At 43.3% G+C, this 144,179-nt stretch overlaps 3 protein-coding genes across 17 annotated transcripts in view; 1 reads left to right on the forward strand and 2 right to left on the reverse strand.

Moving 5' to 3' along the window:
* Window positions 1-673: 673 nt before the first annotated feature.
* On the reverse strand, window positions 674-11,274 carry sdad1 (SDA1 domain containing 1). The gene is made up of 22 exons (XM_061262901.1): window positions 11,031-11,274; window positions 10,479-10,583; window positions 10,151-10,249; window positions 9,702-9,812; window positions 9,343-9,414; window positions 9,148-9,248; window positions 8,563-8,620; window positions 8,128-8,202; window positions 7,915-8,016; window positions 7,752-7,821; window positions 7,513-7,616; window positions 7,351-7,408; window positions 7,203-7,261; window positions 6,453-6,529; window positions 6,219-6,316; window positions 5,759-5,835; window positions 5,009-5,141; window positions 4,818-4,912; window positions 3,093-3,280; window positions 2,644-2,728; window positions 1,716-1,877; window positions 674-837 (listed from the first exon to the last, which is right to left on the reverse strand). The coding sequence occupies exons 1-22, from the start codon at window positions 11,118-11,120 to the stop codon at window positions 793-795; spliced, it is 2,064 nt and encodes a 687-aa protein (XP_061118885.1). The 5' UTR covers window positions 11,121-11,274; the 3' UTR covers window positions 674-792.
* Window positions 11,275-14,115: 2,841 nt separating this feature from the next.
* ptpn13 (protein tyrosine phosphatase non-receptor type 13) lies at window positions 14,116-81,753 on the reverse strand. 8 transcript variants are annotated; one of them, XM_061262534.1, is made up of 49 exons: window positions 81,374-81,752; window positions 69,777-69,896; window positions 62,646-62,812; window positions 61,183-61,248; window positions 59,378-59,563; window positions 57,354-57,447; window positions 53,262-53,813; window positions 47,769-47,858; window positions 46,509-46,605; window positions 45,031-45,211; window positions 44,734-44,808; window positions 43,935-44,109; window positions 43,210-43,360; window positions 42,260-42,398; window positions 41,256-41,408; window positions 40,650-40,832; window positions 40,264-40,426; window positions 39,176-39,569; window positions 38,267-38,373; window positions 37,423-37,479; window positions 35,613-35,702; window positions 35,118-35,225; window positions 34,504-34,635; window positions 33,576-34,015; window positions 32,351-32,479; window positions 31,486-31,579; window positions 30,414-30,499; window positions 28,682-28,835; window positions 27,447-27,661; window positions 27,186-27,284; window positions 26,603-26,970; window positions 25,628-25,811; window positions 24,896-25,051; window positions 24,252-24,423; window positions 22,680-22,890; window positions 22,415-22,506; window positions 22,116-22,159; window positions 21,186-21,341; window positions 20,206-20,371; window positions 20,013-20,111; window positions 18,751-18,848; window positions 18,229-18,284; window positions 17,776-17,873; window positions 17,228-17,376; window positions 16,867-16,975; window positions 16,437-16,774; window positions 15,799-16,014; window positions 15,103-15,165; window positions 14,116-14,780 (listed from the first exon to the last, which is right to left on the reverse strand). In XM_061262534.1, exons 2-49 carry the CDS (start codon window positions 69,889-69,891, stop codon window positions 14,703-14,705), a joined length of 7,545 nt encoding a protein of 2,514 aa, XP_061118518.1. In that variant the 5' UTR covers window positions 69,892-69,896; window positions 81,374-81,752; the 3' UTR covers window positions 14,116-14,702. The 8 variants fall into 8 exon arrangements, with proteins under 8 accessions (XP_061118518.1, XP_061118517.1, XP_061118516.1 ...); XM_061262533.1 differs by having other exon boundaries at window positions 25,628-25,808; window positions 32,336-32,479; XM_061262532.1 differs by having other exon boundaries at window positions 32,336-32,479.
* A 16,297-nt stretch (window positions 81,754-98,050) lies between these two features.
* The window catches only part of mapk10 (mitogen-activated protein kinase 10), a 79,252-nt gene continuing 33,123 nt past the window's right edge, over window positions 98,051-144,179 (forward strand). For 6 of the 8 annotated variants that reach the window (XM_061262339.1, XM_061262343.1, XM_061262340.1 and 3 more), the window contains exons 1-3: window positions 98,051-98,263; window positions 126,163-126,234; window positions 133,965-134,134. In XM_061262339.1, coding sequence (XP_061118323.1) covers window positions 98,261-98,263; window positions 126,163-126,234; window positions 133,965-134,134 — 245 coding nt within the window. In that variant the 5' untranslated portion in view covers window positions 98,051-98,260. Of the gene's footprint in view, window positions 98,264-126,162; window positions 126,261-133,964; window positions 134,135-144,179 lie in introns of all 8 variants that reach the window. The other 2 variants (XM_061262344.1, XM_061262345.1) reach the window with 2 other exon arrangements.

A 144,179-nucleotide genomic window follows, 5' to 3' on the forward strand; every position in this document is an offset into this window, starting at 1 on the left:
TGAGAGGTCTTCTTCCTCAGATTGTTATTGTTGCGTTCGTGTAGCTCTTCCATTCTTCTTAAGTTTCATGTAATACAATATTTTGCTGATTGACTGGTTCTCTCCTGTTCTATACCTAGAGCTTTTGTACTGATTTGCATCCAATATCGTAGTTGCCACATTTATTACCCTCTGCTGTTTAAATAGTCTTCGATGCAGTTCTAAGATGACATGATTTTAAAGCTGTATCCTGGCTGCTGTTTAGTAAAAAGCCATTTCATTTTTGTACAATGGAGAAGAATTATAGTGTATTGTACATTCTGTACTGGGGAAAGTGGTACAAGGCTGGTGGTATAAACCACTGTAATTGACCCGGATAGCCTTTACCGGACATGTTTCATACTGTAAAGAAGATTCTTTCCACTGTGTTTCACAAATTCTTGACGTAAACTTAAAAAACAAAAAAACATTCGTACATTTATGAAACAAAGGTAAACGTTTCTGCTCAACATGAAAAAAAATCTCTAGATTCACACAAGATAATATTCTGAGACATCCATTAAACTACTCAGGAAGTAAAATTAATGAAATGAAATAATTAAGGGCAAAAGTAAAGCAATTAAAAAAATTAATTAAAAAATCTTCTCACTTCCCTTTCAGATTCAGCAATACACAAAAATAATGAAATTAGACGTTTGATTAGATTAACAAGAATCCTTTATTACCTGTACAAAATTGGACTAGATATTACATGCTCTACAGAAAAAGCAAAGGCAGATGGCATAAAACAGGTGGTGGTAATAAACTTCAACTTCACTTCATTTTCTTTCTTTTCAAAAGAGCATCTCTCAGGGCCACCTAATGGGAGAAATGGAAACGTTACAGAGTAAAATTAAAATAAAATGACTGAATTCAGCAAAAAGAAAAGAAAAATAGCATAGAGATTACAGACATATTTTATTATTTATTGGGGCATGCACACAAATAATTTTTTTTTTGTATTGTATGTATTGTATGCATGCATGTGCAACTGTGCATGGTGTTTGTGTGTGGATGGCATGATAATTCTTTCCAAAAAACAAATTGAGAAGTGTTGGTAAAAATAATTGTGGATTATACTTTTTGCGTTAGTTTATTTTTCAGCTCTAGATGTGACAAATATAGAGTGAGTGTGGAATTAGCTAGCCAGTTAATTTCACAACATACAACCTGGATTATGCAGTGCCGTAATGAAATATGCCAACGTGACACAATTATACAAAACTGGAGCACGCAGTTATCCTGGTGCATCACCACGCAAATCAAAGCATGCTAATGACATTTGCGAAACAATCACAAATATGAGCTTTCTACCATGATTAGCCTTGTGTATGCCATAGATAATAGCACTTGTGCATAGTTATTGTAGTAATCAGGGTATTCTAGCTGCAACCGTGGTATGCTAGATGGTAAGTTAATATACTTTTCAAAGGTTAAATTTGTATCTATGTGATTATGTTCGGACTAGGGTCCTGAACGCACTTGTTCATGGGTTTGATTTGCACTTCATTGTACGTCGCTCTGGATAAGATTGTCTGCTAAATGCCTTTAATGTAATGTAATGCTTATCTGAGAGGGTGCTTGAATAACAGTCTCTACAATTTCAAGAGCTAGGCTGAATTATTAGAGATTATGTGTTTAAATAGCTCCCGTTACCAGTCTTGTGAGGACAGGTCAGGCATGATTCAGAAACGTACCTGCTTTTCCCGGAAGGATCGTTTGCTCTTGGTGCGAACGTTCCGACTATGCCTCATCATCATGAAATTCTTCTGCCTCTTCTTTTCCTTGTTGGTGGTGCTGGCATAGGGGTTCAGTTTGCATTTCTTCTTGACAAAATCTTTCCGGTCAGTTCTACCAGCCTGTGTAGAACAGTGCATACGGAGGTAAGGTATGGTCCGTTTTGTCAAGAAAGTATTGCATGTACAGCTTTTTAGGAATTGGGAAGAAAAGTGGACTTATGCCGCAAACATCCATCTGACCGGTTCATTTTTAAACATCATCACAAAATTACAATATTTTCTACAACCATTATAAAATTTGGTGAGAGTGGAAGCCACTCAAATTTCACATTCCAAATTACTTCTGCTACAAAAACCCTTTCTAGAAAATCCTTAGCCAGTCACTTACAGAATTATTTGTGGCCTTCTTATTCCTGAAACATTTTCATACTGCCCCAGTTCCCCAATTCTCAATAGATGATATTGGGATGTAGCTCACAAACAAAGCTGTTGCTCAGCTGTACAGCCTACCTCTCTCCTGTCCTCCTGACACAATAGCCCCCATCTGTTTCCGACACTTTTTGGTTTCCTCCACAAACTCCATTCCGGCTCAAACAGGCACAGTATAAACAGATGCCCCGGCTCTATCCTCGCTGTACAGAGACGGCCATTTTAAAACGGAGGGCCCACAATATGCAGGAGCAGCCTCTCAGACCATCTGTGACACGCAATACCCTTTCCCCGGTACTATTTTCACTTGCATGCTCCCTTTGGCATGATAGGATTTTACGTTCCACAATTCAAGTTTAAACCTGAAGAATAACTATATTTTAGGAGAGGACACTGTATAATTTGATCCATTATATATAGACAGCATAATCAGGTAATTAACCAAGGCATTGCTTACCATGGCGGTTGCCAGTCGTGTTTCTTTATCAGATTTCGGTTTCTTGTGCAGACGCTCAATATTTCTCAGTGTAAGCACCTCCCCTCTGAAACAAATTGGGTGACATTAATACTAGTACATTCAGTGAGCACTTTATTAGGTAGACCTGTACACCAGCTTGTTAATGCAAATATTTAAATCAGCCAATCATGCGGTAGCAACTAAATGCATGAAAGCATGCAGACGTGGTCAAGAGGTTGAGCTGTTTTTCAGAATTAACGAGTGACACTGTGTGCTCACCCCGGAATGGTCTACACACCCTCTCAATACCTTCACATCTTAGGCATGTTAAACAACCACAGATGAGTGGGTCGTGTATGAAAATAAAAAAAACAACACGACCATACAGTAAGAAAATATGAGCACTGTAAGGCTGCTGGTCAGACTTTGTACCAGTGCCACCCACACACCTGGCCTCTTCATCACTGTCATCCAAAGCCTTCCTCTTCTGGCTCTTGCCCGGGGCGGAGTTCACCTCTTTTGCCATCTGGGCGATGCGGATCTTTTTGAAGTCATCCTGCGTGAGGAGGCGGCTGCCACTGACCACGGCTGCCCGGGCCTTCCTCTCCTCCAGAGGCATGGCCTGCAGCTTCTCTGCCTGGAGCACACCGCAGTGATATACTGTATATGAGCGGCCATCCATTCTACTGTGTGTGTGTGTGTGTGTGTGTGTGTGTGTGTGTGTGTGTGTGTGTGTGGAACATACCGCAGTGATATACTGTATATGAGCGGCCATCCATTTTACTGTGTGTGCGTGTGTGTGAGTGTGTGTGTGTAACACACCGCAGTGATATACTGTATATAAACAGACATCCATTTTACTGTGTGTGTGTGTGTGTGTGTGTGTGTGTGTGTGGAACATACCGCAGTGATATACTGTATATGAGCAGCCATCCATTTTACTGCGTGTGTGTGTGTGTGTGTGTGTGTGTGTAACACACCGCAGTGATATACTGTATATAAACAGACATCCATTTTACTGTGTGTGTGTGTGTGTGTGTGTGTATGGAACACACCGCAGTGATATACTGTATATGAGCGGCCATCCATTTTACTATGCGTGTGTGTGTGTGTGTAAGACACTGCAGTGATATACTGTATATGAGCGGCCATCCATTTTACTGTGTGTGTGTGTGTGTGTGTGTGTGGAACATACCGCAGTGATATACTGTATATGAGCAGCCATCCATTTTACTGCGTGTGTGTGTGTGTGTGTGTGTGTGTGTGTGTAACACACCGCAGTGATATACTGTATATAAACAGACATCCATTTTACTGTGTGTGTGTGTGTGTGTGTGTGTATGGAACACACCGCAGTGATATACTGTATATGAGCGGCCATCCATTTTACTATGCGTGTGTGTGTGTGTGTGTAAGACACTGCAGTGATATACTGTATATGAGCGGCCATCCATTTTACTGTGTGTGTGTGTGTGTGTGTGTGTGTGTGTGGAACACACCGCAGTGATATACTGTATATGAGCAGCCATCCATTTTACTGTGTGTGTGTGTGTGTGTGTGTGGAACATACCGCAGTGATATACTGTATATGAGCAGCCATCCATTTTACTGCGTGTGTGTGTGTGTGTGTGTGTGTGTGTAACACACCGCAGTGATATACTGTATATAAACAGACATCCATTTTACTGTGTGTGTGTGTGTGTGTGTGTGTATGGAACACACCGCAGTGATATACTGTATATGAGCGGCCATCCATTTTACTATGCGTGTGTGTGTGTGTGTGTAAGACACTGCAGTGATATACTGTATATGAGCGGCCATCCATTTTACTGTGTGTGTGTGTGTGTGTGTGTGTGTGGAACACACCGCAGTGATATACTGTATATGAGTGGCCATCCATTTTACTGTGTGTGCGTGTGTGTGTGCGCGTGTGGGGAATATACTGCAGTGATGTACTGTATATAAGCAGCCATCCATTTTACTGTGTGTGTGTGTGTGTGTGTGTGTGTGTGTGTGTGGGTGGGTGTGTGGGGAACACACCGCAGTGATATACTGTAGCTGTCCAGCCGAGAGTGCTATCCACTCCACCACCGTACTCTCGCACTCGCACTCGCACACGCACACAACTCCTGAGCATAAATGGGAAGGGAAATGGGAACAGGATTCACACATACCACCTCTCCTTGTTCTTGTTCATCAGAAGAGTGGTGAACGTTAACCCATTCTCCATCTTCATCATCATCACTCATGCTGGCGCTCTCCCAGCCTTCTGCGGGAGGTGAGGTCAGACACACCGATCAAAACACAGAACCGATACAAACGGCTGAAGTGGGATAGAGCGCAGTCACAGAGCCCTTTCCCTAACCTTCATCTGCTTCATCTCCCTCCTTCTCCTTCCCCTCCACCTCCAGAACCTCGGCTCCAGGGATGAAGTCTTTGGCCTCCAGCTCCCCGTAATCCTGGATCCGAGCCTCAGTGGAAGCCTCCGTGGGTCTCCCCTGGCGACAGCAAGACAGTCACACTGGTCACGCACACACAGCATTCTCCGGCTTCCCACAACCGCTGCCCGACTGCAAACCTCTGAACTACACTCACAGCACTACAGTCAAGGAGCCAGCGAACCACCCTAGCAGATTTTGTCGGTTATGCACAATTTGATATTTAATTACAGTACTTGTTGTTTACAAGGTGCCGATGGCAAATTAAAAAACATTCTTGTTTTTATCAAGATTTAATATGCTTTATGATGATGATTAACATATTATCATTATCTTTAACTGGTTTGTTCAGGAAATGTTTTATATTTCTAAAAGTAGTCCACTATTTATTTGTGTATTGTTTTTTTTGTAGGATATCGTTGGAATTTGACCATTCGATATGCAGGGATGGCTATCAACAGATCCACTTGGGCTCTTGCAGACGTAAACAAAATGGACCTTTGCATTGTTTCTGTAATGTCTTGGCAGAGTCATTGGACTGAACTGGCTAAACTGAGTAAATAATAGCAGATACCACAGAAAATGTTGGCGTCTTTATTGTGCGTTTATAATATGAAATAATTATGGCATGAGAATGAAACGGGGACATGCTGAGCCAGCTCCTCTAATGTCCTCACCCTGTATTTCTTCTGCAGCATGCCCGGGTTCAGATTCCTGAAGAGCTGGATCAGTCCACGAGACGACATCATCACATCTAAAGACAAACCACAAAATCAGCAAAAACACTTATTATTATTTATGTATTTATTAACCTTTACTCATTCAGGGTAAGTTGACCGAGCAACGCATGCTCTTTTGCAGCAACGCCCTGTAAATTCCCCCCCAAGTAGCCTAACCTGCATGTCTTTGCACTGTGGGAGGAAACCGGAGTACCCGCAAACACGGGGAGAACATGCAAACTCCACACAGAGAGGACCTGGCTGATGGGGAATCGAACCCAGTGCTATCCACCGCGCCGCCTACACACTGGTTCATGTAGTTGATAGTGAGCTAGACCTTTGTAAGTTGAAATGTTTCCAGTATTAACATTGTGTGGGATAACTGAACACATTGTGTGTTTATCTCTTGTGCACTCACTCTTGTCTTTGTGGGTCTTGTACAGAGCCAGGTCCTGCAGCAGGTCTTCGGTCATGGCCAGGGGACAGCGGGCGGTCACCTCCCGGATGGCATTAATGCTGCACAAGATGGAGGCAAATCAGGATCACACATCACTGCTGAAAGCCAGCGGAGGACACACTGGAAAAAACACTTAATAAGTGCATAATACTGCCAATCATGGTCATCCACACACGAGCGTTTAAAAAGGCCTACCCGACAGTCATCACTTCTCCTGAGTTCCGGTCCGTGACAAAGTTGTTCGCTATCGTCATGACCACAGATTGAATGATCTGCGGAAGGGACACGAGAACATTAGCACAGACACATTCTTTTCATGCTTACATATCAGGCATCCAATGGTTTATTTGTCTTATCTTTAAAAAGCAAGAAACCCATTTTAAAAGAGAAAGCCCCATTTCCCATTTTTCAAGATTATCAACTGCCCTTATTACATTTTACATTACATTTTAGTCATTTGGCAAACGCTTTTAATCCAAAGTGCTAATGACAAGTATTTTCAATCACCCGTTTCCATCCCCTGGATTTGGATACCTCGTCCCAAACAAGACCAATAATAAAGGTCGGTGGTTCGATCCCCGGTGTAGCCAGGATAAGATCCGCACAGCTGTTGGGCCCTTGAGCAAGGCTCTTAACCCTGCATTGCTCCAGGAGGATTGTCTCCCGCTTAGCCTAATCAACTGTAAGTCGCTTTGGATAAAAGCGTCAGTCAAATAACATGTAATGTAATGATGAGTAACAAATATGTTTCATTGGACCTACTGACATTGCAAATAAGTGGTTTCTTTCCCATTTTGGATATGGATGATTATACGGATGCGTATACTTACATATTTGTGAAATATAACATCAAGAATTACCATTAACAGGCACGGTTACAAACTACTGGGTTTGATTAAAACCTGAAGTGTTAATGAGGGCCGTGAAAAGAGAGAGAGAGATTACCTCTGGAGGAACCAGCTGATGTGATGCCTGTGCCGCACACAAGAGGATCTTGGTGACCTCTGTAAATTAAAAAAAAATTAAAATTAAACTTCAGCAGCACCTTACACATACCTCACACACTTTCCACACCCAGGGGGGACATCCTTACCTCTTTGATGGGGCTGGAGAAAACGTTGCAGAAACGGGTAAAAGTTGAACAGGAAAAGCTGTTGGAGAAGACATTTTTTAAATGAATTTCAGTAAAAGTGATGGTTGAGGCTCTTCAAAATATCAGAGACCAGCATTCACAGGTAGGTCAAGTGGCGTGTACCTCGTGGATTCCAACCAATCTGGAGACCAGCTCCATCGTCATTATCTTGACCTCGAAGCGTTCTTTGGAGTCCTCCAGCTGCCTGAAGAGCTTTTCGGAAAAATCTATGCAGAGAAAATACGCTTTTAAAAGTGTGGAATTCAAAAAAAATCATTTTTTACTATTTTTTAATCCAGAAATGTTCCCAATAAAGGGTTCAAGAAGCCGGGCAATGAAAGTTGCTGTAAATCAGACCTTACCTTGTGGATCGTGTATCAGATGAATAGCAGAGAAGTTGAAGACTTCTACACGTTTTTTCTTCTTGTGTTTCTGTCAGTTGTGAAAAGGGATGAAAATGTTTAATACATGCTTGAACTCCTTTTCTTACAGATAAAGGCTGAACGCTCGTCTGTTCTGTCCTACCTTCAGCACTTTCATGGCCTTTTCCATCTTCTTCTTGTTCTTTGTGCTCTTCTTCCCTGTCGAATATCTTACCAGGATGTCTCTTGCCGAAGGACCCTCCTCCTTGAGAGAAAGATAGGTTCCACTGTCTTACAGCTGACATGTTTTCAACATGCATCTTTCACAGATAAGCCATATACATTACTCAACTACTCAGTCTTCATTAACACCTACCTCTGACTCCGAATCGCTGTCTTTCTTCTCATCCTCATCTTTGCCCAGGAAGAACTTTAGGCCAGCCACCAGAATCTGAGAGAAGATCAACAGAATCATTCGTGTGAATCTTCTCCTGTACCACAGCTACAACATGGAAGACTGTTCAAAGACGTCGAACAGACAGAGCCATAGCACACTGAAAGAGGAATGCTTGATATGAAATAACAACATATCTTTATTGTTTATTATGCTTTTACATATGTGGCATGAATTAAATATTCCTCTGGCAGTTAAGATGATTGGTAGCAATTGTGTGCCAGTTATGATTTTATTTCTTCACTTATGTTTTAAGAATATTCAAGCATTGTTAGAGAAACTATGTTTCCAGTACTGTAGCTCCACATCATATAAGAATGAAATCCACATTTAAAGAAGAGAGAAAACAAGCCATACCTTTGCGACTTTGGAAAAACACGCTGTTGTTATTACATTTACTGTTTTGGCATCATTCCTAGATATAAAAACAGAGAGAAATCAGTTGAAACAAAATATCAGAATGAATAGTGTTAGAAAGGGGCATACTTCATGCTAAAGAGTGGATTATTAAAGTGCAAGAATTTCAGGTAACTTCAGGCTAACTTGCTTTACATTGATGCAGTGTGGAATATAAAAACAAGGCTTCTCTTTTAAAAGATTTGATGGGCTCATTCGCACAATTTGTGAAATGCAATAACTGATAGACAGAAGTGGTCAGGCATCACCCTACATTGGCTTAACAAGTAGTTTCAGAAAGTCCTGAATTGATGTCTGAGGAAGGAACTACATTTTAAAAAGTCACATCCATATACATGACACATTGACCTAGTATTCACTCATTTATTTAATCCGTTCTCTAAAACAGAAGTTGTGTTCAATGTATTATACACGATATCGCCAGACAATGACCCAGGGCTTTGAAAAGTTGCAATTACATGCCCTTCACTCTGGTTAGACTAAAAATAAAATAACGGTCACTGAACGCTGCAGTAGGCCACTCACCAGATGTTTCTTTTGTACAGCTCAATCATAATGTCCAGAGATATTTTAGCAGCCAGAGCATTGCTGTCCCTCAGCATGGTGTACATAAAGTTCTGCAAGGTCTGCAAAAGGAACAAACGTGTTCACGCCCAGGTTAACAGCACGGTGAACAACATGTACACTTCAACCGACAAAGAAGCAAAAAAAAGGGCTTACCGTGTTGACTTTGTTGTTTTTGTGCTTGGCGTTGATGTTCTTGATGTCCGCCACGATGTGCATGAACAAAGTCTGGGGACAGAAGGGAAAGCAGTGAGACAAGGCCGTGGTGACCTTACCTTAGTCCTCCCTCCTGATTTCCCCCGTGCCCCTTTCTGATATCCCTATCCCTCTTGTCTAACCCCCCCCCCCCCCCCAAAAAAAAAAATATGTTTAGAACAACACCTCATGTGTATTCTACTAGTTATGGATGTGATGCTTTAACTTGTGGAAGAACCTAAGCACTTGTAAGTCGCTTTGGATTAAAAGCGTCTGCTGAATGACAGAAATGTAAAACGTTAAGCGTAAACGAGACGGACCTTCCTCAGCAGCTTGTCGTGACAGCGCAGGAGCTCGAAGAAGAGCTCCAGCAGGCCGGTCGGGTTGATCAGGTCCTTGTTCCTCAGGAGGATGAGCGCCTTGCAGAACGTCTGGAGAGCAGTGAGACAGGATGACACGTTAATGAGACCTGCGTCGTATCGCTGAATCTGTTTCACAGTAAACCAAAACTGTATTTTTTGAAGTCGGTACAATGAATTAAGCTCGATATTTACAATATATCAACAACTGGATGCCCAACTACAAATCAAAACAAATCAAAAGCTTTTAAACGATGTGATTTATGTTTAGATCATTACAATAATTTTGCAAAGCATGGAAAAGGGTAAAGAACACAGCCTACTTATACTAACCACAAAAACAGAGTTAATTACATTGAATTCATGCATTTATGTTCTTATGTAGTAAAAATATAGTCAGTTTTCCTCACCATTCGCAGGTCAGGTTCAAGGACTGTATGATGGCTTAACAGGAGATCAGTCAACTCATGAGGGAAACCGGACAGATGATCTTTATAGCAGTGTCCAACCTGAAAAAACATGCATGGGTTTACTTCTCACTGGACAAGATCATAGGGCATCATAAGCAACAAACCTTTGACAAGGCAGAAAAATAATAGCATTTTAATAAATACAACTTTAAAAATAGAATTACACAAACAAATCCAAAATGGCGACAGGGAATTAAGATAACTTTTACAGGGATACGAGGCTGTCAGACAACCAATAACCTGGCTACCAGACCACTCCATAGCTCACCTGGGCAAGGAACATAACCAGATCTGACAGTTCCTTATTAGGTTTGTCAGGCTGAAGTTTGAAGACTTGAATATTGGACTGGTAGTGTCGATACTGCTGCAGAAACTGGACAAGAAAGAGAGAATACGTATGTAAAAGCAATACTGACTATGCGTTAACACTCTGGACAGAAAACATCTCAAAGCCAAGGCTACTTGTCCATTATTCTTTTCGAAACCAGCCTCCATATTTTACCTTTCTAGCGACACTGCGGCATTTTTCTTAGATATTACAGACACTTCCCTACATTCAGTGTAATGCATAAGCTAATCAATGTAACCTAGTTAATGTTAATTTAAAATGGTTAGCTAGCTAGCTGACGCTATTACGCTCTCTATGCAACACAGTTGGATAGCTAAATTAACGTAACCGTACAGAAGTGTCACCGACTCGCCAGCACAAAATAGCTCCAACAATTCAACCTGGATTAATAATAAAGAATATAAGAATAATATCAGAATATAATAAGAAAATGTTAGCTCTAACTCGCTAGCCACGTAGCATTTCGTTTACCTCTTCCGTGTAGGACTGGGGGTCTCTTTTGATAAGATTCTGTAACTGTGGCAGATTTGTTGGTAACTTGTTGTTGTTTCTTCCCGACATTGCTGCGTTTCAGTTTTTAGTTTTCCTCTGGAAAGTAATTGTTTTTGGAAAGTAAAGAAGCCAAGCTACAAAAAAACGTTTATTTATTACCAGCGTGGCTTACATGAAAGTCGCCATATTGTTGAGGACTATACGGCTAGGACAGAGGGACAAACTTCACAGAAATGCGTTGTGAAAAAACAACCCATGCTGCATCATTATGGCGTGTGAATCAAACATGTTGCATTACCGCCCTCTTCCGTTACTTCATCCTCCTCTTCATTGTGAAGACCCGTGCCACTGTGTCGTACCTAGAATCTAGCTATGTAGCAATCCTGTATCTTTAGCTCATTACAATTCGACACCCCTTACTGTCAGGGGCAAAAACCAGATTCTCTTTCAACCTAAATTTCTGTTGCATTGTCTGCCCAAACTCTGCCCTCATAGACTTCCTTAATTAAGTTCATTTATGAACTGTTACTCTGTCACCAGCTCGTATTTGAACCTTTGTAAGTTCAAAGATGATCCCCCTCTTTGAAAATGGTTCTCCGAAGCTGCTTATAGGGTTTCTTGAAGAAACTTCTTAAATGAAGTTGAATTTATGGAATATTTCTATTTCCGGGATGTATTCAAAATATTGAATTCATTGTCATGGACTATAACTTTATTATATTATATTATTATAGCAATGTGGTTATTGTTTGTGTATTATTATTATTATTATTATTATTATTATTATTATTATTATTATTATTATTATTATTCATTATCCTAACCCGCTTATCCTGAACAGGGTCGCAGGGGGGCTGGAGCCTATCCCAGCATACATTGGGCGAAAGGCAGGAATACACCCTGGACAGGTCGCCAGTCCATCACAGGGCAATTATTATTATTATTATTATTATTATTATTATTATTATTACTATTATTATTATTATTATTATTATTATTATTATTATTATTATTATTATTATTATTATTATAGGACATAACAGATTCCTTCAGGCACCTTTCAAACCCTGAAAATTTCTTCAAGGATCATTTCCAAGAGGTTCCTCAGAGAACATGGTCCCAGGAGGCACCTCTAGGGATTTCACTTCTTAGAGTGTAATTCTAAAAACATTCTCCATATGATTCTATACATGGGCTTAATTTATTAACTTTCTACACACAATAAATGTGCTTAAAGGTACAATAGGTAATTTCAGACTTCTAACGGTCAAGAGAGGAATTGCAGCAACAACCACACTCAAACCACATCACTATTTATCCCACCCCTTCTCTGTGAAGGCACTGAAGTTGAAATGCCATTGGCTATGGCAATTAGAACCAGTTTTCAACCAATGAGCTTGAATTATTGCACAGCGATACAATGTTTTGGTACAGAGTGCCGGCCCATCAACTGCATATGAAACCCAAATTTAAGGACTATGAACACAGGTAGAGGGTGAGTCAACATGTCAGTGAGCCTTTTTCAATGATCGGAAGGGATTTACAATGGTCTTGTAACAATGTTTTAACACAAAAATCTTACCTATTGTACCTTTAAGGTCTCTTGTATCTTGCAGTTGTGAATAGCTGCCCTGGTTTGTTACAAATTATAAACACTGGCATGCTATGTGAGAAATAGTGTACCAAATCCTCTGTGAACTGCTGATTCTGAATGATTTCCATTTCCACTTAAGTGGTTGTCTTGATTTTCCTATTCTGTGTTTCCCACTGCCAACTGACCAAGCAACTTGATTGAACCAATTGTAGGTGCACCCCCCAGTCACCAGGGGACACCCTTACCTCTGCCCACAGTGAAGAAAGTAAAGTACATTGAAATGACACTGTGTATTGGAGGCAATGAGACACCGTCTCTTTGTGTGATATAGATCCCACGATATGGCCCAGCGCCTAAGCTAAATTCCAGTTTGGGTTAAGTCTTGCCTCTTTCGTACTGGTGCCAACAATTCACCAATTATCTTATTCCAATATACTAAACAATCCATCATCTCCACTTTCCTGAAGTGTGTTGAACAGTGTAGAACCGTGTTCTGTACACCTCTTTGTGAAGTGTTCTCTACGATATCTCTCCAGGGGAGCTCTGTGACTATTGGAGGGCACCTTCCAAAACACATGCAGCAGCTACCTGCTTGTATTTTCTCCAAAATACTCCTGCTGAGCTACTTAGTGTACAGAAGTAGTGTGTAACACTAAGTTACATGCAACTCTTCTGCCCCGAGCAACGCTCTATTATATAACGTAGCATTATGTGGGGCTCACAGTCACAAGTGTTGCATTGGCAAGGTCAGAAGTTTGCAGTTATTTACTGTATGATTTCATCACTGAATGCAATTGCATCACTTTACATGGCTGGGCTTCACATACGCCTCCCAGAACATTCCGTTTCCTTTACAGGTCTCAAGACTATTTAATGCCTGATCAGACAGCTCCAGCCTGAACATAGTCAAATACAATATAGACCCTATTAAATACATTTTCCTCTTGCTTTTATCATTTTAAAATATGGTGCCCCAGATTCAAAATCAGTAAACATAAGTTTCCCCACTCACACCGGTATACCAAGCTGAGAATGGCACAGAATGGCAAGTCACAAATTTACCCCCCACTAATGGAATGGTTTTTCCCAAGTCAGAAAGGCAGATTCATCCCCCACAAATGGAATGGTTTTTCCCAAGTCAGAACGGCAGATTCATCCCCCACAAATGGAATGGTTTTTCCCAAGTCAGAAAGCCAGATTCATCCCCCACAAATGTAATGGTTTTTCCCAAGTCAGAAAGCCAGATTCATCCCCCACAAATGTAATGGTTTTTCCCAAGTCAGATTCACTTCTTTCTCTTTATTTCATAGGTCTCGAGGCATGCACCTTGATGCTGTTCACCTGTATCAACATGTTGTCTATTTTGAACTCTAGTGGGGTTTGCTTACAATGTGAAACATACTTTTGTAAGTTGCTTTGGCTATAAGTATCTACAATATGACAAAAGTGTAAACTAAACAACACAAGGAGTAAAGACATGATACTCTTTTATTTACAAATTGCAAACAGTCCTGTAAATAACAATTTAAATCTTTTCCAGTTTCATTTGATAAATATATACACTTTAATTTCAACTGGCAGTCAGCAATTAATAATAGATTTACATAGCAAATACTGTCGTTGTATTCTGTCAAGGCAACCTTTCGCATCGTATAGCTTTAAAATACATACATGTAAGATTTTTGTTCAAAATAAGATATGCATTCAATTATAACTGTCATACACATTTAATTTCAAAGAATTTAGAAAGGCATGTATTGTACTGCTGGATATGTCACATATAAAATCAAATTTTATTTTATTTTGTAGGAGAGCAGCAGTCCAAGAAAAAGAACACAAAAGAGCAGGGGAAAAAAAACAAAACTATACAGAATCCCTTAGGATTTACTTCAAATTTATGGAGCAGAATGTCGTAAGGCCAGCTATAAAATCTGCACTGTTTGTAACAAAGCAACAAAAGCGTCCATTTTGTTCAAATGTACCCAAGTGTACTCCTCAGGATCACTGTTCCCACAGATGAGTCTCTTTGGGCAGTTGTGAGCGCGAGCAGATGTTTGCTATCCCGAGATTTTCTCGTCTGCTTGAAGACATCGCAAGACATACAAGATCACTTGATAGCAGAAAATGTACTGTTCCTGTGGGGAAAATGACAGCAGAGAACATAAATAACTGCATATATATTTGGCATGTTGTAATTACAAATGTACTGTAAACGGTACACATTTTAATTGACTGAACATGAATGGCCGTGTGTTCAATAATCTGGAATTTGATTGCATAATGTCGGCATCCAAAATTTTACAATACAAAACTTTGGGAAGTGGAAGGCCAAATGGGTGAAAAATATAAGTACAAGCATTCCAGTTCCAAATTCAAAGTTTTCCTGCTCTTTTAAATATTTGCTTCATTTAATATTTTTCATACTATGTTTAAATGTTTAAAATGAAGTGTTGTTACCTCTGTTTGGACCATGCCATGTCTTTGTAGCCGCATTGAACGTACAACATCTGAAATATCAAACTACAGACAAGCGAAAGAATAAGGGGTTTTGTGAAAAAAAACTAAACATAAAAAAACCAACAACACTGAAATGATCTGCAGTTGTTTGGAGCCTCTCCGAAAAACTAGGATTCAATGAAAGAAGTACTTATAAGCATGGCGGAGGATTCTTAATCACATCCTGTGAACCTACCACAAAGATAACACTTAAGGGAGAATTCTAGAGACACAGAGAGAGAATCCGAAATGGGAGTACAACAGACACTGAGAAAAGCTAATCAACGGAAATGACTGAAGATATAAACTACGACAGACAAAAGACAGGCCTGCAGTATGGGCTTTCAGCTGCCTGCTCTAATAATTGGTCCCGCTTAATTCTCGCATTGTTATTGTGATTTGAAAGCTATCTGTAAAAGGCAGCTTTTGACAAGCCTTTTTATCTGACTGTATTCAGTAACGAAGAGCCAGCTAATATCATATGGAGGATGAAGCTGTAATTATAAGAGAAGTAAAGTAAATAAAAGAAACACCATTTTAAAAAAATATATTTCAAGAAGCAGAAGTTAAACTGTCCTAGTTTTCCCCCTTTCCAACGGTTATGTTGTATAATTTGCGAGGAAGTGCGCAACTCCACCAATGCATCATGATACTCACATCGGCGTCTTTGCTGATGAGACCCAAAACCACATCGATGCAAATAAGGGTTCCCGAGCGGCCAATCCCTGCACTGCAGTGGGTAATTATGGGCCCTGATTGGTGGATATGCCTCATATAGGAGATGAAAGTCAGCAGCTGCTCTGGTTGTGTGGGTGTGCCATGGTCCGGCCAGCCAGTGTAGTTCAGGTGACTGACGTACTGAACTTCATCGGCCTGTAAAACGCATAAACACAGTATTTTGCTCTTAGTATGTTCACATTATCACGTGCAAACTTATATTAACTACATTACATTGAATTATTGGCATTTGGCAGACGCTCTTATCCAGAGCGACGTACAACAAAGTGCATATCCATAACCAGGGATAAGTTCACTGAAAGACCCTAGAGGGAAGTACAATTTGAACTGCTACCTGTACAACAAAGATAAGGACGAGGGCCAATTTTTTATTTTATTATTTTATTTTTTTAAACAAGAAACAAAGAACAAAAGTGACCAAAGTTAACTATCAAAACACTGCTTACCTAGCCAACTAAAAAATACCGATACACAAAGCAAGTCACAGAGACAACAATTAAGGTTCACAGGGAGGTAGGGAGGGATGGAGAGACGAAACGTATGTTAAAGGAAGCTACCTGGACATCTTTGACCTCAATAAGGCGGATGACAAAGTTGTCCAGATGCTGGTCCTTGATAAGTGTGAGCTGTAGCCTCTCATCCACCATTTCAGGAGTCTTGGGCGTGTGGGGCCAATACCGCTGACATTTAACCTTTCCACCTTCAACCTCCTGGGTCATCATGGCAATCACATTGGACTTCTGCTCCCATACCATTTGCCAAAAGTCAGCAAGGGTGGTGGGCAGGGGTCCTTGGCAGGCAATATACATGAAGCCCTCGTCTTTCACGAGCATATTGATGAAGTTGGCATTGATGTAGCCCCCATCTTTGCCGAGAGTGACGCGGGTGGTGTCAACTGGAAATGAACAAACATGCAATTATGTATGGTCCCAAACAAGGAAAGGTATTTACAGATAATATGAGAAAATGTCTTCAAATCTCACTCACAGGGGACAATGTTCTTGTACCGGTTCTTCTTCTTGTTCTCCTTGGTTTGCCCAATCAAACAGTCATCCAACGGCTGCAGATTCTGAAGATTCTGTGGAGAATAATCACACTGGAGGATCTAATTAAAATTTTATATCAAGTTCTAGACCAACACATGATATAACTCTTCTGTTGCACCTGTCAGGGATTATGCTATGTGGCTGTACAGCCGAATCTTGTTTGATGCATTGCGCATCTCGTTAATGGCCTATGCGGAAGACCATAGGGACCCTCGATGAAATCTTACTCGATTATATAGGCATATTTAAACACAAGAGGTGCAAACGGTATATTAGCCAAGAGCACAGTAGAAACAATGTACCTCAAATTCCTGAAGGGGGATCTTCTGTTCCAGGAGCCCACGCATCATTCGCACGACAGTATTGAGCTTGGTTCCGGTGTACTGACCGTCAGGGACCACTTTCACCAGGGGAAGAGAGGTGAGTTCATCCTCTGTAATGATCAGGCCATCTGAAGGGACAAATGTAACACAGTCCACAATGTGCTGTAATCTGTAATAGTCTCACATTTGGCAACACTAGCAGTGTTTTCTTGTGTTGTGCGACTGCAAAGAACCCCATAATACCTTGAAACACTTCGGTGGATGTACTCATAAGATTTTTAAAATGGTTTCATCAGCTGTTTCATCATTTTAACAGCAACATTAAAATCACCTACAGCAATTCATAAATGCTATCTGTCGGTGGTGTCTAAGCTTATGAGCTCTCATATCTTTCAATACGCAATACAAGTTAACATTTCGACAATTTAGAGTTATAGTGTTTAACATTTAAACAGGAACTAATGACATGACAATAACTACAGGCATGGTCCTGGTTAGTGTAAAAAGCACCGAACGTGGCAGCTCACCCTCTGTGAATTTGGAGTTGATGTTCTCGATGGGCAGCTCATCACTTCCCCATGTGATCTCGTCCTCCTCCTGAGGACCCGCTGAGGACTTAGGGAAGCTGTGGGCATTGGGTAAAGGCTTTTCAGCATGCATTACATTACATTATTGGCATTTGGCAGACGCTCTTATCCAGAGTGACGTACAGTTGATTAGACTAAGCAGGAGACAATCCTCCCCTGGAGCAATGCAGGGTTAAGGGCCTTGCTCAAGGGCCCAATGGCTGTGCGGATCTTTTATTGTGGCTACACCGAGATTAGAACCACCGACCTTGCGTGTCCCAGTCCTTTACCTTAACCACTACACTACAGGCCTCCTCATGCCTCATCACTGGAGGGTTAACACACGTCGACATCCACCTCTCAAAAACATCCAAGTGTCTGAAGTGTCTATGCGTGACGGAGACCCTTTCTTACCTTTCCATGGGTGGTGCATCCACACACTCTTCTTTCCACCCAGCCTTTCGGGAGGTCTGCAATTCCACATTCACAACATTCAGGTACTTTAAAGGTACAATAGGTAAGATTTTTGTGTTAAAACATTGTTACAAGACCATTGTAAATCCCTTCCTATCACTGAGAAAGGCTCACTGACATGTTGAATCACCCTCTGCCTGTGTGTATAGTCCTTAAATTCAGGGTTTCAAAATATACAGTTGATGCACCGACACTGTACCAAAACATTGTACAGCTGTACAATAATTCAATCTCAATGGTTGAAAATTGGTTCTAATTGCCACAGCTGATGGTGTTTCAACATCAGCGCGTTCACAAAGAAGGGGGAGGGATAATCAGTGTTGTGATTTGAGGGTGTTAGTTGCTGCGATAGGTGTCCGAAATTACCTACTGTACCTTTAAAGACGCAAACTCAATATGGAATATTCTATAATACTACTGGTAAACGGTCCCCAATGTTTGTCAGTAAGGGTGTTACTGCACCTCTGGAGAGTCCTCAGGCAGGGAGGACCCGTCACAGTCCGTGTCTTCAGAGAGCTCAGCGCTTTCACTCTTCTCTCTCAGTTCTCCCGGGTGGTAGTCTGGAGACGAGCGCACAGAACACGTGTCAGACCTGGAATCTGCTTTTCCACTGGATTAACTAGAGCTGGCCTTGTGCCTAACACCACTGGATTAACCAGAGCTGGCATTGTGCCTAACACCACTGAACTATCCAGAAATGGCCTTGTGTCTAACACCACTGGATTAACCAGAGCTGGCCTTGTGCCTAAAACCACTGAATTATCCAGAAATGGCCTTGTGCCTAACACCACTGAATTATCCAGAAATGGCCTTGTGCCTAACACCACTGAATTAACCAGAGCTGGCCTTGTGCCTAACACCACTGGATTAACCAGAGCTGGCCTTGTGCCTAAAACCACTGAATTATCCAGAAATGGCCTTGTGCCTAACACCACTGAATTATCCAGAAATGGCCTTGTGTCTAACACCACTGAATTATCCAGAAACGACCTTGTGCCTAACACCACTGGATTAACCAGAGCTGGCCTTGCGCCTAACACCACTGAATTATCCAGAAATGGCCTTGTGTCTAACACCACTGAATTATCCAGAAATGGCCTTGTGTCTAACACCACTGAATTATCCAGAAATGGCCTTGTGTCTAACACCACTGGATTAACCAGAGCTGGCCTTGTGCCTAACACCACTGAATTATCCACAGCTGGCCTTGTGCCTAACACCACAAGACTACAATGAGGACATGGATAAATTAACATGCCATCATCAGGAAGCGGCAGATATGAGAAGAGAAATAGAGTAGAAACCAAGATATTTTCTCCTGTGTGGTTCATTTCCTCTCATATATTGCTATATTGCTTCTTCAGACATGATTTGTCTGAATGCAATGGATATAAACAATCTTTTCTCTGGGCATTGATTTTCGAAAGTTTTCTTATTGGACTTCAGAATTTAGTTTGAAGTAAATCTTCATATTGCATCCATCAAAAAGGGGTCTGAAAAACTCCGATATCCATTAAGTCCTATTTTGCTCTCTGACTTCACTGAAAAATTGCTTTGTTTTGAGTACAGGGTTTCTATTTCTAAGTGTAAATAAATCACTATAAATCACTGCAGTAACTGGACTGGAATTGCCTTTTTGTCGTACTCGTCCTGAATGAAACTGTAGAAAGAAATGCACTGCAGCCCCCTGTTCTTCCGAATATAACACACAAAGAAGCGTCTACCTATCGGGGGTAAAGGTGGTGGGGTCTGTGCTCTGCTGGATTTCTCCCCGTCGGTCGGACCGAAGACTTTAGACTTCACCCCACTGTCCTCACTGGCATCTGCAAGTACAGTGAGCCAAACGGGCAAATATGAACGGCTGTGCCTACTTCACAGAGGGCACTGTGGGGGCTTGACGTTTCACACTGTACCCACCGGTGTTGCCGTTGCACTTGTCAGCGTTGCCGGGGAGGTAGTCCATGTAGGTGGTGGGAGTCTGGTCTGGGGGTCGGGACACGACCACGTGAACCAGGCCTCTGGCCTTGCGGATCGTAGTGACCGCTCTCGTGTGCGACACCCCGGTCATCACCTCCTCGTTAACCTGCGGCCACAGAACAATTGCTTTCATGAGGTATTTATCATGCAAAAAGGGCGTGGCTGATTTCCACGGTTTTGGTGGATTTAGCGGTAGCCCATGACTGACTTCTCACACGTTTTCCTTCTTCTGATTGTCAGTGTGGTTTCCTTTTTTCAGTCATTTTACTACGTCATCCATTGTTGTAAAGTTACTGCAAACAAAGAGCTACGCGCTTGCAGAAGTCTTCCATAGGTTTACGTGCACACATTTCCATACGGGGCGGGAATGGGCCGTCCCTCCACTATCTAAAAATGTTAACGTATACAAATGAACGTAAACGCAACTGGTATTAATGGTCAATGCTAGAGAAATGCCAGTGGGAATATATCTCAAATATGGTTCATATGGAAATATCAGTAATAATAAGTGCCACTTATTTGGATGTTGAATCCACTGAAGCCTTAGCCTACCACTGTCAGGACAGCAGAATCCCTACTAAGGTACACCTTTTCAAACTGTACCTTAGTCCTCCCTCCTGATCCCCCCCCCCCCCCCCCCCGATATCCCTCTTGTCTAAGGCAAAAAAAAAAAGAAAAAAGAAAATTGCACTTACAATGACTGTATTTTTGCTGTATGTTGCTTAGAACAGCACTTCATGTGTATTTTACAAGTTATGGATGTGATGCTTTAACTTGTGGAAGAACCTATGCACTTGTAAGTCACTTTGAATTAAAAGCATCTGCCAAATTACTAAAATGTAAAAAGACTTCAAATGAAATGGCACTAACAGAAATATTTTCTTTTCAACCTTGTAACTTTTTTTAAGAACATAAAGTACCTTCAGTAATCTATCTCCCACTTGTAAAGTCCCGGCGTTATCAGCGGTGCCTCCCGGTGTAATGGACTTGACAAAAATACCCCTCTCGCCCCCGATCACAGAAAAGCCCAGTCCCCCTGAGATGGGCTTCTCCAGCTCGAGGTGAATGACCTGCTCCTGAAAACACAGGACAGAGATAACCTCATTAACTACTACACCACAGGTGTCCAATCTGATCCTAAAAGGGCCGGCGTGGGCGCAGGTTTTCTGTTTTAACCCAGCAGTAACACACCTGATTATACTAATGGACTAATCGTGGTCTTTAATCAAGACCTTGATGAGTAGAATGAGCGGTCTTAGTCCCGTGCTTAAACAACAACCTGCACACACACCGGCCCTTTCTGGGTAAGATTGGACACCCCTGTATTACACTATTTAAGATTCTTACAACCAAATGAGGGATGTCTGGGCATCAAAATGTGCTCGGTTGTGTAAATGCAAAATGCCACACTAGCCTAGAATAGGAGCGTGAATTCCATGGTACTGTAATCTATCCTAATAGCTGCACCATTAAATGTAAAGCATAAGTCAGCCTACAATGAGCTTTAGAGTAGCACATTTCTATTGTTCCACTCAATGCTTTAAATTAAGTTTATTTTCATTCCCTTGATTTGATTAAATACATTCCACAAATGGAGGATAGCGGTTTCCGGAAGTATATTTCCTGAGTTTATTGGCTCGTGTCACTTAATTATTAAGTAGAATGCTGTTAGCTTAAACAGAGACCTCAATCGAGCAACCAGATGTCCACAATCAAGGCAATATGCAAATGAAAATCTCAGACTGCAGAACAAAAAAATCTTGCTCTATTAGGCTTACGCATGCATGGAGTAAGAAGAGTATCATTTGTAACACACAGATCTGAACTGTGATACTGTAACACACACTTACCTCAGCAGGGCTCGGATGGTTGCTTTCCCCTCCATGAAGATAACCTTCAATGTGAGAGGGGGAAAAAGCATTCACAGTTATGCCACCTGAACACTGGTAGTAGCTAAAAAGCCATGAAGTACATAAAATGCCAGTCCCACATTCATACTGATATACTGGTTCAGTTAGAAAATAAATATCACCTGTTTATTTTATAATACAACCAGCAATAGATCTGTATAGACCATATATTTAAAATGTCAATCTACCCATCCACAGTATGCATATACTCTGTTAGGTGTTGCATCTGCAAAACATACCATTCATACTGGCAGGTGTATTCAGTTTGGGGCCATTATTGTTGTTCAGAAATAATAGGTTTCTCTCTTTTGGAGCGACAGGTTTTCCATCCCTGTGAGATAGAAAAATTATAAAACAGGAGTGTCTAATGAATATCTAATGAACTTACTCTGTATGAAACAAATAAAAACACATTTAAATACATTCTCAAGTCATATTAAACTGTACAACTCCATGTTTGTAAAGTCACCAGAAAGGGGAGTCTGGGTGCCTGTCTGTAGCTACCTGGTGACCTTGAGAAGGAGGTCACCCTGGGAGAGCTCCATCAGCCGGCGGCTTTCGCTCAGCGTCAGGTCCTGCGTGGGCGCCCCGTTGATGTAGTGCACCAGGTCCAGCTGCTTCAGACTGCCCTCTGCCTCAGCCACCGACCCGGGGGCGATGTCCTTCACGTAAAGCACCCCCGACAGACTGTCGCTGCCCCCGTCCAACAGCAGCCCTAAGGAGAAGGAGAATGAGAATGAGAACGAGCCATACGTCCCGCTGGCCATGGAGCCTGGTAGCGTAGCATCTCTGGAAGGCCTGATCTAACGAGTGACCACCCTGCACACACTAACACACTGACGCAGCTCAACAGTCGAGAGAGGCCGGTAAACCCTGATCTCACTGACGAGACAAAGTTACTGGCAGTCTGTAACCTGAAGCTCTCTCATGAAGCATTCATTGCCAGGAACCCAACGCTGGTCTTCAGAAGTTACCGGCATGTTCCGTTATCCTCGCTGTTTACTTCCACTGTATAAGAAGCAAGTCTTTACACACTTCCACTGTATAAGAAGCAAGTCTTTACACACTTCCACTGTATAAGAAGCAAGTCTTTACACACTTCCACTGTATAAGAAGCAAGTCTTTACACACTTCCACTGTATGAGAAGCAAGTCTTTACACACTTCCACTGTATAAGAAGCAAGTCTTTACACACTTCCACTGTATAAGAAGCAAGTCTTTACACACTTCCACTGTATAAGAAGCAAGTCTTTACACGCTTCCACTGTATAAGAAGCAAGTCTTTACACACTTCCACTGTATAAGAAGCAAGTCTTTACACACTTCCACTGTATAAGAAGCAAGTCTTCACACACTTCCACTGTATAAGAAGCAAGTCTTTACACACTTCCACTGTATAAGAAGCAAGTCTTTACACACTTCCACTGTATAAGAAGCAAGTCTTTACACACTTCCACTGTTTAAGAAGCAAGTCTATACACACTTCCACTGTATAAGAAGCAAGTCTTTACATACTTCCACTGTATAAGAAGCAAGTCTTTACACACTTCCACTGTATAAGAAGCAAGTCTTTACACACTTCCACTGTATGAGAAGCAAGTCTTTACACACTTCCACTGTATAAGAAGCAAGTCTTTACAAGCCAAAATGTGAGGACTCTTGCTTCAGAACACCAAACTGGACTTAATGCAGGCCACACATCACAAGCCTAGAGTAGGTCCTGCAGTGATAGCAGAACCAAAAAACAAAAATGTAAAACCTTTGCTTCATGCATTCAGGGCTTGTGTACAATTTCCTGCAAAAATAACTGGAAATTGAATAGGACATATTTCTGAAACAGTCATCCTCCAAATGTACGGTGGCACAAAAAATGCCGGCACATTAAAATGGATGCAGGTCCAGAAAAATATGCGACAAAGCAATGTTCAAGAGGGCATATGCATACTGTGGAGATGTGACTGAAGAGAGAAGTGAAAACGGTGGGGGAAAAAAGGAATACTCAACGAGCCACTCCAGCGCAATCTTTAGAACACTTGAAACTGTCTCCAAAAGGGGAGAGAGGGTAAGAGCGTTTACCGAGCGCGTCATCCTGGCACTGGAAAGGGATGTCAGGCAGCAGATGGGCCTCTATGGGCGGCCTGGGTACCTCCAGCACCCGACCCACCACCAGATCCACCACTCTGGGGGAAGCGCGGACCAGGTTCACCACCTCGGTGTGGCCCATGCTGGACACGTCCGTGTGGTTCACCTGGAGGAGAGGGGGGGGGCCTGAGGTTCAGCACGGCTTCGGTGGACGGAGTCAGAAAATGTCCCGGAAAACTACACTCCATGTGAAACGTATATCCAATTAGTGCAAAGCACCTAAGCATACGTGTAGGTTTCCGGTTACAAAAACTACTGACCGAAAAAACTGAATACCAGGTCAAAGCTATGGAATTACACCGTGTCCGTCTGTGTAACCAGTCACGGCAATGCAGCGTAACCGATATGCTATATTCCCAAAAAACAATAAAGATTTTTTTGTTGACTCAGACTCATACAGTGTTGCTCTTTCTACACACCATTCTAGTAGTTCTTGAAATATTTTGGCTTGCACATTTGACCACAGTATCAAAATAAAGAGTAAGCCAGATGTGAAACACTGGGTTTTATGTGGTCCGGAGTTGTACGCAGCCTGTGAGCGTACGGTCCCGATGAGTGTTCGTGAGCGGCTGCAGTACCGTGATCAGCCGGTCCCCGGGCTGAAGTCGGCCATCTTCTTTGGCAGGGTCCTGGATGATGTCATGGATGTAGCAGCTGAGGTCGTTTCCTTTGGTCAGCGTGAATCCCAGGCTGCCCTTCTCCGACTTAGTCAGGGACACCTCCAGCTCCACTTCCTGGCGTTTATGAGGACAAGTCAGGGCTTTTACTGGAGAAATCGATCTTGATGTTGAAAGCATTTTACTTCGCAGAGTTTTTTAAATTCCCATGAGAGTTTCACACAATCGTATACACAGTTCAAGTGCTAAACACAGTCAAGGTTAAACCCCAAGATTGGCCCATTTTGCCATATCTAAATAAAAAACTGCAGACAATAACAAATTCAGTTTGTAGCTTTTTTTTTTGTTATTAGTAGACAGGATCAGCAATAACTGTAGTGCAAAGTAGCTCAAACTATTTTTCTGACAGTGACTGGATCCTTCCAAAACCAGTCTGTCCCAGTCTAAGCTTCCCAGTGCCAGCGCCTGCCTGTAACCTCAAGGCTCAGGTGCATGACTGGGATTTGAAACGTTGGCGCTTGTAGCCACAATAAGATCCGCACAGCTGTTGAGTCCTTGTACAAGGCCCTTAACCCCGCATTGCTCCTGGAGGGATTGTCTCCTGCTCACTCTAATCAACTGTAACAGCTAAATAGCAAAATTATTATTATTATTATTATTATTATTATTATTATTATTATTATAAGCTCTTACAGGCACAAAGTCGTCCAGATCCTGCCCGCTGTCGGGGAAGGGGAGGGAGGAGGTCATGGGCAGGGGGGGAGGTGGTGAGGGCTCCAGGCTGGGGCTGAGGTGGCTTCGCTCCGGGGCGGACGGAGAGGCCGTGGCCACAGGGGGGCGCTCCAGCTCAGACGAACGCGTGGAGGAGGGGCACCTGCTGGACACAGTGGCGGGACAGAGTTGGAGACCTCACTGGGAGCTGCACAGGAGTGGTGGCGCAAGATGGCGGCGGAGATCTCAGAACAGCCAATTCAGTAAAGTGCCTGAGCTCTGCGTTTACTGCTGCGTGTGTTTGTTGGCAACAGAGCCAAACTGACGCAGCTTCTCATGGAAAATCGAGTTCCTAAAAACCACAATAGCGAAGTGCAGCGGATAATGCCATACATGGAAATATTATGGATGAGCACTGATTAAATGTTATCATACCACAGTAGCATCATTGAAGAGCAATATACTCTCAGTGAGCACTTGAGACCTGTGCACCAGCTTGTTAATGCAAATAATGAATCAGCCAATCATGTGGCAGCAACTAAACGCATACAAGCATGCAGACATAGTCAAGAGGTTCAGCTGTTTTTCAGACCAAATGTCAGAATGGAGAAGAAATGTGATCTATGCGACTTTGACCCTGGAATGATTGTTGGTGCCAGACTGCTGATCTCCTGGGATTTTCACGCACAAGTCTCTAGCATGTTCCAGCGAGCAGCAGTTCTGCGGGCTGAAATGCATTGTCAATGAGAGCGGGGAAGGAGTGGAGAAGGGCCAGAGCTGACAGGAAGCTGACAGTAAGGCAAATAACCGCACATTACAACAATGGTATGCGGGAGAGCATCACTGAACACATCAAAAGTGGACAGGCTACAGCAGCAGAAGTATAAGTACCAAGTGCTCACTCAGTGTATATTTAATGCATAAACATTTTTACTCACGTATAAACGGGTTTCTCACCTTGAGTTGAGCTCTGGCCTGCAGGGAGTCTGGCTGGGGGAGTAATACGCAGAACGGATGGTGTCGTCCAGGTCACTCGGGGTCTCGTACCCCAGGTTGTTGTCGGGGGTCTGGTAGACGCTGGGGTCCCAGTCTTGGCTGTCCCGCTCCAGCGCGGGGGCGAAGACCTTCTCCACCTCCTCGTTGTCCGTGCTGTCGCTGTAGCTGTCGCGGCGACCGGGCGACTTCCTCAGCAGTCTCTCCAGGGCCTCCTCCACGGGGCCCAACGCCTGTCTACCGCCCTCTGCAGGCGAGGAGTCTCTCTGCGGCCTGGCCTGGCTGGAGTCAGGCTGCACGGACGACTCCTTCCGGGGTGAGGTCATCGGGGTCTGGAAAAAACAAACGGACACGATCAAACACACGCGCACATGCATGTGAACACGCATGCAAACACACATATTCACTCACACACACACACACACACACACACACACACACATATATATACACACACACACACGCCACACACACAAATCAAATGCTGTGAAATTGTATGAACAACCTCTGTAGCTTTGCACTGTACCAGAATTCAGAGTGTTCTCACCAGACCCGAGATGTCCATTTCTGGTATTACTCCGTGCTCCGGTCTACAGAGCAGCAGAGTGACCTCCTGTCCAGTGCCTCGCAGTGCTGAGATCACCTCCTGAGAGTCCAAAAGGTACAAAAATACAAATGAGGGGAAAAAAAGCAACAAATTCAGCTTGAATTGAAATTGCAAATAAAAACACTGGAATGACCCTGAAGCACCCCACAGTGTACAGAGTCGCCGCAGAAGGCGACGGCGACGTGGAAGAAGACGACGTACGTGCTGCGAGAGGCCCTTCAGGGACGTCTGGTTGACCTGGAGGATGACGTCGCCCACGTCGATCAGGCCGGTCTCGGCGGCCGGTTGCCCTGGAAACAGCTTCTTCACCCTGACCATGCTGGCCCCGGGGGGCTCCGTGGGCGGGCCGTCCTCCCGGCTGAAGCTGAAGCCCAGGCCAGACGAGTTCTTCAGCAGGCCCACCTCAAACACGTTGTCTGGAGGAAGAGAAGCCAGCGGTCACGCCGCGGCGGAGAGACTTACACAGGGCCGCCTGTAGCCATTACATTACATTACAGTACATTGTTGGCATTTGGCAGACATGCTTATCCAGAGCGACGTACAGTTGATTAGACTAAGCAGGAGGCAATCCTCCCCTGGAGCAATGCAGGGTTAAGGGCCTTGCTCAAGGGCCCAACGGCTGTGCGGATCTTATTGTGGCTACACCGGGATTAGAACCACCGACCTTGCGTGTCCCAGTCATTTACCTTAACCACTACGCTACAGGCCGCCCGTAGCCTTGTGCCGAACGTACATGACTCATTTCAACTCTAGATTTGGCACAGTAGAGTAACAGTGCCCTACGATACACTAAAACCCTGTCACAAAACAGCCTGCTTAAACTGATGGTCTGAGGGAAAATGTGAGACGCAACACACAGCTGAGACTATGGCTAAAATACATGACCGGGGGCCGGAAGGTTGGCGGTGCAAAGCCCCCCTTGAGCAAGACCCCTAACCCCACATTCCCCCTGCTTAGTCTAATCAACTGTGGATAAAAGAGTCAGCAACTGTAATGCAATGTCATGTAATAATAAGGCTAATCAGCTCAATTTGAGAATGCAGAGCCTTGCCTCTTGTTGCCATGTAGTGACAGCTTGTTGGCACTGGCCTGAATGCATACAGCAAGGGCCAAAATTAGGCTAAATAATTCACCAATTACAAAGACTTCAGGAAAGAAATGTATCAACTGAGACAAACATAGTCTTAACAACAACTTCTTAGACAGTTATCCCACACAAAAATAAAGATCCAGATCCCCCAGATGTCATTTGAGATAATCACAAGGTATGGGGAAATTGCACGAAGGAGTTAACACACGTTTGATACTCACAGAGAGCTGACCATATACACATTTCATCCATGATAAAAAAAACAAAACGTGAAATTATAGACCCTGCGCAGAGGGCTCATTTGAGGCCAGTGTATAATAAACGTGACCGTCAGACGCACACTGACCGTCAGTGACGAAGCTGTACTCGCGGTCTCCTGGCAGCGCCGGGCCGGGCTCGTCCTGGGCGTCCCTCTCGATGGGAGGGGTGCACTGCGGGGTGAGAGGGGCGTGCACGCTAGCGGTAGGGAGCTGGCCCTTCTCCAGGAGCAGATGGACCACCTGAGGAGAGAGAGAGAGAGAAGACTGGTCTGAGAGAGAACCCTGCTGCGCACTGAAAGAGTACAGCAACTGGTCGGACAGTAGCGGCCCGTAGGGTAGTGGTTAAGGTAAATGACTGGGACACGCAAGGTCAGTGGTTCTAATCCCAGTGTAGCCACAGTAAGATCCGCACAGCCGTTGGGCCCTTGAGCAGGGCCCTTGAGCAAGGCCCTTAACCCTGCATTGCTCCAGGGGAGGATTGTCTCCTGCTTAGTCTAATCAACTGTACGTCGCTCTGGATAAGAGTGTCTGCCAAATGCCAATAATGTAATGTAATGTAATGGACAATAGCCTAACCATACACTAGAATCTGTCGCTGTAGAGCAAGACTGCAGGGCAGACAGTACCCTACTATGCACTAAAACCTGTCACTGCAGAAATGGTAAGTGGTTGGCATTTATATAGCGCCTTTATCCAAAGCGCTGTACAATTCATGCTTCTCATTCACCCAGTCATGCACGCGCTCACAGACCAACGGCGATTGGCTGCCATGCATTACATTACATTACATTATTGGCATTTGGCAGACGCTCTTATCCAGAGCGACGTACAACAAAGTGCATACCCATAACCAGGGATAAGTTCGCTGAAAGACCCAAGGCACCGACCAGCTCGTCAGGAGCATTTGGGGGTTGGGTGTCTTGCTCAGGGACACTTCGACACAGCCTAGGGCGGGACCGAACCGGCAACCCTCCGACTACCAGACGGCGGGTCAGCTGTCACTGTACAGCAGTAACCAGCCCTGTTCCTGGGGATATGCTGTCCTGTTCTGTAGGTTTTCACTACAGTCCTAACAATGCACACTTCATTCAATAGGTAGAGATCATGTTGAGCTGCTAATCAGCAGGGTCAGGTGTGTTAGGGTTGAAATGAAAGCCTATAGGATGGTAGATCTAGTTGAGTCACATAGATTTGCATCACACCTTTTCTGACAAGGTCAGCACATGAACAGAATTGCTTCACAGACATTGACATCAACAGATATAAACATACCCAAGTGTACCCATGTGAGTATAAAAAGAAATAAAAACAAAGTTTATTATGATTAAGATCTCCAGGAACATGGTTGGTTATCACTGCTGTATGATTTCATTTCAACACTAAATTTGGCACTGTAGAGTAACAGTGCCCAATGATACAGTAAAACCTGTCACAAAACACAAACAGCCTGCTTTAACTGATGGTCGGAGGGAAAATGTGATAAGCAACACGCAGCTGGTTATGTGAAAAACTGAATTACCGCAGAGGGACTGTTACATTTTAAACTCCCACATTATTCAAAAGAAAAGCATTTCAAGACTACCGTCATTTCTACTGAAGTCAGCACAAATGCCAGGTATCACATATTCCCAGAATACTCTCAAATGTAGGCAGTAGACATTGTCACTGAAACAGTATTCTAAGTTCACAGTAACAACTGAATAGAAAAGTTGACAGATTCAAATAAGGATGAAAGATCTCTACAATATTTTTTTACTGCTTGTTACATAGTTATACTAAGTATTTCTAGAGGACAGCTGAAAGGAACTGGGTCTTTACCTGGCCTGTATCTCGCAGGGTCTCCACTGCCTGCTTGTGAGTGGCTCCCTCCAGACTCTTCCCATTGACCGCCACCACGCGGTCCCCTGGCAACAGGCAAGCCGTTGTCACAAACACCATGGACACGGAGATCAAAACGAGCTTATTCACAATCAGCACAAAACAGTGTCAGGTGACTGCACCAGTTACAGGAAATGCAGATGAGAAATAAGTAGGGGGATTATCTTCTGAAACACCTCAGAGGATTTAATAACTTAACTATTTTTCTTTTTTCACTGCAATGTTACTGCTGTCACTATTGTTGTCGGGATTGTAACTTCATCTTGACAGCATCTTGACATTTCTCTGTTCCATTTCAAACCGGGGCTGAGTAACTGAGTGCTTGTGCGTAGAATAAATCCGGATTTTTATGGAGCGGGTCACGTTAGGCCACTGAACGTGGCATGCATTTGGGTGCATTCCCCTGAACTGCCTTAGGCAATTCTTTACACAAACTCATACATGCTTTGTCACATGTTTTGTGACTTTCTGTCTTCACCTAACCCAAGTACAGAGACGGTCATTGCACACAAAATACACATGCATAATGAAGCTATTAAAGGACACACTATAATTATAGCAGCGTTTAGGTATGGAGTAACTAGAGAATGATGAAACGGATTGAAATGTATGCATCGTTACTGAACCTGTGGAAGACTGTCACACAGTATGCAGGAATGACTTCCTATCTGCGTGTAATTCTAGCAAAACTGAACTGCTTTTAAAGCACTGTTCATGTACATGGTGCTATTCCTGTACAAACAAACTTAACCTGGATGATGCAATCTTAAGTCTGTGAAACTGTGTAAACACTATATATCCACACAGCTTAAGAGAACTGCTTCCGGAGATGCTGGGCCAACAGGATTACCAGTAAGCAATCGGCAAGCCTTTTAGAGTAGGCATCTTTGCTTTGCTACAAGAATTTGGGATAAAGTGTTCCTGTCCCGCATAAACTCTTTAAACTCTCCAAAAGCGAGTGAGACAGATTCTGAACATCCCAAAAGTCCAAACCGAAAACTGAGACACTCACCCTTCTGTATCCGGCCATCTAATTCAGCAGCTCCTTTAGGGATGATAGCCTTGACATAAATCCCTCCGTGTCTAACACTGGTGTTCACTCCACCCTAGAGACGGAAAAACACAGTTACTACAGTGAACTTCCCCATAATTGGCCCTGACTTGGATTGCATATCTACTGCTGATTATGTTATAGAGACATTGTTCTATGAATTAAAAATTTTTTAGCGCCCATACTTTTAGATTTTTGCTGAAGAAACTGTGCTCGTTGAAGCCAACCCTGAAAGCTTGATCCAAACACCATGAACATGTGCATGCTTTTGAGAGGTTTTACTATTGTTTTTTTTTGGGGATCTTAAAGAGCTAGTTTGAGTTGTTACAGCACCCGCTGGGATGAGATAAATGTAGATGCAGTGACTGGAATGAAGCGAGTCAGAACCTGGCAGGAGAGCCAATAGCCACATGCTTTAAATCACTGAAATGCAGAGGTCGACTAGGGAGCAAATCAAACTGGTCACACCAGCAAATTAAAAGTAGTCAGGAAACGATCTATGCATGTACAGGTATTAGTATGATAGTAGGATTACCAAAACAGATTTACGATGACATACAGTTTAGTCACAGCACAGCGCATGCCGTACGTTATACCTACTGTACACATTCAGTGTGTGACTGAGCATATAATAACACCTCACAACCCATGCATGCACAGAGGCAAAATGTTTCTTTGTCTACTTTTTTCCCCCCGACACGAAGGCAAGCCAAGAGCACTTCACAAGCAGAGCAACTAGGGGGCAAAACAAAAAAACACACACAGTTACGAGTTAAGGAAAAATAAGAAATAAAAGAGAGAGCGCGAAAACCTTGCCGAACAGTACCGTGACACTTATGCCCAGGCTGTTGTCCTTTTTGGACAACTGCAGGTCAAATAGATCTCCCGGATGGAGACTATTGACCCCTGGGGCATTATCACTTAATTTTCCCATGATGCAGTTGGGAGATAACTCCTGTAAACAGAAAAACAGTTGAGTAAGTAATGTTACCTCATTACTCAGGACAAGTTGTAAACATGCAAGAAGAAAGAGAACGTGTCAAGAGAAAAATTAAGGAGTCGTTCGAGCGGTAAGCGTACATTAAACATCAGCATGCAGTCCGTATTGCATTTCCTTTATAAATGCAATTACAAAGCAGTGAAATACCACAGAGAACACAAAGGAGCACTTTCAAATGACAAGCTGTTATACGGAGGATATTAGTGAGTTAATTGCATTTAAAATTGACACGAGGGAGGTCTCTCGCATTTGGAAAGAAAATACCTACTGTAAACGAACGTGGCGATTATGATTGTGGGCAGCGCACCAAGTCAAACGTTTTGTAGAGATTAGGCAGAGCTAGAGACAGGAACCCAAGAACCCATTCACATAACTCACCGGTTAATAAGAACGAGGCGTAGATAATTGGTTTCTGTTCCAGATGTATCGATCATATAGTAGTATGTAATATAATATTCATATGCGCATACACAAAACTATATTGTTGTTTATGTAGTTGTTTACATCGTTTACAACCCTTTGTCAGGAGGAGAGTCGTCGACAGGTGACCCCTCCGATTCACGTGACGACTACTAGTGTCTTTTGTTTCCACACTGCAGCCGCACCACCAACGACGTAATCAGAGGATTGTGAGGTCAGCATATTGCAGGTCTGTGCGTCCGCACACACCTGGCCTGATCAGGAGTGGCCGCTAGAGAGCGGTGACATCGCCCGATCATTCCCTGACCAGGCTGGGCTGACTGATGCCTCGCCAAAGCGGGCCTCTGGCTCAATGGTGTGGCCAGGACTCAAACACCCAGCCACAGCCACAGCACTCACGTTTTTTAACTTACAGAACTTACAGAACAATGTACTTACAGAACCAGCCACACAGAGGCCGCTGTACAGTGGTTTTAATCAATAGGTAATTTGTCCTCAATCTTCAGCGTGTATTGGAAATCAACATAGCACGGCCATAAATCTAGAGTGACAAACTATGTAGCCGGAGGCCTGTGACGGATTGCATCGCGGTTCGGGTTTTTTGAAAAGCCCCCGGCGCAGGTAGACTCACCTTCCTGAGCTTTTGCGTCTCGTGACTGCCGGAGTACGTGTCCTCGTCCATGTCCGAGTCCCCTCGGTCCGAGTAGTCCGGCTCTTTCGGGATCTCCGCCGCTTTGGCCCTCCTGGTTTTGGGCGGCAGGGCCGGGGCGGCGGCGTCGAAGGCGATGGGGAGGGGGAGGGGCGCGGGCGCGGTCTCCACGGCGACGCCGCGGGGGGATCCGTTGAGGAGGGTCTGGGAAAGGCCGCCGCTCTCGGTGCGGGAGTCCTGGGAGCTCAGGCTCTCCTGCCGTCGCCCCGGCGACGGGGCGGGGGGGCTGGCCGGGGCGAGGGGAGGGGGGCTGGGGGTCCCCGCGGGCTCCTCTGATGAAGACCCATAGTCCACTTCCTGCCTCTGCCCAGGGGGGGTCATGTGACCCCTGCCCTGGTAGCTGGCCGGGCTTGAAGGAGACTCTAAGGAGACACAAAGACGAAGGTCATTTTGTGGCATGCAATTCCATACATTTTCCATCCAATGCTGTTTTTTTTTTTTTTTTGCTGATCTCATTTTAGGAATATCACGGAAATACCATTGGGTTAACTTCCTGGCAAGAAAAAAATATCTGTAACAATGCAGATTAGTACATTCCTGTCCATTTAGCGTAGTGTAAATGCGCAAAAGCACTTCCACAGTAAGCACAGAATTCTGGGGCGGCCCGTAGCGTAGTGGTTAAGGTAAATGACTTGCAAGGTCGGTGGTTCTAATCCCGGTGTAGCCACAATAAGATCTGCACAGCCGTTGGGCCCTTGAGCAAGGCCCTTAACCCTGCATTGCTCCAGGGGAGGATTGCCTCCTGCTTAGTCTAATCAACTGTACGTCGCTCTGGATAAGAGCGTCTGCCAAATGCCAATAATGTAATGTAATGTAATGTAATGTAATGTAATGTAATGTAACACGCTACCTTCATACAGCCTCTCAGTGGGCTGAGACACGACCAGCGTCACGTCATCCGGGGTGTTCTGCAGGATCTTCACAGCGGAGTCATGAGGGAGGCCCTCCAGACTCATGTCGTTCACAGAGATTAGACGGTCCCCTGGGAAATGTAGTTTTTTTTCCTCCATCAGTTTAGTATAGCACTGTTTATATAGCACCTTTATCCAAAGCGCTGTACTTTTGATGCTTCTTATTCACCCATTCATATACACACACACACACACACACACACACACACTCACACTCACACTCACACTCACACTCACACTCACACTCACACACACACTCACACACACACACACTCACACACTAACGGTGATTGGCTGCCCTGCAACCAGCTCGTCTGGAGCATTGGGTGGTTAGGTGTCTTGCTCAGGGACACTTCGACACATTCAGGGCGGGATCGAACCGGCAACCCTCCGACTGCCAGACGACCGCTCTCACCGCCTGAGCCAATGAGACGACCGCTCTCACCGCCTGAGCCAATGAGACGACTGCTCTCACCGCCTGAGCCAATGTCGCCCTAAATGGGACTTGGCCCGGCTCTCTGTCTCAGTGTCCGTACTAGAGTGGCTAACAGACCTGGTTTCGGGCAGCCGTTGACGTCAGCGGGCCCCCCGGGAGAAATGGAGCTGACAAAGGTCCCCAAGGCCGTTCGACCGGAGCTCTCCCCCCCGACGATCTGAAATCCTACAGAGAGATCCCCGGCTGACACGTCTGCATTAATCAACGGACCCCCCCCCCCCCCCGTCCAAACTCTGGCTTTTCAAGAGACCACAAAAATACCATTTGTACGTCATTCGCATCAACTAGCGAAAACCACGGCCCGCACATGGATGAAATATCGTCCAGGTCGAGGCAATTCTAAATGTGAAATCCACATGAAAGTCCCCTTTCCCGGAGTCGTTAATCAGGGTTTAAATGGCGTCTCCCTATTGAGAGGAAGCCCTGAGGCTGTTGAACAGGCCGTCTGGTCGGTGGCTGATAACCCCCCTGAATAAAGCCGATTCACCGGCGCTCCTGCGGGGACGTCACCGCGCGCGGCCGCATCTGCTCAGAGGACACGGGCACACTCACCCAGGCCGTACTTCACGTCCTTCTTCAGATTCACGCTCTTAATCGCCCTCTCTGGAGACGGCAGAGCGTTCAGACGCTTTTTCAGAGAATCTGAGGGGGGGGGAGGGGGAGGGGGAGGGGGGGGGGGGGTATGAGTTAAAGCCAAACAGCAACAAGAGACCAGCTTTCCACAATCTATGGAAGCAAACGACACAACCCCGCGGTTTCAATGACTGTGGTCAGTACTCTCTCTGCCGGTGGTTATGGTCGAGGCCAGACGATATTGAGAGATAAAGCGGTGGCCGTGATTTATTCCTTAATGCGCGCGTGCGATAACGTTATCGGCTGTTATCGGAGCGTTCCTCTCTTTTGGTCATGCACCGCACCGGTGTGGAGCCCTTCCACATTAATCTCCTGTGGAAAAATCGCCAGCTGAGTGTAAATGGACAGCATATCTTCCCTGTCACAGTAACTCAAGCGCCGCTCCACTGTGATGACAACAACAAGGCTAATTGCATTGCCAGGCCCGTCAAATCAATTACATGGGGGGGGGGGGGGGGGGGGATCAAGTGGCTTAGTATTTAGCATATCTACGTCCTTGTCATTTTGTTTTAAGGGCTAATAGGATCTAACAGCATGTGCTAACATGGGGAAGAGAAAGCTTGAATTACGTGCCAAGCATAACAGCATGGAATTACGACCAGGGACCAGATGCCTGCACTGTGTGTTTAACAATACAGTCAAAATGAAAATGAAAGTCCAGTCCCTCACTGCATTGTACTTTATGTGGCTAAAGGGCATGACCCACAGTCAGCATACACATAGAAAAGGCAGTCAATGCACTCCCTTACATCAGCTAAAGACATCCCTGTACAAGCCTGCAGACACTAGCACCTTTTAACAGTAAGACGAGAGAAGCAACACCTAAGTGTAAATGGGCAGTCCGTGTCAATAACTCATAAGACAGGTGGTTTACTTTGAATGAAATAATAATATAATTACTATCTTAATTTTATAATGCAACTCTATAGCAAACCAAGTTTTCCTATTTCCAAATGTCCTTGCCGTTTGAGATCTCCTGAAGCATTCATTTCTGTTTTTCCTAATTACAATGAAATTGCTTAAAGCTCAAAGGGACTACTTTACAAATATACTCATCACAACTGCTACAATCATTCTTTCTGCTGTCCTTTTTGGAACCATAATCCCAACAAAATAGTTAAAAACAATAACATTTGGGAGGAACAAAAAACTGAAATGGACATGACATTAGTTTTAGAATGGCAAGTTTAAAGAAAGAACACTTCAAGGTGGCTTGATGGTGTTTTTGGAAGGTGTTTTTTTATTGGTTGGCCTGGCGGGTGGGTGGGATCTTATCAATCCTTCATATGCACATGCAAAATCTCATGCACAAACATATTATCGTTTACACAAGTATTATCTTTTCCCTGAGGTTAATGTTAAAACGACCAGTGCAAGTCCAGTCTTGGAACAACAAAGTATACCTGTGACTCAACCTTTTGATTCAAGTGAGTGTGTGTGTGTGCGTGTGTGTGCGCGCGCGTGTGTGTGTGTGAGAGAGAAAGATACTGTACACACAGCGACAGAAAGAGCAAGAGAGAAGTATACATGTGATAATTAGATGTGATGAATGTGTTTGTGCAAGAGACATTATCAAAGAATCATGCTTTTACCTGAAGCAGATGTCTGTAAGAACGATAGAAAGAGGAAGAGTGAGAGATAGTGACAGGAGACAGCATTTATACTCCACAGTGCTGAGAGGCACAAGTCTATGGTGCAAACAGGAATGAACAAACATGAACCAACCTACCGTTGACTGTGGAGGAAGCTGGGGAGGAGGGCAAGCCAGAACTGTGCATGCTCACACCTGAAACGCAACATGAGTCAGCGTGACTCTGTCTGTCCGTCTGTCTCAAGGTAAAGACTTAATGTTCTAATGGTCCAGGTTTATTGGTGATCACACACTATATTTGTATATGAAGTTTTAAGCTCTTTTCTCACACAAAAAGAACAGGACTACTGTGAGTAAAGGCAATGTGTTCACAATGTGATGGAATGTTCTAGTTCTAGCAGTTACTCAAGTCTTAACCTTTTTCAATATCTGTGGTACAGTACAGTATTGGAGGCTATAAAGGAAATACCTGTGTATAAAATGAAAATAATTATTAGTTGTATAAATGAATGAATACATCATTTGCAACATATCTATTGACGACTGCATCTGTGAATGAATAAATAAATAATGGTTCCAATTCTCCAACTGGTGAGTTCAGCCCTGGTAGTCCATAAACATTCACAGGTTTAGCCTAAGCCAGATTTATGCTCTATTCAGTCGAAACCCATTATTAGCGGGTCCTGATTTTTTGAAGTCATATTTTCATAGACTATAAATTTCTGATTGTAACACTGTCAATTTTATATAATATTTATTTTACATGATCACTGATGTACCTAAAAGCCACTCGTTTAATGAACATACAGTATATAGCTACATAATAGGCACATACACCATACGTGTATAAACATAAACCACTGTTATGAAAGCTAAGGTTGCTTGATAAAAACGAGCGACAGGCTAACGCTCTCACACTGCATGGGTTCTCTGCCCAGCCCAGCCCACCACAGCACAGGCGGGGCGCGGTGCCGTACCGTACCTAGGACGTAAGCGTGGCCCGTCTCATCCAAGGAGGAGGAGTCCGATTCCTTCTTGAACCTGTCAGAACTCCAGCTGGGGCTGCCGTGAGCCTTGAGGCCAAAAACACTGCGGAGAGGCGGAGGAGAGGGGGAGGAGAGGGGGGGAGAGGGGAGGAGAGTGGGAGGACAGTGGGAGGAGAGGGGGGGAGGGGAGGAGAGTGGAGGAGAGGGGGAGGAGAGGGGAGGAGAGTGGGAGGAGAGGGGAGGAGAGGGGAGGAGAGGAGAGGAGAGGGGGGAGGAGAGGCTATTACTGCTGTCGGAAGAGAAGAGAAAATAGAGTTGGGGGGCGGGGGGGGCACTGCTGCACTGGGATGACACGACCATCAGAAATTGGAGGGTTACATCTGAAGTCCAATTTCATTCATCCTTTTAACTGATTTCTCATGCTGACTAGTCTGCACCTAGTCAGCTTTGCTGAACAGTTCCAGTTCTTTCCATTTTCTGCACCAAACCCACTGAAGGTGTACGAAATGCGATGTCGTGTCATTTTTTTATCAATGCATACTGAAGCCAGGAAAGTGCAGCCATTTAAATAATGACAGACTTGGCCTGTAAGGAACAGAATAATACCGAGAATTAGCGATGAGAGTTGGGAGGTAGAAAAGTGCTAAACTGGAGTGGTTAGAAGCAGTCCTGGGTCAATTACGTAATTGTTTTGGATTCAAATACTTTTCTGCGCTCGAAAGAACTGAGCCAACCAAGAAGACCAGAAGTTCAGGGTGTGCACTTTTTCAGAGTATTTCATAGGTCCCAATACACCAGACACACCCAGTAGTGCATACGGTATTTGAATGTAAAGTATTTGAATCCAGAAACAATGGCATATTTGAGATGGGCGTTGTTAGAAGCCATAACCGCGTGACGCGCACCTCTCCTGCTTCCGGGCGGCAGTGATGGAGTCCGTGTCGGAGCTAGCGCGGTGGTGAGACGCCAGGAGCTGGGCCCGCGACTGGCTGCTGACCGGCGGCAGGGCGCGACCGTCCGGCGACTCGGGCACCTGGCCCAGGTTGTGGTGGGAGCGGCTGAGCAGCCGGGGGTTGGCGCTGGAGCCCAGGGCGGGGTACGGGGGGTCCCCCGTCAGCTGGAACCGGCCCGGGAGGGACTTGTTCAGGGCCGCCTCCGAGTACGAGATCCTCTTCAGGTGGTCGCCGTCGGCGGGGCCCGTGGAGCCGGGGCCCAGGCTGGCTGCGCTCATGGCCCTCCCCATCTCCCCGAGGACGCCGGGCCCTCCGGCGTACTGCAGACTCCCCAGGGGGGAGTTCTCTGTAGGGAGGGGGGGGGGCGGAGGACAGACTTTCGTACACTTTGCGCTCCGGCGTGTTCAAAACACGACGTTCTCGCTTGACCGCCCCCCCCCCCCCCCATTATCCAGGATGACTTGCAGATCATTAAAAGCACAACAACGCACACAATGCAGAAGGCAGTCAAAACTTTCATAAAGGTTCATTACCGAGGGTTATGAGAGGCCATGGGGTGAGCAATTATAGCAATTATTTTAGGCCGAGTCGGCAAAATGACAGGTATAAATGCAGGCTTGTGATATCATGTCTCAGGGGTGGGAACTGGCTCACGTCTAACACAGAAATACAAAGAACTGCAAAACACCTGGTAGACAGACAGTGAACAGATTATCTGGCCAGTGTGTCTAATGGAAACAAACAAGGACAGGTCTATACATAACCATAAGTAACTCCAGAGCAGAGGCCCCGCAGACTGAAACTAAGCTGATGCGGTCTGATAAGTCTGTAGCCTAGAGGCTAAGCTGCTGGACTGGGACCTGGAAGGTTGGTGGTTCAAGCCCCACAGTAAGATCAGCGGTTGGGGCCCTGAGTAAGGCCCTTAACCCCACATAGTTCCAGTGGGGCCCCTTGCTTAGTCTAATCAATGTAAGTCGCGTGGGATAAAAGCCTCAGCTGAATAAATAATGTATGTGCTTTCAGACCATCGTCTCCCTCACCAATGTCCTGCTGCTCCTGGTTCTTCTGCCGGGCCTTGGTCTGCACGTGGAACTTGTGCTGGTCCGAGCACATCTGCAGCAGATACTGGCAGGTCTTATTGCTGTCCGTCTGGAAAAGGTGCTTGATCCCGTCAGTGGTGTTCTGCAGGCTGATCTTCTTCTTCTGCAGGAAGCAGAGGGGTGTGAGAAAACGGACGCAGCCACGCAAACTGGGACTGAAACTTCTACATCCCCCACAAATATTAATGAAAGGATGAACACAAATGCCTCTAATCTGATGACCCAAATAGAAGGTGGACTAAGTTTTTCTACAGGTGTCGGGATTCACACCGAGACATGCGCGACGGCACGCACAAACACAAACACGCAAGAGGCGGTCTTCTTACTACGAAGGAGATCTTCTTGGTTTCTCTCCAGGGGAACCTCAGGACTGGGGTGCGAACTCCATTCAGCACCTCGAAAATGAGCACACCCTTGGAGTACACCCCCAGCATTATCCCCGTCTGGGACCTCTTCTCCGGCAGCACCCGGTGGAAGTGAACCCCGTACTCGGTCAGCTTTTGGCTCACCTTCGGGACAGACAGAGCTTACAGAACCTGCCAAGGTTGTGACTAAAGCCACAGTTACGTTGACATACGGGAGACAGCAGACTGGCATAAAGATGCGTTGCAAGTTTATACAACACAGGAGGAACCAGAGGCTGAACCAAAATAATGCAAAAGCCAATGTTCGCGCTTCAAAATATGAATAATATTTGTGTTTCAGAAAAAAAATGGCTGCCTGTTTTTTTTTTTTGTTTCTTTTCAGAATTTCATATCGCAATTTTTTTTTGTTCAAACATCAAGGAAAAGCTGTGGAAGGAGGAAAGTATCGCTGTTACAGTGTTGGAGTAATGTAAATTTTAAAGTCCAGACAATCATTGGCATTGACTTGGGCCTTGTGTAAACACCCTGGAGAGGGTGAGAGAAAGTAGGCTTGGTATGTTTTAGTACCTTCAGGAACTCAAACTCTGTGTCCACCTCAGTCGCTCCGTAATATGCACTGTGCAGTTGGGGCAGTTTCTCTTTAATGGTGGTCTGGTCTATCTTGTCCAGGACAGATGCGGGTAGGTAATGTTCAAGCCTGAAGTACGTTTTGCCATGTAGCTAAAACAGGAGACACGAAAAGGATGAAACATTTTGCTCAACAATACCTGGAGAGGAAGTAAAGTCAAAGTAAAGCTATGCTCCAAGCACTGTGTCCAGTTTAAAAACTGATTAGTGGAACACTGAATAACTGGAACTGAACAAAACTGTAATTGAGCCACAGTGATTATGACCAAGTTTAATGTATGTGAGAAATTGAAATATTGCATATTCAAACACCAAGCATTACAAAGAACATTAAGATTTCTGGGGTTACAAAAAGTAAATGTAGGCTCTCACAAGGGACCCACTGAATCCGCAACCTAAGCAGCCAAGAATGACACGGAATTAAATCTTTTGATTTGACAAAAAGACATCAGTTGAAATGCACCAGCACACAGTCGATGCTTTTTCCACTTAATAAAAAGGTAATGATTTAAATACTGTAGTTGTTGCCGCAGTAAATTTGGGCGATGATATGCAATATTTCAGAAATAAATCGTCTGAACTTGCCACAATAGCCTTGAAACCGCCTCTGAATAGTGCCTGCCAAATAAATCTTTGGCAAAAGAAACAAAAACAATACCAGCGAACAAAGCCGTTTCTCTTCCCAAGAATAGCACTTAAAATCCCACTTCTATGGCTTCATGCCACAGCACGTATTCATTGTGAGGAGTACTGAAAAGTGGTTCTGTATGACAACAGAAAGGTTCTTGAGAACATTATCTAGTATGACACCATCGGACAAGAACTGCACCATACTGGTTTCAAAAAGAAAAGCACAATGCTCGAATGAGCATGATGGGTCCAATTAGCCACTGCCCGTTTAGTGAATAAATATCTGATGTCTTGTAATAATGGACGGTATGTACCTCAGGCTGGTAATCTCCAAACTCAGCCTGCAGTGCTAGTGATGCAAGCAGTAAGGCGTTCTCCATGTCACATCGCATCCTTTCTTCCAAAATATCCTTCCGCAGCTGCAAGTAGTGCTGGTGTTTGGTCATCGTGTGTCTGGAGAAAAAGACAATGTTAATGATTCTTGTCAGCCATACAAAAAAACAAACATGTTGCTGTTGAGCTGCCAAAATTCTATTTTCTAGCGCATTGAGAGCCACAGAAATGGGTCAAAATAGGTCCATTGTATCAAGGGCAATTGCATCTAGAAAACTCAAATCTCAGCGAATCTGTCTGGATAAGAACTCTGGGTAAGTGGGAAATGTACTTTAATTGTACTTTTGCATGAACTGCCCCTTTAAGTCTAACTGCATAAACTTTTACATTACAGTACATTAACGGAATTTGTTTCTCTGGATAAGAGCGTCTGCCAAAGTGCAAAGTGCATAGCCATAACCAGGGATAATAACTTAATTCCTGTACATAAGGTAGAGTAAGACCCGTGAGGTTTTCAGTGTCTGAGGTTGAGATGTCTGTACAGTCCCGTTCGGGCTCCTCAGTGGTGGAATGACTTGCCTACCACTGTCAGCACAGCAGAATCCCTCCCCCTATTTCGATGTAGACTAAAAACACACCTTTTCAAACTGTACTTTAGTCCAACCTCCTGTCCCCCCCCCCCCCCCCTTTCCGATATCTCTCTCCCTCTTGTCTAACCCAAAAATAAATAAAAAATTCAATTGAATTGCACTTATGATGACTATGTTTAGAACAGCACTTCATGTGTATTTTACTAGGTATGGATGTGTGCTTTGACTTGTGGAAGAACCTATGCACTTGTAAGTCGCTTTGGATTAAAAGCGTCTGCCAAATGACTAAAATGTCAAATGTAAATGTACAGTACTGTAGATGGAGGCCGTCCAACTCTTACTGTATGAGGTTGACATCATCCAGAAAAAATTTGATGCGGAAGAACAGATTGAAGTTGACTTCGGATTTCTTTTTCTTGGGATCGTCCTTCCAGCCTTCAGGGGCAACTTTAGACAACTTGGCTTCGGGTTCAATGAAGAAGAACTCATTCTCTGAGAAAGAAGACAGGCAGGCAGCAATGCAGATGAGTCACTGACGCTAATGCAGGTTTCAGTCAAGTGAACAATGCCTTCCAACAGAACCCATTCAGGAAAGAAAGCAAATTACTCCATTAAACTGCTGTAAAATGAATGGAAATCAGCAGAGAAACTGGCAACAAGGTGCAGATTTATTAAGTTAATTACAAATTTTACAAACATAAAAAAAAAAAAAAATTTCTTTCACTGTTCCAGCTAAAAAACTTTACTGTGCAAATTTACATGGAAAACCTTTTCGGCATATTGGCTCAATAAAAACTAAATCCTCAACCCCACATACTGTGGTACACTACATTCAGACTGTTAAGAGAAAATTGTAAAAAATAAAATAAAGAAATACAAAAAGAAAAAAAAAAAGTTTTTCATTTTATTTTTTATTTTATTTTTGTACAAATGAACCATGTATTGATATATACACTGTACCCCCTGCTTGACTATATGGTTATATAATTTACAAAAGGCACATTTCACAAGACCAGACAGGAGGACAGCACACAGACCTGCAGAAGGACCCCCCCCTTCCCCTCACCTCTCAGGTAGGCCAGGCCAAACAGGTGGTGCTCCACCAGGCCCACGTGCGCCACCACCATGTCCTGCACGTCCCTGCACACGGCCTTGGAGTCACAGCCGACCTCCAGCCTCTGTCCGTTCAGCAGGACCACCCCCACCCTCCGCTGCGCCTCCTCCACCTTCCCTTTCTTATTCTGGAGAGACGGCAGAGACAAGACCACTCCGTCACGCGTCGCTGAACAGCCCGATTGTGTCACGCCGAGATTACGTTACGTTACGCAAGTCGTTTAGCCGACGCTTTTATCCAAAGCGACTTACATTTGATTACACTAAGCAGGGACAATCCCCCCCCAGGAGCAAAGTGGGGTTAAGGGCCTTGCTCATGGGCCCAACAGCTGTGCAGATTTTATAATGGCTACAACTGGGGCCACAACTATCCACCTTCTGGGTCCCAGTCATGTATGTTAGTCACTAGGCTACAAGCCTGGCCACAGGCAGGTTGTGGCCATTGGAAAAGGTCTGGCTCAGTGTGTTATTGTTGTTTCTTGTCTGAGTTCCCCGCTGTTCCGACAGCTTGAAATTAGTTTCTGAGGCAAGCAGAAAGCCCTCTGTGTGACTTTCATGAGTCATCGCCATTCTGCCTTTTCAAAAACAGCCTTCCGCAGCCTGCGTGGCGACTCATTATCGAAGGAGTGCGGAATTGCTATTGTCTGATTCCATGACTCATGGCTGTATCATTACATATAATAGCTGAAATATTCTGGTTGATAATGAACTAAAACCTGTGTGCGCAATCATGTAGCATGGAGGGGCCTCACCATTATCGAAGATGGAACACTCAAGGCAACAGACGGCTCACTGGTCATCCTCACAAATTCAGGACCGAAGAAGTTCTACACCGTGACGAAAAAGAGACACAAAAATATGATTTTTAGGTGCAAGTTCACAAAACAATATTCAAAAATCCGTTTCGGAATTACACTGCAATGATTAACAATTATTTTACATGTTATTTTACATTATTTTACGAGATGCAGAAGAAACACAGTATACTAACTGTGTGTTCATACTGGCTCTGAAACAGGGCAGGGGGGCTGCACGGCGCAGGTCAGTACCTTGGACGAGCGCAGTTTGAGGTCGGGGAGCGTGGGGTCGAGCGGGCTGGTGCGCAGGGGGAGGTCCCCGGGGTACAGGTTGGCGCGGGACAGGCGGTTGGCGAGGTGGGCCTGCAGGAGGTGCATCTCCTCCTCCTGCCGTTGCAGGAGCAGCTCCTCCTGGCCTCCTGCTCCCTCATACCTGGGGGGCGGGAGGAGACCACAGTCCACGTCAGCCAGACCGACGCCAAGCGACGCTGAACTGCCTACAACCTCACCGCAATTCAAACTAAATAATAAAAACATTGTTGTGGGCGGAGGGTTGGCTGGGCTGGCTACGGAAGTCTAAACCAACTTGCATCCTCACACCTGCACCAGCTACACGATGATAGGAATTCCAGGGAGTGCGCAGAACTGGGAATTCACATCTGACCGAGAGCAGAACCTGCCCCGATGCTGCACAGGGAATCCCTGAGGAAAGCGGCCCCTGCCAGGAGCTGGCTGTAGTCACGACAGAGAGGCAGTTCACACGTCCACCACCAGAGGAAGCAGAAACGCCACAAATCAACACGGCGAACCAGGGGGACAGCATTTCAGGGCTGGGGGCTTACTGGAAAGTTAACTGGAGTTCCAAACAAGCAAGCGCACTTCCTCTGTATGCTGGACAGAGTAACCAAATGAAAAATATACTACCATATAATGCATTATTGACTGAAGTGTTGAGCAACAGTTTCCTGTCACCTCTTGAGTTCCCCCAGTTATTCAGGGAGTTAAGCGGATTAGACGGAAAGCGTGGGAAAACGTTAACCTCAAGACTCCTTCCGCTGAACATTAACTGGCACTTAACCTGGGTCTTGGTAAACAGTCATATATGAAGGCTTAGGAGGGGTCGCATGTGAAGGATTACCAGGGGCTCTGGAAGCAGAAAGAGTGCAGTGTGTAAACCAGCCCGCCTCCAGAGCCAGTGTGCAGTGCGCAGTGAGCAGTGTGCAGAAAGCAGTGTGCAGTGAGCCAGTGTGCAGTGTGCAGAGAGCAGTGAGCCAGTGAGCAGTGTGCAGTGAGCCAGTGAGCAGTGTGCAGTGAGCCAGTGTGCAGTGCGCCAGTGTGCAGAGAGACAGTGTGCAGTGTGCAGTGTGCAGAGAGCAGTGCACAGTGAGGAGTGTGCAGTGAGCCAGTGTGCAGTGTGCAGAGAGCAGTGAGCCAGTGAGGAGTGTGCAGTGTGCAGAGAGCAGTGAGCCAGTGTGCAGTGTGCAGAGAGACAGTGTGCAGTGTGCAGAGAGCCAGTGAGCAGTGTGCAGTGAGCCAGTGAGCAGTGTGCAGAGAGCAGTGAGGAGTGTGCAGTGTGCAGAGAGCAGTGAGCCAGTGTGCAGTGTGCAGAGAGACAGTGTGCAGTGTGCAGAGAGCAGTAAGCCAGTGAGGAGTGTGCAGTGTGCAGAGAGCAGTGAGCCAGTGTGCAGTGTGCAGAGAGACAGTGTGCAGTGTGCAGTGTGCAGTGGTACCTGTGTCTCAGGCTGGTGCGGCTGGCCAGGGAGAGGCCGTCGTGCTCTGACAGGGCTGCCTGAGAGCCATACCTCCGCACGTCCTCCGGCTTTTTCACTGCAAAAGGGGAGAGAGACGCTCTATTAACGGCCCTTTCCCGTCATTCAACATGGCTGTAAAGACGAGCTGAAATCAAAATTCACAATTCTCCTCAATTCTTCATAACAATACAGACATGTATTCAAAGTATATATTCCAAAAAAATTTAATACTTGTGTATTTTTGACACTAAAGTCTTTTCCATCCATTCCGTTTTACGAGATTTAACGTCATTGTGTACCAGCGGGTGTGTATTTACATCAAATGTCTGTAAATCTTCCGTTCCCCTCCAATCAATATCCTTTCAATCAGCGGCACATATTTTACCCCGCAGAGCCATAGGCTACAGCTCTGCTTCCCCCTCCTCATTTAACTGCCCGCTCTCCAAAGATTCCCCTGAGAGAGGCGTTTCACTCGCATATAGATTGAGGGGAAGGTTCTTGGCTACACCAAGCTTCAACACCACAACTGGTTCCTTACACAACGGACCCTGAGTTAGAGTAAATAGAATGAGTTGTGTAATAGCTTCTCTATGTAGCAGGTAAAATGCTAAAACCACAGGGATTACCATCTAGCAACTGAGTAAAGTGCAAAAAAAACAAAAACCCAAGTCTTAATCACAACTATTAATTAATAGTAGTTTGGTAGGTCTTAATTAGCCATCACTACCAAAAAATTGTGCAGACATCAGACTCCAATCACAAAAAACTTCACACATTCCAAGACACTATAGTAATGTTGCTTAAGAGCTACTGGAATCATTAATTTTGGTAGGAAATATTGAAAGCAACAGCATTCTGATCGTGATACAAGTTAAAATAAATAGATAAATAAAAATGACACTTTCTCACAAATAAATCCAATCCACACAAAGCAGGAAATGTGAGTCTGAGTTTATTTTTAACTGTGTGTTCTACCTTTTTGAGGAGTGACTACTGCTTTGAGTTTTAGCTTGGGGCAGATCTATTAAAAAGCCTTCCCATTTTTGACACTGAGTCAGAAATGCTTTCGTCATTTCCTGCTTTGCGGGATGTGGACTTGCAATATTATGATTTACCATAAGGAAGAATAGTAGTTTTACTTTTTAAAGGAACATGAAATAACATGACCTCATTAGGAATGGAAGATAACGTTGCTTAGTGTTGCATTAAGGGCACAGAGAATTGCTGAGGGAACGGTACCTCTATATTCAGGATCTGAAGAGGCTACTGATGGGCTTTCACTGGAGGAGCTGTAATCACTGTGATATCTTCTGTGGGTGTGCAGAGGGTCTGAAATATATTTCAGTACAATATTTCCATTTTGAATTATAACAGACCTGGCCAATAACTGCACCCAATATTGATCACGTAGTTCCACCATTCCATACACCACTGATTGAATCCTTCTTGTCAGCAATGACAAGCAACCTTTTAACATGCATCGCATTAAAAAAACACTCTTGGGTTTGTTGGTGAGGTGGCAAACATTTTGTATAATGGTGTATAGCACTGAACATTCAACACTGAGAACATTTTACGATTTTTAAAGAGCTCGAAACATTTTTTAAAAAAAATTTTTTTAAAGTCCGTGAGCAAGGCCACATAATGAAACCTGTTTTTAGACATTTCTCCCCCACCCATTCTCAACTGTGCCAAAACCCCAAAGCGCCCGTCGACCGTTTTTATGCGTATGTTCTAAAAGTGAAACTGGGCAGGGCCGGGGCAGGCCCTCGTGCTAACCCAGAACACTGAGTCACACGAGCCAGGGCACACGCCAGCACAGGTGACGTTTGCCACGGCCGGGACACGTCCGCCCCGGCGACGAAGGCCTACAGTACACAGAGCTACACAGAGAGGGGAAGCCTTTTCTCCCCTCTCCAAATTCCCTTACGGAAATTAACGGTAGCAAAAAAAAATGGTAGCGTTCTCTGGCTTTGATGGGCGTACCGACAAAAGGGATCGAGAATTAGCCAACAAAGCCCAGGAGTTCCCACAGCTTCACTGCCTGGAAAACTAGAGTACCAGAGAAGCCTTTGCCTAACAAAACGAGAGCCGATGTCACCTTCAGTCTGGCATGCATGTGCCAGGATCCCCCAGGGCGAGTGAAATGGTGCCCTAAAGACACAGTGCGCACCCATACATCAAAATACTAAATTATACAAATGCAAAAATGAACAGTGTAAACTCAAAAGTGTAATGGTGTAAAATGGAAAAAAAATGGTTAAAATCTCCAATGTCACAGAAATTTGTGTACCGATATTGTACAATACAGTAACACGTCGGTAAAGGAAAACACGAAAACAAATATGAAAGGCGGAAACTGAGATTGACACAGTCATTATTTGTTCTTCAGACAAACTTTAAGAAAACCGGAAAACCCAGTCTATAAGACCGATACTTTCCACATGCTTTGAATATATGACATTCTCTCCAAATGCCTTTTCGCCTCTACTCTAAGAGCAACAACCTTCACATGTACTCCATCCGTCCTTATCTCATCAATGCGCAAGAGACCTTGCCGATTACAGTCTCTGCTTCCACCATCATGAGAGCCACATTCCCTGAGAAAGGGAACCATGACTGAACGATGGCGCCCATTCCATTGCGTTCCGTAGGCTCAGGGCATGTTTGAGTGAAACCACTGAGGTAATTATTACCCCTATGATCATCTGAAAAAAACCGTCAGATCACCATCATAATTGATACAGCAAACTCTGCTTTAAAACTTGTGACGAAGGCCTCACTTCATCAAGTGTACAGAGGAATTATTTACGTATGGATCACAAACAGAAATGAATCATTGCTCAGCTCCAGAGAGTGGCTCCTCCCGTCGATTTACAGCGGGATACCTGTGGGGGGGGTTTCAGCACCTGGGCCTGTGCGTGCGTTAGACCTGCAGGACATTTTCGCGGGTGACGCAACGGCAGGAGAACAAAGCTCCCACACAGCCGGGAGCCGGAGGAAGCCGGGCGCGGACGGCCGCGTCTCCAGACGCTACACAGGAAGTCTTCCCACTCCTGCCCCGGTCTCGGCCTCTGCGTTCAGCCTCCGAGCAGAGGCTGCGCGTGATTCACGTCCGCTGGGAACACCGGAGGGATGCTTCGGCTGGTGGTGACGTCACCCTGCCCTGTCACGACCCCGCGCGTAGGCGGTCTGCGCACGCCCGCTGCAGCTCTTACGGACAGGTCTGAAACGGTTATATAACGCAGGTGTGGCCGCTGCCTGGCTAAAGTCCTGACTGGTTTAAACAGACTGCGACTCGCAGCGGTGGCTAGTATTTTAGTGTGATGAATAAGAACAGGCCTTTGGTGGGGGAGCTTTGGAGCGTTTTAGTGTTTGTGACATGAGCTGACTGTGAAAGCAAGCACCTCGCCTCTCATATCTGACCAGCGTTAATAAACGTTAATAAACAGTTTGTCTTCAGGAAGGTGATGCTGTCTTTAAGCGAGACACTGCCAGGCAATTACTGGTAAGGTAAGGTGAAGCTGGCACTATCCACACAACTAGATGTGATGTTCATATCAGGTCAAATGATTCAGTGAGTACACCCGTAAATCTTGCTTTTGAATCTGAGGAAAAGTTCAGCCAGTGATTTATACAGACTTCAACTGAAACTGTAAAGGTTCTACAGTGAAGGGAAAAATTTGGCCAGAGAAGAAACAGTTATTTCCCACCCCACAGGAATTTCCTGTCTTTCTATTCACCGTCTACTTTCTTTGCCGACGCTCGACCGAGAATCACAACTCTGCGAGAGAGGCTGAAATCGTATTGGTTCCTGCATTGACCATCTGAGTTGGCGTTGTGGTACGTGGGAGGCTAGCGGCAACGGTAAGGGTCACAGAAAATAATCATCCACTAAGCTGTAGTGCAGAAAAAACTGTACAAATTACTGTGTTCACCCTACGCTGAGATTTAACCAGGATTAATATGGAACGAATACTTCTGCATCAGCCCTCTTCCACACCGCAGTGCTTTTCACTGTGTGCAAATGGGACCTGTCACACACAGAGCAAGGCAACCAAGGGATTCATGTGGAAATTACAAATGTATTCACAGTGACAGACCATCTCTACCTCCGTAAGCTAATCATATTTTACAGTTACTCAATCAAATTCAAAGCAAAAAATAAAGAAAAAACCTTTGTCATCTGCACTGCACTTTCATGCTGATGCGTCATCATTAAACAAGTTCTATCCACAAAAAGTGAGAAATGACATAAACCAAACCTGTAACTTATTGTTTAATGGTTAGATTATTTACAGTAACAATAGAGGTCTGAAATATTCATTGGTTTGTCCAAGTTCTCCAACCTGGAACCTCCGAAATAGAGGACAACGAGTATGGCCTATATAAAACGGCAATGACCTGGAAGAGAGGGCACCTATTACAGTTGATAATGTGTCCCTACATTTGGCTGGAGTTAAGTGGATAGACAAGATGAGGGCATTAACACCATCAAATAAACCATCTTAAGATGTAGGCTAAATGTAGCGCTTTGTCCAAGAACAATCTCCATGACCAATCAGTGTTCTTGGAAAGGTAATCTGACGAAACACATTAAATCTAGCTCGCAAGAAAGTCATTATATAGACAGCTTTACCTTCACTGACAAGCAAGGGGAAGTGGTTTTGTGATTGGCTGCATATCCAACATTTACTACTTAACAGCCATTTAGGTCTCACGCTCCTTAATTTCAAAGTCTGGTATCTCCTTGGTCCACAAAAAGTAAGGATGCACTGAAATCTGAAAGTGCGGTATTAGAAACGAAGCTGCAATAATTCTTCTGAAAAAAACCCAGTTCTGAATCTGGCTGCATGACTGGAAAAGATGTCTATTAAAAATGAGATTTAAGTGGGAAAAAAAGTTCATGCCACCAAATGTCATTAAGGCACGGTATCCAGCAGAAAAATACATGTAAGGCATAAGACATAAATCGACACTGACAGCACATAAGCAGGAACCACCAGTTATATTAGTCAATATGATGTGCAGCTATAAAGTAACTGCTAAGTAAGTAAACATAGCAAACAAAAACCTGGAAGTGTACCAGCGATTCAAAACTGGAAACAGTCCGGGGGGGAAAACAGCATCTCCGGGAAGGCAGACACGCTGTTATTTGTTAGCCCTGTTCAGTAGCCCCCCGACCCCTCCTCTTCGCCCCCACACCTCTGTGCAGCGTCCCTGCCCACAAGGGTGCTCACACGGGCCTGCCCCCCAAAGCCACATGACCCAACGCCAAGCACCGGAAAGTCCAATAATGTTTGGAATTCCCTCATCCGCTCGCACATGACTCCAATTACAGACCTCAGGGCCGGCAGGAGTGTGGTGCTGACTGAAGCACCTCGGCGGAAAAGGGGGGAGGTTGCCACGGCAGCGAGTAAATCCAGGCAACCCAAGAACACTATCGCCACTTCTCCATCAAGCAGGAAAAAGGCCAAAGTACAATGTACTCGACATCACATCTGCAATGAGCCTGGTGTGCGTTCAGTTTGTTACGTACAGTAACGTGTTGATGCATACAGAACGCTGAGATGTATCCAGATGTAATTTTCTGCAATGTCTGTATCAGCTTAAGAAACATTGGGTTTTTTTTTTTTCAATTTTCCAAGGACTCTTCAGCCTCAAGAATAATATATTATTATCTACGAAAACAGTGAAAAAACGTTTCCCATTCGAGAATTACACATAAAATATCTCACAGTCCTTTTTTTGTTGTTTTGCACAAACTGAAACTAATTCATTTCGGAATAAGAAAAATTCACGTTGCACAAAGAGCCAGGAAAAAGCCACACAGTCACTGAAAAGAATGCTTTCGGTCCGTGGCTCAGTTGGTGTTAAAAATAGCTATGAAGAGCTTGCAGTTCTGAGGAGCATTTAACTTTGAGGAGGCCGGATAGGAAAGTCTGAGGTTTATTATATGAAGCCATTCATTCCTTGGGCCATAAAGCCTCCAGATGGCGAACAGACATACAAGAATTGCAGGATGTAAACATTAATGCACCAAATGTGACTCCAAGTATGCACCGTGATTTCCCAGAATTCAACGAGCGTCCGCTCTCAATGTGACAGACTGCCGTGACACTGAGCCCCAATTGGCTTGTGCTGGGAATGGCTGTGAAGAGTTAAAAGGAATAGAATTACCCAGAAAACTAATGAAAACCAGGCGCCTGGAACACACTGCCACTCTGACTCATGAACCTTGGCAAAACCTTTCATGAAACATTTCACAAAACCACTCAAAACTAACCTTACAAAGTAATCGCTGCAGCCCCGGGCTGTTCATACAGTAGTTCTGTGTTTTCAAGACAAATTCCCTGAATCTGATCTTCTCGCAAGAACTCGCCCACCCAACAAAACATCACTTCGCAGTGTGATCGGAATGCTAGACCAATAATCACTCGTGCTGCCGTTCATCAAACTTACACTTAAGGCACAACCTTGTATTGTCCACTATAGGTTCAAATGCTTATAATCTGATCTCAGATCATCCAACGAAACTCGCGTTACGCAACGGCTTTAACCGAATTTACACAAACTCCCGAAAATCCCCGTAGTCCACACCAGTTTAAAGCACTGGAGAGAAACAGGATGCGGTCTTACGGTGGAACACAACCAAGAACACAACTTTCAAAATAAAGTGAAAAAGTCGCAGCGGCGTACAGTGAAGCCAGCCGGCGCCGTGCGTCTACTCACCGTCCACGTCCATGGCCTGCCTGAGCGCCTGCAGCTTCCTCTGCTTCTCCCTGATCCGGTCGTACGCGGTGGTGAGCGCCGAGCCCACGGACGCAGCCGAGCGGTGGTGGACCTGCCGGGGCTCCAGCCCGGCGAAGTCCGAGTACCGGGCCTCCCTCGCCCGGGTTGCCGACCTGTTCCTGCCCACTGACCTCTGGCTGAGGGCGCTGCTCCCCCGGCGGGCGTCCTCCAGCGCCCCGAAACGCAGCGCCTCGGGCTCCAGGCAGGCCAGGTCCACGGAGGAGGTCCAGTTCTTCCGCGGGTGGGCCGGCTCGCGCCGGTAGCCGGGGAGCTTCTCCGCCGCCCGGCCGCGGCGCTGGTGCTCCCCGGCCGACTCCTCGGACCCGGGGTGGTACTCCGAGGCCGGGTACGCGCGGGCCGCCTCCTCCTCGCCCCGCAGGAGGTCGTTGATGGGCAGGGACCCCATGGAGAGGCTGAGCCCTTTGTTCAGAGAGGCCTGCTCCTGCGTCCGCGTGCGGTACCGCTCCAGGACTCGAGACGCCGCGCTTCTCCCTTTCGCAACGAGGGGGAAAAACGTCCGTTACGGCATGTACATTACATTACATTACATTATTGGCATTTGGCAGACGCTCTTATCCAGAGCGACGTACAGTTGATGAGACTAAGCAGGAGACAATCCTCCCCTGGAGCAATGCAGGGTTAAGGGCCTTGCTCAAGGGCCCAACGGCTGTGTGGATCTTATTGTGGCTACACCGGGATTAGAACCACCGACCTTGCATGTCCCAGTCCTTTACCTTAACCACTACGCTACGGGCCGCCCTACGTGATAACAATAAAGTAGCAAAGAAACGCGGGGTCTAGCCTCACAATCAAATTGGTTTGAGTAATGTCACGGAAGTGGAGCAGTCCCGACTACTGGAACTTCATTCATCTCCAGTTCAGTCTTCTCATTGTCCCTCGCGTCACCGTGACGAAAGGCCGACACAGCACTCAATTCAATCCCTTTGAATCCCAAACAAATTCAAAGCAACCAATTTTGAACACCCTTTGATGTGATCATGTTCGCCAGGAAAAGAGTTATAATAGTTCTAATTAGCCGAGTGAGTCCAAGAACAACGAAGCCTTTATTGCAGTTAAGTGATTCTCAGAACCTATATTTAGTTCAGCTACTGCCGCAGAATGGTCCGGTTATTAGACGCAGCAATTACACCACTGCCACTCGAAACCATGCGTCCTACAGAGAGATTTGAAGCACTGCGTCTAAAACCTGACTCCGATGCCGAAGGGATTCCGAGTAAGCATTTCATTTCGGCGATTCCGAGACCACACTGAACAGTAGTGCACTCCATCACTCAGAAAGGGAAGTCTGCTAAATGCATCATTATCCAAGACCCCAGACGGTTACCTAACGTCTCATGATCTTGGTAATACACCAAAGCTTTATGCCAAACACTTAAGTCAGGACATCGAGAAAATGAATGGGCTAGAATTAAATGAAAACTGACCCACCACTAATCACTAATAACAAATCTGGTATGCTGCAAGGCCCGATCCGCACAGCAAGCATAGCGGCTCTCCGTCAGGCTGTGCAAACTACGTCCGTCAGCGAAAGCGTACCCAAAGAAATGGCATTGGATGCGGTGGCCCACGGCAACAGCCAACGTGGCACAGACCAGAACCTGCAGCGGCACAGCTTTGCAATCCATATTCCCAGCTCGTTGCACAGCAGAGGAAAAATGCTTGCGCACATAAAAGCAAACTGCACGGCTCTGTTACTGCAGGCATATTCATTTGCACCAGTAAATATTTCAAGCAGCTAAAATACTGAATACAATTCTAAAATGTCCATTTACAGTTTATGTGGGTAGGACAAGGTTCACATTTAATCCAACCAAAACACCATTATTCAAATTCGTCCAACAGAAACACAAACCAGTACAGGTTAAATGCGTTTGAACTGCAGATCCAAATCAGCCCAATTCCCTTTTCTTAGGTAACAGGAAATGAGACCATAAGCCTTTGTATTTGGATGCAATAACGAAAACCTCAAAGCTTGAAAAACCGTGGTCATAAAATACTTCATAATAAAACTCCGGGCTGCATGACACTAGTGCTCGGTTTGTTCTACGTATCGGGCTGGATTTCCAGACGCTCCACAGATTTGCCAAGATTTCTATCATCTTCCCAGAGTTCAGAGTTCTGAGTAACCGGCCCGGGCCCATAAAACACTGCATCTGCTTCTTTAATCTACTCAACATATGCAACCTTTCCAAATGAATGGAATCCACAACAATATAGCGCATCAAAGACCGTTATTCTTCCAGTAGAGCGGTACAGCGCAATAAGTCAAGCATGATCAAATAGAGAAAAGGTCAAATAAAAAGCTGGACAGTTAGCGTTCTCATCCAACCGTTGACCCGAATGGATTTTACATTACTGCCTCTTCTGGTTCCGGACACTGTGGTCACAATATAGTGGGATATAGCAGACACAGTGTGCACATAGGAAGCATTAGCAATAACATATCAGTTAAAATGTCCGTTTGAAATGAAAACAGTGGTGGATAATATCCTTCTTACTGTGAAAATACCCAGTAACTGAAAACCAATCTCAGTTCAAAACCAGGAACAGGAATAACAAAAATAACTTGAGGAATGATTCAGAGCCTTGGCATGTGGATATCCCCAGGCCAGTCCTGACTATGGACTCGCATGAGGAGCCCAGCACCAAAATAAACAACAGTCAAATATACCCACTCTAAACCAGATCGCTAATCAATAACATACCATGGTTATATAACCAGAGAGCACTGACTGTATATTCAGTGGCCTTTTTCTTCCTTTTTTTAAGATTCAAACCACTGGGAACATTTGGTCATATGTTCCTAAATTAAACTTGGTCACAGTCTGTGGTGTTGTGCGTGTCTAGTTTCTTGCTTTAAACACAGTAATTCACTGCTTTCGTGCAATGACACTGCAGCAGAAAATCAGTTGCATCAAGCCAGACACTAGGTCTCGTTTCATGGCTAAAGCAGTAAAGCACGGCACGTACGGCTGTATGTTCAATACCCTCGTTTAGCAACAAACGTTGAATCAAATAAATTTGAGAGCACGCACATTGCACAGCTGGTTCAAAAAATGCAAAGTACTCCGTGCAACTACATTCCCTGAGATGTGTCATATAGTCGAACAGATTTGGTGGATTTCGGACATCGTCCTCAGCTTCGCGAGTTCACCGAGGTACGCCTCGAATTCGCGCAACAGAGACGGCAAAGGCGCTCAGCCGCTCCCCGAGCTGTAATTTGGCCCGGTTCCCGGACGCTGGGAGTCGTTTGAATAAAACTTGCTGAAAAATAAATGTCTACATGAACTGTCTAAACATGCCCACAGTGGGCGTCTCCTGACAGTGACTGCAACCCGCCCGGTTACCAGCCCTGACCTCACAGGTACTGGTACAGGTAACTGGTATAGAGCGCTGACTGTGGGCGGTATACTAACAAGGCCAACCTCCGCCGTGTGTGCTCATGCTGAGTCACTTCCTCCCTGTTCAAGCTTCACTGACACTGTATGACTCCGTCACACCCGATCACATCTCTAGTTCCTGCTTCATTGGTATGAGCCAGGGCCATTTTGTAGGACATCGCCGGGCAGGACTGGCCAAAGATTTAATGTTGGAAAAAAAAAAAAAAAGTGTTAAATGGGGGCGAGTAGAAATTTGGAGGTTTAAAATAGCTGTTTATTGCAGTGCTATTAGTAATTGCTCAAGTAATAAAAACGTTAAAACGTTTTTAAACACATACCTCTGAAGCGTCAGAAACGGGATAACTCCAATACTTTAAATACCAGAACATATTCATACTAAAATGCAAAATATTAAAAAAAATAAATAAAAGCACTTATATAGATATTTATTTATTTTAAATATAATTCACAGGCTTTCAATGTTTTCTTTTCTTCAAAGGTCTACAGGGATGATGGGAGAGCTCCTGAGTTGCCACTGCCTGAGATTAATGAGCCAATCAGTGCAGGGCTGGCTGTCACACGGCACGTGCTCAGTGTTTACAGCAGGGACACAGCGGGAGGCTCGGGTTACCTGCCGGGAGGCCTTTCCCACGCAGCCGCTCCCGAATCTCCTTACTGCGCTCAGGCAGGGACTCCCGCTCCGTCTTTGACAGCAGCCCGTCCAGCTACGGACACACAAGGACACGGACACACACGGACACACGGACACGGACACGCACGCGGACACACGCGGACACACGGACACACACGGACACATGGACATGGACACGGACACACACGGACACACACGGACACACACGGACACACAGGGACACACAGACACACACAGACGCACACAGACGCACACAGACGCACACATACACACACATACACACACGGACACACAGGGACACACAGGGACACACAGGGACACACAGGGACACACAGGGACACACAGACACATAGGGACACACAGGGACACACAGGCACATAGGGACACACAGACACACAGGGACACACAGACACATAGGGACACACAGGGACACACAGACACACACAGACACACACAGACACACACAGACACACACAGACACACAGGGACACACAGGGACACACAGGGACACACAGGGACACACACAGACACACAGGGACACACAGGGACACACAGGGACACACAGGCAGAACACTTGCGTTAATGGCAGGAAGCTGTCCTTGGGCTTCTGGGGATTTAGTGACACATGCACCACATCATCCGCAATCACAAGAAGCAGCTTTTACGACATTCCACATTTATTGTACATTGTAAAACGGTCCAGAGACAATCACCAGCTAAAACACAAGCACTTGGTCGTTTCCCACCGATGCGAACACTGTGAACAAACTCCTGGGGAGCAGGATAGCACTGGAATGAGGAATTGAGAGGGTAACTATGATGTTATTCCTTTCAGATTTAAGATTTCAATTCCTAGTGAAGGCCTTTTACAGATGGAATGCCTCAAGTATTTTAGATTCCTGAGATTACTGTCCGGGAAGAGGAGATGACACTTGTTGGCTCCTCTGAGCCGAATGACCTCTTGACCTGTTATTGCGTTGCAAATTTGCAAAGACATGCGCTGGAAATTGTAATCAATAAGGAAGCATATTGCCTTAAGCCTTAGGACATTCACATTCATGTGGAAGATGATGAACATTGTACAAGATAATGCTGTCCTCCATATGGTTGTGGTAAATCTTTATCTGAAAAGGGCAGGAATTCTTACACGGTTCATCCAATATGGATGTAAAAACCCTCACATTAAAGCTGAAACTGCATTTTAACCACATCGTGATGTGACATAGATATTTCAACTGTCTGCTTTCTGGAGTGCAGAGCCAAAACAACAAACTGCACTGGACTGTACTTACATACAAGATAAGATAAGATATACTTTATTGAACCCCATGGGGGTAATTTGTCTTCTGCATTTTGACAAATCCGAGTTACTTAGAAGCAGTGAGCAGCCACAGTGCAGTGCCTGGAGGCCAACTCCAGTTCTAAGGTGCGCTGTGTGTGTTGTGAGCTGTGTGTGTTGTGAGCTGTGTGTGTTGTGTGATGTGTGTGTTGTGAGCTGTGCGTGTTGTGAGCTGTGTGTGTTGTGTGCTGTGTGTGTTGTGCGCTGTGTGTGTTGTGCGCTGTGTGTGTTGTGAGCTGTGTGTATTGTGTGCTGTGTGTGGTGCGTGTTGGGCGCTGTGGTGTGTGTGGTGTGTGTGGTGCGTGTTGGGCGCTGTGGTGTGTGTGGTGTGTGTTGGGTGCTGTGGTGTGTGTTGTGCGTGGTGTGTGTTGGGCGCTGTGGTGTGTGTGTTGTGTATGGTGTGTGTGGTGCGGGTTGGGCGCTGTGGTACGGGTGTTGTGCGTGGTGTGTGTTGGGCGCTGTGGTGTGTGTGTTGTGTATGGTGTGTGTGGTGCGGGTTGGGCGCTGTGGTACGGGTGTTGTGCGTGGTGTGTGTTGGGCGCTGTGGTGTGTGTGTTGTGTATGGTGTGTGTGGTGCGGGTTGGGCGCTGTGGTACGGGTGTTGTGCGTGGTGTGTGTTGGGCGCTGTGGTGCGTGTGTTGTGTAGGAGCAGTGGGAGCCCTACCTGGGACAGGCTGCCCAGCACCAGTCTGACCAGCCTCCTGACGTAGGCGAAGGGCGGCTCGCAGCTGGAGGAGCGGATGTGTGCGCTGCAGGCCTCCAGCACGGTGCGCACGGACATGCGCGCGTGCGTCCCGTCATCACACATGCTCAGCAGCATGCTGTGCAAATGCTCCCCCAGCTTCACCGGCTGCGCCACAAACACACACACACACAATACACAGGCTTCATAGGCTGTACGAGACGCACCACACACACACACACAATACATAGCCTTCATACGCTGTGTGAGACATACCAAACACACACCCCCCACACACACACACACACACACACACACACACACACACACACACACACACACACACACACACACACACACAATACACAGGCTTCATAGGCTGTACGAGATGCACCACACACACACACAATACATAGGCTTCATAGGCTGTACGAGACGCACCACACACACACGCACGCACACATACACACACACAATACATAGGCTTCAAAGGCTGTACAAGACATACCAAACACACACACACAATACATAGCCTTCATACGCTGTGTGAGACATACCAAACACACACCCCACACACACACACACACACACACACACACATACACACACAATACATAGGCTTCATAGGCTGTACGAGACATACCAAACACACACCCCACACACACACACACACACACACACACACACAATACATAGCCTTCATATGCTGTGCGAGACATACCAAACACACACACACACACACACACACACACACAATACATAGCCTTCATACGCTGTGTGAGACATACCAAACACACACCCCACACACACACACACACACACACACACACACACACACACACACACACACACACACACACACAAAATACATTGGCTTCATATGCTGTGCGAGACATGCAAGACATATCAAACACACACAGACACACACACACACACACACACAGCTCAAAAGGATGAAAGGTCAGTGAATGTGCCATTTCAGTACTTTTGGCTTGCTGCAGCACAGTAAAGCAATCTGTAAAATCACTGCGATTTGAGGAAAAGCACTATAATGACAAACAGCTGTACATAGCTTAGAGTATTTACGTGGCGAGTTAGCTAATTATTGCCAGCGTTTCAATGAACCATAATCCTTTAATACAACTTGAATCCGTGCTTGCATTGCTGCTAGCTTGGTGATTTTGTTTCCTGAGCTACATAGTTTGAGATAATGCTAGTAAAGCCCTGTCTCTTGGTTTTTTTGTGGTTATCATATTAACAATAAACAAAGCTTACAAGTTTTACATGTTCATCATACCAGTGTGGCCAAATATCATGGAACTGTAAAAAATTAATGATATTTTCCTTAGATAACCTTCAGCTCAATCTTTACATATCTGTATTAGGTCGACAAAACAATTTTTTGAAAGATGGCTGACCTGAAGAGAAGGCAAACCCATAGTAAACCACTTCACATTGAAGCATAAAACTGTCATAGCCTATTGGAAACAGCATTCGACATTGGAACACAATGAGTCTCCAACTCTGCTCACTAAATGTTGGCAAATTTATTTAGAAGAACATAAAACAATGGCCTGATATGGCTTCCTACAACCAAGCCATCTTCTTTTCCAGATTTCAAGTCATTGTAGCTAGAAGAGCTCTCATACATAAGTGTAAAAACCCATTACAAGTAACAAATAAAATGTTCAGATCCATTAGCTAGCCACTCAAGCTAGCAACCAATCTAGATGACAAACTTGCTTACATAGCATTATTGAAATCCATTTGTTTTGGCAGGGCCTTACCTGACTTTGAGGAATTTCATAGTCCGCTCCCCAAAACAAAGTCATCCCAAGAGAATACATATGCATCTGAAACAAAAAAGTTTCATGATCAACCTGAAAACGAGCCACCATAAGAACAAATGTGTTCTTGAAAATCACTGGAATAAATACAATAAAATAAAAAGATATGTTCATGCAGCCAGCCAGCAAAAGCACACAAAAACAAAAATAAAGAAAAAGAACAATCTTATTAAAATGCTTAAGGTTCATTCAATTAGATTGCATTCCACAGGAAAAGAAGCGTGAAAGTCTGAGCAATGCACAGATGCACTTATGACCCTTTGTTCTTTCATAAATGTAGCTCATTTGAACATTTTCAGAGAAACCAAGTTCAATCACTACTTGACCAAATGTGCTGCAGCAGATTTAGCCTGCGTGGGCTGGCAGCATTCAGAAACTCCATTTTGTTCTTGGTAGAGTTAGTATTACAGTTTCTATACCACATGATTGCTCATGAGATTAGCTTGCTCGAGGGTAGAACCACGGTTCGCTGAAAAAGCCTTGAAAAAGGTGACCTTTTCTCATCAAGATGCATGCTATGAAACAGTGAGTCTATTCAAATACAGCTCTGCAAATGGGAAATCTGTGCGTCGAGTTGTCAAGAGGAACTAAACTCCATGTTTTTATTCGTGTTTTTGTGGAATGCACCTCCCGTCTGTAAAACGTAAAGTCATTTAATGGGGGCCACTCATGGCAACACAAATGTCAGCGTTCATTATTACTCAAATCAGTGGCAAAAATATCACTCCTCTGAACCAGTGTTACGCAGTTACTTATTTCTCCCAGGCACCAAACCTTCTGACTTGCATGCTGGGATCACTTTAAAGCTGTGTGCATTACTGAACATTCATACGCACATCTCAAAGTGTAATGAAGATGATGAATCCTGATAAGAACAGAAAAAAGACAAGAGGCTGATGATTCAGCGTAAGCCCATATGCTAATGGAATGTTCCAGCAAGTACGGCATTCAGCACTACTGTGCTACTGCTCATTGCCACTACACTGAAAGGCCAAGGTCATCATATCATAAGGAGTGCCTTTTGCGAAAACACAAATTTAACAGAAAAGTACTGCCACTGCAAAATCACCTCACCAGTTGTTAGTGTCCCCTGAAGGATTGGTCACCGCCATTCAAACTTGGGTCAAATACGTAATTGTTTTGGATTCAAATCGCCTTTCCTTGACTGAGCTTCTCCGGTGTATTGGGGGGGGGGGGGGGGGGGGGGGGGAGTACAAAAAGTACAAACCCTGCCTTGGTTGGCTCAACTGCCCCAGGCAAGGTCAATCGAGCACAGAAAAAGAACTTGAATCCAGGTCCGCACTGTGCAAATGAAAACTCACTCCGGGCAAGTACACCACTTCAAGCTGACAGCACGATAAAGGAAGGAGCCAGGTAAACGGGGAGATGGGCAGACGACGCACCTTCTCCATGTCAGAGACGGAGGACAAGGCCAGGCCCTCCAGGACCTCCGGGGCGGTGAAGGCTCTCAGATCCTGCTGAGTCACGTTCTCGTCGGTGAAGGAGATGTTCCCGGACGGCATCAGCAGCAGGGACCACGGCGAGATGATGAAGCACAGGGCCGAAGGGTCTGTAGAGCGAACATTTTTAACATTTTTAACATTTTAGTCATTTGGCAGACGCTTTTAATCCAAAGCGACTTACAAGTGCATAGGTTCTTTCACAAGTTAAAGCATCACACCCATAACTAGTGAAATACACATGAAGTGCTGTTCTAAACATACAGTCACCATAAGAAACCACGCGGTAAACCCACTGACCATACAGTTCATCACTGACTGCCATCGAGAAGGGCATGGTGTGTGTGATGCAAAATTCCTATTTTCATATATTAGCTTAGGCGGCACGGATGGTGCAGTGGGTAGCACTGCCGCCTCACAGCAAGGAAGTCCTGGGTTTGAATCCCCGTCGGCCGGGGCCTCTCTGTGCGGAGTTTGCATGTTCTCCCTGTGCCTGCGTGGGTTTCCTCCGGGTACTCCGGTTTCCTCCCACAGTCGAAAGACATGCAGGTTAGGCTGATTGGAGAGTCTAAATCGCCCATAGGTATGAGTGTGTGAGTGAATGGTGTGTGTGCCCTGCGATGGACTGGCGACCTGTCCAGGGTGTATTCCTGCCTTTCGCCCAATGTATGCTGGGATAGGCTCCAGCCCCCGTGCGACCCTGTTCAGGATAAGCGGGTTAGGATAATGAATGAATATATTAGCCAAATCACTGTATGCCCTTAAAAGGCCCACACGCATGAGCGCTCTCTTCCTGGTTTTAGAATCTAAAACTCCAGTGACATAGGGTTTATTTATTTATTAATTCATTTTTTTAAGTCCGTAATCCCACCCACAGAGCCCAATTCTCCCTCCCCCACGGTTGGTCGGCTCTCTGTGTTAACATTTAGCAACGTCATCCAATAATTATGAAAAAAAATACCTCAGGTCACGTGGGAAATAACTGTACAAACAGCCCAGAAAAATTACAGTTAAAATATGCATACTTCTACCAATGTTGCAATTGTCTTACTTGAATCAGTATGCAAAACAAATTGAAAGCGCAGGGATGATATGAAAGCTCAAAAGCACTGAAAATATGCATGTGGTGCTTTAATGTACTTCACCTGCTTTGTCAGTGTGAAGTAGATATAAACATATAACTCAAAATAAAAAATTGGACTCTTAATGGAAAAGTACATTTTAAATGACTGATTTCTGAGCAATAACCAATTACTCTGCGCTATGTCCATGGCTACAGCTTCACCATGACAACAGTCCTGTGTATTTGGGTCTGCATTAAATGTCCCGCACATCAATTTCACACCCTGGACCTCAAGGTTGTGAGTTTAAATCCCTCTGGGACAAAACCGCTTGCCTCTCGGAGCAATGCTTGTGTCGAGAAATGCGCCTGACCTACGTGCCCGTGAAGCCTGCTTGAAAACATTGAGGAAACACTCTGACTAGCAATAATTTCAGAGCAAATAAATAAATTCAGGAAGTGGCCTTGCAAGAGAAACAGAAATCAGTATTACTAACGATAACAAAGGCAAAAACAGACCCGTATCGAGCATCCGTACACGCCCTCCCTCTATGCTGCACACTAATGTGGACATCATTTGGCTGCTGATGGTTAACAGCTGGGGTGTGTTAGCATCCCCACCCTCAGAGCCGAATTCCTGGATCGGCCTCATTTCAGACCGTCACCCTGGCCTTCTACGTTCCCCATATTTAGGTCTCGACAGGCGCAAACACGGTATTTATTACACAATTGACGACTGAAAACCACACGCGATTTTTATCCAAAGTCATTTCAAACATTCACATGAATTAGGCTTCTAATTACATCTTAATTACACACTGTAATGGTATATTCTGTATATCATGCATGTGATATACAAAATCTCAGTAAAATCTAACAGGATGAACAATATCCCGTATTATACTTTCAAAATTAATAAATCATTGTGAACATTTTGAAACTTGCTCACAAAGACATACCACATTACTTCCAGCACGTGTTCACCTACTCTCTAGGGCTACTCGTGCAGCTGCATCAGCTCAGTAAAACTTGAAAATAACAGAACATAGAAACAACTCATGACTAAGTTTTTAACTTTTTCTGTTCTTTGGTTTGCTTCTTCAAAAACTAAAACGCATTTCCCATGTGTATACTTAGCATAGACAAACCTTAATACTGCACTGTTACATTGTACACACATTTATATTCAGAAATATGTCAAAAGCAGATTTATGAACTCATCAAAACTGCCCCAGAGCCTGAATTGTGAAACAGTTGAATACCTCCAGCATGTGGTCACTTGCATTAATTGAGCCTCGCAATTAATCCAATTACAGTTATCGGTTTGGATGGCGCAGCAACTGGAAGCATATCCCACATTTCAGGACCAGAGTTGCCCACCCCTTGCTATAAAGTAAAGGGGCTGGCATACCTGCGCACACTGACAGCCACATATTCCTCAAGAACAGAAAAAAGGAACTTAAAAATGATGGCCTGAACACCGGAATATGAGCTGTAGAGGAAAAGGCCCATCATTCTCTCTGTGGAAAGTCCGGACGCAGAGGTATTGTTACAGCGAATGTTTTATAAATACACCATGGAATGTTTAAGCGGCCCTGCAAAATTCCATTCTGTGAAAATCTGCTTCCAAGAGAAAGAGCAGGTTTCAGCTCCTCATGACAGATACCTTATAAAATGTGCAATACAACACAGTCTAGTTCAGGGGTCACCAACCTTTTTGAAACTCAGAGCTACTTCATGGGTACTGAGTCATAGGGCTACCAGTTTGTTTTGTCACGCGCACAATACTGACCTTTGAACTAGAGTAGGTCAGAGTTCACCTAAACTTATCTAAACTTCATGTATAATAAAACATTTTTTTAAGATATTGTCATTTTTAAATCTATATAAATGCAAGTGTGATTAAAAAAATAGCAACAGAATAAAATTAAATTTTAGATGCAGCTCACTAGTGAGTTGTGCTATTTTTAGAACAGGCCTGCAGGCGACTCATGTGGTCCTTGGGGGCGACCTGGTGCCCGCGGGCACCGTGCTGGTGACCCCTGCTCTAGTTCTTTACTCTATTGCATTCAGACTCACGCACAATTTTCAGGTTATTGAACAACTTAACAACAATCTTCATTTGTATTCCTGTCAAATAAATGGCCACTACTCCACCCTTCCCTATAACCCCAACGCCACCTTTAACCCGGTCACATCTGCTGGTGACAACGTTTGGCACGGACTAGCTAGGAAAAACACCGGAGACTTCAAACTGCAAGTGTTCTTAGAAGTGTGAAAGTGATCCAAGCCCCTCCCTGCTCTGGCAAACTGCTGGGTAAGTTTACGTCACCATCTGTTTCCAATACACCATACGGCTTTCCAAACTCATACACAACGGGTCTTTAGCCACAGGCGTTGTATGGTTACAATTATGTCAGCATGAGCTGACATGAAAAGGGTGCATTGGTCATCAGTGACGAGAAACCATTTGGGTATTTACTACAGTAAGTGGTAGCTTAATCTGTTTTTATTATTTCTCTATATTATGATTTTACAAAATAAGTTTATTAGTGTTAACACAACAAACCTTTTGCCATAACCCTTCTGGTTATTATTTCTGCTTTACTCATCAGCCTTGATTCACCACCGATGCGTCTTGAACAAGTCATGCCTGTTAATTTAAGAATATCCTCCTTGAAATACCAAAAAGTAACTTGAGGAGGTGAGAATTCCAAGTTTGCGCGTTCAAGGCCACAGGGCATAGACAAGAGCGGAATCACACCGAAATAACCAAGCAGACTAAAAGTTTCACACCGGCATTCTCTGAAAGATTCTTTCTTGTCATTGTTCAGAAAGAACTCCCAAGGTCTGGCCTTGAGTCACTCCAGACAATGATAAAAAAACGGGTTCAGAGGCCCTGCTCCGGCCACAAGAGTCACGTCAAGTATGCCAAATCCCAGAGCCTGGGGATTCCGCGAACCGCACAGACAATTAAGCCGTCCCGATGAGGCGCTGATGGGGCCGACCCTTTCATGTGAAAACACGGAGGGGCCGGCCCGCTCAGCCCACTCCCCGCTGAGTCACCGCACCGCGTCCAGGCCGCTCGTGTGCAGACGTCAGACGCTCCGCGCATCGACGGCCAATCTGAAGCCACGGCGGTTGGCTCCCGCTCAGAGAAAACAGCCTCCTCCATGTGAACATAGGCCCCGGATAACAATGCGGTCTTTGTCCGCGGTAGTATGCCACTGCAACCCCCATGTTCTTCTGCCGGGAAGAACTTACAGGCACTGGTCTCTTCCGTGGAAAACGGTAAAGCGCTTCACTGCATTCAGCACTGCGTCTTCGTAAAAGTGAGCTACCTATCAGCTAAATTTACTACATTGAAAACAATTAGGTTGTTCTTGACATTTGAAGCTGCATTGCATTTGGCTGTGTTTCATTCGCCTACATTGGCCAGGGTTTTGTCACATTTCAACACGCTGCCAGGCTAGCATTACACAGCTCAGGGAGAAATTGCTCTCTTTCACATCACATTCTGGAATGACCGTAACCACGGCCTGGTGGAAGCTTGCCCGTTTATTATGATGATGCGGAATGAATTTTGAGCGAAGGAAATGCCTTGCTTTTTTTTTTTAAAATGTATTTTGATACAGTGAGAAATAACACGAAAAAAACATAAATGCCAAGTCAAACACATGATTTGCCTTGGGGAGATGACAGTTATCGCCCTCATTTAAAAAAATCGAGGAGGAGATCCAGTTCAGGTGAAGGAGAGCTCTGAGAAAGTCGAGTATATCAAAGCCTACTAAGCAATTATACAGGGCATGCATGCATGCATAGACAAACAACTCATTTACATGCATCAGCGTGTTGTGTTGTGCTGCACCTGGAGCAATGAGGGATCTCCGCTCACGCATTGCTGGGACAGAGCCAGGGTCAGGTAAACCAGAATTTCAATGGGGGGGGAGGAACAAGGGGAAGTCGGCAAACCTCTCTTGAACCCTCCAAAGATTAATGCAGGAGGGTAACCAACTACTAACTGTAAACCACTGCACTAAGGCTGCTTTTAAATTAGTCATCCAAGATTTAGTTGAGACAACCCCAAATGAGGAATATTGCAATTCCAACTAGTAGCTTGGGAATACCATTTGCTCGTTTGATAATACATAATGTATTCATATTTGAAAATATTTAAGGGGCAAAGCACTGCATGTGTGCAAGTAACATTAGTTTTATTATTAGTGGCTAAGCACAACAGGGGCATATTCATATTCATATCTAATTTTTTCTATTTTCCTGTAATGTGTCTTTGTGACAGTCTCAATAGCTGTTTAATAAACTGAATTGAATAATTGAATTCAACTGACTTTAAAGGGGAGACTTGCTCTCCAAAATAGCCCTAAAAACAGCAATCTTATATGGCCACTAGCCAACATAAAAGTTTCTACCTGAATGCGCATGCAGAAAGAACAGGAAATTACACCATTAAGAAAATCCACAAAGGCTTTCAAATAACATACGGATCAGCATCACCGACTCATTTAAATGAGATGTGTGGATATGCATCGGTCAAGGATTCCTCTCAATCCCTCTTACTAAGTGAAGTTCATCGGCGTTATATCTCCTGAATCAGAACAAGTACCTGGCAGTGTTTGACATGAAAATAACGTTTATGCCTATTCCAGAATATGGAATTGTTTATGGAGTCTGCATTGCAGGAGAAACATCTAAGTATTTCAGTGAAATGAACTATAACTTAGCATGGAACAGAATCAGCAGGCCTTGCAGCAGTTACTACGTACATGCTAATGAGATACTTAGGTGAGTGAAATGTTCGGAATTTATAATCCACACAATTCGTGCTCTGAAAATATACTGTGCCTTAACAGATCAAATTACTGTAAAACATTCTCATGGTAACTTCTCAAACACTTCCTGAAATCTGAAACCACAGATTTGCTTATAAGGACACTGGAATTCTGCAGTGGAAAGAATGATCACAGATCTAATGTATATAATCTTAGATTATTGGTCCATATTTTGTCTTTTATTGTATTGTACATTGTACTGTGACCAGGTAAAATGCACTTTAAATCGCAATACCAACATACGGTATGTGAGTATAATACAACTAATGGATAAGAATGTACAAAGAGCCAAAATAAACACAACCTATTAATTAAAAACTGCTTATTCACTTAAGGCAGATATAATGTCATTAAAAAACTCCTATATCACTTCCAAATTTTTCACTTGAGAGTACACAGTGTGGGATTTAAGGTGCGTTGAAACATCAGTTAAGATTCAGGCAGAGCTGAAGTAATGAGGTCTTTTGTCTTATTTTTTCACATAGTTTACAGTCAGTCATCGGTCAGAACCTAAAACAGATGGACTACGTGATTGGGTGAGCTGTGTGTTTAGGGAGCAAAGATGGAGCCCATACAATACTATGAAAGAGAAAGGTGCTGTCAGCAAAAGGGAAATTCTGAGAAATAATACATGGAAATGCAGAAGTCAAGTCTCCCGCATGGGCGATAAAGAAAGCACCGGAAAGAGGGGGTGGCTTAGGGAGCACAAACCAACCTCAAACAGGAGGAGATGTAAAATGTTTTCAGGTCAATGAGGAGTCAAGAATAAAGTTGGGGCCAGGGACCCGTCTTTATGTACCAGTGGAAAGCCACCTACCTCTCAATGTAAAAAAGGTCAAACGGAAAAATGTAGTGGGCAGATGGAGCATGATGTCAACGTATTAGTTATGGTCAATAGGGAAAGAACTACAACGTTGAAACGGCAAAGTCTTCTAAATCCAAATCTATGACTGGTCTCTTGTCTCTGGTTAACTGAAGCCTCTCCTTCAAGTAACACATAGTACTTACAAAGCTCAGTAATGGCACGTTACAGTCCTGGCAGTTACAGCTTATTATTATACTATACAGAAACTGACAGTGGGCAGATATACTGCTCATTAGAAGCAGTGACGTGGTGTTTGCTGGTTGTTCCGGGACTGTACTGGAAATGCACAAGATGGCTACCTCTGCGGAAGAGCTCCTGGAGGCTCTCGGCACTCTGCGTCAGCACCGCCCAGACTTCGTCCTCCTGCAGGGGACCCCCCCGCACCTCCAGAGCTTCTGCCAGGGACACGTGCATGGTACCTGTGAGGAGAACAGAGGCAGGGCCTTCAAAAACACACATCATCACAACTCCCCACTGTCAACAGCAGCACCATCCAGGTTCCCCAATTCCACTGGAAAAAAAAAAACTAAAGAAACATCCAGTGCGAGTTGTGGTTGCCATGCCGATTGGACAGTTAAGAGACAAACATTGGCGGGTAGGCAAATTCCACGGCGGATAAAATATAGAATTGCATGAGGAGAAAATCTAGGATTTAATAGGCATTTTATTTTGGTCTTAAAATAGTCAGGGGTGTGAATAATTCTTCACAGGCATAACAACAGCATTACAGGGGAAGTGCCTGAACAGATTCCCCTGATTTTCCCAAACAAAAACCTTCATATAGCCATATTTCAATGATTAGAAAAGGGATGTGAAAATAATTATTACTGGGAATTATTATCGGCATAGGATTCTGAGAGAGGGTACATATTTAATACAGAAGCCACTATTCAGCGGTTTTGCTTTTCATCTACAGGCATGAACTAGAGTGTAATTGAACAAACATAGAACAATACAATATTTTTGTATTATTAGATACATTTGACAGCCATACATTCCACTGTTCATCGATAGGCATGTAATCGCCTAGTTTTTTTTTTAAAGCACCTACGTGTAAAATCATGTTAAACTTTACCCACTCTGTCCTAAGGAAAAGTCTGAGCTCCACCATCGTGATTTGAACAGAGAAGGTTCTTTGGACCACATTTGTATACATTTTCATCAAAATGTACGTAAAATGTACACAAGTTGCAGACTGTGAATCAGACCAATGTGGGACTTGTGAACTTGGGGGCTCTTGGAGACCGGAAGGTACACAAGGATGAGCAACTTCTGAAGGTACAGTATGATGTTATGCCACAAAATGTTTATATTAATTTTGTTTACATCAACTGCACGCATTTCTATACTAGCAATACTTTTGCTATTCATTTTGAAAAACAGTGACATAGATAATATACATTTTACACCACTGTTGGCATTCTACAGAATCCACATTTAACATAAACTGCACCTGTAAGAGACCACACCCATGGCAAGCCATCTATATCACCAACATTTATTTATGAATGGAATCACTTTTCATTATACAATGAATGTCTTATGCAATCTTAAAATAGGCCACAGATTGTTAGGAATTTAATGGTGTTTCTGCCATTAAATGGTCATAAAAATCTATATTATGAGTGTTTGGGTCATCTTGCGATACTGCACAGCTGAATGTTTAAATTAGAATAAAAAAAAAAAATGAAAGGCAACAAACTCAAATGAGCTTGCAGGACGCAGACGAATTTGACTTCAATCGTGTCATTATGCTCTCAGTCAGTTGACACCAGTGATGTTTGGCTGCTCCCACATTATTAGATATCTTTATATGCAGAATTACTATTATTCAGACAGGAACAAAAGATCTCTCCTGTAATTTGAGATGAGCAGGTTGTGTCATTTCCTAACAATTATGAGTAAGACGGAGCACACGGTGGCTGGTCACATCTCGCTCCGTCCCATGGGGGCGGGGTGACCTCAAGTCAGGTTCAGCTAGCATTCCTTAGCGACTCCCTGAGTCGTCAACAATCCCATTTGCAATCACTGAGAGACGGGTCCCTCCTCCGATTAGCCCGAACTCTACCACGGTACGCTGCACTCAGTATGCCATACAGACAGCCTGGCAAAACGGTTACTCCGGTTTAGGTATATCGGTACAACCTACAATAGCACTGTACAGCTAGCCACCTTATGAGTAGTAAGGTCAAGATATTACAATGCAGTGTCTTGCTTGTTATCCTTTATAAGCTTTTAAAGTACCTGGCCATGGAGCCATAAATGATATAGCAAACAAAAACTGAGATTGCAGACTAGCTTTCAAACTAGCTAATTGTTAGCCATCAACATATAACGGCATAGAAACCATGTTAAGAGTTCCAATGATAATATCATCCAACCCAGGAAGTCGAGTACAAGTCTGTACATGACAGTATTTTTCATCGTAAAATTGTGAAGGAAGGAATGACAGAAACCTTTACTTCCCCACTGTGAATGCATTTTGAAACTGTGCACAAATATAGAACAAGACTGACAATTCAACTTTAGGAATATACATTTAAAAGGGACATAGCCTATGTCCTACAATAACGCTGCTTATAATAATCAAACATTCATGAATAAAAACACTTGCTGATGAGCTGGATACTTTTAGGTATAGAAGAGGCAGTTGGAATTGCTGTCAATTTATGTATGGCTTTTTTTGTAGACATATTATGATTTCACAAGTGAAATGTGATGCCCTACCTGGTGACAGATAACTTGGCGCATGAACAACATCAAATCACTTCCCAGGCAACTGAAGCACAGAGTGAAAGAGTCTGACCAAACTCATGAACACTGTCATGTTGAGGCTCTCAAACCGAAGCTTTTTTTTTTGTTGCAGTTGCAATGCTATTAACATGAGAATTACAAAATAAATTGTGAAATGTGACTCCCCACTTTCAATATTCTATTTTAGACCTTAGTTTGTAGGCATGGCAGGGGTTATCATTGGCATGGCGACCTGCCAACTTAGGCAACAAAGACATTTTGGCTCTGGAGAAATGGATATGGATATTCAAAAAACATTTTCCTGAATCAAACGGTCAGCAGCATTCGTCACAGCAGCAGTGTAAGCAAAGGTGATGATGAATATGACAACCTGTCCTGATGATTTCTGAAGCCAAATCCACTTTTATTCTGCATCATCCATGTCAGCTGAAAATACCTCAGATGCTCAGTTCCTTTTTGGCAGCCACATACTAGCAGTGAGCCAACCTGATGACTGTGTGTGTGTGTGTGTGTGTGTGTGTGTGTGTGTGTGTGTGTGTGTGTGTGTGTGGGTGTGGGTGTGTGCGTGTGTGTGTGTGTGTGTGCGTGTGCGCATGCATGTTCTCATAATGGCAAATGTCATTTTTTTTATTTTTTTTATTGAGCTAATAAAACCTCAGTGGAAAGCATACTCAATGTTTTGATAACACTGAGTTGATAAAAACTTGATGAAATCTACGAAGCCCTTTTTCAGGGGTACAGTCCATAAGGATAGCTGCATAATGATCAGACCTCTTTTCCACTCCAGGCTGTAAGTCTACTCAGCCAGTCGTCGTGCAGAAACCGACGACCCTGAGACAAATTCATCCCAGCATGAGCGGTTGCACAAAATGACATTTCCATGTTCCGTGTTATTTAAATACAGCGCTTGGGTTTCTGCTTCTGTGCGTCGCAGTCAACATCCCCTCCCTGGAGCGACACATACAAAAGCAACCCAACCAGTTCAGGAGAGTTTACCCGCTAACCTTAACCGCCTCGGCGGCCTGGACCCAGCCTGACAGAAACTAGTGAGGAGCACGACGGCGGATGAAAGGCAACGCCGTTTACAAACGCACCGTCTCTCTGCGCCAGAGCGCACTCTCTGCAGAGCAAACGTGGTGCCCGAGAGACCACATCACCACCGTTATATTCACGGATAAACACCAATGACACTTTTTTTTTAAAGCTTTCGTTTCATTAATACCTTTGTGCTGATATTAGAGGAATCAGGAATAAAGACGGTCAGGCTTTCCGTGCGGCCCACTGGCCTGGCAGAGAGGGCAGCGCGGCGGGCGGGCGGAGAGCAGAGCGTGCCCTGATTTCACGCGCCTCAGCTGCACCGGGTCACATGCTGCCAGCCCCAGCGGCGGTGAGCGATGTGTGGCTGAGCGGGGCGGGAGAGGCCGGGGCAGAGAAACTGGTTAACATTCCACGGGCGCGGAGAAAGGCCACGCACAAAGAGCACGCGATCGGAAGGGCGCCGGGGCGACGTCACCCAGGAGGAGCCTCGCCACTCTCACCACACTCACACCTTAAACTATCCCTTTAAGATACGCCTTTTTCACTAAAACACAACACAAGAGCCATTACATTCTTCCTGTTCACATGCTTAATAATGCAATGGCAACAATGCCAGTATCAGGAGCAGTAAAATATATGAAAATATATATTTTTTTTATCACTTTGTGGAATTTTCTTAGTGATGCAGGGAGTTTTGCATTTCATGTCTCATCTCCAGACATGACATAAACGTCAATCTGTGAACCAATAGCCTGGGGACTAAGGCCCGAGGTTTCCTGCCACTTACGCAATTCTATACAAAATGGTCTCTGCAGTCATTATATTACAATAAACAAAGACCAGCAGGCCGTGGAACATCACTGCCGGTCCTTGTACTGTACATTCTGAACGCCTGTCCTAATCTGCTAGGTGGCATTCAACAAATGGAAAAAATACCTCTTTAGTTGTTTAAGGAGTAGCTAGTTAACATCGCATTTTCACTTATTTCGGCATTTCTATCAAATGTCATTAGCGGCTGTATTTTACCCCAACAAAGTGTGTGAAAAATGTGCTGATAAATATGAAACGGAGAATAAACACTTTAAAACAAGACTTGCTCGTTACGCCACCCGACCGACCTCGGTGATAAGAGACAATCCCAACTGCCACGCCGCCGCGACAAAGATACTTAAACCCTGGGAATCCAGCCGCTGTGTGATGCAAGCGAGGCAGAGGAAGCCGAGGGGTTTAAGGGATTTCACCGGACCGAGCTGGAAAAACGACGGCGACCCCAGCGGCCGTGCGTGCGTCACATTTCAATTGAAATGTGGAGTCAGACCCTTTAGCCCGCTGAGCTGGGAGGGGCAGCGGGGAGCCAGGCACTGCCGCTCCCCTGAGCTCAATATTCATGCAGAGGGGCTAGAAGGCCCAAGATTCATGTCAGCAGTTCCAGCGTACAAATAAATAGCTTCCATAAAACAAACTGTGACTCAGGTTGTGAGCAGTGCCTGGAGGGAACCTGCAGTTTGGAGCCAGTAGTCCTAGGTGTGAGTGCAAGGGGAAGGGGGGGGGGGGGAGGTTGGGGTTGCTGTTAAAATTTTTCTGCTGAGCAGGTTGCTTACCCAGGCGCACTACAGTGAAAGTGCGTCTGTAACACGCCAGTGGAATAAAATGATTGATCAGCAACTAAATAGCGCAGACCATGTCAATTCTACTCTGCACACTATTTTCGGCAGGGCACTGCTAAACCACCGCATTCATGAAATCGGAGCAGATCTCACCAGCCTAAAAAAAGGAAGAGCCAAGCTTCCATATTTATGCAGATGAGCGAATTACCCCCCCCCTCCCAAAAAAAAACCGTGTTCAATGGGAGAATCAATTCATGCGGAGAACAAAAAAAGTGGGTTATAAACGGGCCCGGCTCATTAAACCGGCTGAGTGAACGCAGAGCGGGCTCCGTGTGGAAGACCTTCAAGCCGACTGTTTGCGCACCCCTTGTTATTCCAACAGAGACCTACAGTGGAATGTTTTTCTCCACCCAGAGGCTGCTGGGGAGGCTGGTGCAGCTCCCATCGGTACATTGTCCTCTCCATTATGCAGGGGCACCGCAGCAGTCCAAAGCAGAGACTCCACTTCCAGAGGAATTCTCCTTTTCAACTGGGGGTGGGGGGGTTGGGGTGGGGTGGGGGTCTGTTCCCAGGGGCTCCCGCACTGAATGTGAAGGAGAGTTACATGCTCTCCAGTGTGGATCAGCCACAAAGGACACAAAAAGTATAATCCTTAAGAGTGGGGGTAGTCCTCTTTAAACGATAATATTCTCTTCCTTTTTGTTTTGTCTTGTTATTTTTGGCTGCGGAGTTTCCGGAGAGAGGTCGGAAAAACGCGTCGGAAAACCATTTTACGCAACTAATCGCACTTTCCATCCTCTTAAGCGAACGCAGATTCGACCAAACTAAATAAAACAGCGAAAGAGCGAACGCAAAAATGACTGCGAAGGAAGAATGTATTCCGTACAAAGACTTAAAACAAGGGGATCCATTCTGTCATCGGCGAAGCTGGTGTTGGGTCTGCTAAACCCATTTGGGCTGTTAGGGGGAAGGGCCAGGGAAGGCCAAGTTGAGCTTCAGTGGATGCACACTCCAGGAAGAGTGGAGCAACGACAGCGCTCATCCTGAACCTCTTTTCCCAGAATCATAACAAGCCGTCTGTCTCCGTGTATTCAAAGCACCGGATCTCAGCAGGCCAGCCCAGATCAGAATCATCAAAGACGGATAACACTAGACACGGCTCTGTAAAAAAATTCAACCACCACCACATATTTCTTCAAGAAGATTCTGGGTTGCTTCCCGAACATATTGACCGCTGAACTAAGCAAAGACAGTGGTATTTTTCATTCATGCCTACAAATGTGCCAAGTTTGCATTATTCAATGTATAAGGAAACTGTGTCTTCTTACTTTTCCATGTATGGAAACAAATGTTGAGAATGAAAATATAATTTGTTTTGAATTAAAATCAAATGTGGCAAATAGTTAGGTTTATATTTTTTGAACAGACACATGCCCATAAAGTGTGGGGAAAAAACTCTTTAAAAAGCTGTATTTAAGTGTAAGCAAACATTAGTTACCCCATATAGAGAACATTTCAGCGTGAACATTACTTCTATTTTAAAAATCACCAACAAACTTGAAGAAAACCTACTGTGCTGTTCAAGCATCCTAAAAGCATCACATTTTCAGACAAAGGTTCCTGTGTGACAAAATCATGGGATCGTGATTTTACCCGACAATTAGCAAAATGGCGCAGTTCTCATTAAACTGTGACAGAACACAGTATGATTTCAGAAGTACTTTAATTATGCAAGTACACCATCCCTGTTCCTTGCATAACCTTAAGTCAGCGGTTAACTTGCCTTGAGTGTCCTATATTCACAGACTTCAGTTACAGAACCAAAGCACGGCATCAGTGCTTCAGTAATACTCTACTCACACACAGTGTTCATGTCCATGTTCAGAAGTACCATAAATTAACCACAATAACCATATATAATTAAAGTTGCAGTATTTTACTTGTTAGATGGATGGAGCAGATGGGTCAGAGGGAAGATATTGGCTATTCCATGAACTTTTATTCCATGAAACAAACTAGAAATCAGTTCAAAGATGCACAAAATCCTGGTTGTCTTCTCTGCTGACTAAAATATACAGGCCTACATTTTTTGTTTGATTTTTCTTTCAATTCCGCAGGAGGGAACTAACAATTACTTGGACCGGAATGACTCATCACAAGAAAAAAAAAAAACCCCCCACTATACTATGATAACAAGTGCAGGCCGGTTTTCCTCCCCCCCGACTGCATGTTGTGGAAAACCTCTCACAGGCCCAGCATCAAGGCCCACTCACCGCTAGTGAGGTCAGCACGCTACGCTAACCTCATCCTCCCATTCCTGCTAATCAGGGAGTTGCCATGGGGATCATGACATGCACTGCATGGTTTTACTAAAACAATCCTGATTGTGCCTGCACTGCCTGCCAATGCAACGTAGCCCGCAACTGAAAACCATTAATGCTATTGTAACATCTTATTTTGATTTCCATTCAGGCCGAATGGGATATTTCCCAGCTGTGCAGGTGTACATAATATGGCGATGTTCACACTTCACCTTCGTTCTTTCAATGCCTTTGCAGTCCGCCTCACAGGCGTTGGAAAGCTTGAGAATGTCCACACTTTGTCCGTAGCACACTGCTGGAAAAGCCTTTATTGTGATGAAAAGCTGAGGACGAGGGATTTTATTTTCGCGTTCCACATTTTTGTACCAATGAAAGTCTCAACCCAAAACTTTCACGTTTCTTTGCTTCGTTGAAAGCCGTGCACTTTAACTTCTTCAAATCTATCGCTATGGATTAAGAAACAGCAGTTGTTATTGTTTGAACCTGCAAGGTTTCAAATAGCCTAGTCTCTGACCGAAAGCATTAATCTGTTTTGCATTTGGCAGCGTTTACACACTGAGATAGAGGAAAGGTAGACCCCCTTTTTCCACTGAACTGGAGCCGAAGCTGGCCGAGCTAGTAATGCTCTTCCCTCGCACAGCCAAGCTGCCTCCCGTGTCAGAGTAAATGCTGGTCACAGCCCAGACGAAAATCACCGCCTGGACTGCATCGGCAATCCACGGCTGTGGTTTTCCACACAGATCTAGACACCATATTTCTTCTGTCTGCCTCCTGTCAGCCACTGCGCCCAGCGATGGCCGCACAGTCTTTTACCTCCTCGGATTTTAGCCCTCAGCGAAGCGATGTAGTTACACAGCTTCCCAACTCTGCCCACAGTTTGCATATAATGAGACCAGCACTGGTCAGAGAAAGGGGCAGAGTGGATGGACTGTGGGTCAGCATGAAGACAGGATGATGGAAAAACCACAAAAACATCAACTCGTCAAGCCTGCTTCAACAATGGAAAAGGGGAATAGCTGACTGGCAACAATAACTGTAATGTTTAGAAACGTAGCAAATAAATAAACTGGATAGAAATCAACTGGCAACTATGATGACTGTATACTATAACTTAGTATATACTGTATACTATAACTTAGTATATACTGTATACTATAAACTATATTCAATTTGATGTGTTGTTACTGAACAAATTAAATTATAGTTATACCACACCATAAGACTGGACTGAAATCTAGTCTAGTACATTATGCATAACATACACTAGTCTCATAGCTGGGTTATTACCATATGCAATAGAAAACTCAATGCAATTCTACCAAGATTGATGTACATAACTGTACAGTGCCCCTGCTACAGTACAAAAAGTTGAATGTATTGTATCTTCCTAAAGCAGGCCAACTAGTTAGAACCAGCAGACACATTTACAAGGGTTAGGTCTGCCCACAGTTTTGGTAGGAACTTCTGTCAGGGTGATTTGGTTTTTAACAACTTTAAAAAAAAAAAAAAACCTTCCTGCAGAAAATGTCATCTTCCTGCTGCTTATATCAGATACACTTCAGAGAGACCCAGGCCTATCTGGCAAACTAGGCCAGCCTTTGGATGGCAAAGATTCTGCTCATAGTGTACCTGTGTTATCCATTAATAACACTAGCAAATAACACATTAGCATAAAGGCTAAAACAGATGGCATGTCTCTCACTCTGTTCAGTACTACCGAGCAAGCAGAGTGACCCCAGAGGTCACAGGCCAATGTTTAAAAAAAAAAGCAAGCCCCTATGTTCTGAACCACTGGGGTTTAAGCTCATTATTTAAACCCAGATCCAGGGAGTCCAGGGAGCAATGAACATTCTTTTCCGGTACAGCGCGGTATTAAAATGCATGCTAAAAATCAGCATATTCACATTTTCCTGAGTAGACCTCTTCCAAATAAAACACTGCAGCTTCCTTTCACGCTCCTGAAATGATTATGTTCTACCTTTTCCGTTCCAGCTGTACATAAGGAGGGCAAATCCTAGTGCCGAGCCTGGCAGTAATACCTTTTAAACAAAATATGTATGTTTATCAGCCTGCAGCAGTGTGTCCATTCCTATTGCAGCACATTAAAGTACTGCTGAAATTGCAGGAGCCGAAACAAGCTTCTCTCATCTCTTGGACCGTCAGATTACAAGAAGCATATTCTAGACATTTCACACCAGAGAAAAAAGCATAAATTAATTTGATAACTGCATGCTATTAAATAATATTATGTGTTCATCAGATTTATCAAAGCAATTTACGAGCCAGTCAGTGCTTTTCCATGTTTTGTGCCCATAATCAGTGGACCTTCAAACCAAAATCAAGTAGGCCAAGTCTATTTTGCTCAGAAAGGAATTTTAAATGGAATTTTATTACATCAATTAATATATTCATTACTTTGCAAGAGTCAACTTTACACTGCCACTAAACACTCTATTATTAGATTTCAATGCAGCTATGTATTGTTCTTCAGTGTACCCTTAAAGCAATCCTATTTAAATTAATATGCGACCTTGTGTTTGTTATATAACAATTTTTTTTAATGTATCATAAAAAAGACAACCGTACGTGATGAAGATGAAGGATGAAGAGATTACAAAGCAGGAAGTGCAGTGGGCGTGTCTAAATGAACATCATATTTTTCTTCAAGTGTTTCTTGGAAGAGAACAACTGATAGATTTAAACAGTAGTAGAATTAACAGGAAGATTAGCCTACGTTATGTGCTATTTATTCAGTGAAATCCTGGACAAAAGCACATCTGATTCATTTTAGGCACACCTCATGCTATTTCCTGCTTTGCGGGAATTGGATTTATTTAATCAAAATGTGCCTTCTATAAGCCTTTATTTACAATAATACGTCACTACGAGTTGGTAAAACTTCTATATCAGGCCAAAAAGCACAGCGTTCATTTTCGTGGTCAATTGTATGGGGGAAAACTGCATTCACAGCCTATCTTAATGGGATCCTGGATTAATGTACTGTGCATTGACAAAGTCTAAGAAAAGCCTAAGATGTGTTTATATAACATTCGCATTTCTCAGAAACAGCAGTCAAAAATATTGTATAGAGTAGGCCTAGGTTTTTGGTAAATGTTGGTCAGCAGCAAAATATTATTATTTGCTTTGTAATAGTAGGCGTATTGCCTCCATGTAGTCTACTTGTGCGAATCATTTTATAGGCTACCCTGTGCTAACCTCACTCTGGTGCTTTTATGTCAAAAGTGCCTTCCTGAAAACTTGAGTCGGCTAGGCTACGCCTACACCCTATACCTAAGTTACACAATGTTGGATGCACTGGGCAAGTATTTTATCAACCCTATACAGGCCTAATACAAAAATAAAGCCGTTCTACATAGCTGTACGCAGTCAGTTCATGATCGTTACATTCCATGGTTAATAATTTCTGAGACTGACAATATTTTTCTACCTAGCATATATTCAAAACCTCAGCCAACGCGCGATATTTATCACGTGGCTCATCCCAATGAACTAAATAGCTCGTTAGCTTCTACGTCGCTATTCCAATTTCAATTATCTAGTCTACGCATTTCGGAGAAATGGCCAGAGAAAAAAAAATACCGGAGACGTGCAATCCCTGCAGTTAAACCTTTTGCATGCCCGCGCTAGGACAAAAATGTGCGTATAGTTTCCAATCTACAACCTTCAAGTTTTCAAACCAACCCGGTTACACTGTAGCCGATGGTGGACACTTCATTGCTAAATAAACTAAAATAAAATATAAACTGTGATTCACCAATTGTCGCAGCGGTGTTTCAGATGGAATCTAGCACTACTACATTTTTCCGTCTCAATGGATGACTTAAAACTGTTGCAACACTTTATTCGGCTTTCAAAACGCATTCCTTTGTAGGCTAACTTACCTCGTACGCAAGTTTCGAAGTTTGTTTTTAAACACAAACACTTGTACTCGCACACAATCATTACATAGAGTAGCAAACCAATTTCCTCGAAGAATAATAGTTTTCAAAATACTTATTTTTAGGACAAGAAATGCAGTAATGTAGCGTAAACAATAGGCTAGGTGCTTTTCCCACTGCTTTTTTTTTTATCCGACTGTAAGGTAGCTCGCTCAACATCTATCGCTTATGCATTCCCTTTGACTATAACTCTGATACGATAACTACAGCAACTTACCTTGGGAGTTTTACTAATTCACGAATCAGCTTGATGCGTAGTTGGAGCTCCAACTAGAAAAGTGCAAACAAACGAAGACGTTCAGCATCCCTTCCACAATGGAACATCTTGAAATGGAAGAACGGTGCTATCGAATAGGCAACAGGTTTATTTCCTAATAAAAACTCGTTCCTAGATATCCATAACTTATAAATGTATATTCCGAAGTTGGCTAATCAAACATAATATTCCATTAAACGTCTTTTGGATGGCTGTTTGTCATGATATTATTTTGTGAATTTGTATTTCTATACAGTCCCGTGTCGCATACGTCTCTCCAACAGCCTGGTAACCATTATGCTATGAAGCGTTCTCTCTCTTCGCTTAGCAAGCTGGAGCAGGCTTGCTGGGAGTAACCAGACACCCAACTCCCACAGTTCATTGGCCCGATGTGGTAAAGCAGGAATCGTCGCATAAGCAAGCAACAGGCGTTTCTATAGAAACCTCCAGGAGGAAAATAAAACTTATAAAATAGCTAGGCAGCATTAAGGGCTGTTCTGGGTGAGCGAGAGGTTCGTCTGCAGAAATAAATACACTGTTGACAATATTTAGAAAAATAAATTCCACGGAATACTGAAACACCCTTTAAATTTCTGTCAGATTCTAATGATAACAACCACCTAAATTGTAGTATGAAAAGTAGTTAACCAGCGTGTGAACTACAGTATTTTGTTCATATCTATATTCACCTAGTTCAACCATTGTGAATTTCATTTTGAAACGGTAATGGAAGGTGGAAGAAATCTGTAGGTAATTACTATTTACATTTCTATCATAGAAAATCGCAACAAATATTAACTGTTTAAAGCTTGATCAATCAAGGAGCCATACATTTTTTTACTGACATGGTAACATAATAGCCTAGTTTTTTGTATTCCATAGAAGGTCATTCATGCTGCAAAATATAAATGGAAAAAAAGTGTCCTTGGGCCCACACGCTGAACTGAATCTCCCTACCAGTAAACCTGTGCTCATAATAGTACAGGACTGTAATGGTAAATGTGAAAGTCGTCAGCCCGTGTTGTTAGCCCCCTGTGCACGATCTTAGCACGATCTGAAGAGACTTCCCCTAGTGATCCGTAAATCAAGGCGGTGGTTTGGCTTCTGTAAATCTCCTCGGCTAAATTAAATCCCCCCCTTTGACACACCCAGTTCCATGGCTGAGCACTGTTGTCTCGAAGGCGCAGCGGAGTGAGCGTGCAGTGATTCCCTACAGAATTCACTTTCTCCTGTACCTTTAGTGACCCTTGCAGGCCACCTCAGGGCATCCGCTGGTGCCTGGATACTGTTAGCGCTCCCGGCAGTTCGCTCGCCAGCTCGTTTCAGACACCTTATAGTGGACTGTTTTGCATAACATGTAAATTGATCAGGAAGACTCTGATTGCTGCATTTAATGAGAAATAATTAAAATTTGCAACTATATAAAACATACATCAGGGAGCGGCACCATGATAAATATTTTTGTTCAGCATGATTCATTTTCATGAAGCCATTCATGATTCAGTTGATGAAACCTACATCTATTTGTTGGTATTGAACTTGAACTACACTTATTTATTTGTAAGTATCTTAATTAAATTAGCAAATGGCCCAGCCAAGCTACAAGCAAGTTTGACCTGACATAGTATGTCAGGTAATGTGCCCTGAAGGAACATGGCTGAATGAATTCTAAAGAGACTCCTGTGCTGGCGAATGAGAAAAAGTTACAGTGCCTTTAATTAAAAAAGATAATTAAAATAAGTTCCTTCTATGTTTGTACAATGTACGTTTACCTTTGATCAACTTTTTCCATTTCTTAAGTTTACATTGTAAGTGTGTGTGTGTGTTCAACTTAACAAGATTTTCCCAAATGCAAATAATTCTCCAGTAAGAACAGCAAACTCCAACTCCAGGTCAACACCCTTTAACTTCCTCATACTTACCAAACACATACATTCACTCTAGACATATGCATATATTATCATACTCAATGTGTACTCACTGTCATTCTATGTCATCTATGATTTTTGTATTATATAGCATACATAGACATGCAGGTTAGGCTGATTAGAGAGTCTAAATTGCCCATGGGTATGAGTGTGTGAGTGAATGGTGCGTGTGCCCTGCGATGGACTGGCGACCTGTCCAGGGTGTATTCCTGCCTTTTGCCCAATGTATGCTGGGATAGGCTCCACCCCCCCTGCGACCCTGTTCAGGATAAGTGGGTTAAGATAATGGATGGATGGATGGATGGATGGTACAGGCTGTAGCCAGCCTATATACGTTTTCAGACTGGATACAAGTTAGTTAGATGAGGGATATTTCATGTTTGTAGCAAATTTCATACTTCGTATTTGTCTATTTTTAGGCAAACCAAGAAAAATAGTATTAATATTTTAGTAGAATATGCTTAACTGAGATTGAGAGGTTGTGACACTGTACTGCAGCCATACGCAGTGCTCTTAGTTTGATAACTGTAACTTCCCACCAACAATTAGGTCTCAATTTAGCTGACAAAATTCTGTGTATCTGTACTGCTTAGGGGCCAGAGAGTAATTCTGTGAAAACGACGGCCTCCTGACTTCCTCGCAGTGGCTGTGACTGGAGCTCCGCACCATACCACAGCCCGTCCACAGGAGGAATGCATGCATGTCCTGATTACAGGGAACTGCATGCAAAGCTACCCAGCTATTCAGCACATAATTCTCTCTTTTTTCAGCACTCACCAAAACTCCACAGAAACACAGCAGTCGACTGATTTTTGACAATCCCCGGTGTAATACCAAGCTCCGTTTCAATTCATTTGAACCAACAGTGTGAGCAAAACGTAACATCAAGATGCAATAATTGTGCCACTAATGCTAGACCCAACTAATAAGGACATGGAGCCCTATGAGCAACCGGATGTGTTTCCCATCACAACTCTGACTAACTGGAGAAAAATGAAGATTCACACCACAAATTGCAGGGTTCGGGAGAACAAAATGTCACACAGAGACTGTTGTTTTGCTTGAGCCCTGATTTTTTTCTCTCAGAAACATTATCCAGTGAAGCAGAACGCTGGCTATTTTAAAGCAGACCACAGCAGTTATGTTGTGAACCCTGTTTGGCTTCAGACTGCAAAGAGTAGACGTGTCTGAATGGGTCTCTTACACTAAAGGGGTATGCAAACCTGTTCCTTCTGTGCCAAGTGCAGCTCCCTTGGTCTCTAAATAGAAAAGTATTCAGTACCTTGAGCACACATGCCAGTTTACTATAACAATTAAACTACCTTCATATTTTTTTAACCACTAAATTACAGGTTTTGGATGGCACAAAATCCTGACACACGTCTTGAGCTGAGGACAAGGGTTCTGAGAAATACATCTTAAATTGTCCCTAGCCCCCTTCTATAGTTCTGCATTAAAAATCACATTCTGCACTATTATTTTCTGTCCATGCTTAATTCCTTTTCATTGAAACATTTTAAAGTAGTTTCATAACACTAAGTCTAACTGGAAGGACAATACAACACTTCTTATTGCATTCAGTAAAAACAGAACCGTAATAACCCAGAAGCAGACGCAGGGAGCGTAAGTATGTTTTTGTATATTCTAAGTGGACTACAGTGCTTATGGAATTGGAGGCTGTTGGGACTGAGAGGTTGAAGGGTGAGTGTCTGGCTGTGAGCCAAAATGGCCGAGACCCCTGCAGATGTCCCGGAAGGAAAAGGTGTGGATGGAAACTGGTATGGCGGGCTTGGTAATTGGCTGCACAGGGTTTGGAAATTTTCCTCCATCAGAGCTTATGTCACTATGGTATCACTAGGCCGGAAAGGGTTTTTTTTCTCCACTCAAAATGAAAGTATTTTTCTCTGAAAGAAAGGACTAAACCCACAAATCATCAGAGAAGATAATTTGCATGATTAGCTTTAAGCCTTAAAATAGGTTGTTTTGTAAGGAAAAAAAATAAGAAAAAAAAGCATGTACCCACTTATGTAAAATGACAGAGCAGCTGCTTTTGTACTCCTAACCTGGATTTCACTATTCCAGGTTCATGTATAGTAGCTATTTATGTAGAAAACACCATAAAGTGTAAAGCCTCCAACCGTTTTTTGGCCAGACAGCAAGGCAAGTAAGATTTATGCTTTATATGTTTTCCTGTTTTTAGAAATTTTGTTGTTTTTACAATTTCGTGAGAAGAGAGGAATATTCAGGAAAGAGGAAATCCAAGTAACAGCTTTGACATATGAATATGTGATAATGATATCATTATAATGAAAGTAATCACTGCAGAGTCACTCGAGTTCCCATTCTCCAGGGAATGGAGGCAGGTCATAGACTCTGAAGTGGTTGATTGGGCCTGTTCCCTGCCACTCTAGAATTTCTCCTGGGGTTCTGCTGAAAACCAGTAAATCTTGTGAAGCATATGAGAATCACAAAGTCTATAAATCTAACCCTTTTACACGTTTTCAATGTTTTGCTTGTTCTGTGACGCAGTGCTTTGGGTTTAAACTATAAAAAATCAACCCTATTAAAATCTACAACACACTACACACTTATTCCTCAGTTGGTGATGATGTTCTAAACCGTTACCAGCTACAGTTCAGCCCTATGGCTGCAAACTGCTCTTCTGTGGGAACTCAGAAGACTCAATTCTTCTTCAGACTTCTGTGAACAATTCCGCCAGTGTTTTCCGCATGGAGGATTAAGAGCGGAGAGCTGAAACGTATGGCTTGGTCACAAACCCTGATTAATCATGTGTAATGCAATTCAGCATAACTGCAGAAAAACAGCTATCCAGAGAACATGCAGTTAGATTTAACGGGCTACAGCTCGGGTGCTTCTGGGAATTGAGTAAAAATAAAACTTAACAGGGGGCAAAAATGGGTAGTTTACAGTGGCACAAGAGGTATACTGAAACGTTTTAGTTAAATCTTTTATCCTGGTTTCTAGGCTGATTTTAATTATTGTAGGAGGATGTGGTCTGCGTCTCTAAATGAATAAATAATGTATGTGCAAAAACTCTCTTAACCAGATGCAATCCATGTGTAAACTATTTTTTTTGTATTCTGGCTCAATAATTGCTGCCACCACTTGTTGAACATGAGCAATGTTTCTAGGTAGTCCATGTTAAATATTATTCATGGAACCATTAACAGTGCCGGTGTGGGCGCAGACAATTGATTAACCAAATGACTGAACAAGCAAGCCCTTTGAAGTTTTTGCCATTTAGAAACTCCAAATCATCTTGCCTTCTAGAAACCATAGGCCTATGCATTAACAAAAAATAAATAAATAAATAAATAGACAAAATAAATAATTAAATAAATTTCGACCATTTATCTAACGACTTCGCAGTTCAATATGCTTCACAGAAACCTTCACAGAAATATAAACACTAAGATAGTAAAAACGATTCCTAAGAAAAGTCAAATGCATTTAAAATATAAAATACAAAAATATATAACAATAAAAAATTTTAACATACCAATGAAAAATACGGAAAACAATAAAGATCAAATAGAAATAATCGAATAATATATAAATAAAAGCAACTCGGATAAAGTAAAAACTAAAGGGAAAATCATTCCGTTTTAAACATCAGTGTATAAAACTAATATTAACTCCAGAGCGATTTGTACATGCACAACGTATTGTTTATTTGTTTGGAAGCAATCTGTGGACTTAAACAGGAAGTAATTCATTTTCAAGTACTTCCTTCCTCGGCATCAGCCCCTTTTCCGAGAATGACCTACCCTCTAGTGGCTAGAAGTATTATTACAACACTATAGTTTCTATAAGACGGGGGTGCGCCGCAAGGGCCGACCTGTTTCAGGATTTTGTGGCAATCTCTGCTCTTAATTATTTATTAATGCGATGAATCATGTCTAAATCTGAGTGTGTATAAGCTCCAGCTACAGTCACAGACTGCAGGTGTATCCTAAAGATTTTACTGATCCAGTACAAGAGTGAACCAGTGTAGTTTATAGAGTGATCAGAAAACTAAAATGAAGGGAATTGGTTGGAATAAAAACCAGCATTTAGATCGGCCCTCCAGGACCGGTGTTGTGCACCCCTGCAATTTGTTGGGGAAACTTGCCTATGTATGCTGTCTTTTTACAGTTTTTAAATACGTAACATGACATTATATTAATATAATACATATAATATAATCATTGTATTAGCAACTATCTACATATTAGTTTAATCGATTGTTATCCATAATATTTAGGTACCAGATAAATATTCTTCTACCTAAGCATTCAGGGGTGCACAACAAGGGGCCGAACCATTTCAGGATTTTGTGCAAACTTCTAAATTATTGAATTGACTCAATCATATCTCATATGCATACGAGTACCGCCTACAGCTGCAGATTTCAAGTGTATCCAATGATTTTACTGTGCTCAAGTGCAGGCTTGAACCAGGGCAATTTACAGAGCGGTCTGCAAATTAAAAACAAGGCAATTAGTTGGAACAAGAACCAGTATGGCGTTGTGCACCCCTGATCTAGATGGATACAATTGGCACAATTCAAACACAGACATTTGTAGGTAAATATCACATTTACATATGTCTAAATATGAAACCAATGAATCACATAATGTATTTATGATGTATAATTCAGTTATACATATGAAGGCTACAATCAAAAGCATGAATGGGATATGGTACATGTATGAAATTACATATGACTAATAACTAATGGGATGTTTTTCATACAAAGATGATTTTGAAACTGAGTTTGATTACCTTGTTTGTGAAGGCTAATATTTTGAAGTACTGTACTGTATTAGTACTGTAATCCCATCCAAACACAGAAGAAACCGTATCTCCCAGACACAGATCGCCTTGAGGCAGAGAAACATGACACACTGTGTGTTTTGTCACAATAAATAAAATGACTGAACCTTTGTCCCTCTTAACTAAAGGTACTCTGCTTAAATGCATCATAACTCCATGTGAGCTGAATATATAGGCCTAACGATGAGCTTTTCCGTATCTTTAGCGGTGAAATCCAAGGAGTTTGTTCTTCACGAATCACCTGCAGTGTGTTCTCTCATCCCTGAAGGACATCTCATCGGTATTCTTCAGGGGACGCTGTGTGGGTAAGATGAGTTAGAAGGGGCAGCTTGAGGAAACCGGAATGAAGCAGAAACAGTAGGTGCACCGGTCTGTGTGCAGCTGTAGTGGGCTGGTAGTTCAGCCTGCGGGCGATTGTGTCAGACCACGTTGCCAGCTCCGCCTGTAAATCCCCTGCTCCTCACATTCTTAGAGCGGCAGAAGCCCGACCGGAGGCCTGTACGGAGACGGTATCGCACACCTTTATACTGACAGTAGCCTATGCGTTAGTTCACAGGCTTCCTCCTTCCCATGTTCGTCCGTGTTCAGAGTTTTTCTTCACTGTCGCTCAACCGCTTACGGTGACCGTGGAGCAAATGTCTGAGCACCTTGTAAAGAAAGTTGAGTTAAGCCAGGTAATCCTGAGGCTGTGGAGTGAACCTGGGTCCTGATAGGTCCTGATGCTGTCATGGTTACAGGCCCATCCGGCTGGAAACTGACATCCTTCCCCAGGCATCAGAGTGCACATTACTGTTATTTATCTGACGCTTTTATCCAACTTACGGCTGATTAGGCTTAGCAGGAGCCAATCCCCCCTGGATCAATGTGGGGTTAAGGGCCTTGCTCAAGGGCCCATCAGCTGTGCGGATCTTATCGTGGCTACACCAGGGCGTGAACCACCAACCCTCCATGTCCCAATCATGTACCTTAGCCACTAGGCTACAGGCTGCCCCGTTCGGTGTATACATCCTAGTGAAAGCAATGCGACTAAAATGAGACTGAAATGAATTATTGTGCAGTCTGCTGATAGTGCATTGTCAGTCCATGCTCTGAAGTGGCACACATAAACGAGGAATATTAGGTTGTGCGATGAGCTGTCAGATTTTTTCATAAAGGTGCACACTGGTTGATTGTTTGATGTGGCCAGTGAATTCTGGCGGCAGTTCTGACACCACTGCTTGACAATCATTCCTGGATAATATCCTCAGCTATGAACCAATTCTACGAATGTGTGCCTATAGTGCCTTTTCAGCAATGGCCGTCATGCAGCTGTGACAACGCTTGCCTTCATAGAACTTCTGCCAACATGAAATGGCTGACTGCCTCACCACGCTTTGGGAACTGGGTCAGATAAGGATAGAGGTCCCCATCCCTTTGAATGCTCCCACTTTTTAGCCAATTCCGAATTGGCTTTAGACAGCAACTGGTGCTCATTAACACTGACACTTTCCTTTCGAAGCACACTAGAGGGAACCGGTCATGAGTCTATGACCTGCAGTTGTATCCACTCCACTTCAGAGTTTCCTCGAAAGGCAACGAATTTGGCTGACTGCCGACCCATTCTGGGTCCATGTTGTTTCAGGAACAACCCCAGCGACCATCCATAAGGTTAGATCTGCCTTATGCTGTCTGGGCAATAAAATGCCAATAGTGGACGCTAGTTAATGTACAAGTTGTTCTTTACACAAGGTACCCACGATCAATCTGGAATGTCGAAAACTTGGCAGCCAACAGCTAAGGCTTGTTTTACTGTGGGTGTTTCAAATGAGGTAACTCAATGCTTTTTTTTAATGAACTCATTATAAACTCCTGAAATAACATTAAATTCGACATTAGGGGCGACATTGGCTCAGGAGGTAAGAGCAGTCATCTGGCAGTCTGAGGGTTGGTTCGATCCCACCCTGGCTGTATCGAAGTGTCCCTGAGCAAGACACCTAACCCCCAATTTCTCTTCACGAGCCTGTTGGTGCCTTGCATGACAGCCAATCGCCGTTGGTGTGCGAGTGTGTGTGAACAATTTTATAGTGCTTTGGATAAGGTTCTATATAAATGCAGGCCATTTGCCATTTAAATTCCAGGAGGCCAAGGACCTCTTTCATTGACTGCTTATACATAGAATCTATGACAGTTAAATTCAGGGGTGCCTCCAAGGATTTTGTGCCCCATAAAAAGATCTAACATTGGCCCCCACCTCCCCATTACAATCCTATGTTCTAACATTTTTTGAGGCCCGCTGTTAGTCAGAGTCCTTATATTCGTCCTCACTGCACCCCTTACAGTAGCCCTGGTTAAGATACTTTTATTGTGGATGAATTTGCCCAATCCCAAGCTCCACAGAGCCAGGAAGGGAATGTCTGACCAACAAGCAACATAAAGCTGTAACCATCGATATCTGAGCAACTTTTCTTTAACCCATGGCAACATGATATGAGAAAAAAACGGTCATTGTCATGACCATCGAACATATAATATAGGTATGCAACTTAGACCCCACCCAGGAGAACAGTTACATGAGAACAGTTGTATAACTGTAGTCAAATTGCCTGAAATACTGTAAGAGGTAGCTTAATATAATACCTGGTGACCTAGCTGATTGCAGTATCTGATACAGTCATGTAGCTGACTTTGAAAAGCAAACTTTGAGAGACTTTTCAATAAGTTATTGAAAATTTCTACATTTCTGATGCAGACACCCTCATGATTTAAACATCATCATCATTAAGGCTGGCGATATATGTGTTCAGCTAGGTAAGGTCCCATCTCTGGCTGCCATCGCAAATTCCTCCATGGAAAATCATCTGCCAGATCTCTGTAAGCATTAACATTCTTAATATGAACTGATGTCAAACCAGACAAATCTCTCCCAACCAATGACACACTGGCTGCATATCAAAATAAATTTTCCAGCTGCCACCGTCTGTCACCCACGGATACCACGGATAATATTACTCCACAGCTGGTCTAGGTGTTTCAGAGATCCTCTTCTTATTTCCGATGCTGTCTGAGGTCCTAGGCGTGGGTCTCACATGAGCAGTGAGAGAGTGCACTGCACTCTTAATTGGGACCTGGGGCTGAATCTTAACGCCGCACAGCAAGGAGGTCCTGGGTTCGAATCCCCGTCGGCCGGGGCCTCTCTGTGCGGAGTTTGCATGTTCTCCCCGTGTCTGCGTGGGTTTCCTCCGGGTACTCCGGTTTCCTCCCACAGTCCAAAGACATGCGCGTTAGGCTGATTGGAGAGTCTAAATTGTCCGTAGGTATGAGTGTGTGCGTGAATGGTGTGTGTGCCCAGTGATAGACTGGCGACCCGTCCAGGGTGTATTCCTGCCTTTCGCCCAATGTATGCTGGGATAGGCTCCAGCCCCCCTGCGACCCTGATCAGGATAAGCGGGTTCAGATAATGGATGGATGGATGGATGGCTGAATCTTAAAGGTCCAATGTTGTACACCTTTCTAGTATGTCCTTTTAGGTCCTGATATCCATAAGTAGACTTTTGTGTGGTTTTAAGTACCAAAAACAATCTCTATCCAGTTTTACCATGTCCGTTCTCCAGCGCCTCTCATGAGCTTTACCAAGAACAGGCTGTTTTAGTGACCGTGTCTTTAAGGCTCATTGATATTAACGAACCTCGGTTCTGATTGGCTGGCAAGCTCCAACAGACTCAACGCCATCTCTGCAGAGTGCCTGAATTTGTTACTGCTACCAGGTGGGCCGCACGGATGCAAACCAATGTTATCGTTTTGTGGATTGCGCGGATGGATTTGGGGACTGTGCGTTTTGATACTTTCACAGCGTCTTTTAATAACACCTTCGACTTTATGATCCCCATAGCAAGGGAAATGGCATTTTCCACAAATATGGCACTTTTAAGCTCTGAGGGTTGGGGCTGTCCCAGGGTCCCACTTGGGTCGTCCCCGTGAATGAGGCAGCTACTACAGGGGTGTCTAGCCAGTTCAGTGCGGAGATGGGACCGTGGCGTTATGAGCTTGCACGGTCAATAGCCTGTCAGTTGCTTGCAGCTTCATCTTGTGTGGCACAGGGGTGCCATTCTTACTGGCGAGAGCTCAGGGATATAGACTGATGCAGACCTCTCGATCTCCATCTCGCCAGGCTTCTGACAGGAGAGTGGTGACAGCCGTGGACCTCTGCCATGAATAGTGTGCTGTTCCAGGCCAGGGGCCCAGTTAAAACGCCCTGCAACAACACACCGAAGGGCTGCAGGCGTTTATCCATCTGCTGGAAGGGTATGTCACTCCTCAGAAGAGGAGAAGCAGCAATATGAGGAAACATTTACCCGCTGCAAGGTCACAGCCTCTCCCGTTAGCGCTGCTAAGATGGGGAGCGTTATACACTCAGTGAGTACTTTATGACCTCTCTCATTAACAAGGTGTTTCTGCCTTGTTAATGTTTTTTGTTTTTTGCACCATTCTCTGCAAACCCTAGAGACTGTTGTGCGTGAAAATCCCAGGAGATCAGTCGTTTCTGAGATACTCAAACCACCCTGCCTGGCAACGAGAATCATTCCACAGTCAAAGTCATTTTCATCACCTTTTCCCCATTCTGATGGTTGATATGGACAGTAACTGAAGCTCCTGACCCGTATCTGCATGACTTTATCCATTGCACTGCTGCCACACGTTTGGCTGATTAGATAATCGCATGAATAAGTAGGTCTACAGGTGTTCCTAATAAAGTGCTCAGTGAGTGTATATGGTCAGTCTACAGATTCATGAGAATCTATATAGATGCCTTACTGGACAATAAAACGTCTCATCCAAGTGAGTTCAAGTGTGTTAAGCTGCATTTTTATCGGTAGTGTTAGTTCAGGCTCATGCCTGATTTCAGTAGCCCTTGGCTAAGGTTGAGGAGAGGTCACTGAAGAGTGGGTGCATGGAAGAGCAGCCTTCCCATGCAGTCATAGCAGTGCTCCACATTGTTTTCCTGAAATGATTTAAGAGTAGGATCACTACGAAGTACAACGGGATGACTGTTTTTCAAGAAAGCACAAGTGTGTATTTCACACAGTTGAAAAAAAAAAAAATGTTGAAAAGCACACCGTATTATCAACATGCAAGTAAACACAAGAAAACCAAAAGGCACGTAAAGTACTACTTTAAAGGGCCTGCAGAAAAGCCAAAAAAACATCCGCGCTATTACTTCAGAAGATTGTCATACCCTTACCGTACCTGAGCTCTTTATTCCTTATACCTTTATACCCATATTTCCAAAAATATCACCCCTCAGATTGTCAGGGAATCTCAGCATACGTGTGCTATTTATTCACCCTCTCTCGTCCAGAACCATTTCTACCCTCCCGTCCGTTTCAAATCAGCTATTGTACGATCGTATCTTCTATGTAGCTGCTTATATCCTGAAATGTAGGGACATCTGACATGCTACTGACCGTAATGAGGTGGCAAACTAACAGGGAGGGAAATTCATGGTGGCAGATTGATGTGTGGCAACCATAACATCCCCAGAGGATTCTGCAAAAGAGACAGTAATTGCTTTGGAGAAACAACCTACATACGCCGTGTTAAAAATAATGTGTCTCGATTTTCAGACGTTCAGTCTCTGACTGAACGTCTGGAAAACTTTGTGAACTTTACAGACAAGCTGAAATGAAAATAAACTTATTCCTCAAATTAGTAAATTCTTCATAACCATGAAGTATACACTCAGTGATCACTTTATTAGGTATTTATTAGACTTATTTTCTAGACTTCTTCTGCTGCTGCTGTAGCCTCTCCACTTAGAGGTTTGACATGTTGTGAACTCCCTGTAAATTAAAATAGTAGGAAAGACTCATGGCTGTCATTTTTGGCAGGGGTGTTTGCACCAAGTATTAAACCAGGGGTGCCAATAATTGTGAGCCGGTTTCATGCGGAAAGAAAAAATTTCGGCCGGGGCCTCTCTGTGCGGAGTTTGCATGTTCTCCCCGTGTCTGCGTGGGTTTCCTCCGGGTACTCCGGTTTCCTCCCACAGTCCAAAGACATGCATGTTAGGCTAATTGGAGAGTCTAAATTGCCCATAGGTATGAGTGTGTGAGTGAATGGTGTGTGTGCCCTGTGATGGACTGGCCTTTCGCCCAATGTATGCTGGGATAGGCTCCAGCCCCCCTGCGACCCTGTTCAGGATAAGCGGGTTCATATAATGGATGGATGGATGGACTGTATGCACGTTGGAAAATAAAGCTTTCATTTTTTTAGTTTACAGCACATTGTGCATATTAAGTCCACTGTATATGACAGTGTATGGTGGTTTACAGGAGTGCTCCCCTCATCGGAACCCCTGAAGGAATACAGCCTGTGTTTACAGTGCTGGCGAGGAGTCAGCAAGGTTTGATAGGGAAACAATGCACTGTTCCCCTGCTTCCCCAATAGCACTGCTCTAGTTATTCTGCTGCCCCTGTGGAATGCTCAAAAATATTGAGCTGAAATAGCATGTTGTAACCTTAGGTTTTCCATAAGCAGTGCAATCATATTTGATGTTGCTGGAAAGCCAATGTCATAGAGAGCAAGTCGGTTGCAGTATGTGGGGGAAAGTGGAATGGTCCGAGGAGACTTGTCAATACGACCTCCTCTCGCGTATAGCCACACATAAATGGTGTAAATTGCATACACTTCAACCTGGAATTCCTCTTTGACTTTAACCACTACACACCTAGTGGTTTTAAGGTCCTAAAATACACATTGATGATATCTTACCGATAGAGGGTGTCTCAGGGTATCGCCACTCCATAGTGGCTCGGCTATGCCGTCGTTGTATGCTAGTAGACTACACAAGCCAGAGATACATTCATATCTCCGAAGACAGATGGCCATATAGAGCCACACTACTGTCAGGAAGAGGCTATAGTCCCTCATTTGCAGTCTCCTTCCATGTGCAACTGTTAGCACAGGTGAAAGGTTAAAACAGCGGTTCGGAGTCAGATAAGTAAAATGATGAGTAAAACCAAGATAGCATTTAATCCCATTCCGGTAGCACCAGGTAAGGCTACATACGGTCCTTCACCACTCAGATACTTTCGCTGTTTGGTGTATATTTAACCCGGTCTCAGACAGTCTCTTTGTCCTGGCTCTTTGATTTTTTTTTTCGCAATGCAAAACACATTAACAATAGAAGAACACCGCGGTAGCACAGGGCTAAAGCTTCAGACTTTTGTTCGGCGCAGTTGCACACCGAAGACCGGGGTTCAGCGGTGTAATTGGACCCCCGCTCCGTGGGTGGGGGGAGGGACCCGGCGGGGAGGATTGCTGCATACGAAAGTGCCCTGGTCACCCTGGAATCACCATCCGGGACTTGAGACAATGTGGCTTGAAGAAGGTGTGTCAATCTCCTTCCAGCTACTGGGGGGGGGGGGGGCAGGGTTGTAGCAGTGCTTCCTCAATATACACAGGCAATAAACTGGGTACAACTGCGCACCAAAACTGAGAGAAAATTCTAATAATAATTAGCAATAGGTTATCCGTGACTTGGAAAAGCTTTAGGGCCTGACAAGGGTGTGTACTGTCTCCTCTACTGCACTCACTGTACACGAATGAATGCATTACATTTTTTCTTTGTCATTGCATCGCACACTCATTCAGTTTTCTGATGACGCAACAGTGATAGGCCTCGTCACTTCAAATGATGAATCTGCCTATAGGTATTAAGCCTCCTCCGTTGTCAGCTGGTGTCATGTGAATTATATGCATCTTAAAATAGACTAGATTGGATTATAGACTAAAGAACTGGTCGTCCTCCTCTTGGGCATGGGAGGAAGCACTTCTAAAACAGCACACCGCAGATTTATCCTACGGTAGCTAAGGTAGTTTGAAGTGTTTAGGAAGGATGCTTCTGTTACAAAGGTGCGATTTAATCCATTATCATCTTTTCCAATAACAGTTTGGCACAGAATGTTGTTCACTGTATTGTGTTGTCCTTTTATATTTGTGTTTTTGTATTCTTGTATTTTTCCAAACCAGTTTGTCTTGGCTCTGATGCTCAATGTGTTTTGCTGTATTTTTTTGTACTTGGGTTTTTTTGTATCCTTTATTTATACAGTCAAACAAATTCCTAACTATCGTATAGTGGATGTGGCTGTATAGTACATATCTATATACCGTATAGTGGATGTATTGAACAGGCTTAATATATTACTTGAATTTCAATTTAATTGATGATAGTATGCGTATCTGCTAACAGCATGACAGCCATCTAGAGGTGCTAACAGTTGAGCAGATAGCTGATAAAGGCTTCGGACTGTGCGTTTATATGACTGAAAGCAATGAGCAACATCTGGGCTGAGTACCAATCAACTGCCACTGTCCATGGTCCTGAACATATCCCATACCAGGGGTGTCTGAAAGTAGCCAATGAGAAGAGGGAGTCCTCTCTACTCCTCCCACTCAGCTTCAGGTGTCATATGGTATTATCGTACATTGTGTGGTTATTTTACATTTCTTATCAGATATTAACAGGCTAATTCAATTGTATCTTGCAACTAGATTGTATGATGGCATCTGGCTGGAATACGTGCAACAAGCCAGGATATGGCTAGACAAATAAATCACCATATATTCATATTGTCCTACCAGCCTGTCATGAAAACATGAAAGGAATGACCATCACATTCTCTAAATCATGTCAAGGAGCGTTTCAACCTTGATCTGAATTTTACGTATTCTGGTTTGCAATGCTGTTAGTAGCAGACTTCCAGAAAATATTTTTGATTACCTGATATTTCCTGCTCCATGGTGTGAAAAAAATGTACACAGTACAACGAGGTGCAGCGGATCACAGTAGATGTGTAAGAGTTCAGCAGAGGCTGAGCCTCGACCAGTGCCAAATAGATTCAATAAAAAAGGAGAGATAATGGTAGATAATTTAGAGATGAACAAATAACCATTGAAGACTGTGGTTAATGTAGGCTACACAAAGCCTATGGATATACACCCGCCATTACAGTAATTAATACATGTTTAATAATAATGTATTAATTATTATTGAATATAAATAATAGGCTAATTAATAAATAATTCATAATAACAAGTAATTGATAAAAACCCCAGATGGAAAATCGGCCCCGGTCCGCCTAAAGCTCTCACTGCCCAAGTCAGGGGATGCGACATTAAGAAGGCTCAACATTTAAAAATCAAATTCAAAATACGAAGCATTAGTCCACCTAGCCTCGTATAGCCAGGCCGGGCTGGACAATACCTTCACAAAAGCAAGGAAAGGACGAGTGACAAAGAAAAACGCCATAGGATGCCTCCACGTAACCCATAGTAGCCTACAGAAGCGGGGCAATATAGCACTGTGACAATACGACAACAGTAGCCTACCAACCAAAATGATCTTAAACGCTACTCGGCAAAAAAAAGCGCAGAAAGAACTAACCTATTCGTCCGGACTAGCACCTGGAAAGTAATTCGCCATGCAACGCGGGATTCTGATCGCGGTTTTACCAGCTACTACGGAGGCTGATGTGGAACCAAATGGATGCTACAAAAAACGCAATAGTGATGATAGGGTCTCAATTTATTAACATTGTTTTCTATGTCGAATGTCGAGTAAATCCTGCGTGAAATATATAGCCTATATGTCTATCCCGAAGGCAGAGGCTGTCTGTGGTTCCGTTCCGCCCGCCTCCTTGCTGGTCCTCTCTGTAGCCATGTCCGAACGACATGCTTGATGATGAGGACGATGCAGGAATAGACAAGCTCCCCCCTCCCCTCCAGAGACTGCTTTGGGCTTTGACGTCATGTGTGCTCCTTTCGGTTTCTATAGCAACCCATTTCCCTAACCCCTTTACCCACCTCTCCTCTGGTAGGTTCCACAATGGTACAGCCAGCATCTTGCAGCACAATGGTTGCAAGACGGTGAGCCGAGGGTGATTCAGCATCGCAATTTCTGCTTTAACCTCCTTTATTTTAACCATCGGTTGTTAATTTTTTACGTCTTCACATTCGAGTATCTTTGCGATACGAAGCTTTTGAATCTCGCTCGTCGGAATGTTTTGAACAGGACTGTCACCGGACTAGGATTGTCGTCAACTGGCACGGAATGGTAGGTTGGTGGGTGATGTTGATGCGGGAACCTGCTGAAGGGTGCGGTGATGAATATTGATTGCTGCGAAGGTTAATGAAGTCGACTGATGGCGATGCCATTGTAGAAAAGGACAGGGAGAATATCAAATCCGCTAGCATTGTAGTACTGTAAGAGTGAATGTGAAAAAATAAAGAGCTGCAGTGATTTCTAAAATGGGCACAGCACATTTTTAACGCATCTCTAGAATGCGATGTAACCGCACAGTGCCCTGATGTTTTTCCTCGTGAAGTCCAGCCCATGTTTATGCACCGAAATTTCGTAACAGTCCCGCCATCAGAATGGCGATTCAGTGGCTTTATTGGATTTATCGAGCTATTTGGCTATCTGATGCATTTGATTACCAAGAACAAAACGCATTTTTAATCATGATAATTGCGTAAATTGAAAGAAGGCGTCTGAGGGATATGTACTGTATATGTCTGTTAATTTACGCCTATAACCTTAAATAAATGTATCCTTAACCTTAGCTATGACACTTACATGACGGCTTTGACACCCCAGCTACCACATACAATTTCCATGTGTTTATAACCCTTTATATTACATGGTTATGTCCCCAACAATACAGCGGCGCTAAAAGCTTACGAAGCAAATCGGTAGCCTGCTTGTTATGTTTTTCACGTTAGCTTGTTGCTGGTGTGTCCTAGAGCATATTTATATTAGAATATAGCCTATGTATAGCCTCGTACATATAGCTATTTGTGGCGGGGTCTCGTGCGATGCACCTGGATCCTGCTACACGGGCAGTAGCGTGACTGCCAGTAGATTAAAATATGAGCCTCACCGTGTTTGCCTTGTAGCCTTACGTTTGCGGGACCCACATTTTCTCTTTTATCATTACAGTATTCCATTTTGCGCCTCCCCTGGTGTTTTTCACTAGGTCCCTTGTGTTTTGCCGCTTTCAACCTTACAACAATGAGCTTACGTGTCGAAAATACGCCAATATGTAATACATGTCGTATGGTGATATAATATTTAATTGTTCACATATAAGCGTATAAGGCATGTCTTATGTTTTACAATTTTGTAAAATTGTAATTGCAATGAAAATTACAGTAAGTTAGACGAATTTGTGTTTGGACTTTAGGCAAAGCAACGGCAAAAAGCCTAGGATGGAACTTAAATTGTCTGTCATTTGCAATTAAGGTCACAGTTGCCTATGAATATTCCCTTCCAAATTGAACTGTGTAATGCATTAATAATCACAGTTTTCTTAATATTAGTCATTACTCTACATCTACCTCTTATTCAGGATTAATACCTTTGTAAGGGTTGTTCAATTGGGTAGTAATCATATAATCATATATGGTGATGATCTGCACTATGGGTTCAATAGCCTACATTTGAAAGCCAACTGGCACTATGTATATGTATGTGTCTTTGTCTTTAGGACCAGGGCCCCCCTGTATGGCTCTCAACCAGGACAATATAAGGCTCACTGAATAATGACACTTGGTAGAATACTGGTAGAAATAATGATTTTTTCCCAGGTGTTAATGGTGTGGGTCTGTAATTAGCACATAATGTGCACGACAGCCCACAATTTTCCTTTAGCCGGAACAAAGAAACCAGGGAAAATAATGTTGGATATGAAGAATTTCTCCTTCTAATGTCACTAATGTCATGAAACAAAAACCTCTTAAAAGACTCAGTAGGACGGAACACTGTAGATTCAGTGAAATTCCCTAACAAAAGGTGTTACAAAAGGGACCAATTCTCTGTCAACCTGAGCATCAGTTTAAGGCTCACGATTGCTTAGCAACACATTTACTGGCCATTAGGTGATTATATAACTATTAGCATAATTTGGCTTCCACTACCTGCCTGGTAAATAACTCAGTTCTAGACTGTAATTACCAAGGTCATAGAAAACAACAACAACAACAATAATAATAATAATAATAATAATAATAATGTGATTTCGTGTATAAGACACTTACCTCAAAAGTAGGATACATTTTATAATCCACAGTAGTATTTATGGATATTAAGCATATTGCCTGAACAGAACATATCGCCTATTGATTTAGGCTGGTCACTTTTAACAGACAAAGCATGCACTCTAAAATACATGCATTTTCTCTATTCTTTATGATTAGCTAACAGTTGTAATGGAAATAATGCTGGTATTGATACAAATTAAGATTATGGGGCACCAAGGGCTTCCACAATGGAATGAACTGGAAGATTCTTCTTTGTAGCTGTCCTAACACATTTCTCATTCTCATTTCTCTTCTGAGCTTGCAGATGATTGTTTGCTTGAAGGTGAAATGCCAGTTTTGATAGCGTTCATAGTGACAAGGTGTGCCATTGTCACTATGAACGCTATCAGAACTCACTGGACTTCATTCTTTATAATATTGTTAAAGCAAAATTCACTAAAATGTAAAAAAAAGAAAAATTGGCAAGATAATTTTAGTTATGAATGTATTGTATAGTTGTTTGGTGCATACATTGGTGTCAGTATGAATGAAGGTGCAACTTAAATATAAAGTACCTTCTCCACATAGACCAGGTGTGAAAGAAAATGGATTATACATAGCAGATATGAAAGAACCCTTAATGTGCAATTACAGTGATTTAAGCATTGGCAAGCTAATACAGAAGCGTACATATATAACGCTGACCTCTGATCTCACAGGATAAAAGCAAGAATATTTTATATTCATATTCTCAGAGTGCTCAGAAATGAAAACACATTTTTTGCATGTATTTATATATGGATATTCAGTAAACACACCTGGGGTAGGTCTATGGGCTGCCCACATCAGTAAGGTCTTTGGCACCTCTGACTGACCTCATTAATACTTGTATAACAGAAATATATGATGAAAGATAAAGCGACTTGCAAATACTGCTAGCCTATATCACAGAAATACAGCAAATACTGCTGTTTGGGAATACAAGGCTTTTAAGAGCAGAACACTTCATACTGCTAGCAGGGCCATAGAATACATTTTCATGTCCATGATAAAATCGTAATGTCTTCGCTAGAATTTCCGAATAAAAAAATTGTGGGTGCATTGTTATAAAGAATTTCTAGGCTAGTTCCAATGCAGATTCCAATAGTCTCAAAAGCCAGGTGGCAGTCAAACAGACATGAAGGCCTAAATTTAGTTTGTAATTCCAGCATAAAGGGATTCAATACTTGTGCATGAGTAACAACTAGCCTATATGCTCAATTGTTATATGATTGGTGTGTTTTTACATTACATTACATTATTGGCATTTGGCAGACGCTCTTATCCAGAGCGACGTACAACAACGTGTTTAGTGTTTAATGTTTAGTACATAACTCCTGAACATTCTCAAAGACCTGTTTTCAAGAGATATTGTTCATGTTTGTTGCCTCAGCAATAGTGCAATACAGTATGATCAGCTATATTGTTGTGTTGGACTGTCTAGTTTCATTGGGGTGTCATTGCATTCTCCCTTTATTATAGAAAATGGCTCATATGGCAGTGCCTCTACAGTAACAATCAAGTTTGCTTTTTCTAAATATGTTGTATTTTATATAATATTACTTTGAAATTACTACAGTCTACTACAGATTCACTTTAACCACAGTTTACATGATCTGGTGTTTAGATAAGTTGTGTAATAATATTAGATAATTAAAGATTAGGATTTAAGTGTAGGTGAAACTCCCCTTCTGAAATACTATATTGTTGTTATTGAGGTCACTTGTGAAAGTCAAATGAAACCAGGTGAGTTAGGAAATTGCTTTTTTATCAGTCTACATCGGTCTGCATCAAGTTTACGTCCTGGTCCAGTTGCGCTGGCAGTGGCTTGCCGTGTCCTGGATATCCTGATTGGTACAGCTTCTGTTGCATGTTGCAGCTAATTCATGTCTCGGTCAGGAAAACACTCTGACGTTACATAGCAACACTGTCTTTTGGGATCAAGAATTACAAACACGGTTTTCAAAGTTAAGTTAAGAAGTAGAAACTTTGCAGTCGTCCAGGTCTTAATTTCTCCTGAGCTTACTCTTTTATTTGACAGCTGGCACTTCATCTGCCCATATCTGTACTGTCTGCATAACAATGAACATTGACTCCAAGTGTCTCAGTCATATTACCAAGTGGTTGCATTCAAAGTTTAAAGCACAGAGGCCTTTTCAGACATCACGTTTGACACAGTAGGTCAGATGAGTCCTCTTTAAACCAAACAAATTGAAATGATTCTCTTACATATTATCAAAGATAAGAGTACCATTCTACCTTATCAAGATAGTCAAATCGATTTAATAAGATATAGGTTTGGAACAGTTGACTTTAAATTTGCACAAAATGCCAGCATTACTGTTGTCGACAAGAGCAGTTAATTTTGGTGGCTTTTGAACTTTTGAACTTTTGGTGTTTGTGAAGACGAATACACACTCATGGCTGTTAAGAACATTAAATCCAGGCTGTTGTGGTCACATTAAGGACCAGAAAGAGAAACACAATCTAGGTCAGAGGGAAGCGGTATATAATTTATGACCTTGACTGGGCCTGTTCCCTCACTCGTTCATGCATGCATTTAAAGCAGTACACAGGCACAGCTGGATTGAAACATCCTTCAGTGAAGTGGGTCCCCTCCCTTCTGGCTCAGGAAAGGTGATCTGCTATATTTAAGTGCAAGTTTAAATATTGTGTAACGAACCTATAGACCGCCGTCATCAAATCTGGACCGTCGGAATCTGGCCCTTTTGTCCCAGGTAATTAGCAGGACAGTTATGGCTACTTATCGGCCAGACTGTCTTCACACCCGACTCCCAGATAAAGGGATGGGAGAAAACCGGTAGTTCTCAGACCGTGTTTGATGATCCCTGATATAGAGCGTCAATGAAATCTTTGCCTCTCAAATTACCTACTGAGTAAGTAAAATGTTCATGACCAGCTCCTTTTGTAAAAGATAATGAAGGCTATTCTGTCAAAACTACTTGGTCAACTGGCCATTTCTCATGTAGTTTGAAATGTTATGAGCACACAGTAATCCTTATTACATCACACCCAGTCAGCATTGATTGTGTAACTGAATCCACTACTAAAGACATGCCTTCTAAGCTGCATTTTGTCATCATATCAAACATTTAGCACAGGGGGGAGGGGCAAGGCCTAATGAGAGAGAGAGAGAGAGAGAGAGAGAGGTGACCAGAAGATATGAAGGAGAAGGAAGGAATAAGAGATCATACATTACCTGCAGATGCCAGGTGATCCATGAAATCAGACAGTGAAAGACTACACATAAATAAAAATACTTTTCACATCAGGTATTCAGGGACTTTTTGTGTGTAATGGTCTTAGAATGTTGGGAAGGGAAATTATTTACATAATAATCCCACTGTTATTTCTAGCCACTTTTTTATCAGAGACTGGATCATCAAGAATTCATTTTCCAAGTGCGGATATGTATTGGTCTTGGCACTGGAGATAATGGAGTGTGAGGAGTGCATGGCCAGATGGCCATGGGACATTGAACAAAAGTCCCTTTTCAGGGGGTCCCCCGAGGCCCACCCCGTGGTTTAGAACCAGTGGTTCCTCAGAAGCGCCATTTGTAATTCCTGCCACACAACAGTCTTTGTGCTGATCCGTGGAATCTCCTTTCACAGCCAGTACTGTGCTTAAATGGGCTTCTGGACTGACCAAATACCAGAAAAATACACTCACCGAGCACTTTATTAGGTATTTATTAGTCTTATTGGTCTTCTGCTACTGTAGCCTATCCACTTACAGGTTTGACGTGTTGTGTGTTCAGAGATGCTCTTCTGCACACCGCTGTTGTAATGTGTGGTTATTTGCATTACTGTCACCTTCCTGGCAGCTTTGAGCAGTCTGGCCCTTCTCCTATGACCTCTCTCATTATGCTTTTTGTTTTTTGCAACATTATCTGCAAACTCTAGAGACTGTTGTGCGTGAAACTCCCAGGAAAGTCGCAGTTTCTGAGATACTCAAACCACCCTGTCTGGCACCAATAATAATAATGGTCAAAGTCACTTAGATTACATTTGACATTTGCTCTAAAAAACAGCTGAACCTCTGCATGCTTGTATGCATTTAATCTTCTGCCACATAATTGGCCGATTAAATATTTGCATTAACAAGCTGGTGTACAGGCCTACAAAATAAAATGGCCACTGACTGTATATTGCACATATATATTGTGGCCTATTTTTCAGTCCTATTTTCTATTATTAAAGCATTGGCCTAACACTTCAGGAATAAATTACCATTTGCAGTGAGATTTTCAGACTGCAATACATTTACTAGTAGTCTCTCATTAAAAAAAATGTCAAAGTGGATGTTGAGGATGTTGAGTACATAGACAAATCTGTATTTAAATAATATAAAACATAAAGGTTCACTAAATGATGAATATAATGAAAATGCTAAAAATGTTAATGCCTTTTACCATTAAAACCTTTTCACCATCTGCGATGGAATTAAGCTCAGGATTACCTAACTTCAACGAACACAGCGTTATCAAAAGAGAGCACGTCGAAATCAGCTTTATGAAAATATTAATTTTGCCTGCTGTGTTATTGGCCTGTTCAGGCGTTCAGAGCCCATTTCAGCCGGAATGATCCGTTGGATTAGGAAGAAAAATGCAAGCTGTATGAATTTTAACATTTCGGTAGAAATGGAAAACCTACCTGCATTCGATGAGAATTCATTAAATGAACATAGACGGCAAATCAGCTACAGCCCCTTGTGGACTAGCTGAAAAGGTTTTAAGCCAAACTGAAAGTGATTCCTGCACCCTCTGGGGGGGTCACGGGACGATGCGTCATGGCTGGATCAGAAGGCAGCCTGAGAGGATGCAAGTGGGGACATCTTTGAATGTGTTCTTCAATGGAAAAAAAAAAGTGTGTTTTTCAATGGGAAAAAATGTGTGTTTTTCAATGGAAAAAAAAATGTGTGTTTTTCAATGGGAAACAGTCTGTGTTTTTCAATGGGAAACAATCTGTGTTTTTCAATGGAAAACAATGTGTTTTTTGTTCTGTGTTTTTCAACGGAAAATAATCTGGGCGCAAGTCACATATGGCATTTGACTTAATGGTGAAGCGTTCCAGAGATTGGCAAGAGACCTCAAAGGCTTGAGGTATGACCCTAAAAGATTTGAAAAGTGTGGTTTGCAAGGGTCAGGAGCATGCAGAGGTATTAGTCAGTCAGTGTTCATGCTGTAGATCAGTCTATGGAACGATATAGTCTGGGGGTGGAGATCCAACATAAGAGCTGCTTGGACCCACAAATACATGGCTAAATTACAAAAACTAAACGTGCACATTACAAAGAGTGAGGGTTGATAGACAACAGCAATGTGTGAATCAGAGATAATCTCCAATTATTTACGCAGAAAAGTGCCTAGTTGGCATTGATAATGGATTGCAGTACCGATAGCAGAAAGTTTTACATTTCAAGGAAGTGTGTTAACATGCCCCAGATCAATGATATTTCAACTGATTTGGAAAACAGAGGCCCACTTAATATTTCTCCATTATGTTAATTCAGCATCTTTAGGGATACTCTTCATGGCGATCATAAACAGATTGAGTTTTCGTAACTATTGCCTAATTAGCTTTCTCTTATATTAATTTATGTAAATGCTTAGGTGCCGCTGTAGGCTCACGTCTTGCCACATGATTGATGATGTCATTACTGGGTTATGATGGGGCATCGTGGGAATGGAGAAGCCTGGGGCAGTGAGCTCAAGCCAAATCTGCTTTTCTCTTCCTGCTTTCTGACTCTGCACACACTGGTGGGAATATTATCATTTTTGTTAAGAGTGTGCCATTTCACTGGACGTTTAAAGACATTTTCTGATAAAAAATAAGAGCTCTGTTGTTATCAATGTAAATGGTCCAGCTTGTGTCCAGTGGGAGGGATTGGATATGAGCTGAGTGGAGATCGGATATGTACATGATGGGAATTGCACATGGATTGACTCATAATCAGAGATGTTATTTTGTCAATTTATATTTAATATAATGACACCAGTTAATAAATATAACATATGATATTTACACATAAATATCATCCAAGGTCATAAGAAAGTACAGTATGATTCACAGAGATTCACATTGAAGTTTCAAAAGGAGCACAAAAGGTCGGCTCATAACAGAGATCTGAAATGAAATAAAAATAATGGAATAAGGACTATTTCCTGTAAGTCCTAAATGGCCCTGTCAGTAATAATGGCCCGGGCCAGGAGAACAGCCTACGCTATTGCAATGGCTGACTAAGACCAGCCGTCTGTGGTGGTGATGAAACAGTATCCCTTCCCCCTGCAATGAGTGGGGCTGGTACCAGTCAGCCAGGACTCCTTTGCTTACCACTGCACTGGCTTCTCCGAATGACGCGGTAGACACTCTCAGCTGTCGTCAGTGAGACCAACACCTCGACCCCGATCTGACGCAGTGCTTCACACGTGGGTGCTGGCGGTGCAGTCGTGACTCAACAGAACGTGCGAAAACTGGGGAGAAGTTAGGGAAAAATCTGTTGAAAACAATTCTACGTCGACAGCTAAAGATCCAGGACCGCAATTAATGGGTCTCTAAATAGGCCTACACTCGTAACGAACAGATTTATACTTAAATCGCTCAAACGGGCGATTTGGGAGAAGTTGGCACATTTAAGAAAAATGTTCTAAAGGTATAAACTACATTTCCGAGTCGTCCCAACCTGTCGTACCAATCATGTACTCTAAAGGTGTTTCCACATCAAATCACTTTCTATGGAGAGGTGTGACAGCGCGTGACAGGTGAAGTCAAAATGAGTCCAGCGTAGCTCGTCTGGCTCACAAAACTCCGGTCAAACTTTCAAACTAAGCGTTGCAGATCAAATATTATGTACGAGTCAAGATTCAGCGACTGCATTGCTTATTTCTCGTGCTTATTTTATTGGACTGTTTCGGAGGAATAAGAGAAAACCAATGAACCGCAATTAATGAATTTACCCAGGTGCCGACTACTGAATTTGGGAAGGATGTCCCTTGTTCGTGTTGATCCCATTGGCCATCTCTCCGACGGAACTCACCTGCAGTACATTACATTATTGCCATTTGGCAGACGCTCTTATCCAGAGTGACGTACAGCTGATTAGACTAAGCAGTATGGAAAAAGAGAAAGTCCTTCATGAGGCCTAATGTTATTTTCCTTACGTTTGGTATTTGAGTATGATCATTTTTGTAGCCTGGAATAAGAAGTGTGGCCAGGTATTTGGAATTGCACCTGGCGTATGGACACACCGCACTTAGCCTTGAAAAGCAGCACTAATGGTTTGTAACCTTGCAATGGAAAGCCACTCTTGGAAAGAGGGATCGCTTTGTAAAGGTTCTATTTTTTTATTTACCTGGGACAGTGCACATTAATCAACATTTTAAGTTTCCACATCAATGTGCCAGAGTTAGCTAATGAGCTCATTTAGCGTAGTGGTTAAGGTAAATGACTGGGACACGCAAGGTTTGTGGTTCTAATCCCAGTGTAGCCACAATAAGATCCGCACAGCCATTGGGCCCTTGAGCAAGGCCCTTAACCCTGCATTGCTCCAGGGGAGGATTGTCTCCTGCTTAGTCTAATCAACTGTATGTCGCTCTGGATAAGAGCATCTGCCAAATGCCAATAATGTAATGTAATGTAATGTAATTTTCATCTCTAGTCCCTAACCTGCATGTCTTTGGACTACGATGTAAGTGCGGAGGACCTGTTAGTAGTCCACTGAAACTGTCCTTCTTCCCAGAAGACATATGGTTATTGCTTAGGAACATTCATTCTTACTGGGAAGACAAATGAAATAATTGTGGATGCTTCCTAATCTACATTTAAATTCATAATCGAAATCCAGCTGAACAGGAGTACAAGAAAGGAGGTTCAAAGCCTGGTTCAGTCCAAACATCTCATTTTTAGACTACATATGAATATTGCAGTAGCTGGATTTGTGTTTCTCTTCACCTCACACTCGTGTGAGTTTTATTGTTTACAGCAGCTTGCGTTTTAACTCAGAACAAACACAAAACAGGAATACTTCCTTCCCCCTTGGCGACACACAGTTTCCAGAAACAATTTGATGTCCCACAAAGTCATCTTCTCGAGCTACAGAGCAGACTGATTAAACATTCGCAGATGGCGAGATCGCAATGCAAAGTGAGCACCGTGTCATTTGACAAGTAATAAAATGGGGGATGAGTTGACGATGTGCTGGAAGCAATGGCAGGTACCAAGTCTTAACAGAAGTCACAGTCGATGAAATCTCGACATATTCCTATGCTGCACACCTTTGGAAAGTTGCTAATTGACATGACTGTGTTCTCTGGTTGTGAATACCTGTCTCTCTTGGTCAAAGTGGGTCCTAGGCATAGGTGACAAAGGTGGTTGCCAAGGTAATTCCCCTCCCCCGGTCCACCATCTTGCCTGGGGCGGTGGGAAGGCAAACTCTGTGCCTACTCATGATATACATTGCAGTTATGCTCACTATTTGTCCCACTCTTGTATCTGACAGGAACCCAATTTTGTTAGTCTAAATCAGGGGTCTCCAATCTTATCCTAAAAGGGCCGGCGTGGGTGCAGGTTTTTGTTTTAACCCAGCAGTAACACACCTGATTATACTAATGAACTAATCGTGGTCTTTAATCAAGACCTAGATGAGTAGAATCAGCTGTCTTAGTCCTGTGCTAAAACAACAACCTGCACACACACCGGCCCTTTCTGGATAAGATTGGAGACCCCTGGTCTAAATAAAGGATCATCAAGTCACAGTCCTCGGGGTTTGAGAATTGCTCCACCCTCTCCTTACCTGGGTGGCAGGTGTGAAGACTGTCTGGCCAATTAGTAGCACTAATTTCTCAGCTAATTACCTGGGAGAAAAGAAAACCAGAGCCGGCTTTGGATTCATGGTCCAGATTTGATGACCGTTGGTCTAAATGTTGCTGGAAAGTAGAATATGCCTTTTTAGTAGCACAAATGAGGATTTGGAATCATGAAAATGAGAAAGCATACTGTTTATTGCTATTGTTTAACATAAATGTTTGTTTAGTGGTGCATCACAACAGCTGTAAAACAAACCTCACATTTTTTCTGTCTTGGCTCTGGGGGTTTATCTGATATGAAATGTTGGCTTATATATTTAGTGACTATGTAACATAATCTTAGCTCCCCTCAGATGAAAGAAAGCATGTTTCTGGTTCCACTTATTAATGGTCCTCAAGCCTGGCCCTGTGTGTTGCTAGTATAGGAGCCCTGTGTGTTTCTAGTATGGGGGCCCTGTGTGTTTCTAATTTGGGATCCCTGTGTGTTTCTAGTATGGGAGCCTTGTGTGTTTCTAGTATGGGAGCCCTGTGTGTTTCTAGTATAGGAGCCTTGTGTGTTTCTAGTATGGGGGCCCTGTGTGTTTCTAGTATGTGAGTCTTGTGTATTTCCAGTATGGGAGCCCTGTGTGTTTCTAGTATGTGAGTCTTGTGTATTTCCAGTATGGGAGCCCTGTGTGTTTCTAGTATAGGAGCCTTGTGTGTTTCTAGTATGGGGGCCCTGTGTGTTTCTAGTATGTGAGTCTTGTGTGTTTCTAGTATGGGGGCCCTGTGTGTTTCTAGTATGTGAGTCTTGTGTATTTCCAGTATGGGAACCCTGTGTGTTTCTAGTAGGGAGCCCTGTGTGTTGCTAGTAGGGAGCCCTGTGTGTTGCTAGTAGGGAGCCCTGTGTGTTGCTAGTAGGGAGCCCTGTGTGTTTCTAGTAGGGAGTCCTGTGTGTTGCTAGTAGGGAGCCCTGTGTGTTGCTAGTAGGGTAACACTGTAACCGTGGTCGGGTGTCGTATTTTTTGCCAGCCCTGCCGAGTTTGGCCCGGTTCCAGAGGCAGGCTGCATGTGCGGCCTGCGTTACCTGCAGCAGGTGGAGCTGCTGAAGAAAGCACTCAGGAAGGGCGGGAGAGAGAGAGGAGGAGGAGGAAACAAGGAGTCGCGTTTCGTTTGTTTGCTCCTTTTTATCCGAACATTCACCGTGGCAGAAGACTGTGGTACCTGTGAAGTCTTACTCTGTAGTGATGCTGGATTTTATGTATTTATTTTCCATTTTTTATTTATATAGTATTTACTGTATGTAAATATCTTTTCTTTTTTTTTTTACCTGGTTTGAGGGAGTTAGGCTATATGTGTAGCAGATACGGTCGCTTTCTATGAAAAGGTTTGGGTTGGAATTGGTCCAGTTTTCAAAATAAAATCAAACTGAACTGTAGTTTTCCCGTCTTTTCAAACACAGCACTGCCTCTCCTACAGCAGGTTTCCCTGGTCTCAGCCCCTTACTGTGGAAAGAAGCGCACTTTTAACACCTTTAACTCCTGGACCGAGTCGTAACGCTGTCCAGGCACGTGCGCCTGCTTAAGCAGTGGGCGTGGTCCTCGGGTCTCCCCGCTTCCTTCCCGCACACCCAGCCCAGCCGCCTCAGTGATGTTTATGACGCTGATCTCTCCGCTGCTGCTCACCGGTGGGAGCTGATTCGATGCATTTCCCTCTCGGATATTGTTATTCTGACAGCCTCCCAACACCAAGCACAATCACATACGAGTTATTATCTGGTGAAAAGAAGCTTTTTGGGTTATAAAATCCCGATGAGAATATACACATTTTGTTTTGCCTCAGGCGTTTATTAGGACTTTTATTTTTCTGTGAGGAAATATGTTTATGCCCTGAGCAGAGGATGGGAATGAATATTTTATCTTGCATCCTGAATGCCATTTTGGCTGATAATTCTGTATTACAGTGGACGTGCAGCTGTAATCGGCATACCTGTCGGTGTTTTGTAAAATCAAGATAAAGAATTTTGAAGGAAGAGTGAGTCGAATGAATGGTCTAAGCTGTGCAGTGAAAGAACAGTGATTTTATAGGTCTACTTTGGAAGTGAAAAAAAAAAAAGTTGGCATTTATATAGCACCTTTATCCAAAGCACTGTACAATTGATGCTTCTCATTCACCCATTCATACACACACTCACACACCAACGGCGATTGGCTGCCATGCAAGGCGCTGACCAGCTCGTCAGGAGCATTTGGGGGTTAGGCGTCTTGCTCAGGGACACTTCGACACAGCTCGGGCGGGTGATCGAACCGGCGACCCTCCGACTGCCAGACGACTGCTCTTACTGCCTCAGCCATGTCTCAAATGAAAGACCTCAAATGATACGAGATGAACATTTCTAGGCAGTATCTGCAGTGATCCTAAAGTGTGTCATACAGCCACGAAGCAGGTCATAGTGCACTGCAGATTTAGTTTTGCTACTATGTCTGTGACATTGGTTATGTAATCTTCTTTATTTCTTAGTACTTAAGGTGCATTTCATGTGATGCATACGGAATTACGGAGTTTTTATACAGTGACTTGCGTCCATATTCTTTGCACATCCAGCCCCACAGTTCTGTTATTCTTTAGTTGGATTATCCTGGGGTTTATGAATTACAGAGCTACGCGTTCCTGTTTTCACATACATTAGCAGTGCCGTTGCCTTTCATCTGAAATGTTGTTGGATACACCAGAGCGCAGAGGCGCTCCTGACTCCCTGCGCAGCAGATTTGCCCAGCAGCACTGTGGGAAGGGCAGAGCAGAGCTCGAGGAAAGAGCTGACTGAAGGTTTGGCTCGACACAGAATCCCTCCCTCCAGCTACCTGGGCGATATGTTTACATGTGCGCGTTTGATTGGCACATTCTGCTCAAACCAGATAGCGCACGTTTCTCTAAATACAGGGGACGGTTACGTCTCATTGGCTGCGGCAAGGTTTTCCGCTGTCCACCCGATCGACAGCCTGTCAGTGAAGTGCGTGATCAATGCAGTGCTCAGTGCGGCAATTCCACACGCTTGCTTGCTTGCTCTTTCTCCCTCTCTCTCTCTCTCTCTCTCTCCCTCTCCCTCTCTCTCTCTCTCTCTGTCTCTCAGTCAGGTGGTGTGGCGTGTTCTAGGATCTGGATTTCTCGTTAACTCCTCATGTTCTGGGCAGTGTGTGCAAATGGGAAATGTTTGAATAGCGCTCCTTAAAATGTGTGTCATGGCATAAAACCAGCCTCTGGGAATGATGTAGGAATGGGCAGGAGCAAGGGGATTGGTGTGTGATGCAGAAAGGAAGGAGGATGAGGAATGAAATGGCAAAGAGCATTCTAATTATAACAGCATGCATGACACAGAACTGTAGAGTAGAATTCTGTACAATGCAATGGCCCTTTTGGTATTTAATTGATGTGAATGGAACATCAAAGCGTGCGGTTCGTACATCGTAAATCGGGCAATTAGCCTATATCATAAGGTATGCAAACGCTTAGTCAGCAGAATACCTGACTTTGAACAGCCAGATAATTTTTTTTCCAGGCTCATATAATGACACTCAGATTGACATGTAACAACACGTGCACTATGTTTCAAATGACTGCGTGAAGGCAGTCAGGTATGGTTTTGTAACAGTCACAGTGAACGGTGCACGGAGGCTGTTGGAAAGACTACAGGGGGATGATTCCATTCATAAGTATATGAATACTCTGTAATATTGGTTTGATATTGTTCTGGAGCTTCTCACGCCTGTTGTAGCGCATTGAACAATGTCACTGCAGCAGCTGAAAGGTTCCAACGAGCTGCTGAAACCACTGCCGCCTTTCTCTGTGCTTGCTGTGTGTGATGTCAAGGCCACTCTCTCAGTAGCACACACCACTGCTCATATGAGCAGCACCTCTCAAGTGTATCGCCCAGGCTGTTCTCTCCTGTTTGAAATGAATAGCCACACTGCTGCTCATATGAGCAGCACCTCTGAGTGTATCATCCAGGCTCTTCTCTCCTGTTTGAAATGAATAGCCACACTGCTGCTCATATGAGCAGCACCTCTGAGTGTATCATCCAGGCTGTTCTCTCCTGTTTGAAAGGAATAGCCACACTGCTGCTCATATGAGCAGCACCTTTGAGTGTATCGTCCAGGCTGTTCTCTCCTGTTTGAAATGAATAGCCACACCGCTGTTCATATGAGCAGCACCTCTGAGTGTATTGTCCAGGCTGTTCTCTCCTGTTTGAAATGAATAGCCACACCGCTGTTCATATGAGCAGCACCGCTGATCGTCAGCCGGCAGATTCCCACATCAGCACATCAGAGAGCGGCTGGAGCCGGGCGGCATGGGTAAAATATTAAAATCGGCTGCTTAATTCAGACCCCAACAGAGCGAGATCAAAACGTGATTGTGATGAGAACACGCCCGGGGTGTGGAGGGGCTGCAGACACGGAGGGGCCCGTCTCAAACCCACCTGGGTATTCTCCTGCTCCCCCTCCCCCCACACAGAGGGGCCCGTCTCAAACCCACCTGGGTATTCTCCTGCTCCCCCTCCCCCCACACAGAGGGGCCCGTCTCAAATCCAACTGGGGATTCTCCTGCCCCCCCTCCCCCCACACAGAGGGGCCCGTCTCAAACCCACCTGGGTATTCTCCTGCTCCCCCTCCCCCCACACAGAGGGGCCCCTCTCAAATCCACCTGGGTATTCTCCTGCTCCCCCTCCCCCCACACAGAGGGGCCCGTCTCAAACCCACCCGGGTATTCTCCTGCTCCCCCTCCCCCCACACAGAGGGGCCCCTCTCAAATCCACCTGGGTATTCTCCTGCTCCCCCTCCCCCCACACAGAGGGGCCCGTCTCAAACCCACCCGGGTATTCTCCTGCTCCCCCTCCCCCCACACAGAGGGGCCCCTCTCAAATCCACCTGGGTATTCTCCTGCTCCCCCTCCCCCCACACAGAGGGGCCCCTCTCAAATCCACCTGGGTATTCTCCGGCTCCCCCTCCCCCCACACAGAGGGGCCCCTCTCAAATCCACCTGGGTATTCTCCGGCTCCCCCTCCCCCCACTGTCGTGCACATCTGAACCCCCTCCCCACAGTCTATTGTCTGAAAGGGACAGAGAGAAAACCACAGATGGCAAAAGGGCACAGACGTGACACACTCCAATTTTAAATGTTTTTTTTCTCCAATTTACAGTATACTGTTTTAATATTATGCCTCATAATAATAATAATAATAATAATAATAATAATAATAATAATAAATAAAAAAATCAAAGCAACATAGAATTGACTTCAAAAGAATATAAGTACTGTTGAACTGTAGCCTATAGAATGCAGTACAAATGTAATACAATTAAGGCAAACACATACAAAATATAACCAAACTTTCTTTTATTCCTAAATGTACAAAAATACATTCTGTCATTCTTGATTAAAGCATGCTTGTGAAAAGAAGGGCGCCCAGAGCAATATCGTTTTTATCAAATAATTTTTGAAGTATCACAGATAATTTAACAAGTTGAGAGGTAATTGCTGCATATTAGCCAGGCTGTCTGTCACTCACAAAGACTGTACACATTAATTTGGAGGCATAATTTTAGCAGTTAGCGTTAGCAGGAGCCTCAGAAACCAAGACAGGGAGCATACCTAGAGCTAGCCTTTCTCAGACACAAAGACCACAAAAGAGATGTTTTTTCATCCCCCTGACTCAAAGTCTGGGTGTTTGGCCTGTGGGATGTTGGTTTCCATCGTCTGTGAGGTGTTTCATGCAGTAGGCCATATTATAACATAAGGTATTGTTCTGAAATTTGAGCAAATATGGGTCTTTTTGATCTGCTGTGTTTATGTGAGTTTATCTAAATTAAATACGTTATAGTTTACCCCTGATAAATGTTCTTATTATCAGTAATATTATTAACAAATAATGAAAAATCAATTTTTTTCTTTTTTCTTTTTTATTGTAAGCATAAACTCTCTTAACATGTGTATGTGGCACTTGAGACTGCTACAGAACCAGATTCATTCACAACTTTGGCAGAAAGAGCAGAAAGCAGTGAATATATCGAGCAACAGTCTTTGCCTGACCTCTAGCAGACTTCTCTCCGTAGCTGGGCAGCTGTCCAAATCTAAATAACAATCATACTGCACCCTCGTCAATTGATTTCTGCCCATAATTGTGTGGCCTGAATGCCTGAATTCTTGTTTGTTCTATAATCTTCACAACAATTAAAGTTGACATTTTCCCTGATTGGTTGCTTTTTCTTTGTGCCAAGACTGTCTGATTGATTTGACTCTCCACCGATGACTGCTAGGTTGCTGTCAAGATTCTCTGGAGAATAAAACAGCAAATGACTAATTAGACCTACATTTTCATTCAACACTCATCTAATTAACCTGAAAAGAAAAATCAACTTATCTTCATTTCTCTTTACCATTCTGGGTCAATACTATTTCTAGCTTCAAGCCCCCGGCCTGTGGTTGATGTATTTACTTCAGAAATGCATGCATGCATCCCCATTTGCTTTATTCGATTTTTTTCATTTATTCGTAGAGGACCGTAAATGGGACAATGTTTTCCCTAAATTGTAGCATTGGATGTAGTATAGCAGTTTGTTTATCTCCTGTCCCTGGGCAGGTTGCAGTCACAGGACACAGCGACAGATTAGTAATAAAAAATAAGGATAGAATGTGCCCGCCTGGGTGACAGTGCTGCATTATCAAACAGCCGAACACACGGTGCGTGTGAGATGAGGAAGGGACTCACTTGTGTCCTTTGACTTTCGTCTCTGGTGTTTTTCTTCATCTCCAGATCAGCCATTCATGTCTGATTGTTCGGGGGAGTTTTTGAAGGGCAGGGAGTCGATTTCACTGACGTCAAACGCGGAGGAGGACATCATATGAGGTTGCACGCCGCGGTGCGAACAGGATATTGATCGGAGTGAAGCAGAATATTGACAGACATTTTTGATTGACATGCACACCCACTGGTACCCGATGGTGTAAAATCACATAACATGTTCCACAAAGTGGATGGACGAAAGCTTTGGTTTGAAAATACACAGGTATTACAATTTTATATATATGCTATAAGACGTGTTCGTGTGGTTATGAAGAATCGGCTATACTGAGGAAAAAGTGAATTATGATTTCAGCTTATCTTTAATGAATGACTCACCTCTCAGCCTTCACATATCATTCTCGTATCACGCAGTGAGCAGAGTTTTCATCCAAAGTAATGTGTAGAATGAAAACATACCTTTTAAACAGATATTCAAAACATGTAGGCCTAATCATCACAGTTCATCCATTCGTTCCAAAAATGGGGGTGACATGGCTCAGGCAGTAAGAGCAGTCGTCTGGCAGTCGGAGGGTTGCCGGTTCGATCCCCTGCCCGGGCTGTGTCGAAGTGTCCCTGAGCAAGACACCGAACCCCCAAATGCTCCTGACGAGCTGGTCGGCGCCTTGCATGGCAGCCAATCACCGTTGGTGTGTAGGTGTGTGCATGACTGGGTGAATGGAGAAGCATCAATTGTACAGTGCTTTGGATAAAGGCGCTATATAAATGCCTGCCATTTTAAAAACACATGATGTGAGCATACTACGTGGTATGAATCCATGTTTCCCATGTGTGTGTAATTATTGCAGCCTATGAGGGTAAAAAGGGGGAAACCACTGTATTTTGACAGGAGTAATAAATTGTATTGATCTGGGCAAACTAACAGAAAGGGGGTTAGAGGTGCATATGATTTTAGAGATTTTTTGAGGGGAGACTGTAAGGATTTATGGAGTTAAAAGCAATCTGGCCATGGGGTTAGCCTTTAGCCGTCTGCTAACTGAATGGCATAAAAAGCAGAGTTCTGTTCCATCTCTCCTCGTTCCTAATAAAAGAAGCACTCTGAATGTAAATGGCATGGAGTTTGCATGCTGTGATCTGGCTGGCGTTGAAAGATTAATGGGGCTCTTTATTTTAAGCGAGGGAGATGGAAAGGCTGTTTTTCATAACCATCTTTTAGCATGCCGAACAGGTAAGTACACAGCACAGCAGCCACATTACCCACCGCTCCACTTGCCTGCTAAAAAAATGCACACAGTTTTTTTGAAAATAGGTTTTTGCTTGTGATCCACAATACTAAAATACCACAATCAACATGGCTATCAAAAGAAGTTATGGGCGAGGGTTAAGTGAAGCCACATTAAAAACGCCCTTTAATCCTGTTCCGTAAGGGATTCCCCTGAGATTATATTGCCAGAGATTCTACCACTCGCAGATGCTGAAAATAGTAGGTGAGACTCAGATCCATTGAAGCGTCGTTCTGTGTGTCGAACACATGCTCTCGTTGTGTCTTTGCCAGGTTCCGATGCCATCTTGCACACGTTGTATATTGCTACGCCCTAGAATAGGCACTGCTTCCTTGTGCTAGAAGCTCTATGACCTTGTCATAATTTTTTAGTAAACTGGTGTTTAGTAAAAAAATAAAATGGCTGCTGGAAAAGATGGTTCCAGTAAATATAAGCTGGCAGTCTATGTGGATCATATACTGAAAGCCAGGCCCTGAGTGCATGAATGGAAGGGGATTTCCTTTGTGCGTGTCTCTTCCCTAATGAATGGAGTCCACTTCAACAATGGGCCCCGCTCAGCTTGGTTACTGTTGCTAGGTGAAAAGAGATGATGATGAGCTGTAATATCTCTAAGGGGAAATGTATCTTGTAGTGGCATACACCATAGGTGAGGCAAGGCGGGTAGGAAGTACTGTCGAAAGGCCATTTTGTCTAGATTTTCTCCAGCTCTTTCCAGTTATAGATCACATTGCCCTAGCTTTTAAACAATCGCAGAATAGCTAAGGAGGAGGTGACGGACTTATTGGAAAGAGGATTTATGTCTCTAGCATAACGCTGGGTGTAAGCCGTGGACTCACGGGGCATTGCAGTAATCATAGGTAGCTCCCAGCTACATGTTTGCCCGCTGTCCTTGTAAATTGTGGCAATGAGAGACTAATCTTTTTGCTTCAGCGTTTGGCCCTCAGACTGTTTTCTAACTGTTCGAGCTAATATGAGAACTGGGAAGAGGCGGATTTGGCAGCCTTGCTTATTCAGCCTGTTCAGTGCCTAAGGATTTGATAAATAGACTTCAGATCCATCGGTCTTGCGTAACCTCTCGCAGTGGCAGAGAGGCGGTGTGCTGGTCCAGATGGGCGGAGTTAAGTGGCTGGAAGCCTCTCCAAAGTGCTCCACTTGATTCAGTGTCGTTATCGCATCTAAGAAGGAAAGGGGAGGGGGCGTATCTACTAACAAATAGGCTGAAGACAGAACAGACAAGGACTCTGGTGTGAATGTTGTTTTTTTTTGTACACCTGTAGTAATTAAAATTTTATATACCTGACATTTTATAGGGAATGTTTTTCTGCCAAGATGAGAGACAGAGCCAGGACATCATATGTTTGCAATATTGTATGTTGATACTACTTTTGGTCAATATTACCAGTCTCTAACCTTACGGATCATGGATTGTCAAATTTGTCGTCCTCCCGTGTGCAGTGCGCAGGGAATTTCTTTAGACGAAGACACACAGAGACAGCCGAGAGGATAAAGCTAATTTGTAGTGATGAAGATGTTGACTTAAAAAATTTGTAATGGGATCTAGGACATTGTACTGTGGGACTGGCTTTGATACCAAACCCGGCTCGCTCTCCCAGAACAGACACGGAGGCGCGGAGACATACAAACCTGTTTTTCCACAGCAGAAGCTAATCTCATATCGGGTTCTACGTTCGGAGTGGAAGATATTAAATATTGAATTTGCAGGGGACGTAATGCTGCCCATAGCAATTTCTCTAGCAGTTCACAATTAGTGCCTGATGCCCAGCATTGATTGAACCAAACCGAAATGCTTTATGAGGTGCGCCAGTCTTTCCTGGACTTCATGAAATGTTATTAAGTATCGTGAATTATTGTAAAAACAGACGGCGTGGGTTTTGGGATGTCTGAAGGAGTGTCTTTTTTCATGACTTCTCTTTCATTATTGATTAACAGAGTGAATGAAAGCCAACAGCTTCTTTTTTTAAAATCTAATTTAATTGCAGTCAGGCAGTCTTGGAATACCATCATCCACAAGGGAAAGTTGATTAAAAGCATTGGTGTGCAGACCAATAAATAGTCATTTTAACAGGACAGACAGCGATGAGAGAGCAGTGGTTCTGGCTCTCCCTGATGTCAGCAGATTCTCATAGCAGGTAGCTAGTGCCGAGAAATGTTTTCAAGGCGGTGGGTGTGTTGCTGTTTGACGTGGGACATGCTGAATAAGCCACTCGCTCAGAAGAAATCTGTCAGGATCTCAGGTGTGAAATCAAGTGCCAGAGCAGAAAAAAAGAGTCCTGTTCAGACATTTCTTCCTCTCAGAAATGATTGCCCTGATTTTCCAGGATTTCTCTACTTCTCGCTTTTTACCGTGTACTTTCCTTTCAGACAATGCAGTTTCATGTAAGCTTCCCACTTAGACAATGCAGTTTGATACACACTTCCCACTTAGACAATGCAGTTTGATACACACTTCCCACTTAGACAATGAAGTATGATACACACTTCCCACTCAGTCAATTAAGTTTGATACACACTTCCCACTCAGACAATGCAGTTTGATGCATTTTTCTGTTACAGCAAAGGACCAGGTTCTTTTCTTATCCCCAATGAACAATGTAGCTGCATTGATCCTAGCAACCCCTATGAGCACTGCTTAAAGACCATGCATGCCAGGTACATACTATGCAACACCATGCCCTCTGTCTGTTGTTCACATACTCCTCTCTGCAATGCAGACAATTCAGCCGGTACAGTATGAAGTGGGATGGCAATGTCAGCCCCATTGACGGACACAGACTGGATTCGGATGAGGATGAAATACATTTTTTTGAATCTGCAGATCAAATCAACCCCACCCAGTCTTGACTCTTAAACAGTTCCACTGAGCCACTGGTAGCAAAAAGAAACAACATCCAATCAGCTCAATTTCATTACTGTAATTTACCTTAATACAGTACAGTGTGTACACTGCTGCAAGGAAAAGGCTTGTTGTTTCTCCTCAGCGCGTACAGTGCTGCCCCGGTCAGGTACGCTGCGCCAGGTGAATCGTCCCTCCGGCAGGCTCCGGCACTATGCGGCAGAGCAGTAAATATCGCTGGCCACTGCCTGCATTCAGCGCCGGAGGAATGACTCAGCTCCATCTTGGCTCTGTCTGATCCAAGTCAGAGATTAAAGTGGGTCAGTTTCCCTATGGCTCTCAAGACATGCCACTGCTCGGTCTTCGGGGTGTACTGTATGTGGCTCTGTTGCTACCTGTGAAAAAGCCAAGTATGAAGATTTACATACAGGGATTCTAATGGAGCTAATGCTTAGTACAATTCAACAAAACACACTACTAGAATACGTAAACTGAGAATAGATGGAGGATTAATGTGTAAGCAAATGCTGTACATAGCCAGAAAGAGGTTTGTATATTTAGCTGTATTACTGAAATTCATTTTCTAAAGTCTCAATGTTAGCAGAGAGAGTGCATTTCTGTAAAATGCACGAAAACTTGTACTGTACCTTCTGAGTTGGTCTGAAATTCTAAATGTTATTTAAAACCAAAAAAAAACACATCCTTTACGGTGCTTGCATTTACAGATATGCTGCCAAGCTTTACATTCAGAAATAGAGCACTTAATGCCATAGATCACTCTTGAAATACTAAATACGATGCATTTCTCTCGCTCTCTCTCTCTCTCTCTCTCTCTCTCTCGCTCTCTCTCTTGCTCTCACACACACACACACACACACACACACAAATATACACAGTGCTGTAGAAATAATTTACTGGTAGTAAGAAGTGGAAAGACTGCATCGTAAATCGCACTTCGTGTGAGCACCTACTGCAGAAATAAATAATGTAGAACAATCTGCACTTCAAGCGGGAGCAACATTGCAGAGTGGGCATTTAGAAGCAAGGGTCCGTCGGCTTACTAAGAGCATCCATGCTCCGTTATGCACTCAGCGAGCAAGTTATTAGCTAGACCTGTACGCCAGCTTGTTAATGCAAACATTTAATCAGCCAATCATGTGGCAGCAACTGAACGCATAAAGGCATGCAGATGTGGTCAAGAGGTTCAGCTGTTGTTCAGACCAAACGTCAGAATGGGGAAGAAATGTGATCTAAGTTACTTTGACCATGGAATGATTGTCGGTGCCAGACAGGGTGGTTTGAGTATCTAAGAAACTGCTGATCTTCTGTAATTTTTTACGCCCAACAGTCTCTAGAGTTTGTGGAGAATGGTGTGAAAAACAAAAAACATCCAGCGAGCAGCAGTTCTGTGAGTAAAAACATGTCAATGAGAGAGGCCGGAGCAGAAGGGCCAGACTGGTTGAAGCTGACAGGAAGGTGACAGTAACACAAATAACCACACATTACAACAGTCGTATGCAGAAGAGCATCTCTGAACACACAACGGGTCAAATCTCTAAATGGATAGGCTGCAGCAGTAGAAGACCATTAAGTCTGAAAAAGAAGTGTAATAAATACCTATTAAAGTGCTCACTGGGTGTTTGTGAGTGACAGGGGGGTTGAAGCCAGTGAGACAGGTCACACTGTGATTCTGAGAGGGGAGGAGGCCACGGTGGAAAAATGCAGTTATTTCAGTTGTCATCATTTCCGGGGCGTATTCACCGGCCCTCTGCGCAGTTTGCATCCGAGTATTCATGACCGCGTGCATTTCAGCATAATGCAATATAACACCTGCGATAGGAAAGCAGAAATGAGCGGGGAATTAAATGAACCTCGTGCTGACAGCTGAAGCCACCGCTCCTAACAGCGCACAGGCCGCTCCAGCTGGACCAGTGAGTGTCATTCTGAACGTGCGGTATCATAATAATGTTTGACTTTTTATGGCAATTACTGCAAAAACTCCCAGGAGTGAAGTCTTGGAGAGGTAACCTTTTTCATGGCCCACGAGTGGCCGTATATTTTGGCTCAGATTGAGGGTTTTCTGGGAAATCGGGGCTGTATGAGCCCGCAGCGAACACTGGCCAGCTCTTACTTTTATGTGCAGCGGGTGAATCGCAGAATTTTAAGAGGATTCCTCAACTTTAATTAAATCAAGCAAGCTTGCCTTTTCAAATGCAACATTTTCATTCTATTCTGTGACTGCTCCTCTGATGATGTATTTCCAGGAAACAAAGAAATTATGTTTGATTGCATTTGCTGCTTAAAATCAACATTTTATGAACTTATATTAACTTAAAGTACCCTCTACTTGCAACTGTACATCGCCCACGTCTAGAACACTAATTGGCATAACAATTTTATCTGCCTATCTGCTGTCAGCTTAGAGCTGAAATGTGACTGGTGAGATTTCTGTGCGTGAATTGTCCTCACAATTCAACCAACATGACTGTACCCTTTTATTGAATTTACCGTGAGGTCAGGGTGCAGGGTGCCTGTATTTCACATTAAAAACAAATCTGTGCCTTCATATTGACAGGAGCATTGCCGAGCGTAGTCCCTCCCACTGGTAAACCACGACGATATTCATATTGATAACACACTGAATGGACGGTGCCGGGATATTGCAGAAGTGAATTTTTCCCCATCCATCTTTCTCAGTGCTATCACTGACCTCTGACCTCTGACCTCTGGGCATCACCCTGGCCCCTCTCTTTAGGGATAGGCGTCCTGGGCTCATATCTTCCCCAGAGCTGTAGATGTGTCATGTTTTACGCGCAACAGATGTACAGTGTTTAATAGCAATTTATCACATGCTTATCAGTACTGAGCATCTGTTTCCCCACATGTGCAAGCGCTGTGTTATCCTACAGTGCGCTCTTATCGGCATTAAGAGTCCTTACTGTCCACTTCTCAGCTAATGCATTGTGCTGCACATGCATCTAACACACTTTAGATCACAAAATGGATGACGAGTTTGTCCACAGTTTCCGTTAATGCTGTTGGAGAATCTGTTGTATGCAGTGGCTGCCAAACATATCCGTTTTCTTTCTAGATTGTAAGAAAAGATGATTTAACAATATCATTTTAAAATCAAGAGGCCTTCATTCAGCATGTAGTGGACTTACATATCTGAATGGGGATTTATTGATTTATTAACATGTTGATTTATTGATTTATTGATTTATTGATTTATTGATTTATTGATTTATTGGTGTATTGATGTATTTATGTATTTTTGCTTATATGACTGGCAATGCATCTCTTGTCATTTGTAATTGCTGGTGCTGTGTCTGAGCTCGGCATGGAAGGTTCTGGGTCCTGCATCCCGGTTTCTATATCCTGGCAAATCACACGCCGTCTGAATATTGAGCACACATTCCCAAAAGTGAGAACAAAGGCACACAAAGAGGTTTTTTCCCACTCCTCTTTGAATGAGACCACCGGTGCTGCCAGCCAATCCCTAAGACCGAATTTAAAATTCAACACTAACACCCCTGTTAGCACAGTCCAGGGAGATGTGTGGAGTTTTAATGAGCTTACCTTCCTAAAGCAGGAATGTTTGTTCAGTCCCCACCACTCTCAGTCTTCTACCAACAAACAGCGGAAGATCAAATCTGTGATGGTGATTCAAAGTCGTTCAAACCTCAAGGTGTTTAAATAACTATTATTCAAGGTTGGCAAACATTTATATAAAGTGGCTATCTACTAACCATGCTCACTGTTCCAATTTTATGTGTCCACAGACAAGCTCAAAATCAATGTTGACCATTGAGATGAATTCTTTATACTGTCCTGTGCTGATGGAAAGTAATATCAGCTACCTTTTTTGGGGGAAAATTCATTTTTTCAGATGTGTTCTGCTGCCATTATGTCTATAAATTGCAGTGCTTATACTATAATTGCAGCAGAGTGCTTTGTGTCAGATTCGGTAGGCAACAACAACGCTGGACACTGGCAGTTTCACTTCATAGTAAACAAAGCAATTCAACCACTTATTTGTGTCCCACCCCAGGCACTGTACGTTATGCGGAGACTGAGATACTGATCACTGTAACAGAATGACCACTGAAGCTTAATGCAAAGAACCAAAATGGTCAACACACACACAAAGGAGAGATGGTGCCTGAAGGTATAACGTATAAATCTTTGGCTGAAGAAGCATAGTGTATGAATGATGGCTAAAGCTGTAGGTGAGGCCATTTTGTGCTATCAGCAATTTATCATATACTTATCATTGTAATGTACTTCCCTGTAATGCACGTAGTGCAATTAACTTTGCTATTAAAGTATGTTTTTGGAAGTATTTCAGTGAAACAACTTTTGTTTTTCTTTGCACGGTAAACAGGCACCAAGAAAGTTGCCTTCTTGGCATTATGCACCTAACCAAAACACTTTAATGGTAATGCAAAACTGTTGTTTCCAGCTATGACATTATGTGGCCTATAGCCAGTGAACGTTGTCAGTTACAGAATGGAGACCCAGATTTTTCTGACCTTCTCCGCCTGCTTAATCTCAGCTCCAGTGAATAACAATAAACCTCGACACAGCAGGGGTGCACCTTTGGGTGGCAGGTAGCCTTAGTGCTCCTGACTGTCTGCTGACTCTAGAGAGCTAATGAGAAGGGTCTGGCAGTAAAATGGTAGGAGGGCATACATCCAAAGATGAGATGTCACTCACCCTAGCCCTGACTTTGCAGAGACAGGCTGTAATAGGGTGACAGCCATGGACATGCCTTTTTCAGTTCATCTGTCTCGGGCGTCTCCTGCCAGTTCCTAGTTCGTCAGCACTGACAGTTCATGTCGAATGCAAACATCACAAGTATTTTGTGCATATTTATTCCACAGTCCATGGAATTGCGGCCTGTAAAGTTGTTTTTAATTGGGAATTGCTCAATGCAACCAAGGATGCCGGCTATGGGTAGTGAACATGTAGTATCATAAAATAATAAAATATTCTATGTAAAAGAATACATTTTTACTGTATTGCGTCATCATAAAATAGTATTGTATCTAACATTTCTAAGAAGAAAATGTATCTGATAAGCCCCAGAGGTGGAAATGTATGTGTCTGTAGTATTTCAACAGAGGTGGTTTCAAGAGTTCATATGTATCTTTATATCAGCAGGGGCCCAGCTCACAAACTGAAAAAAATTCCTCTGTTACATTTTTATATGTTAAAGGGATAGTTCACTTTCTGGGGTTTTCTGATATTATTTCAGTTTTAGTGTTTGTTTCGGATTGGCCCCCAGACACGTTTTTGTGTCTGATGAAGGATAAATCGATATTTAGAGAAGCACAAAATATTTTCAGCCCAAAAATGGTGTGGGTAAGATTAGCATTTAATAGTGCACTTATTTTGCTTGTTTACATACAGTATATCTATTTGTATAATGAATGGCAACGTATGAAATAATTGGACCCTGAGTTTTAGCTTTCTCGAGTTTGTTCAGCCAAATAATAAGGCTTGTTTCAAAAACATCAAGGAATGTTTCTGCTGGGGGAAAACTGAAAAACTTGAGATGATGGAGGAAATTCAGCCTACAATTCCTTGCTCCCTGCTATTTCAGAGTATCCAGATGGTGGGGAAGATTTTCCTGGAATAAGGAATTAATTATTCACCATTTGTGGACACACATTATAGCTGCCCTTTCTGCACCGTTTGTAAGAGACTGTTGGTTTCCTTCTGGTTTTGAGAAGCTGTCACTTGCACCACTCAGAAGTCTCACTTGAAGTGGATCTGAAAATTTACAGCTTTGTCACTGGAGTGTATCATGTCATGTTAGCTTTGATATTTTACCTTTTTAAAGATTTTTCCTCTTTGGCTTTTTTCTTTGCTGCCTCTCATAGTAGCTAAATATGTATCTGCAGATTAGGTTGTCTTTTCAATGTTCTATTGAAACTAAGCTAGCGTGTCACAGAACGTCACTGGAACTCGCTTAACATTCTGAGAGATTGAGTTTGTATGGTCAGTTTTCGTGATTGTGAGACAAAAACCAAAATACCTTGGTTTTTAGAAATGCTTTGGTTTTGTCGCAGTTAGTAGCTACTGTATGTCTGATCCTCAGCATTGCACATGCAACATTACTTGACCATGTGCTCTTGTCCTTTTGCTTTTTCCCCAGGTATTTATGAGCCGACATTTCTTATATTACTGCAGTGAACCGATCCTGGATGTGAAGATTGCCTTTTGTCAGGTGTGTGTTCCTTACAGGTAAAAAAGGTACAGTATTCATTCACTTCCATTTCCCCTTCATTGTGTTGAACGTTGTTGAGACTGAGATGACTCCACTGGTGCGAGAGATGAAAATGCTACTGTGCAGAGCTTACTTTTTATTCATTCGCAAAAAAAATGCCTGATAGATTTTGCATAGCTAAGACAGATTCCTCAGTGCTCAGTTATTAGGTTTACACGATGAAATATACTTCCGCAACTTGCAACAATGGAGTCATATCATCATGAAATGACATAAGAGTGCCTTTGTAATTTGTTTATCTGGTGGTTATGATTATATTAACGCACCTTCTTGGGGCTATTTGCATCTTACCAAGCAATAAGACCCTTGATAAATAAGGCAATATATTGTAATTACTTAGTAATTGAAAAGAATGGGAAACGTGGGGTCAATGTCTGGTTAGAAATTACAAACACATTTATATGAGACTTTGTCAGGCCTTTGCCACTGGCATTTCAGCAGGTAATTGGCAGGACATCCTACCCAGCATGCCTCATCCCACCATGTTACGGTTGGGCCTCATTTGGCCAGACATCCCTTTGAGAGCTCCAGGTTGTCAGTGTTTGTGTGGAGATCTGTGGTGTCTTCCTCCCACCAATGCTAGCTCGCCCGTCATACAATACAGACATTCTATACATTGACGACCATGATTAGCCTTGTGTATGCCATAGATTATAATAGCACTTATATAGTTGTTGTTGTACTCGGGGTATTCTAGCTGTCAACCTTGGTATGCTAGTTTGTAAATTGATGTATTCTTCAAGGGTTCAAACTGTGTCTATGTGGTCAAGCTACGACTTGAAACTGTGCTTTCCTTTCGGGTCCTCATCGAACTTGTCCCTGGGTTTGATTTGTACTTTGTCTGCTAAATGCTTGTAATGTAATGTAATGTAATGTAATGTGAAGTAGTTCCTACCTCACTGGAGGTTGTATGACACTTCACCTGCATGGCGGTCTGTGGTCTAGCATTGTCACTATTGTGTAATTACATTTCTGAAAACTGTCAAATCTCAGTTTAAAAACTGCATAAGGCTGGTTGTATGAATGTAGTGTGACTATGGGTCTTAGGGTTGCTTTAAGAAGATTACTTTGAGGGATCAGCCAGCTGTGGAGGCAGATTCAAGCATATGGCCATGTACAAGAAGCCGACCTGACTACATCAGCATGCAATACTTCAGTAAACAGGTCTCGTTCCCCATGTCCAGTACAGCTTATCTACCAATAATGTCAACGTCTTCTCATCATCTAAGATTATGGAGTTATGCTTCCTTCTTGGTGTGCGACAGCAAGCTAAGAACTCGTCAATAGGCTTAAGAAGAAGATTGAAAGTTTTTCTGTAATTCACTTGTGCCTGTGGGAACATACTGTAGGCACATAAAAATTGGGAACATAATTAGTTGAAGAATGTTTTTTTTTAGCTTCATATTGTTTTTAACAAAGTTGAGTTATTCGTGCTTCTAAAAATTGTAGAGATAAATTATGATTCATGAATGCTGCTTGACAAAGTCATATGGAAGTCCACCTACGTTACATCTGGACACAACACCAGAGAAGTGTCAAGGTCTGGGTCTGGACTCATTTGATTGGGATGAATGATAAATTGGAAGCTGTCACCTACTTGGAAGCCGTCTAATAGAAAAATATGCGATTAAAAAAATAATTATACAGTATAATGTAAAAATGAAGTGTTCCCCTATTTCAGTCACTGTACATTCATGGGCGATTTCATTTTCACTGTGTATGTGAACATGTTCAGAGGAAAATCCAGCAACAAGGAAACAGAAAATAAGAATAACCCGATAACACCATACGAGGGGGCACGCACATGAGAAGCTAATAACCAATTTTGTTAATTGGGACCAAATGAGCCTTGGTAATTAAATTGTTAGCTTTTGTATATGGTTAGTAAATATTGGGTTTTTAATTGTTCTTAAAAAATATATATATACAGTATATACACTTCCCTCAATTCTGCCCAACCTAGAGAATGCAGGCGGGAATGAAGGGCTTACAGGAATTCAGTTCCTATCATCAGACACTGTGGCTCTGATCAAGCAACAGTGCTCTTAATATTTTAATGTCCAATGTCACATTTTCATTTTTCACTCCCGTGTTTTTTTAATGAAAGTCAGCGATGTTCAAATAATCAGAGTAGGCAATGAAAAAGTGATGCTTGCTTTAATTATTTCTCTCAAACCTGAAGACAAGATGTCCTGCCTCCAACTCCATAGTTGTGTTTTGATGTTCTCTTAGTAAACCTTTTTTTATTGTGGCTAGATAAGCATTTATTATCTAAGGACTCCAAGCCTAAAGACTGGATTCCTCTGGACAAACCTCTGAAACCGTTCTGGCCTAAAGCAGACGGATTCAGTTCAGCCCTTTGCCACGTTGGTGTGTTTTTGATATATCGACGTATGCATTGATCTTTACTGTTAGCAATTAATTCAGAATTAGCGCATATTACACTGTATGTAGAATGGGGCTGACTGTCTTTATTGTTGTTTGTAAGCATGTTTCAGTGCCATAAAACTCTGAACCGATGCACTGATATGATATAGTGTCCCACTGACATGATTGCTCTTTGTAATGGGGTAAAATACATAATTTCTCACACCTTTACTCCACAGAGCAATCAAGTGCATTTAGCGGAGTTAATTAGCCATACTTTCACATGTCGGCACAATTAAAGATCTGGAGGAAGAAGCAATTACTGTACAAGCTAATCACTGTTGCACCCAGCATTCGTGTGGGTGTGGAAGACTTCTTTTTAATTAGCATTTTGGTTTTGTCTGTATTGCCTCGTCGGAAGCCTAGCATTGGAGCTGGGCCAGTTTGTGTTATGGGGAGGGATGTGTCATTGCTTTCAAAGATGGCAGAACAATTCACTTTCCATTCACTTTCTCTCACGATTTATACTGTAGTTGCAGTTGTTTGCTGTGGGTGTGCTTACATTAAGTGGAAATGCTACTACCTAAATGATCCGTACTAGATGGGAGCACAACATGATGAAGGTGTATGGAAATATTGATGTGTTAATATTACATCAACGGTACTGTAAGTGGAAAAAGGCCTAATTTGATGAGAATGGGAAGCAGAACACGACAACACGGTTGTATATCTCTGTAGACGACTGCTTCGATATGGCTCTGATTATACAGTGTCTGTGACAACGTTTGTTGTCTGCAAATGTTTTAATCACATCATGACTGCAACTTTTGTAATGGAGGCATGGCTTAATCTGGCTCAGCTGTGACCCGCTTTGATTTAAGGAAGGATGTGGTCGAAGGGCAGACATGGTTATGAATTTCTTACTTAAGTCACAAGCTACTTCTTTCATGGAGGAGAATTTTATGGAGGGCTTTCACAGGGAGATTTTTCAAGTATCCAGTGATTTAACCTCTTTAGGAAAGATCTCCTCTGGAAATAAATCTCATTCTTTCATAGTATGTTCCAAATATCTGTGAAGGTGAGATTCCTTAGACGACAGTCGCCATGGTTACACATTTCTGATGCTAAACTGGCGTACAAACTCAGAGGAAGCAATTTTCTTTAAGAATTTTTTTTTTTTGCAGATTTTTCCCTTTTTCTCCCAATTTGGTAGCCAATTGTACCTCGTCTGATTCAATTGGAGGTAGTCGTATTAGATGTACCGCCCGTACCCCGTCCCTCGGCGGCCCGAATGAGAGCGACACGCCTTCTTCAAGCCGTCTCGTCTCGTGCCCGTTGCCGTGATTCCGAGGCGCCCGAGGTGCTTATTGTGCGGCGATCTAATAACCCTGCCAAGTCCCTCCCTCTGGAGCAGCGAGCCGATTATTGCTGCCCCACGTGAGCCGGCCAAACTTGGCTTTTTGGCAGGACCGAGAATCGAACCCCGGTAGGTGTGCAACTGCAGCAAACTGCAACCACAAGTCTGCTGCGTCTTTTTTAAGAAGAGGGCATTGTGATGTCAGAGACCCTACACCCTCTGAGGATTGCCAGGGGGAGGAGGATGCCTAAATACGCTCATGTATGCAGATCAGAGACCCACATCACATTTCATTCGCCGGGATGAAGGTCAATTTGCCGCCTCATTTACTCACATACATCACTGAACCTTCACCTGCCCCTTTTCCGCAGCGAAAGTGGCCTTCACCCCAGCGAGTCGGGAAATAAGAAATGAATGAATCCCAGGCTTTTTATTTTATTTTTGTTTTTAATCACAACTTTGAATTCCCCGATTGCTCTTGTGTAACCTCCCCGTTGCTGCGGCATCCTCTGTCATTGTGACAGAGTACATTATGTCCTCTTCTCTGGTGCACAGCCTGGCAGCCACTGCCTCTTCTCGCTCTGCTCTTCACAAGCTGTGCTGCTCCATCACGCACGAGGGAAGCACACTGCCAGCACAGAGGAAACGGGTAGGCTGTATGCACCAAGCTGACCAGAGGAGTCGCTCTTTCATGAGAGACAAAGACTAATCAGCTCATACCCTCCGTCCAGGGCAGTTCTGAGGCTAATTAGGCAGCGTCACTTGGTCCTGTCGTCCATTTTAGTTTGGACAATGGTGTTTCTTGTCAGATGAAGTTGGGAAAAGCAGTCTCCTTTATTAGCAGCTGGTGTAACAAAGCAAATGTATTTGGGGGAAGTGGTGGCTAAGATGCAGCGGACTTGCGGTTGCAGTTCGTTGCAGTTGCACACCGAGGAGCGGGCTTCGATTCCCAGGCCTGCCAAAAGCCAAGTTTGGCCGGCTCTTGTGGAGTGGCATAATTGGCTCGCTGCTCCAGAGGGAGGGACTTGGCAGGGTTAGCAGATCGCCGCCATAACAGCACCCCGGGCACCTCGGAATCACGGTCACGAGCACGAGACGAGATGGCTTGAAGAAGGCGCGTTGTTCTCGGATCGCCAGATCCCTTTGGGCCGCCGAGGGACGGGGTGTGGGCAGTGTATCCCCCAGCTAACACTAATTGGATTAGATAGGGTACAATTGGCCACCAAAAAAAGGGAAAAATTTGAAATAAATTCATATATAAAACAAACGTATTTGGTTTGGTCAGGAAAAACATCCTTCATTCACCAACATGATCTTCTCATTTAGAAATGTTCCAATCAATTTAAAAATGTTTTTCCAGCAACAGACGCAAAGGATGCAAAGGAGCTTGCTGGCTTTTAGCTTTTAGCTTTTATAGTTTTCACTATATAATAAGGTGTAGTCTCAGCCATCTGGCCCTCTTGGAAGCCAGCTGCTATTTATCTATGCAGCCAAATACTAGTGAATTCTATGAAAGTCATATAGGCTAATTTCTGCAAAGTTTTTCAAAATAACTTTCTTTTGAGCCCCAATGCTAGAAAAGAACAATCAACTCTTCAAATGAGAAATGTCTTTCTAACAATGTTAAAGAATGAAGGTTGATTACTGATGCTGTACAACTTAACTTTGTCTGACTGTGCGTGTATGGCGGCGTCCTAAAATGTAGACCGTTCCTGTCACTAACCCAATACAGTACCAGGAAAAGCCTCTGATGAACCATGCTGCGCGGCCTGTAGCGTAGTGGTTAAGGTAAATGACTGGGACACGCAAGGTCGGTGGTTCGATCCCCGGTGTAGCCACAATAAGATCCACACAGCCGTTGGGCCCTTGAGCAAGGCCCTTAACCCTGCATTGCTCCAGGGGAGGATTGTCTCCTGCTTAGTCTAATCAACTGTACGTCGCTCTGGATAATTCTGCCAAATGCCAATAATGTTATGTAATGCAAATGAACCTGATGAACAGTACCATTCGCTTGTATCAGCGTGAAGTGAGTTACTTACCGAATAACCAAAAGGTCATCTAGTCAGATGCTGTGTTTTCCAGGGTGCCTCACCCTGAAGGCCTGCTGAAAGCCCTGCCTAGTGTCGGCCATTTTGATGGGAGAATGCTGCAGAGTAGCATGACTGGCCCCATCTGCCCTTAATGGTGACGGTATCACTCAGACTGGGTCTGGAGCCAGCAGCTCTGTGGTGGATGCTCCTGGTCCCATGATGTTGGATTTACAGTATTACTTTCCAAAAGATTCAAACTTAATGTGGTGCCTGTGCTGACATTCGTCTTCTGGTTTCAGATGTGTTGTTTTTTTACAATCCACTTAGAGAGCAAATGCCAAGTGTCACGTGTAAGCAAGGCAGCTGATCAATGAAATCAACCAATATAAAAGCAGCTCTAATCGATACCAAAGCCTCAGTCTTTATGCATACATACATCTCCTTTGGAATTAGGATAGCATTTTAAAGAATGCATGAGCTCCAGTGGACTAGATTTGTTAACCTGTGTATTTTTTCATTTCACAGAAAACATTGGTGTAATATGCCTTCTGTTGACACGTGTGTCACTACATGATGCACTTACCTCAGAAAAGCCAGTTATTTTGTGTTATTCTATAAAGATTGATGAGCAACTTGTGTGGCCCAGTGCTCACATTTAGTTGCAGGCCGGTAGCATAATAAAATCTCATAGTACCTTTCATGTGAACATGTTTTCTCTGTGATACGGTACGGTTGAGAGATTATCTTAGAAATGGTAAATGGTCTACATTTATATAGCGCCTTTATCCAAAATTGCTGTACAATTGATGCTTCTCATTCACCCATTCACACACAAACTCACACACACACACCAACTGCGATTGGCTGCCGTGCAGGGCACCAACCTGCCTGTCAGGAACAATTGGGGGTTAGGTGTCTTGCTCAGACACACTTCGACACACCCGGGGTGGGATCGAACCGGCAACCTTCCGACTAGAAACATACGGAGTCTGTATCTCTTGCCTGGGAGGAATTGCTGGTCGCAGGGAGCTTTGGCAATTCCAGTAACAGCCGGCTTTTTATTTGCTGACAGAGAGAGAGATCATGTTTTAAACATACAAAGAAACAAGTGAATAAATGACTGAATAAGTGAATAAAATCTTCATCTTCACCCTTCTCACCCTTGCCCACTCGCTGGGTAGGCATGGTTCCAGCCTATCACAGAGTGATATAAAAATATCGTGTGGGGCCCTAGTTTTACTGAACACACTATGAACACAATATTTAATTGATCAATCGCAAAAATGGTGATTTAATAGCTCTGAGTATGCTATATGCACATCTAATAAGATAAGTGATCTGGCACATGTAATGACATGATTTCAGCTACTCATAAACATATCGCACAATGTTCCCAATATTTAAAAGGTTTCACCTGGAAACATTTTATAATGCGGTCCATTGGTGGCAGATATTCCTACCTGTGGACCCATACAGTGACCTGACAAATGAAAGCGTCTTCAGAACAGGGGCATGCTGGTGTGCTTTTCTGTGTTGCTCCCACCAGCTTTCTTCACAGGTTTGATAATCACATCAGCTCTTATTGAGCTGATGAAGTGCTTCTGCAGATTATCAAAGTCAGCCATCAATTATTCCAAAAACTTAGTTGTACAGTTGTATAGCTTCTATCCAAAACTTGTATAGTTTAATTATTCTTATAACATGAATGCATTGATAGATATTGGTTTAAATGTTAAGTATATCTGCTCTTTTTGGACTGATGTCATATAGAATATCATAGTCAGCCTGCGAAGGAAGTAAAGTAAATATAATTATACAGTTAGAAAATAAATTGCTGTGAGAAAATAAATCAATGGAGATGACGGTAAAGGTATCGGCGTAAAATATCTAAAGTCTAATTCTGCTTGTCTTCACAGGGATTTGGTAAACAAGTGGATGTGTCGTATATTGCCAAGCATTACAACATGAGCAAAAGCAAAGTGGATAACCAGTTCTACAGTGTGGAAGTGGGAGATTCCACCTTCACAGTCCTCAAACGGTACCAGAATCTAAAGCCGATTGGTTCCGGGGCTCAGGGAATAGTTTGGTAAGTATTATAGTCTTATACAGTACACTGTAATCCTTACACTTAACGCTGCTTCTTCCTCAAATGTACATTTCATGTGAAGAGTTGAAATGTAAACGCCTTTAAAATAGAGGGACATGTTATGCCATCATTTTTGCATTCGCAACATGTCTAACAAACTATTTCCAATAGTGTCAGGATATAGAACATACATTGCTGCATACACATACACAGGTGTCAGGTCAACTCCAAATGGACCCAAATGTACTGCATTAGAGTATTGCTCTGTGTTGATTTAAAACATACATTTTGCTGCGTAAAAAAATGGTTACTTATAAAAGACAAGTTTATTATAACACAGAACTGTCGTAGTTTCTCTCTATGATTCAACACATGAAAAAGAGAGTATTTATTCCGCATTTGTCACTGAAAGACAAAGTGGCAGGTTTAGGGTTAGGCAGCCGTTTATTCTCCCTTTGTAAGGAGATAAATGTGACAAGCCAAGAGGAGCGGGAGAGGCTAATTCACAGGCACTGTGATGACACTTTTAAAGCTTATTTGTCTCAAAAGAATCTACATCCGTTCACCTGCATCCTTCAGAGCGCTTAGTCAGACAAGCTGGAGCAACGGGCTCGCACCCAAATGTAAAGGATGTGTTTCTCTTCACAAAATGGCAGCGGGATCCGCGCATCATCTCTTCTGACGTGCCGTCAATGCCGCTGCCTCGTCTAACCCGTAGTCCTCAGCGGTGCGCGTCTCCGTGGGTTCCTTTGAAAAGTCTGGCACGTCTAGAAGTGAAATATGACTGGGAGTTCAGCTCCCCTCGCCTCCCCGCTCCAGCTTTCCAGCAGGAATGTGTACACTCACAGAGCGTCCAGGTAAAGAGAGGACTTACCGCAGGGAGAGGGACCTGCAGCGGGAGGTCAGAAGGAACAGGGCTCAGTCGCACTGCTTGGGTTTCTCCTCCTGCTTCTTTTCCTTGCTCATGACCGAAATCGATCGAGGTCCACCGTCCGACATTCCAAGTGTTTTTTTTTGGAAAGCGTGACATAACTTCGGATCGACCTGTGGATCCACCTCTCCCCATCTGCCGCGCATCTGCCCCATCTGTACCTGATGTGGCTTTGAAGTGACGTTTGAAGGAGCTAGGACATTCCATTTGCCTAATGCAAAATGTTTTCCCCATTTCCCATCGCTTTAGGTGGCACGGATGGTGCAGTGGGTAGCACTGCCGCCTCACAGCAAGGAGGTCCTGGGTTCGAATCCCCATTGGCCGGGGCCTCTCTGTGCGGAGTTTGCATGTTCTCCCCGTGTTTGCATGGGTTTCCTCTGGGTACTCCGGTTTCCTCCCACAGTCCAAAGACATGCAGGTTAGGCTGATTGGAGAGTCTAAATTGCCCATAGGTATGAGTGTGTGAGTGAATGGTGTGTGTGCCCTGCGATGGACTGGCGACCTGTCCAGGGTGTATTCCTGCCAATGTATGCTGGGATAGGCTCCAGCCCCCCTGCGACCCTGTTCAGGAGAAGCGGGTTAGGATAATGAAAAAATGACTTCTTCGCTTTCCCTTTTTTCCCCTTTACTGTTACTCTCCCGATGGGTGGAGCTAGGAGTAGAAAAAGGAGCAGGGAAAGGGCGGCCCATAGCGTAGTGGTTAAGGTAAATGACTGGGACCCGCAAGGTCGGTGGTTCGATCCCCGGTGTAGCCACAATAACATCCGCACAGCCGTTGGGCCCTTGAGCAAGGCCCTTAACCCTGCATTGCTCCAGGGGAGGATTGTCTCCTGCTTAGTCTAATCAACTGTACGTCGCTCTGGATAAGAGCGTCTGCCAAATGCCATTAATATAATGTAATATAACGATAAGGGCCCCTGTCTCTCTTCCTTCTGTCGTCTCTGTTGTCTGGTCTCTGGTGTCTCGCGCTCCCAATCTGAAGCCCCTGAAAAATGCTTTCTTGCTCAGTGCCAAATCGACAGGGGCGAGAAATAAATGGACCCTTTTGGTACGTTAACCTTGGTTCTTTACATCTAAAAGTTCTGCCATCGATACACTTATGAGCTAATATTTAAGAAATGCACGGTTCGGCAGTGCATAGTCTGACACAGTAACCAAAATTTACACAATAGCACCACTGCAACTGCTGGTTTTTTAACCACTTTATTTCATTCAAAATTCATAAAATGGCGTACTCAGGGATCTCTTGTGTCTGTGTCTAGTACCTTCTGAATTCTGGTCATTGCAGCCTCTGTTTCATAATGCAGTGAAGGTGCATATAGCTGACTGGATGCAGAGAGTAATAGAATATGCAGAGTGGCTGGGCCTGATGCCAAAGAATATCCAGAAAAAAGTCAGCATTGTTATATAATCTGTTATGTAATCTTGAGATGTTTGTCTGAAATCCGACAATAGGATGTAGATAAAGATGGGATTAACAGCATAGATCTGAGGGCCAGTGGTTCTACAGATGTAGCACAGCTTCTGTGAGTGTTGGCTAAACACGCCGAGGCACTAACACACATATTTGTATTTTATGATAACAAATAAAGAAATTGAATTCACGAAATAGGCATTTCATTGACTTGGAGTGCCAGTGTTAATTATGTAATAAAATGCAAATGCGACAATCTCCCTTTTCAATTTATTTTAGTGTACTAAGAAAAAGCTGTTTTAGTTTCATTAGCAATTGCGATTTGTGATAGTCAGCACTGCTTATCAGCTGCTTGGTGGTATTTTAGCATTCCCCTGTCCCTACTACACTGCAGGCAAAACGTTCTTTGAGTCGGTTCACTTTATCTTACACCCAATAAGTAGAAAATATGCATAGGCTTGTTGTATTATAGGTGTATGAATCTTACTGTGTGACCTCCATCATAGCCTACCTGGCGTTGTGGGTGTTTCAGATTATCACCACTTTGAAGATCGCTGTAGGAAACTGCTTCTGCTTGCTCTAGATTTGTTGTTGTGCTGGTGGTCACGCACGCTGAATAAAAATGACCATGCTCTTTGTGTGTGTGTGTGTCTGTGTGTGTCCTAGCTTGTGTTCAATTTTTAGCATTCATAATAGTGATTTGGTCAGAAGGTCCCCAACCCCTGCATGTTGTAGCTCACAATGATGTTCTCTGTCAAAAATGTCCATTATTACATGTCCATTATTACATTTGTGGCCCAATATCAGATTTAGGAAAATACAATATAAAGTGCTGCAGGATTATAAATGGCCTCTTCTTGGCTCAGCTGAGTCATCGTTGCTGTGGATGTGCACTGTAAAGACCCAGCAGGAGAGGCTAGGTTTATCAATCTATTCTCTGCACGTGATTCAGATTACCGTGTTTATTTACTGTATGCGGGGTTAAGGCACGTCCTGAACACCCGCCCTATTTTAAAATGGAGATAATTGCAAAGTCGTTGTAATCATTAATAATGCTGTGCTGTTGAACGCCATCTTGCTGTTAACGATAGATGTAGGGTATCAGGGGTGGGACCATTGACATAAGTAAACGAGTACTTGCCCGGGGCGGTCTGTAGCGTAGTGGTTAAGGTAAATGACTGGGACACACAAGGTCGGTGGTTCTAATCCCGGTGTAGCCACAATAAGATCTGCACAGCCGTTGGGCCCTTGAGCAAGGCCCTTAACCCTGCATTGCTCCAGGGGAGGATTGTCTCCTGCTTAGTCTAATCAACTGTACATCGCTCTGGATAAGAGCATCTGCCAAATGCCAATAATGTAATGTAATGCCCTCATATTCTTAATCACTTGGAAAGTAAGGTTAAGCATTCATAAACAATTTGATGTTATCATTAGGCGAGATAAAATGCTGAAATGCAATAAGAATGTGTTTTAATGTTTTATCTGTAGTTTGTTTAATTAACTAGCGTCCTAGTAGAAGCGTTATATTTGTCTGTATAGATGAATGACGACTTTGTATTTTGCATTTGTTTCTGCCTGGCTAATTTAACGCAAGCTCAGGTTCAGACTGTTTCCCTCAGCCACTCTTTAATTCCGTCACATTGATGTCAGAATATAATGTGATAGCCTACTATCTATCGAGTTGCATATGCAGGTGTAGCTTACAGTACGAGATCAGGTTGTGTGGAATGTCTCTTTTTAATCGATTTGGTTTGGAACGACTGCGAAGTGTAAGACGTGGTTAACTTTGAGTAGTGCATTCATGTCTGCAGTGTCTCAGATTATCAATGTTTCCTGCGTCCCCTTGAGTGCACGGCACACAAGAAAATGTATAGGCTTATGGGTAAATGTTTCGCAATCTTAGACCTTAGATTTCTACGATGTAGCCTTGCTTCATTCGTTTTTATATTTGTTCTTCCCAGAATAGCTAAATATAACATTGTCTGTAGCCTAGCAGTCTTCATAAAGTCGGGTAATTATTGGAAAGTAGATTGGCAGCTGTCAGATGCCTTTTAACTTTTTTCCACCGGACCCGGTGTTCTGTGTGAATTAAAGTGAGCGAAAACGCTGCAAAAACCCTAAATGGGTCTGGTGCCGTCAATTGGTCATTAGGCACCCCCTCCTCCAAAAAGAAAGACAAAAAAAATGACTCAAGTAATAGCTCAAGTGGAAATAGTGACCTGTCCCGCCCTTAATGGGTATAACCATTTGGACTTCTACTCATGGTTGGACTATATTAAGAGTACTGGCAGCTAAAAGGGGTTGTCGTAGGCAGCACTCCCCTATACTTTCCCCTATTTCACATCCAGACACAGTGTGAAGTGTGAAGGCCAGCATTAACCAGCTGTCAGAAGCAGATTGCTGAATTGCTGACACATCCATATAGTCCCTGCATTTACTCCTGTACAACATGTTCGTTTGTATAGTGCGTGCAATTACCATTATGTAATATCTTGATAGGTATAACACACAATTTTGCTTTCGCATATTTTTATAAGTTCTTGGTTTGTATTAGGAATAGGCAGCGCTGTTGCACTTTTTTTTTAATGTACAGTAGCTCCTTATGAAAAAGTGTAATATATTTTCTGAACCATTCCTTTATAAGAAAGTAAATCCAGCTTCGCTTGACTGATGAAGGAAAACTGGATTTGGTATCTGAATGTATCTGAAATAATTTCCCTCAAAGGTAAGGGAAACAGGACTTCACCATATTGTTACCTGCAAAATGTTTGGATTAATAAAAAAATATCCAAAGAGTTTTTATTTACTGGCATTCACAATACTTACAACGTAGGCAATATTGGGTTTTAAATTGTTATATTGCATTATGCTGGTTTTTTTGCCACTGCAGTCACATGCTGCTGCACTGATCACTGTCTATGAGAAGGACAAGGCCTTTGGCATTGTTTGCTGTGTTGACCTCATCAGCGATCGCAGTAGAATGATCTTTATCTCCACTGCCCCTGACATATAGATCAGATTTTCTGTGGTGAGCTCAAGGGATTGCATTGCCTGAGAGGGATGTGTCAGAGACAATTTCTGATTTCAGTAAATCTAGCTGTTTGCACTTCAAATGCCAATTCCCGTCCGCAGCCTTCTTTCCATTCCCAGAGTCTTTGTTGTTTTTCGAGCTGCGACTGTTATCTCTATCGCTTACGGGGTGTGGCAGAATCCTTCGCGAGTGAAGAATTTGTGAAAAACGGTCAGATACCAAATTTGAGTCACTTTGGCCGTGTCGTGTTTTTTCATGTTTTTGTAGCAAAGCGCTCTCAGTCACTCCGGATGACACAGTAGGGCAGCGGTGTGACTTTGATGTCCGGAGGGCCTGCAGTGCACCTTGGGAGGTGTGACTGCTGGCAGAGAGCACAGCCCACACTGTGTGTTTGACTTCACCATGGCTTTTTAGATATCTGGCCCTCCTTCATTTTACACTCCCCTAAAACATTATTTACACTAAATGATCCATCTTGACTAACTATGTCAGTCGGGGGCATAAACTCTCAGGACACAACGGCTTGCAAAAGCTCAACTGCCGCTCCAGCATTCAGATGATCAACTGAGCCTTCTGGCAGCCATTTTACAAAGCATTGATAGTCCAGGAGCGCAGTCTTACAGCTAACCTATTCCCGCACCTCTTATTATTGTTCTTCTGTACGACTCCCAGATGCCCTCTGTTTTTTGGAGGTCCTCGTTCGTCTGTCCTGGATTGCTGTGTGAATATAACACACATAACAGAGCCGGCTGAATCGCTGTGAAGTGAAGATCTGAAGAATTAAATATCAATAATATGTATATACGGTACTGTATATGCATTTAAACTGTGTGTTGTAATTTGAGAATGGCAGTGTGGTTCAAGGCAACACTGATCTTATGGGTCATTGTTTGACGACATGTGACTGCTATGACATAGGGTGACATTGCTCTTGTACAGTAAATCAATATTATTAGGTGGTACCATTACTGTGGTGAAGGTTTCTTACTCTAAGAGATAATAATAGGAACTACCTTTTTGCTAATACAGTACAGTCAGACTGTAAAATAGTCTGATCCTTGCAGAATATGAATTTAATGCAAGTAATTGCAATTAATAATTAATTTTGTCAGCAATGTAATCGTATCTTACAATGAGGACTTTTTAAAGGTACCTAATAGTACCTAATTTCGGACTTCTCACAGTCAAGAGAGGATTAGCAGCAACAAACACCTTCAAACCACAACACTGTTTATCCCTCCCCCTTCTCTGTAAACGTGCTGACATTGAAACGCCATTGCCTGTGGCAATTAGAACCAATTTTCAATATTTTCAGTATGAATTAATTATTGTACAGTTATAGAATGTTTTGGTACAGGGTGTCGGGCCGTCAACTGTATATTTTGAAACCCGAATTTAAGGACCATAAACACAGGCAAAGGGTGAGTCAACATGTTAGTGAGTGATATGTAAACATGCTTTGTTAACCAATTTTAAATATTGAAGGTTAACTTTGTGTTATCTTTCACTAGTTCACTATTTCAAGCATTATCGTATTTATACATTGTTCACTCTGGTATCAGATAAAGACAGTATAATATATCAATAATTTAATAACATGAAAAACTCTGAATTGCAGGCTGTGTTACTTCTTGATAATGGAAAGGCTATTTGAGTAAGCATTTGTTTCCTTCACTGCCATCTCAAAATCGTTTTAAAATCTGTGTCAGCCAAGATAATGTCAAGATCTGCTACAAAGGTAACAAGAGAAATGTGCTTTTCAACTTTGGGAAGTTTTCCCCCATTTTAGCGCATCAGCTAGCATTGTGTTGCATTGTCTCGCTATCAAATGTACGGTATGCTCCCTGTATCAATAACACTGAGACACCCCCTGCAATAGTGGCATGTCTCGCAAGTAACAATGACAAAAACAAATATAGCTGCAAGCAGCAATGAAGAGGACCAAGCACTCATCCAATATTAAGCCAAATAGGTCATAGCCACATGGAAGGTAATAATATAACTGTGCCTAAAGACCACTAAATGTTGAACAGTATCACAAGGAAGTGGACATATTTTTTTTTATATGTATGGCTCTATTGAGTCAATGCTTTAGGTTTACTCTTGTGTCAAGCAAATTCAGTTTCAGGCAAATTCAAGCAAAAACTGTTTTTTTGGCAGAAAATCTACCCAGACAATTTTTTTTGTTTGTCTTGCAACAAGGAATCTGGGGTAAGAATACTTTCAACTCTCGCCCAAATGGTTGAGAGTTGGAGGCCAAAACTTATTGTGCCTTGTTATAGTGCCACCATCTGGCGTATAGATGTTAATCACTTCACATTCAGGAGTTGTTAGCGGTGATTTGATAAGCCACGCCCACTTACCATTTCATTGGCTTACTACAGCTACCGTGTTTAACGTAGCAACTATGTGTATATAACATTTTATGAACTTTGTAAGTGCAAGCTATATACCAAGTTTCAAGCTAATTTATCAAAAATTGAGGAAGGAGTAGGAATTCTACTTGGCAAATTGCGCAAGGATCTACCACTGTGCAAAGTTTCATCAAAATCAACCAAGTGGTTTGGCCAGAATTTACAAAAACAGAGGAAAACAAATAATACTAAAACCAGCAATTACAACCTGCGGTGCTCGGCGCCCTAATAACTAAATGCAGTCTCTCCCAGACTGAAAATGAACTGGTGCTGTTGGATGATTCCTAAAACTGTTGCTACCTTCGGAGAACTGGAAAAAAATTCTGATTAGTTAATGAGGTTTCTGACTACATAATTTGCTAACCTTTATTTTTTGTAAAAAAAAAAAAAAAAGAGAAACGTTTTACATGCTTTGAGAAGGTTTTTTTTTAATCTTATTTTATAATTATAAGAATTATACATACGACCACTAAAAAAAGCTTTAGCTGCCTTTTATTTTAGTGAATGATTCAGAATGATGCCAAAGCCTGCCGCTGAACACTGGAAATACAGCATATAACACAGCAAACGGTATCTCTGCAGACGGACCACAGGCCCTCAGTCAAACAGTGTGAACAGATGAAGTGACTGATTCCCTTTCTGCCTGGGAAAGACTGCAGCTAATTATGAGCAGCTCATTGAGTCAGACCAGACGTGCTAACGTATCTATTGTAGACTGTGGACAGTATTGCCCCAAAGACCAGTGCTTTAGCTGGATGCCACCCCAACTGCCCCTTTTGCATTTTTATAAGGCCAAATAAAGCCAGCAGTTGCAATATCTGTGATATGTATATTATGCTAGTTTGTAATGAAAATGTGAAAATTTATGTGGTGGGCTGGTGTTTGTATTGCTGAAAATATTGCAGAAAATATTCACTGACGTTGGCAGTTCTGGGATTTCTTCTAAATGCATCTAATGCACAGCTCTTTGCGGAACTGTAGAACATTTTTCCTCTGACATTGCAAATGAAGTTTCTGCATCTGGATAAATGCTTGAAAAGAGGTTTTTTTTTATCTCAAGAGTTTACATAATCCAGAAGTCCACACAAAGCCCTTTAGGAGAGGAGCAGACGCCTCGAGGCACCCATTGCTGAGTGTTAATATCCGTGGACGTGCTATCTGAAGCTGAGGAGAAAGGAACACCCGGTCACCTCACTCTTGATAGGTTCCAAAAAGAAACTTTTATTTCTCAACTTGTTGTCACTTATGACAGTTGATGAGTCAGAGTGCCATATTCTCCATTTCCCATCCTCACAGTGTATAAATGACCTGAATAAATAAATGTTATTGCTCAAGAATAAAATAAGTCAACATGATCTGATCTTAAATAAAATATGTACATTTTAAAAAAGAAACTCAATACTGAATAGGAACATACATAGATATAATCTATACTCCAGCTTTATTGAATGTAGCTGGTCCTTGCTGAATAGCTTGTGTTTGTGTATTGGCTTCAGCAGAAAACGTGGTGGTGAAATAATTAATCTTTCTTAATTTGGAGCCAGGCAGCATGCTACTTCAATCTTCTGTAACTTCAGTTAGAATCAATGCTTCTGATGAAAATTGTGAAATCCTCAGCTTGAATTAGAAATGAAATAACAAATGAGACATGTCAAATATTGGACGTGTGTAGGCTTTTGACAATTTATATTGATTTTACTCTGGGCTGCATTAATACAAATCAAGTATCCCTTTCCCTTGTCCAAGATTACTTCTTTGCCACCCAATTAGCGGGAATTATGTTTTGATCAATGAGACTATTGTAAGTTATGTGCCAACAATTCAGTTGTTGTAGAACAAAATAAACTCTAAATTAAAGACATGTTAATTAAGACATTTTGGTATTTTGTGAACTGGACTGAACTCTGGAGTTGGTTGAGGGTTGCAAAGGTATGGTGACATTCCCTGCTCCATATTTAATGGGCATGTGCCCTTATACTTCTTCAGCCCAAATTGCTCTCTGAACTATCAAATTTTATCCCTTATGCAGAGAGTAAAATATTAGCTACTATTTCCAAATGCTGATAGTAATGCTAGCCATTCATGCTTATAAAATCCCTCAGTCTACACTCTCAAAGACAGGGACAAAATCATGTCAAACGAGAGAGAGATAATGCAGATGTCAACATATTTGGCTGGTTTCAGTGCCTCAAACGATGTCCGTGAGTTGTTCCATACTGTGTCGGTTTATCAGAGAGTATCACTGGTATGTAATT

Source organism: Conger conger, chromosome 12 (genome assembly GCF_963514075.1).
Source record: "Conger conger chromosome 12, fConCon1.1, whole genome shotgun sequence".
In the NCBI taxonomy this organism is placed as follows: domain Eukaryota; kingdom Metazoa; phylum Chordata; class Actinopteri; order Anguilliformes; family Congridae; genus Conger; species Conger conger.

What these genes read in the sequence shown, in the direction of transcription:
- sdad1 (XM_061262901.1), bottom strand. Translation starts at nt 11,120, where the DNA reads ATGTCGGGAAGAAACAACAACAAGTTACCAACAAATCTGCCACAGTTA. An exon ending in GGGAGATGAAGCAGATGAAG is followed by an intron (nt 4,913 to 5,008) that starts GTTAGGGAAAGG and finishes CACCTCCCGCAG; the next exon opens with AAGGCTGGGAGAGCGCCAGC. An exon ending in CACGACTGGCAACCGCCATG is followed by an intron (nt 1,878 to 2,643) that starts GTAAGCAATGCC and finishes TGTTCTACACAG; the next exon opens with GCTGGTAGAACTGACCGGAA.
- ptpn13 (XM_061262532.1), bottom strand. Translation starts at nt 69,891, where the DNA reads ATGCACGTGTCCCTGGCAGAAGCTCTGGAGGTGCGGGGGGGTCCCCTG. An exon ending in GCCGCCCGGAAGCAGGAGAG is followed by an intron (nt 38,374 to 39,175) that starts GTGCGCGTCACG and finishes GCCTCTCCGCAG; the next exon opens with TGTTTTTGGCCTCAAGGCTC. An exon ending in CCGGGGACCGGCTGATCACG is followed by an intron (nt 24,424 to 24,895) that starts GTACTGCAGCCG and finishes CCTCTCCTCCAG; the next exon opens with GTGAACCACACGGACGTGTC.